We start from the raw sequence: 144,179 nt of genomic DNA, 5'->3' as shown, positions 1-144,179 counted from the left end.
ACCCAGTCCCGTTCCTCTATCACCCCCTGTGCTCTCTGACCTATATTAACACGCACACAGTCCCGTTCCTCTATCACCCCCTGTGCTCTCTGACCTATATTAACACACACCCAGTCCCGTTCCTCTATCACCCCCTGTGCTCACTGACCTATATTAACACACACCCAGTCCCATTCCTCTATCACCGCCTGTGCTCACTGACCTATATTAACACACACCCAGTCCCGTTCCTCTATCACCCCCTGTGCTCTCTGACCTATATTAACACGCACACAGTCCCGTTCCTCTATCACCCCCTGTGCTCTCTGACCTATATTAACACACACCCAGTCCCGTTCCTCTATCACCCCCTGTGCTCACTGACCTATATTAACACACACCCAGTCCCGTTCCTCTATCACCCCCTGTGCTCACTGACCTATATTAACACACACCCAGTCCCGTTCCTCTATCACCGCCTGTGCTCACTGACCTATATTAACACACACCCAGTCCCATTCCTCTATCACCCCCCTGTGCTCTCTGACCTATATTAACACACACCCAGTCCCGTTCCTCTATCACCCCCCTGTGCTCTCTGACCTATATTAACACACACCCAGTCCCGTTCCTCTATCACCCCGCTGTGCTCACTGACCTATATTAACACACACCCAGTCGCGTTCCTCTATCACCCCCTGTGCTCACTGACCTATATTAACACACACCCAGTCCCGTTCCTCTATCACCCACTGTGCTCTCTGACCTATATTAACACACACCCAGTCCCGTTCCTCTATCACCCCCTGTACTCACTGACCTACATTAACACACACCCAGTCCCGTTCCTCTATCACCGCCTGTGCTCACTGACCTATATTAACACACACCCAGTCCCGTTCCTCTATCACCCCCTGTGCTCACTGACCTATATTAACACACACCCAGTCCCGTTCCTCTATCACCCCCTGTGCTCACTGACCTATATTAACACACACCCAGTCCCGTTCCTCTATCACCGCCTGTGCTCACTGACCTATATTAACACACACCCAGTCCCATTCCTCTATCACCCCCCTGTGCTCTCTGACCTATATTAACACACACCCAGTCCCGTTCCTCTATCACCCCCCTGTGCTCTCTGACCTATATTAACACACACCCAGTCCCGTTCCTCTATCACCCCGCTGTGCTCACTGACCTATATTAACACACACCCAGTCCCGTTCCTCTATCACCCCCTGTGCTCACTGACCTATATTAACACACACCCAGTCCCGTTCCTCTATCACCCCGCTGTGCTCACTGACCTATATTAACACACACCCAGTCCCGTTCCTCTATCACCCCCTGTACTCACTGACCTACATTAACACACACCCAGTCCCGTTCCTCTATCACCGCCTGTGCTCTCTGACCTATATTAACACACACCCAGTCCCGTTCCTCTATCACCCCCTGTGCTCACTGACCTACATTAACACACACCCAGTCCCGTTCCTTGTTCACCCCCTGTGCTCACTGACCTATATTAACACACACCCAGTCCCGTTCCTCTGTCACCCCCTGTGCTCACTGACCTATATTAACACACACCCAGTCCCGTTCCTCTATCACCCCCTGTGCTCACTGACCTATATTAACACACACCCAGTCCCGTTCCTCTATCACCCTCTGTGCTCACTGACCTATATTAACACACACACAGTCCCGTTCCTCTATCACCGCCTGTGCTCACTGACCTATATTAACACACACCCAGTCCCGTTCCTCTATCACCCCCTGTGCTCACTGACCTATATTAACACACACACAGTCCCGTTCCTCTATCACCGCCTGTGCTCACTGACTTATATTAACACACACCCAGTCCCGTTCCTCTATCACCCCCTGTGCTCACTGACCTATATTAACACACACAGTCCCGTTCCTCTATCACCCACTGTGCTCTCTGACCTATATTAACACGCACACAGTCCCGTTCCTCTATCACCGCCTGTGCTCACTGACCTATATTAACACACACCCAGTCCCGTTCCTCTATCACCCCCTGTGCTCACTGACCTATATTAACACACACAGTCCCGTTCCTCTATCACCCACTGTGCTCTCTGACCTATATTAACACGCACACAGTCCTGTTCCTCTATCACCGCCTGTGCTCACTGACCTATATTAACACACACCCAGTCCCGTTCCTCTATCACCCCCTGTGCTCTCTGACCTATATTAACACACACCCAGTCCCGTTCCTCTATCACCCCCTGTGCTCACTGACCTACATTAACACACACCCAGTCCCGTTCCTTGTTCACCCCCTGTGCTCTCTGACCTATATTAACACACACCCAGTCCCGTTCCTCTATCACCGCCTGTGCTCTCTGACCTATATTAACACACACCCAGTCCCGTTCCTCTATCACCCCCTGTGCTCTCTGACCTATATTAACACACACACAGTCCCGTTCCTCTATCACCGCCTGTGCTCACTGACCTATATTAACACACACCCAGTCCCATTCCTCTATCACCGCCTGTGCTCACTGACCTATATAAACACACACCCAGTCCCGTTCGTCTATCACCCCCTGTGCTCTCAGACCTATATTAACACACACCCAGTCCCGTTCCTCTATCACCGCCTGTGCTCACTGATCTATATTAACACACACCCAGTCCCATTCCTCTATCACCGCCTGTGCTCACTGACCTATATAAACACACACCCAGTCCCGTTCCTCTATCACCCCCTGTACTCACTGACCTATATTAACACACACCCAGTCCCGTTCCTCTATCACCCACTGTGCTCACTGACCTATATTAACACACACCCAGTCCTGTTCCTCTATGTGAGCGTGTGTATGTGTGTCTATGGGTGAGTGTGAGTGTGAGAGTATGTGTGTAATGGGTGTATCTGTCTCTATGTGAGTGTGTGTATGTGTGTCTATGGGTGAGTGTGAGTGTGAGTGTATGTGTGTAATGAGTGTATCTGTCTCTATGTGAGTGTGTGTATGTGTGTCTATGGGTGAGTGTGAGTGTGAGAGTATGTGTGTAATGGGTGTATCTGTCTCTCTGTGAGTGTGTGTATGTGTGTCTATGGGTGAGTGTGAGTGTGAGTGTATGTGTGTAATGATTGTATCTGTCTCTATGTGAGTGTGTGTATGTGTGTCTCTGGGTGAGTGTGAGTGTGAGTGTATGTGTGTAATGAGTGTATCTGTCTCTATGTGAGTGTGTGTATGTGTGTCTATGGGTGAGTGTGAGTGTGAGTGTATGTGTGTAATGAGTGTATCTGTCTCTCTGTGAGTGTGTGTATGTGTGTCTATGGGTGATTGTGAGTGTGAGTGTATGTGTGTAATGAGTGTATCTGTCTCTCTGTGAGTGTGTGTATGTGTGTCTATGGGTGATTGTGAGTGTGAGTGTATGTGTGTAATGAGTGTATCTGTCTCTCTGTGAGTGTGTGTATGTGTGTCTATGGGTGATTGTGAGTGTGAGTGTATGTGTGTAATGAGTGTATCTGTCTCTATGTGAGTGTGTGTATGTGTGTCTATGGGTGATTGTGAGTGTGAGTGTATGTGTGTAATGAGTGTATCTGTCTCGATGTGAGTGTGAGTGTATGTGTGTAATGAGTGTATCTGTCTCTATGTGAGTGTGTGTATGTGTGTCTATGGGTGAGTGTGAGTGTGAGTGTATGTGTGTAATGAGTGTATCTGTCTCGATGTGAGTGTGAGTGTATGTGTGTAATGAGTGTATCTGTCTCGATGTGAGTGTGAGTGTGTGTGTGTAATGAGTGTATCTGTCTCTATGTGAGTGTGTGTCTGTGTGTCTATGGGTGAGTGTGAGTGTGAGTGTATGTGTGTAATGAGTGTATCTGTCTCTCTGTGAGTGTGTGTATGTGTGTCTATGGGTGATTGTGAGTGTGAGTGTATATGTGTAATGAGTATATCTGTCTCTCTGTGAGTGTGTGTATGTGTGTCTATGGGTGATTGTGAGTGTGAGTGTATATGTGTACTGATTGTATCTGTCTCTATGTGAGTGTGTGTATGTGTGTCCCTGGGTGAGTGTGAGTGTATGTGTGTAATGAATGTATCTGTCTCTATGTGAGTGTGTGTATGTATGTTTCTGGGTGAGTGTGAGTGTGAGTGTATGTGTGTAATGAGTGTATCTGTCTCTATGTGAGTGTGTGTATGTGTGTCCCTGGGTGAGTGTGAGTGTATGTGTGTAATGATTGTATCTGTCTCTATGTGAGTGTGTGTATGTATGTTTCTGGGTGAGTGTGAGTGTGAGTGTGAGTGTATGTGTGTAATGAGTGTATCTGTCTCTATGTGAGTGTGTGTATGTGTGTCCCTGGGTGAGTGTGAGTGTATGTGTGTAATGATTGTATCTGTCTCTATGTGAGTGTGTGTATGTATGTTTCTGGGTGAGTGTGAGTGTGAGTGTGAGTGTATGTGTGTAATGAGTGTATCTGTCTCTATGTGAGTGTGTGTATGTGTGTCTCTGGGTGAGTGTGAGTGTGAGTGTATGTGTGTAATGATTGTATCTGTCTCTATGTGAGTGTGTGTATGTGTGTCCCTGGGTGAGTGTGAGTGTGAGTGTATGTGTGTAATGAATGTATCTGTCTCTATGTGAGTGTGTGTATGTATGTTTCTGGGTGAGTGTGAGTGTGAGTGTATGTGTGTAATGAAAATATCTGTCTCTATGTGAGTGTGTGTGTGTGTGTGTCTATGGGTGAGTGTGAGTGTGAGTGTATGTGTGTAATGAATGTATCTGTCTCTATGTGAGTGTGTGTATGTATGTTTCTGGGTGAGTGTGAGTGTGAGTGTATGTGTGTAATGAATGTATCTGTCTCTATGTGAGTGTGTGTATGTATGTTTCTGGGTGAGTGTGAGTGTGAGTGTATGTGTGTAATGAAAATATCTGTCTCTATGTGAGTGTGTGTGTGTGTGTGTCTATGGGTGAGTGTGAGTGTGAGTGTATATGTGTAATGAGTATATCTGTCTCTCTGTGAGTGTGTGTATGTGTGTCTATGGGTGAGTGTGAGTGTGAGTGTATGTGTGTAATGAATGTATCTGTCTCTATGTGAGTGTGTGTATGTATGTTTCTGGGTGAGTGTGAGTGTGAGTGTATGTGTGTAATGAGTGTATCTGTCTCTATGTGAGTGTGTGTACGTGTGTCTATGGGTGAGTGTGAGTGTGAGTGTATGTGTGTAATGAGTGTATCTGTCTCTCTGTGAGTGTGTGTCTGTGTGTCTATGGGTGAGTGTGAGTGTGAGTGTATGTGTGTAATGAGTGTATCTGTCTCTCTGTGAGTGTGTGTATGTGTGTATGGGTGAGTGTGAGTGTGAGTGTATGTCTGTAATGAGTGTATCTGTCTCTCTGTGAGTGTGTGTCTGTGTGTCTATGGGTGAGTGTGAGTGTGAGTGTATGTGTGTAATGAGTGTATCTGTCTCTCTGTGAGTGTGTGTATGTGTGTATGGGTGAGTGTGAGTGTATGTCTGTAATGAGTGTATCTGTCTCTATGTGAGTGTGTGTATGTATGTTTCTGGGTGAGTGTGAGTGTGAGTGTATGTGTGTAATGAGTGTATCTGTCTCTATGTGAGTGTGTGTATGTGTGTCTATGGGTGAGTGTGAGTGTGAGTGTATGTCTGTAATGAGTGTATCTGTCTCTATGTGAGTGTGTGTATGTATGTTTCTGGGTGAGTGTGAGTGTGAGTGTATGTGTGTAATGAGTGTATCTGTCTCTATGTGAGTGTGTGTATGTATGTTTCTGGGTGAGTGTGAGTGTGAGTGTATGTGTGTAATGAGTGTATCTGTCTCTATGTGAGTGTGTGTATGTGTGTCTATGGGTGAGTGTGAGTGTGAGTGTATGTGTGTAATGAGTGTATCTGTCTCTATGTGAGTGTGTGTATGTGTGTAATGAGTGTATCTGTCTCTATGTGAGTGTGTGTCTGTGTGTCTATGGGTGAGTGTGAGTGTGAGTGTATGTGTGTAATGAGTGTATCTGTCTCTCTGTGAGTGTGTGTCTGTGTGTCTATGGGTGAGTGTGAGTGTGAGTGTATGTCTGTAATGAGTGTATCTGTCTCTATGTGAGTGTGTGTATGTATGTTTCTGGGTGAGTGTGAGTGTGAGTGTATGTGTGTATTGAGTGTATCTGTCTCTATGTGAGTGTGTGTATGTATGTTTCTGGGTGAGTGTGAGTGTGAGTGTATGTGTGTAATGAGTGTATCTGTCTCTATGTGAGTGTGTGTATGTGTGTCTATGGGTGAGTGTGAGTGTGAGTGTATGTGTGTAATGAGTGTATCTGTCTCTATGTGAGTGTGTGTATGTGTGTCTATGGGTGAGTGTGAGTGTGAGTGTATGTGTGTAATGAGTGTATCTGTCTCTATGTGAGTGTGTGTATGTGTGTCTATGGGTGATTGTGAGTGTGAGTGTATGTGTGTAATGAGTGTATCTGTCTCTCTGTGAGTGTGTGTATGTGTGTCTATGGGTGATTGTGAGTGTGAGTGTATGTGTGTAATGAGTGTATCTGTCTCTATGTGAGTGTGTGTCTGTGTGTCTATGGGTGAGTGTGAATGTGAGTGTATGTGTGTAATGAGTGTATCTGTCTCTATGTGAGTGTGTGTATGTGTGTCTATGGGTGAGTGTGAGTGTGAGTGTATGTGTGTAATGAGTGTATCTGTCTCTATGTGAGTGTGTGTATGTGTGTCCCTGGGTGAGTGTGAGTGTATGTGTGTAATGATTGTATCTGTCTCTATGTGAGTGTGTGTATGTATGTTTCTGGGTGAGTGTGAGTGTGAGTGTGAGTGTATGTGTGTAATGAGTGTATCTGTCTCTATGTGAGTGTGTGTATGTGTGTCCCTGGGTGAGTGTGAGTGTATGTGTGTAATGAATGTATCTGTCTCTATGTGAGTGTGTGTATGTATGTTTCTGGGTGAGTGTGAGTGTGAGTGTATGTGTGTAATGAAAATATCTGTCTCTATATGTCTCGGTGACTGTAGCGTTGATAGCAACGGAGGTGCGTGAACGGGCTTACAGCTGAGAAGTCAATTTCAGCGAAAGTTTAAAAGTGAATTCCCTTTTGTTTTCGGAGGACCAGGGGACTGCTGGGTAAGGAAAAGGGTATATATTTGTGTGGTGGCTGTACCCGAGACACTACACGTGTAGTGTCTCCCACCCACCCTCCTCCTCTAACCAAAAAAAAGGACTCTGGTGTGTTGATAAGGTAAGCTTTTTATTTAGGAAGTTCTGTCCGTTGGATTGCTAACCTAACAAGTTTTGACTTTTTGTTTTTTTGGTTTTTCAGTAGATTTGTTGGGAATTTGGAATAGTGGGAATGGAGGTAAAGGCAGTTGTATGTTCCTCCTGCAGAATGTGGGAGGTAGGAGTCGCCAAGAGTGTCCCCGCTGACTGCATCTGTGGGAAGTGCACCCAACTCCAGCTCCTCGAGAACCGCGTTAGGGAACTGGAGCTGGAGCTGGATGAACTTCGGATCATTCGGGAGGCGGAGGAGGTTATTGAGAGGAGTTATGGGGAGGTAGTCACACCTCAGGTAAAAGAAGTAGGTAGATGGGTTACCGTCAGGGGAAGGAGAGGGAACCAGCAGGCAGTGCAGGGATCCCCTGTGGCCGTTTCCCTCAACAACAGGTATACCGTTTTGGATACTGTTGCGGGGGACGACTTACCAGGGGTAAGCAATGGGGTACAGATATCTGGCACAGAGTCTGTCCCTGTTGCTCAGAAGGGAAGGGGGAAGAGGAGCAGAATATTAGTCATTGGGGACTCCATAGTTAGGGGAACAGATAGGAGGTTCTGTGGGAACGAGAGAGACTCACGGTTGGTGTGTTGCCTCCCAGGTGCCAGGGTTCGTGATGTCTCGGATCGTGTTTTTGGGATCCTTAATGGGGAGGGGGAGCAGCCCCAAGTCGTGGTCCACATAGGCACCAACGACATAGGTAGGAAGAGAGATGGGGATTTAAGACAGAAATTTAGGGAGCTAGGGTGGAAGCTTAGAGCAAGAACAAACAGAATTGTTATCTCTGGGTTGTTGCCCGTGCCACGTGATAGCGAAGCGAGGAATAGGGAGAGAGAGGAGTTGAACACGTGGCTGCAGGGATGGTGCAGGAGGGAGGGATTTGGTTTCCTGGATAATTGGGGCTCTTTCTGGGGTAGGTGGGACCTCTACAAACAGGATGGTCTTCACCTGAACCAGAGGGGTACCAATATCCTGGGGGGGAGGTTTGCTAGTGCTCTTCGGGGGGGTTTAAACTAATTCAGCAGGGGAATGGGAACCCAAATTGTAGTGCCAGTGTACAGGATGTTGAGAGTAGTGAGGTCAGGGATATGGTTACAAGGAAGCAAGAGGGCACTGGCAAGCAAGAACCTGGTTTAAAGTGTGTCTATTTCAACGCCAGGAGCATCCGGAATAAGGTGGGTGAGCTTGCAGCATGGGTTGGTACCTGGGATCTCGATGTAGTGGCCATTTCGGAGACATGGGTAGAGCAGGGGCAGGAATGGATGTTGCAGATTCCGGGATTTAGATGTTTCAGTAAGAACAGAGAAGATGGTAAAAGAGGGGGGGGTGTGGCATTGTTAATCAAGGAGAGTATTACAGCGACAGAAAGGACGTTTGAGGACTCGTCTACTGAGGTAGTATGGGCTGAGGTTAGAAACAGGAGAGGTGAGGTTACCCTGTTGGGAGTCTTTTATAGACCTCCGAATAGTTCCAGAGATGTAGAGGAAAGGATAGCGAAGATGATTCTTGACAGGGGTGAGAGTAACAGGGTAGTTGTTATGGGGGACTTTAACTTTCCAAATATCGACTGGAAATACTATAGTTCGAGTACTTTAGATGGGTCAGTTTTTGTCCAGTGTGTGCAGGAGGGTTTTCTGACACAGTATGTAGACAGGCCAACCAGGGGCGATGCCACATTGGATTTGGTACTGGGAAATGAACCCGGCCAGGTGTTAGATTTAGATGTAGGTGAGCACTTTGGTGATAGTGATCACAATTCGGTTAGGTTTACCTTAGCGATGGGCAGGGACAGGTATATACCGCAGGGCAAGAATTATAACTGGGGGAAAGGAAATTATGATGCGATTAGGCAAGATTTAGGATGCGTAGGATGGGGAAGGAAACTGCAGGGGATGGGCACAATCGAAATGTGGAGCTTATTCAAGGAGCAGCTACTGCGTGTCCTTGATAAGTATGTACCTGTGAGGCAGGGAGGAAGTTGTCGTGCGAGGGAGCCGTGGTTTACTAAAGAAGTTGAAGCACTTGTCAAGAGGAAGAAGAAGGCTTATGTTAGGATGAGACGTGAAGGCTCAGTTAGGGCGCTTGAGAGCTACAAGCTAGCCAGGAAGGATCTAAAGGGAGAGCTAAGAAGAGCAAGGAGAGGACACGGGAAGTCATTGGTGGATCGGATCAGGGAAAACCCTAAGGCTTTCTATAGGTATATCAGGAATAAAAGAATGACTAGAGTTAGATTAGGGCCAATCAAGGATAGTAGTGGGAAGTTGTGTGTGGAATCAGAGGAGATAGGGGAAGTGTTAAATGAATATTTTGCGTCAGTATTTACAGTAGAGAAAGAAAATGTTGTTGAGAATACTGAGATTCAGGCTACAAGGCTAGATGGGATTGAGGTTCACAAGGAGGAGGTGTTAGCAATTTTGGAAAGTGTGAAAATAGATAAGTCCCCTGGGCCAGATGGGATTTATCCTAGGATTCTCTGGGAAGCTAGGGAGGAGATTGCAGAGCCTTTGTCCTTGATCTTTATGTCGTCATTGTCGACAGGAATAGTGCCGGAAGACTGGAGGATTGCAAATGTTGTCCCCTTGTTCAAGAAGGGGAGTAGAGACAGCCCTGGTAATTATAGACCTGTGAGCCTCACTTCGGTTGTGGGTAAAATGTTGGAAAAGGTTATAAGAGACAGGATTTATAATCATCTTGAAAAGAATAAGTACATTAGAGATAGTCAGCACGGTTTTGTGACGGGTAGGTCGTGCCTCACAAACCTTATTGAGTTTTTCGAGAAGGTGACCAAACAGGTGGATGAGGGTAAAGCAGTGGATGTGGTGTATATGGATTTCAGTAAGGCGTTTGATAAGGTTCCCCACGGTAGACTATTGCAGAAAATACGGAAGTATGGGGTTGAAGGTGATTTAGAGCTTTGGATCAGAAATTGGCTAGCTGAAAGAAGACAGAGGGTGGTGGTTGATGGCAAATGTTCATCCTGGAGTTTAGTTACTAGTGGTGTACCGCAAGGATCTGTTTTGGGGCCATTGCTGTTTGTCATTTTTATAAATGACCTGGAAGAGTGTGTAGAAGGGTGGGTTAGTAAATTTGCAGATGACACTAAGGTCGGTGGAGTTGTGGATAGTGCCGAAGGATGTTGTAGGGTACAGAGAGACATAGATAGGCTGCAGAGCTGGGCTGAGAGATGGCAAATGGAGTTTAATGCGGAAAAGTGTGAGGTGATTCACTTTGGAAGGAGTAACAGGAATGCAGAGTACTGGGCTAATGGGAAGATTCTTGTTAGTGTAGATGAGCAGAGAGATCTTGGTGTCCAGGTGCATAAATCCCTGAAGGTTGCTAACCAGGTTAATAGGGCTGTCAAGAAGGCATATGGTGTGTTAGCTTTTATTAGTAGGGGGGTCGAGTTTCGGAGCCACGAGGTCATGCTGCAGCTGTACAAGACTCTGGTGAGACCGCACCTGGAGTATTGCGTGCAGTTCTGGTCACCGCATTATAGGAAGGATGTGGAAGCTATGGAAAGGGTGCAGAGGAGATTTACTAGGATGTTGCCTGGTATGGAGGGAAGGTCTTACGAGGAAAGGCTGAGGGACTTGAGGTTGTTTTCGTTGGAGAGAAGGAGGAGGAGAGGTGACTTAATGGAGACATATAAGATAATCAGAGGGTTAGATAGGGTGGATAGTGAGCGTCTTTTTCCTCGGATGGTGATGGCAAACACGAGGGGACATAGCTTCAAGTTGAGGGGTGATAGATATAGGACAGATGTCAGAGGTAGTTTCTTTACTCAGAGAGTAATAAGGACGTGGAATGCCCTGCCTGCAGCAGTAGTAGATTCGCCAACATTAAGGGCATTTAAGTGGACATTGGATAGACACATGGATGAAAATGGAATAGTGTAGGTCAGATGGTTTCACAGCTCGGCGCAACATCGAGGGCCGAAGGGCCTGTACTGCGCTGTAATATTCTTTCTTTCTTATGTGAGTGTGTGTGTGTGTGTCTATGGGTGAGTGTGAGTGTGAGTGTATGTGTGTAATGAATGTATCTGTCTCTATGTGAGTGTGTGTATGGGTGAGTGTGAGTGTGAGTGTGAGTGTATGTGTGTAATGAGTGTATCTGTCTCTATGTGAGTGTGTGTATGTATGTTTCTGGGTGAGTGTGAGTGTGAGTGTATGTGTGTAATGAGTGTATCTGTCTCTATGTGAGTGTGTGTATGTGTATCTATGGGTGAGTGTATGTGTGTAATGAGTGTATCTGTCTCTCTGTGAGTGTGTGTATGTGTGTCTATGGGTGATTGTGAGTGTGAGTGTATGTGTGTAATGAGTGTATCTGTCTCTATGTGAGTGTGTGTATGTGTGTCCCTGGGTGAGTGTGAGTGTATGTGTGTAATGATTGTATCTGTCTCTATGTGAGTGTGTGTATGTATGTTTCTGGGTGAGTGTGAGTGTGAGTGTGAGTGTATGTGTGTAATGAGTGTATCTGTCTCTATGTGAGTGTGTGTATGTGTGTCTATGGGTGAGTGTGAGTGTGAGTGTATGTGTGTAATGAGTGTATCTGTCTCTATGTGAGTGTGTGTATGTGTGTCTATGGGTGAGTGTGAGTGTGAGTGTATGTGTGTAATGAGTGTATCTGTCTCTATGTGAGTGTGTGTATGTGTGTCTATGGGTGAGTGTGAGTGTGAGTGTATGTGTGTAATGAGTGTATCTGTCTCTATGTGAGTGTGTGTATGTGTGTCTATGGGTGAGTGTATGTGTGTAATGAGTGTATCTGTCTCTCTGTGAGTGTGTGTATGTGTGTCTATGGGTGAGTGTGAGTGTGAGTGTATGTGTGTAATGAGTGTATCTGTCTCTATGTGAGTGTGTGTATGTGTGTCTATGGGTGATTGTAAGTGTGAGTGTATGTGTGTAATGAGTGTATCTGTCTCTATGTGAGTGTGTGTATGTGTGTCTATGGGTGAGTGTGAGTGTGAGTGTATGTGTGTAATGAGTGTATCTGTCTCTATGTGAGTGTGTGTATGTGTGTCTATGGGTGAGTGTGAGTGTGAGTGTATGTGTGTAATGAGTGTATCTGTCTCTATGTGAGTGTGTGTCTGTGTGTCTATGGGTGAGTGTGAGTGTGAGTGTATGTGTGTAATGAGTGTAATGAGTGTATCTGTCTCTATGTGAGTGTGTGTCTGTGTGTCTATGGGTGAGTGTGAGTGTGAGTGTATGTGTGTAATGAGTGTATCTGTCTCTATGTGAGTGTGTGTATGTGTGTCTATGGGTGAGTGTGAGTGTGAGTGTATGTGTGTAATGAGTGTATCTGTCTCTATGTGAGTGTGTGTATGTGTGTCTATGGGTGAGTGTGAGTGTGAGTGTATGTGTGTAATGAGTGTATCTGTCTCTATGTGAGTGTGTGTATGTGTGTCTATGGGTGAGTGTGAGTGTGAGTGTATGTGTGTAATGAGTGTATCTGTCTCTATGTGAGTGTGTGTATGTGTGTCTATGGGTGAGTGTGAGTGTGAGTGTATGTGTGTAATGAGTGTATCTGTCTCTATGTGAGTGTGTGTATGTGTGTCTATGGGTGAGTGTGAGTGTGAGTGTATGTGTGTAATGAGTGTATCTGTCTCTATGTGAGTGTGTGTATGTGTGTCTATGGGTGAGTGTGAGTGTGAGTGTATGTGTGTAATGAGTGTATCTGTCTCTATGTGAGTGTGTGTATGTATGTTTCTGGGTGAGTGTGAGTGTGAGTGTATGTGTGTAATGAGTGTATCTGTCTCTATGTGAGTGTGTGTATGTGTGTCTATGGGTGAGTGTGAGTGTGAGTGTATGTGTGTAATGAGTGTATCTGTCTCTATGTGAGTGTGTGTCTGTGTGTCTATGGGTGAGTGTGAGTGTGAGTGTATGTGTGTAATGAGTGTATCTGTCTCTATGTGAGTGTGTGTATGTGTGTCCCTGGGTGAGTGTGAGTGTGAGTGTATGTCTGTAATGATTGTATCTGTCTCTATGTGAGTGTGTGTACGTGTGTCTATGGGTGAGTGTGAGTGTGAGTGTATGTGTGTAATGAGTGTATCTGTCTCTATGTGAGTGTGTGTATGTGTGTCTATGGGTGAGTGTGAGTGTGAGTGTATGTGTGTAATGAGTGTATCTGTCTCTATGTGAGTGTGTGTATGTGTGTCTACGGGTGAGTGTGAGTGTGAGTGTATGTGTGTAATGAATGTATCTGTCTCTATGTGAGTGTGTGTATGTGTGTATGGGTGAGTGTGAGTGTGAGTGTGAGTGTATGTGTGTAATGAGTGTATCTGCCTCTATGTGAGTGTGTGTCTGTGTGTCTATGGGTGAGTGTGAGTGTGAGTGTATGTGTGTAATGAGTGTATCTGTCTCTATGTGAGTGTGTGTATGTGTGTCTATGGGTGAGTGTGAGTGTGAGTGTATGTGTGTAATGAGTGTATCTGTCTCTATGTGAGTGTGTGTATGTGTGTATGGGTGAGTGTGAGTGTGAGTGTATGTGTGTAATGAGTGTATCTGTCTCTATGTGAGTGTGTGTATGTGTGTCCATGGGTGAGTGTGAGTGTGAGTGTATGTGTGTAATGAATGTATCTGTCTCTATGTGAGTGTGTGTATGGGTGAGTGTGAGTGTGAGTGTATGTGTGTAATGAGTGTATCTGTCTCCATGTGAGTGTGTGTCTGTGTGTCTATGGGTGAGTGTGAGTGTGAGTGTATGTGTGTAATGAGTGTATCTGTCTCTATGTGAGTGTGTGTATGTGTGTCTATGGGTGAGTGTGAGTGTATGTGTGTAATGAGTGTATCTGTCTCTCTGTGAGTGTGTGTATGTGTGTCTATGGGTGATTGTGAGTGTGAGTGTATGTGTGTAATGAATGTATCTGTCTCTATGTGAGTGTGTGTATGGGTGAGTGTGAGTGTGAGTGTATGTGTGTAATGAGTGTATCTGTCTCTATGTGAGTGTGTGTCTGTGTGTCTATGGGTGAGTGTGAGTGTGAGTGTATGTGTGTAATGAGTGTATCTGTCTCTATGTGAGTGTGTGTATGTGTGTCTATGGGTGAGTGTGAGTGTATGTGTGTAATGAGTGTATCTGTCTCTCTGTGAGTGTGTGTATCTGTGTCCCTGGGTGAGTGTGAGTGTGAGTGTATGTGTGTAATGAGTGTATCTGTCTCTATGTGAGTGTGTGTCTGTGTGTCTATGGGTGAGTGTGAGTGTGAGTGTATGTGTGTAATGAGTGTATCTGTCTCGATGTGAGTGTGTGTATGTGTGTCCCTGGGTGAGTGTGAGTGTATGTGTGTAATGAGTGTATCTGTCTCTATGTGAGTGTGTGTCTGTGTGTCTATGGGTGAGTGTGAGTGTGAGTGTATGTGTGTAATGATTGTATCTGTCTCTATGTGAGTGTGTGTATGTGTGTCTATGGGTGAGTGTGAGTGTGAGTGTCTGTGTGCAATGAATGTATCTGTCTCTATGTGAGTGTGTGTATGTGTGTCTATGGGTGAGTGTGAGTGTGAGTGTATGTGTGTAATGAGTGTATCTGTCTCTATGTGAGTGTGTGTATGTGTGTCTATGGGTGAGTGTATGTGTGTAATGAGTGTATCTGTCTCTCTGTGAGTGTGTGTATGTGTGTCTATGGGTGAGTGTGAGTGTGAGTGTATGTGTGTAATGAGTGTATCTGTCTCTATGTGAGTGTGTGTATGTGTGTCTATGGGTGATTGTGAGTGTGAGTGTATGTGTGTAATGAGTGTATCTGTCTCTATGTGAGTGTGTGTATGTGTGTCTATGGGTGAGTGTGAGTGTGAGTGTATGTGTGTAATGAGTGTATCTGTCTCTATGTGAGTGTGTGTATGTGTGTCTATGGGTGAGTGTGAGTGTGAGTGTATGTGTGTAATGAGTGTATCTGTCTCTATGTGAGTGTGTGTCTGTGTGTCTATGGGTGAGTGTGAGTGTGAGTGTATGTGTGTAATGAGTGTATCTGTCTCTATGTGAGTGTGTGTCTGTGTGTCTATGGGTGAGTGTGAGTGTGAGTGTATGTGTGTAATGAGTGTATCTGTCTCTATGTGAGTGTGTGTATGTGTGTCTATGGGTGAGTGTGAGTGTGAGTGTATGTGTGTAATGAGTGTATCTGTCTCTATGTGAGTGTGTGTATGTGTGTCTATGGGTGAGTGTGAGTGTGAGTGTATGTGTGTAATGAGTGTATCTGTCTCTATGTGAGTGTGTGTATGTGTGTCTATGGGTGAGTGTGAGTGTGAGTGTATGTGTGTAATGAGTGTATCTGTCTCTATGTGAGTGTGTGTATGTGTGTCTATGGGTGAGTGTGAGTGTGAGTGTATGTGTGTAATGAGTGTATCTGTCTCTATGTGAGTGTGTGTATGTGTGTCTATGGGTGAGTGTGAGTGTGAGTGTATGTGTGTAATGAGTGTATCTGTCTCTATGTGAGTGTGTGTATGTGTGTCTATGGGTGAGTGTGAGTGTGAGTGTATGTGTGTAATGAGTGTATCTGTCTCTATGTGAGTGTGTGTATGTATGTTTCTGGGTGAGTGTGAGTGTGAGTGTATGTGTGTAATGAGTGTATCTGTCTCTATGTGAGTGTGTGTATGTGTGTCTATGGGTGAGTGTGAGTGTGAGTGTATGTGTGTAATGAGTGTATCTGTCTCTATGTGAGTGTGTGTATGTGTGTCTATGGGTGAGTGTGAGTGTGAGTGTATGTGTGTAATGAGTGTATCTGTCTCTATGTGAGTGTGTGTATGTGTGTCCCTGGGTGAGTGTGAGTGTGAGTGTATGTCTGTAATGATTGTATCTGTCTCTATGTGAGTGTGTGTACGTGTGTCTATGGGTGAGTGTGAGTGTGAGTGTATGTGTGTAATGAGTGTATCTGTCTCTATGTGAGTGTGTGTATGTGTGTCTATGGGTGAGTGTGAGTGTGAGTGTATGTGTGTAATGAGTGTATCTGTCTCTATGTGAGTGTGTGTATGTGTGTCTACGGGTGAGTGTGAGTGTGAGTGTATGTGTGTAATGAATGTATCTGTCTCTATGTGAGTGTGTGTATGGGTGAGTGTGAGTGTGAGTGTGAGTGTATGTGTGTAATGAGTGTATCTGCCTCTATGTGAGTGTGTGTCTGTGTGTCTATGGGTGAGTGTGAGTGTGAGTGTATGTGTGTAATGAGTGTATCTGTCTCTATGTGAGTGTGTGTATGTGTGTCTATGGGTGAGTGTGAGTGTGAGTGTATGTGTGTAATGAGTGTATCTGTCTCTATGTGAGTGTGTGTATGTGTGTATGGGTGAGTGTGAGTGTGAGTGTATGTGTGTAATGAGTGTATCTGTCTCTATGTGAGTGTGTGTATGTGTGTCTATGGGTGAGTGTGAGTGTGAGTGTATGTGTGTAATGAATGTATCTGTCTCTATGTGAGTGTGTGTATGGGTGAGTGTGAGTGTGAGTGTATGTGTGTAATGAGTGTATCTGTCTCTATGTGAGTGTGTGTCTGTGTGTCTATGGGTGAGTGTGAGTGTGAGTGTATGTGTGTAATGAGTGTATCTGTCTCTATGTGAGTGTGTGTATGTGTGTCTATGGGTGAGTGTGAGTGTATGTGTGTAATGAGTGTATCTGTCTCTCTGTGAGTGTGTGTATGTGTGTCTATGGGTGATTGTGAGTGTGAGTGTATGTGTGTAATGAATGTATCTGTCTCTATGTGAGTGTGTGTATGGGTGAGTGTGAGTGTGAGTGTATGTGTGTAATGAGTGTATCTGTCTCTATGTGAGTGTGTGTCTGTGTGTCTATGGGTGAGTGTGAGTGTGAGTGTATGTGTGTAATGAGTGTATCTGTCTCTATGTGAGTGTGTGTATGTGTGTCTATGGGTGAGTGTGAGTGTATGTGTGTAATGAGTGTATCTGTCTCTCTGTGAGTGTGTGTATCTGTGTCCCTGGGTGAGTGTGAGTGTGAGTGTATGTGTGTAATGAGTGTATCTGTCTCTATGTGAGTGTGTGTCTGTGTGTCTATGGGTGAGTGTGAGTGTGAGTGTATGTGTGTAATGAGTGTATCTGTCTCTATGTGAGTGTGTGTATGTGTGTCCCTGGGTGAGTGTGAGTGTATGTGTGTAATGAGTGTATCTGTCTCTATGTGAGTGTGTGTCTGTGTGTCTATGGGTGAGTGTGAGTGTGAGTGTATGTGTGTAATGATTGTATCTGTCTCTATGTGAGTGTGTGTATGTGTGTCTATGGGTGAGTGTGAGTGTGAGTGTCTGTGTGCAATGAATGTATCTGTCTCTATGTGAGTGTGTGTATGTGTGTCTATGGGTGAGTGTGAGTGTGAGTGTATGTGTGTAATGAGTGTATCTGTCTCTATGTGAGTGTGTGTATGTGTGTCTATGGGTGAGTGTGAGTGTGAGTGTATGTGTGTAATGAGTGTATCTGTCTCTATGTGAGTGTGTGTCTGTGTGTCTATGGGTGAGTGTGAGTGTGAGTGTATGTGTGTAATGAGTGTATCTGTCTCTATGTGAGTGTGTGTATGTGTGTCTATGGGTGAGTGTGAGTGTTAGTGTATGTGTGTAATGAATGTATCTGTCTCTATGTGAGTGTGTGTATGTGTGTCTATGGGTGAGTGTGAGTGTTGGTGTATGTGTGTAATGAGTGTATTTGTCTCTATGTGAGTGTGTGTATGTGTGTCTATGGGTGAGTGTGAGTGTGAGTGTATGTGTGTAATGAGTGTATCTGTCTCTATGTGAGTGTGTGTATGTATGTTTCTGGGTGAGTGTGAGTGTGAGTGTATGTGTGTAATGAGTGTATCTGTCTCTATGTGAGTGTGTGTATGTGTGTCTATGGGTGAGTGTGAGTGTGAGTGTATGTGTGTAATGAATGTATCTGTCTCTATGTGAGTGTGTGTATGTATGTTTCTGGGTGAGTGTGAGTGTGAGTGTGAGTGTATGTGTGTAATGAGTGTATCTGTCTCTATGTGAGTGTGTGTATGTGTGTCTATGGGTGAGTGTGAGTGTGAGTGTATGTGTGTAATGAATGTATCTGTCTCTATGTGAGTGTGTGTATGTATGTTTCTGGGTGAGTGTGAATGTGAGTGTATGTTTGTCATGAGTGTATCTGTCTCTATGTGAGTGTGTGTCTGTGTGTCTCTGGGTGAGTGTGAGTGTGAGTGGGTAAATAAGATTCAATGCGTCACTCAAACATTGATGTAGGACGAATGGGTTTCAATTCATGAGGCACTGACACCAGTACTGGGGAAAGTGGGATCTCTGCTATTGGGACCGTCTTCACCTGAACCGTGCTGGAACCAATGTTCTGGCGGGTCGTATAACTGGGGCGTTAGAGGGGACTTTAAACTAAATAGTGGGGGCAAGGGATCAAGTAAGGGAAAGTATGATAGATTAGAGAGAGAGAGGGGGGAAGGCAAGAGAGCAAGGCAGCAATAAGGGAATTGATAATCTGAGTGTAGCAGGAAGGGAAGATTGGAGGGAAACAAAACTAGTATCAGGAAGTAGAAAAGTAGTTAGTGAAAATAGAAGACAGATGAAGCGAAGGCAAACATCAAATAGGATCAGAATGCGGAATAATGTTAAAAAGGCCAAGTTAAGGGCACCCTATCTGAGTGCACACAGCATTTGCAAAGAGGCAGATGATTTGAAGGCACATCTCGAGGTAAATGGTTGTGATTTAATTGTCATTAAGGAGACATGGTTACAGATTGACCAAGACTGGGAACTGAATATTCAAGGATATTTGTCATTTAGGAAGGATAGGCAGAGGGGAAAAGGAGGTGGGGTGGCGCTGTAAATAAGGTACAAAATCAGTGCATTAGTGGGGGAGAATCCTAGATCAAAGGATCAAGATGAGAATCAATTTGGGTGGAGCTAAGAAACAGAAAGAGGCAGCAAACATTGGTGGGATTTGTTTACAGGCCACCAACAGTAGTGATAATGTTGGATACAGTATAAATCAGGAAATTAGAGGTGCATGTAACATAAGTAATAGAGTAATAATGGCTGACTTCAACTTACATATAGACTGGGTAAATCTAATCAGTATTAATGCTGTGGAGGATGAATTCCTGGAGTGTATATGAGATGGGTTTCTGAAGCAGCATGTTGAAGAACCAACTAGGGATTGGACTGTTTTAGATTTAGTATTATGTAATGAGAAAGAACTAATTAATAGCCTTGCTGTAAAGGAGCCTTTGGGAAATAGTGACCATAATATGATGGAATTTTACATTAAGTTTGAAACTTGCATTTTAAATCGAAACAAAGGATACTATGAGGGGCAAGTTAGCTATGGTGGATTTTTTTTATTCATTCATGGTATGTGGGCGTCGCTGGCTAGGCCAGCATTTGTTGCCCATCCCTAACTGCCCTTGAGAAGGTGGTGGTGAGCTGCCTTCTTGAACCGCTGCAGTCCATGTGGGGTAGGGACACCCACAGTGCTGTTAGAAAGGGAGTTCCAGAATTATGACCCAGCAACAATGAAGGAACAGCGATATAGTTCCAAGTCAGGATGGTGTGTGGCTTGCAGGGGAACTTGCAGGTGGTGGTCTTCCCAACCATTTGCTGCCCTTGCTCTTCTAGTTGGTAGAGGTGAGTTTGGAAGGTGCTGTCTAAGGAGCCTTGGTGATTGCTGCAGTGCATCTTGTAGATGGTACACACTGCTGCCACTGTGCGTCGGTGGTGAAGGGAGTGAATATTTGTGGATGGGGTGTCGATCAAGCGTGCTGCTTTGTCCTGGATGGTGTCAAACTTCTTGAGTGTTGTTGGAACTGCACCCATCCAGGCAAGTGGAGAGTATTCCATCACACTCCTGACATGTGTCTTGTAGATGGTGGACAGGCTTTAGGGAGTCAGGAGGTGAGTTACTCGCCTCAGGATTCCTCACCTCTGATCTGCTCTTGTAGCCACGGTATTTATATGGCTACTCCAGTTCAGTTTCTGGTCAATGGTAGCCCCTAAGATGTTGATAGTGAGGGATTCAGCGATGGTAATGCCATTGAACATCAAGGATCAAGGGGAGATGGTTAGATTCTCTCTTGTTGGAGATGGTCATTGCCTGGCACTTGTGTGGTGTGAATGTTACTTGCCACTTATCAGCCCAAGCCTGGATATTGTCCAGGTCTTGCTGCATTTCTACACGAACTGCTTCAGTATCTGAGGAGTCACGAATGGTGCTGAACATTGTGCAATCATCAGCGAACATCCCCACTTCTGACCTGATGATTGATGGAAGGTCATTGACGAAGCAGCTGAAGATGGTTGGGCCTAGGACACTACCCTGAGGAACTCCTGCAGTGATGTCCTGGAGCTCAGATGATTGACCTCCAACAATCACAGCCATCTTCCTTTGTGCTCGGTATGACTCCAGCCAGTGGAGGGATTTCCCCCTGATTCTCATTGACTTCAGTTTTGCTAGGGCTCCTTGACACCATATTCGGTCAAATGCTGCCTTGATGTCAAGGGAAGTCACTCTCACCTCACCTCTTGAGTTCAGCTCTTTTGTCCATGTTTGAACCAAAGCTGTAATGAGGTCAGGAGCTGAGTGGCCCTGGTGGAACCCAAACTGAGTGTCACTGAGCAGGTTATTGCTAAGCAAGTGCTGCTTGATGGCACTGTTGATGACACCTTCCATCACTTTACTGATGACTGAGAGTAGGCTGATGGGGCGGTAATTGGTTGGTTTGGATTTGTCCTGCTTTTTGTGTACAGGACATACCTGGGCAATTTTCCACATTGCAGGGTAGATGCCAGTGTTGTAGCTGTACTGGAACAGCTTGGTTAGGGGCGCGGCAAGTTCTGGAGCACAGGTCTTCAGTACTATTGCCGGAATATTGTCAGGGACCATAGCTTTTGTAGTATCCAGTGCCTTCAGTCGTTTCTTGATATCATGTGGAGTGAATCGAATTGGCTGAAGACTGGCATCTGTGATGCTGGGGACTTCAGGAGGAGGCCGAGATGGATCAACAACTCGGCACTTCTGGCTGAAGATTGTTGCAAATGCTTCAGCCTTATCTTTTGCACTGATGTGCTGGGCTCCCCCATCATTGAGCATGGGGATATTTGTGGAGCCACCTCCTCCAGTTAGTTATTTAATTGTCCACCACCATTCACTGCTGGATGTGACAGGACTGCAGAGCTTAGATCTGATCCGTTGGTTATGGGATCACTTAGCTCTGTCTATCGCATGCTGCTTACTCATTTTGAGGTATGACTGGTGCTGCTCCTGGCATGCCCTCCTGCACTCTTCATGGAACCAGGGTTGGTCTCCTGGCTTGATGGTAATGGTAGAGTGGGGGATATGCCGGGCCATGAGGTTACAGATTGTGGTCGAGTACAATTCTGCTGCTGCTGATGGCCCTCAGCGCCTCATGGATGCCCAGTTTTGCATTGCTAGATCTGTTTGAAATCTATCCCGTTTAGCACGGTGATAGTGCCACACAACACGATGGAGGGTATCCTCAATGTGAAGCCGGGACTTTGTCTCCACAAGGACTGTGCGGTGATAACTCCTACCAATACAGTCATGGACAGATGCATCTGCGGCAGGCAGATTGGTGAGGACGAGGTCAAGTATATTTTTCCCTCTTGTTGGTTCCCTCACCACCTGCCGCAAACCCAGTCTAGCAGATATGTCCTTTAGGACTCGGCCAGCTCAGTCAGTAGTGGCGCTACCGAGCCACTCTTGGTGATGGGCATTGAAGTCCCCCACCCAGAGTATGTTTTGCGCCCTTGCCACCCTCAGTGCTTCCTCCAAATGGTGTTCATAGAAGATTCATCAGCTGAGGGGGAGGGGCTGGTCAGTGGTAATCAGCATGAGGTTTTCCTTGCTCATGTCTGACCTGATGCCATGAGACTTCATGTGGTCCGGAGTCGATATTGAGAACTCCCAACGCAACTCCCTCCCAACTGTATACCACTGTGCCGCCACCTCTGGTGGGTCTATCCTGCCGGTGGGACAGGACATACCTGGGGATGGTGATGGCAGTGTCTGGGACATTGTCTGTAAGGTATGATTCTGTGAGTATGACTATGTCAGGCTGTTGTTTGACTAGTCTGTGGGACAGCTCTCCCAACTTTGACACAAGCCCCCAGATGTTAGTAAGGAGGACTTTGCAGGGTCGACAGGGCTGGGTTTGCCGTTGTCGTTTCTGGTGCCTAGGTCGATGCCGGGTGGTCCATCCGGTTTGGGAAAATACATTAAAGATTTGACAGTAGGCGGGCAGTGGCTAGTATTTAACGATATGTTACATAGTCTATAACAAATAAACATTCCTCTGAGATACAAAAGCTCAAGAGGAAAGATGAATCAACTGTGGCCAACAAAAGAGTTAAAGATTGCATTACATCAAAGGAACTGGTTTATTAAGTTGCTGGAAAAAGTGGTAAGCTCAAGGATTGGGAGTCATTTAGAAATCAGCAAAAGATGACCAAGAAACTGGTAAAGAAGGTGAAAAGAGATTATGAATACAAGCTAGTCAGAAACATAAAGGCGGACTGTAAAAGCTTCTTTAGATGTGTGAAATGGAAAAGATTAATAAGGACGAATGTAGGTCCATTACAGGCAGAGACAGGAGAGTTTATAATGAAGTAAAGGGAAATGGCAGAAAAACTAAACAATTACTTTGTGTCTGTCTTCACGGAGGAAAATACAGAAAATCTCCCAGGAATACTCGGAAACCAAGAGACTTGTGAAAATGAGGAACTGAAAGAAATTAGTATTAATAAAGAGGTAGTACTGGAAAAATTAACTGGATTGAAGTTTGATAAATCCCCTGGACCAGATGAGCTACATCCCAGAGTGTTGAAGGAGGTGGCTGTAGAGATAGTGGATGCATTGGTGGTTGTCTTTCAAAATTCTATAGATTCTGGAAAGATTCCTGGAAAGTAGCAAATGTAACCCCAGTATTTAAGAAAGGAGGGAGAGAGAAAAAGGAGAACTACAGACCTGTCATAGAAAAGTGGCAAATGGAATTCAATCCAGATAAGTGTGAGGTAATGCATTTGCGGAGGGCAAATAAAGCGAGGGAATACACAATAAATGGGAGGATAGTGAGAGGGGTAGAAGAAAGTGACAGACCTTGGAGTGTATGTCCACAGGTCCCTGACGGTGGCAGGACAGATAGATAGAGTGAAGAAGAAGGCATATGGAATGCTTTCCTTTATTGGCCGAGGTATAGAATTCAAAAGCAGGGATGTAATGCTGGAACTGTATAAAACGCTGGTTAGGCCACAGTTGGAGTATTGTGTACAGTTCTGGTCACATTACAGAAAGGACATAATTGCTCTGGAGAGAGTATAGAGGAGATTTACAAGAATGTTGCCAGGGTTTGAAAGTTGCAGCTATGAGGAAAGACTGGATCGGCTCGGGTTGTTTTCCTTAGAACAGAGGTGGCTAAGGGGTGACTTAATAGAGGTGCACAAAATTATGAGGGGCCTAGATAGACAGGAAGGACCTGTTTCCCCTAGCGGAAAGGTCAATTACCAGGGGGCACAGACTTAAGGTGATTGGTAGAAGGATTAGAGGGTACATGAGGAAAAGCTTTTTCACCCAGAGTGTGGTGGGTGTCTGGAATTCACTGCCCTGATCAGTGGTGGAGGCAGAAACTGTCAATTCATTTAAAAGGTACCTGGACATGCACCTGAAGTGCTTTAACCAGCAAGGCTATGGACCAGGTGCTGGAAGGTGGGATTAGATTGGGCGGCTAGTTTTTTTCAGCCAACACAGATACGATGGGCTGAATGGCCTCCTTCTGTGCCATAACTTTTCTATGGTTCTATGGCGTTAGGCTAACTGAAGCATTTGCTCAAGCCATGTGCTTCAATCTGCCTGTGATAAAGTATTGAATGTCTGACTGCTTTTTGACATGAGACTCCAGCTGATGTGTCTTAAAAAAGATTTAAACTACACTTCAGATGTTTGCAGCCTCATCAACCTGAAGTAGCTTTACTGTGAGATTCTGTTCCTGAGAGTGAGGAATTCTGTGATAGTATTTAAATAAAGAGTTTACTAGCCTATTCCCAAGATTTGCTTTAATGCCAAGGGAGTTCAAATAAGGATTACAGGTGAAACAAATCCTATCTGACAGTCTCCCCTAATTTCCCTTTTCGTTGCCGGTTGATCCCTCTGCCCTTTTCTAAACTTGGGTGTAACATTTACAATCCTCCAGTGTTCTGGCACACCCACAATCCAAGGAAGATTGTAGCCAGAGTCTCTGCAATGTCAACCCTTCCCTCCCTCAATAATCTAGGATGCATCTCATCTGGAACTACATTGAGCGCTGCCAACCTCTCAAGTATCTTTTTCTTATCTATTTTTATCCTATCCAATATTGTCACGGTCTCTTCCTCTACTGCTACATTGGTAGTATCCTCTTCTTTAGTGAAGATGGATGGAGAGCACTCATTTGGTATCTCAACCTCCATAAGAAGATCTTCTCTTAACACTAACCTATACTCAGGCTCTCTGACATGGGGTATCACTGATGGGGCACTTGTCCCTGTTACTTATTTAATTTAGAGATACAGCACTGAAACAGGCCCTTCGGCCCACCGAGTCTGTGCCGACCATCAACCACCCATTTATACTAAACCTACACTAATCCCATATTCCTACCAAACATCCCCACCTTCTCCCTCTACCTGGACCCCTCCCCCTGGCCTCTTACCCGCTCTTGATCTCTTCATTGAAAACTGTCGGCGAGACATTGGTCGTCTCAATTTCTCTGCCCCCCTCACTCACTCTAACCTGTCCCCCTCTGAACTTGAGGCACTCCGTTCTCTCAGGTCTAACCCCGACATGGTCATCAAACCTGCAGACAAGGGTGGTGCTGTTGTTGTATGGCGTACCGACCTCTACCTTGCAGAAGCTCAACGCCAACTCACGGACACTTCTTCCTACCTCCCTCTGGACCATGACCCCACCACCGAACATCAAGCCACCGTCCAAAGGACTGTCACTGACCTCACCTCCTCTGGAGATCTTCCCTCTGCAGCTTCCAACCTCATAGTCCCACAACCCCGGACAGCCCGCTTCTACCTCCTTCCCAAAATCCACAAACGGGGCTGTCCCGGCAGACCCATTGTGTCAGCCTGCTCCTGCCCCACTGAACTTATTCCTTCCTATCTAGACTCTATCTTTTCTCCGCTGGTCCAGTCTCTTCCCACCTACATCCGTGACTCTTCTGACGCCCCATGTCATTTTGACAATTTCCAGTTTCCTGGTCCCAACCGCCTCCTCTTCACTATGGACGTCCAATCGCTCTACACCTCCATCCCCCACCAGGATGGTTTGAGGGCTCTCCGCTTCTTCCTGGAACAGAGGCCCAACCAGTCCCCATCCACCACCACCCTCCTCCGCCTGGCTGAACTTGTTCTCACATTGAACAACTTCTCCTTCAACTCCATGCACTTCCTTCAAGTAAAAGGTGTCGCTATGGGTACCCGCATGGGTCCTAGTTATGCCTGTCTTTTTGTGGGATATGTCGAGCATTCTTTGTTCCAGTCCTACTCAGACCCCCTCCCCCAACTCTTTTTCCGGTACATTTTTTTTTTTTTCTTTTTTTTTAGAGATACAGCACTGAAACAGGCCCTTCGGCCCACCGAGTCTGTGCCGACCATCAACCACCCATTTATACTAATCCTACACTAATCCCATATTCCTACCAAACATCCCCACCTGTCCCTATATTTCCCGACCACCTACCTATACTAGGGGCAATTTATAATGGCCAATTAACCTATCAACCTGCAAGTCTTTGGCATGTGGGAGGAAACCGGAGCACCCGGAGGAAACCCATGCAGACACAGGGAGAACTTGCAAACTCCACACAGGCAGCACCCAGAATTGAACCCGGGTCCCTGAAGCTGTGAGGCTGCGGTGCTAACCACTGCGCCACTGTGCCGCCCCACATTGATGACTGTATCGGTGCCGTTTCCTGCTCCCGCCCCGAACTGGAAAACTTTATCAACTTTGCTTCCAATTTCCACCCTTCTCTCACCTTTACATGGTCCATCTCTGACACTTCCCTTCCCTTCCTCGACTTCTCTGTCTCTATCTCTGGGGATAGGTTGTCTACTAATATCCATTATAAGCCCACCGACTCCCACAGCTACCTCGACTACACTTCTTCACACCCTACCTCCTGTAAGGACTCCATTCCATTCTCCCAGTTTCTCCGTCTCCGACGCATCTGCTCTGATGATGCTACCTTCCATGACGGTGCTTCTGATATGACCTCCTTTTTCCTCAACCGAGGATTTCCCCCCACTGTGGTTGACAGGGCCCTCAACCGTGTCTGGCCCATTTCCCGCACCTCTACCCTCACCCCTTCCCCTCCCTCCCAGAACCGTGACAGAGATCCCCTTGTCCTCACTTTCCACCCCACCAGCCTCCATATCCAAAGGATCATCCTCTGCCATTTCCGCCACCTCCAGCGTGATGCCACCACCAAACGCATCTTCCCCTCCCTTTGCCTGTCAGCATTCCGAAGGGATCGTTCCCTCCGCGGCACCCTGGTCCACTCCTCCATTATCCCCACCACCTCGTCCCCGTCCCAGGGCACCTTCCCCTGCAATCGCAGGAGGTGTAATACCTGCCCATTTACCTCCTCTCTCCTCACTATCCCAGGCCCCAAACACTCCTTTCAGGTGAAGCAGCAATTTACTTGTACTTCTTTCAATGTAGTATACTGTATTCGCTGCTCACAGTGTGGTCTCCTCTACATTGGGGAGACCAAGCGCAGACTGGGTGACCGCTTTGCGGAACATCTCCACTCAGTCCGCAAGCAGGACCCTGAGCTTCCGGTTGCTTGCCATTTCAACACTCCCCCCTGCTCTCATCTCTGTCCTGGGATTGCTGCAGTGTTCCAGTGAACATCAACGCAAGCTCGAGGAACAGCATCTCATCTACCGATTAGGCACACTACAGCCTGCCGGACTGAACATTGAGTTCAACAATTTCAGAGCATGACAGCCCCCCATTTTACTTTCATTTTTAGTTATTTTTTCTTCCTTTTTTTAACATTCTTTTTTACATTTTTTACAATTTTTTTTTGTATTTATTTCATTTCATCTTTGTTTGTTTAGTTTGCTTACCCACTGTTTTTTTTCAGGTTTGCACTTGCTGCTGTTCAATATTCCGTGTATTTACACCTAATCTGTACTAATGCTTTGTCTTTCAACACACCATTAACATATTGTTTGCCTTTGCTCCGTGACCTTTTGGTCAGCTATGTGGCCTGGTCCAATCTAGACATCCTTTGTTATCTCTTGCCCCACCCCCACCTCACTTGCTTATAACCTTTGACATTTCTAATATTTGTCAATTCCGATGAAGGGTCACTGACCCGAAACGTTAACTCTGCTTCTCTTTCCTCAGATGCTGCCAGACCTGCTGAGTGATTCCAGCATTTCTTGTTTTTATCCCACCTTCCCTCAATTCCCCGACCACCTACCTATACTAGGGGCAATTTACATTGGCCAATTTACCTATCAACCTGCAAGTCTTTGGCTGTGGGAGGAAACTGGAGCACCCGGCGAAAACCCACGCAGACACAGGGAGAACTTGCAAACTCTGCACAGGCAGTACCCAGAATCGAACCCGGGTCGCTGGAGCTGTGAGGCTGCGGTGCGAGCCACTGCGCCACTGTGCTGCCCACGTTATACGGAAAGGGGGCGCCGTTCCCTATTACACCGATAGAGGGCGCAGTTCCCCATTGTACTGACGGGGGGGGGGGCCTGTTCCCTATTACACCGAGAGGGGCCGCAGTTCCCCATTGTACTGACAGGGGGGCGCCATTCTCTATTATACCAACAGGGGGCCCCTTTCCCCATTGTACTGAACGGGGCACCGCTCCTCATTGCACCGACAGGAGGCGACATTCCCCGTTACACTGACAGGGGCCTATTTCCCCCTCAGGCTGAAAGTGGGCACAGTTCCCCATTATACTGCCAGGGGGCATTGTTCCTAATTATACTGACAAAGGGCGTCGTTCCCTATTCTACCAACAGGGGGCGCCTTTCCCGTTCCCTATTGTACTGACAGGGGGCGCTGTTCCCCTTTAGAGTGACAAGAGGTGCTATTCCCCGTTATACTGACAGATGGCGCCATTCCCTGTTGTTCTGATAGGGGACGCTGTTCCCCGTTACACCGATAGGGGGCGCTGTTCCCTATTGTACTGACAGGGGGCGTTGTTCCCTTGTTAGACTGATAGGGGCGCTGTTCCCTATTGTACTGACAGGGGGCGTTGTTCCCTTGTTAGACTGACAGGGGGGCGCTGTCCCCTATTCTACTGACAGGGGCGTTGTTCCCTTGTTAGACTGACAGGGGGCGCTGTTACCTATTCTACTGACAGGGGGCGCCGTTCCCTTGTTAGACTGACAGGGGGCGCCGTTCCCTTGTTAGACTGACAGGGGGCGCTGTTCCCTATTACACCGATAGGGGGCGCCGTTCCCTATTGTACTGACAGGGGGCGCTGTTCCCTTGTTAGACTGACAGGGGGCGCTGTTCCCTATTCTACTGACAGGGGGCGCTGTTCCCTTGTTAGACTGACAGGGGGCGCTGTTACCTATTCTACTGACAGGGGGCGCCGTTCCCTTGTTAGACTGACAGGGGGCGCCGTTCCCTTGTTAGACTGACAGGGGGCGCTGTTCCCTATTACACCGATAGGGGGCGCCGTTCCCTATTGTACTGACAGGGGGCGCTGTTCCCTTGTTAGACTGACAGGGGGCGCTGTTCCCTATTCTACTGACAGGGGGCGCTGTTCCCTTGTTAGACTGACAGGGGGCGCTGTCCCCTATTCTACTGACAGGGGGTGCCGTTCCCTTGTTAGACTGACAGGGGGCGCCGTTCCCTTGTTAGACTGACAGGGGGCGCTGTTCCCTATTACACCGATAGGGGGCGCCGTTCCCTATTGTACTGACAGGGGGGCACCGTTCCCTTGTTAGACTGACAGGGGGCGCTGTTCCCCATTGTACTGACAGGGGGCGTTGTTCCCTTGTTAGACTGACAGGGGGCGCCGTTCCCTTGTTAGACTGACAGGGGGCGCTGTTCCCTATTACACCGATAGGGGGCGTTGTTCCCTTGTTAGACTGACAGGGGGCGCTGTTCCCTTGTTAGACTGACAGGGGGCGCTGTTCCCTATTCTACTGACAGGGGGCGCCGTTCCCTTGTTCGACTGACAGGGGGCGCCGTTCCCTTGTTAGACTGACAGGGGGCGCTGTTCCCTATTCTACTGACAGGGGGCGCCGTTCCCTTGTTCGACTGACAGGGGGCGCCGTTCCCTTGTTAGACTGACAGGGGGCGCTGTTCCCTATTCTACTGACAGGGGGCGCCGTTCCCTTGTTAGACTGACAGGGGGCGCTGTTCCCTATTACACCGATAGGGGGCGCCGTTCCCTATTGTACTGACAGGGGGGCACCGTTCCCTTGTTAGACTGACAGGGGGCGCTGTTCCCCATTCTACTGACAGGGGGCGCTGTTCCCTTGTTAGACTGACAGGGGGCGCTGTTACCTATTCTACTGACAGGGGGCGCCGTTCCCTTGTTAGACTGACAGGGGGCGCCGTTCCCTTGTTAGACTGACAGGGGGCGCTGTTCCCTATTACACCGATAGGGGGCGCCGTTCCCTATTGTACTGACAGGGGGCGCTGTTCCCTTGTTAGACTGACAGGGGGCGCTGTTCCCTATTCTACTGACAGGGGGCGCTGTTCCCTTGTTAGACTGACAGGGGGCGCTGTTCCCTATTCTACTGACAGGGGGCGCCGTTCCCTTGTTAGACTGACAGGGGGCGCTGTTCCCTATTCTACTGACAGGGGGCGCTGTTCCCTTGTTAGACTGACAGGGGGCGCTGTTCCCTATTGTACTGATAGGGGGCGCTGTTCCCTATTACACCGATAGGGGGCGCTGTTCCCTATTACACCGATAGGGGGCGCTGTTCCCTATTACACCGATAGGGGGCGCTGTTCCCTATTACACCGATAGGGGGCGCTGTTCCCTATTGTACTGACAGGGGGCGCTGTTCCCTATTACACCGATAGGGGGCGCTGTTCCCTATTACACCGATAGGGGGCGCTGTTCCCTATTGTACTGACAGGGGGCGCTGTTCCCTATTACACCGATAGGGGGCGTTGTTCCCTATTACACCGATAGGGGGCGTTGTTCCCTATTACACCGATAGGGGGCGTTGTTCCCTATTACACCGATAGGGGGCGTTGTTCCCTATTACACCGATAGGGGGCGTTGTTCCCTATTACACCGATAGGGGCGCTGTTCCCTATTACACCGATAGGGGGCGCTGTTCCCTATTGTACTGACAGGGGGCGCTGTTCCCTATTACACCGATAGGGGGCGCTGTTCCCTATTACACCGATAGGGGCGCTGTTCCCTATTGTACTGACAGGGGGCGCTGTTCCCTATTACACCGATAGGGGGCGCTGTTCCCTATTGTACTGTCAGGGGGCGCTGTTCCCTATTACACCGATAGGGGGCGCTGTTCCCTATTACACCGATAGGGGGGGCTGTTCCCTATTACACCGATAGGGGGCGCTGTTCCCTATTACACCGATAGGGGGCGCTGTTCCCTATTACACCGATAGGGGGCGCTGTTCCCTATTACACCGATAGGGGGGGCTGTTCCCTATTACACCGATAGGGGGCGCTGTTCCCTATTACACCGATAGGGGGCGCTGTTCCCTATTACACCGATAGGGGGCGCTGTTCCCTATTGTACTGACAGGGGGCGCTGTTCCCTATTACACCGATAGGGGGCGCTGTTCCCTATTACACCGATAGCGGGCGCTGTTCCCTATTACACCGACAGGGGGCGCTGTTCCCTATTACACCGATAGGGGCGCTGTTCCCTATTGTACTGACAGGGGGCGCTGTTCCCTATTACACCGACAGGGGGCGCTGTTCCCTATTACACCGATAGGGGCGCTGTTCCCTATTGTACTGACAGGGGGCGCTGTTCCCTATTACACCGATAGGGGGCGCGGTTCCCTATTACACCGATAGGGGGCGCTGTTCCCTATTACACCGATAGGGGGCGCTGTTCCCTATTACACCGATAGCGGGCGCTGTTCCCTATTACACCGACAGGGGGCGCTGTTCCCTATTACACCGATAGGGGCGCTGTTCCCTATTGTACTGACAGGGGGCGCTGTTCCCTATTACACCGATAGGGGGCGCTGTTCCCTATTACACCGATAGGGGCGCTGTTCCCTATTACACCGATAGGGGGCGCTGTTCCCTATTACACCGATAGGGGGCGCTGTTCCCTATTACACCGACAGGGGGCGCTGTTCCCTATTACACCGATAGGGGCGCTGTTCCCTATTGTACTGACAGGGGGCGCTGTTCCCTATTACACCGACAGGGGGCGCTGTTCCCTATTACACCGATAGGGGCGCTGTTCCCTATTGTACTGACAGGGGGCGCTGTTCCCTATTACACCGATAGGGGGCGCTGTTCCCTATTACACCGATAGGGGGCGCTGTTCCCTATTACACCGATAGGGGGCGCTGTTCCCTATTACACCGATAGCGGGCGCTGTTCCCTATTACACCGACAGGGGGCGCTGTTCCCTATTACACCGATAGGGGCGCTGTTCCCTATTACACCGATAGGGGGCGCTGTTCCCTATTACACCGATAGGGGGCGCTGTTCCCTATTACACCGATAGGGACGCTGTTCCCTATTACACCGATAGGGGGCGCTGTTCCCTATTACACCGATAGGGGGCGCTGTTCCCTATTACACCGACAGGGGGCGCTGTTCCCTATTACACCGATAGGGGCGCTGTTCCCTATTGTACTGACAGGGGGCGCTGTTCCCTATTACACCGACAGGGGGCGCTGTTCCCTATTACACCGATAGGGGCGCTGTTCCCTATTGTACTGACAGGGGGCGCTGTTCCCTATTACACCGATAGGGGGCGCTGTTCCCTATTACACCGATAGGGGGCGCTGTTCCCTATTACACCGATAGGGGGCGCTGTTCCCTATTACACCGATAGCGGGCGCTGTTCCCTATTACACCGACAGGGGGCGCTGTTCCCTATTACACCGATAGGGGGCGCTGTTCCCTATTGTACTGACAGGGGGCGCTGTTCCCTATTACACCGATAGGGGGCGCTGTTCCCTATTGTACTGATAGGGGGCGCTGTTCCCTATTACACCGATAGGGGGCGCTGTTCCCTATTGTCGGGACAAGAGGTGCTATACCCCGTTACACCGGCAGGGGGCTCCGTTCCGTCTTCATTGGCACCAATCACGTGCGTCGTTTCTTCAGCGTTGTCATGGTGATCTCTGCCATCAGCACTCAAGGGCCCCACCCTGCTGACTGCCCATCTTGGTGAAGAACTGCTGAAGGACGGGGAGGCGGTCAGTGCTGCCGCGAAGATTTTGAAGAACTCTTCAACAGAGACCCTGTCTTTGACTTGAATGTCCTCAACTCCATCCCTCAACACCCCGCCCTGCTCAGTCTCCATCCCTCAGCACCCCGCCCTGCTCAGTCTCCATCCCTCAGCACCCCGCCCTGCTCAGTCTCCATCCCTCAGCACCCCGCCCTGCTCAGTCTCCATCCCTCAACACCCCGCCCTGCTCAGTCTCCATCCCTCAGCACCCCGCCCTGCTCAGTCTCCATCCCTCAGCACCCCGCCCTGCTCAGTCTCCATCCCTCAACACCCCGTCCGGCTCAGTCTCCATCCCTCAACACCCCGTCCTGCTCAGTCTCCATCCCTCAGCACCCCGTCCTGCTCAGTCTCCATCCCTCAACACCCCGCCCTGCTCAGTCTCCATCCCTCAGCACCCCGCCCTGCTCAGTCTCCATCCCTTAGCACCCCGCCCTGCTCAGTCTCCATCCCTCAACACCCCGCCCTGCTCAGTCTCCATCCCTCAACACCCCGCCCTGCTCAGTCTCCATCCCTCAGCACCCCGCCCTGCTCAGTCTCCATCCCTCAACACCCCGCCCTGCTCAGTCTCCATCCCTCAACACCCCGCCCTGCTCAGTCTCCATCCCTCAACACCCCGTCCGGCTCAGTCTCCATCCCTCAACACCCCGTCCGGCTCAGTCTCCATCCCTCAACACCCCGTCCGGCTCAGTCTCCATCCCTCAGCACCCCGCCCTGCTCAGTCTCCATCCCTCAACACCCCGTCCGGCTCAGTCTCCATCCCTCAACACCCCGTCCGGCTCAGTCTCCATCCCTCAGCACCCCGTCCGGCTCAGTCTCCATCCCTCAGCACCCCGCCCTGCTCAGTCTCCATCCCTCAGCACCCCGTCCTGCTCAGTCTCCATCCCTCAACACCCCGCCCTGCTCAGTCTCCATCCCTCAGCACCCCGTCCTGCTCAGTCTCCATCCCTCAACACCCCGCCCTGCTCAGTCTCCATCCCTCAACACCCCGCCCTGCTCAGTCTCCATCCCTCAACACCCCGCCCTGCTCAGTCTCCATCCCTCAACACCCCGCCCTGCTCAGTCTCCATCCCTCAACACCCCGCCCTGCTCAGTCTCCATCCCTCAACACCCCGCCCTGCTCAGTCTCCATCCCTCAACACCCCGCCCTGCTCAGTCTCCATCCCTCAGCACCCCGCCCTGCTCAGTCTCCATCCCTCAACACCCCGCCCTGCTCAGTCTCCATCCCTCAACACCCCGCCCTGCTCAGTCTCCATCCCTCAACACCCCGTCCGGCTCAGTCTCCATCCCTCAACACCCCGTCCGGCTCAGTCTCCATCCCTCAACACCCCGTCCGGCTCAGTCTCCATCCCTCAGCACCCCGCCCTGCTCAGTCTCCATCCCTCAACACCCCGTCCGGCTCAGTCTCCATCCCTCAACACCCCGTCCGGCTCAGTCTCCATCCCTTGGCACCCCGCCCTGCTCAGTCTCCATCCCTCAGCACCCCGTCCTGCTCAGTCTCCATCCCTCAACACCCCGCCCTGCTCAGTCTCCATCCCTCAGCACCCCGTCCTGCTCAGTCTCCATCCCTCAGCACCCCGTCCTGCTCAGTCTCCATCCCTCAACACCCCGCCCTGCTCAGTCTCCATCCCTCAACACCCCGCCCTGCTCAGTCTCCATCCCTCAGCACCCCGTCCTGCTCAGTCTCCATCCCTCAACACCCCGCCCTGCTCAGTCTCCATCCCTCAACACCCCGCCCTGCTCAGTCTCCATCCCTCAACACCCCGTCCGGCTCAGTCTCCATCCCTCAGCACCCCGTCCGGCTCAGTCTCCATCCCTCAACACCCCGTCCTGCTCAGTCTCCATCCCTCAGCACCCCGTCCGACTCAGTCTCCACCCCTCAGCACCCCGCCCTGCTCAGTCTCCATCCCTCAGCACCCCGCCCTGCTCAGTCTCCATCCCTCAGCACCCCGCCCTGCTCAGTCTCCATCCCTCAACACCCCGCCCTACTCAGTCTCCATCCCTCAACACCCCGTCCGGCTCAGTCTCCATCCCTCAGCACCCCGTCTGGCTCAGTCTCCATCCCTCAGCACCCCGTCTGGCACAGTCTCCATCCCTCAGCACCCCGTCCGGCTCAGTCTCCATCCCTCAACACCCCGTCCTGCTCAGTCTCCATCCCTCAGCACCCCGTCCGACTCAGTCTCCGCCCCTCAGCACCCCGCCCTGCTCAGTCTCCATCCCTCAACACCCCGCCCTGCTCAGTCTCCATCCCTCAGCACCCCGCCCTGCTCAGTCTCCATCCCTCAGCACCCCGCCCTGCTCAGTCTCCATCCCTCAACACCCCGCCCTGCTCAGTCTCCATCCCTCAGCACCCCGCCCTGCTCAGTCTCCATCCCTCAACACCCCGTCCGGCTCAGTCTCCATCCCTCAACACCCCGTCCGGCTCAGTCTCCATCCCTCAACACCCCGCCCTGCTCAGTCTCCATCCCTCAACACCCCGCCCTGCTCAGTCTCCATCCCTCAACACCCCGCCCTGCTCAGTCTCCATCCCTCAGCACCCCGCCCTGCTCAGTCTCCATCCCTCAACACCCCGCCCTGCTCAGTCTCCATCCCTCAGCACCCCGCCCTGCTCAGTCTCCATCCCTCAGCACCCCGCCCTGCTCAGTCTCCATCCCTCAGCACCCCGCCCTGCTCAGTCTCCATCCCTCAACACCCCGCCCTGCTCAGTCTCCATCCCTCAGCACCCCGCCCTGCTCAGTCTCCATCCCTCAACACCCCGTCTGGCTCAGTCTCCATCCCTCAGCACCCCGTCCGGCTCAGTCTCCATCCCTCAACACCCCGCCCTGCTCAGTCTCCATCCCTCAACACCCCGTCTGGCTCAGTCTCCATCCCTCAGCACCCCGCCCTGCTCAGTCTCCATCCCTCAGCACCCCGTCCGGCTCAGTCTCCATCCCTCAACACCCCGCCCTGCTCAGTCTCCATCCCTCAACACCCCGTCCTGCTCAGTCTCCATCCCTCAACACCCCGTCCTGCTCAGTCTCCATCCCTCAACACCCCGCCCTGCTCAGTCTCCATCCCTCAACACCCCGTCCTGCTCAGTCTCCATCCCTCAACACCCCGTCCGGCTCAGTCTCCATCCCTCAGCACCCCGCCCTGCTCAGTCTCCATCCCTCAACACCCCGTCCTGCTCAGTCTCCATCCCTCAACACCCCGTCCTGCTCAGTCTCCATCCCTCAACACCCCGTCCTGCTCAGTCTCCATCCCTCAACACCCCGCCCTGCTCAGTCTCCATCCCTCAACACCCCGTCCTGCTCAGTCTCCATCCCTCAACACCCCGTCCGGCTCAGTCTCCATCCCTCAGCACCCCGTCCTGCTCAGTCTCCATCCCTCAGCACCCCGTCCGGCTCAGTCTCCATCCCTCAACACCCCGTCCGGCTCAGTCTCCATCCCTCAGCACCCCGCCCTGCTCAGTCTCCATCCCTCAGCACCCCGTCCGATTCAGTCTCCATCCCTCAACACCCCGTCTGGCTCAGTCTCCATCCCTCAACACCCCGTCTGGCTCAGTCTCCATCCCTCAGCACCCCGCCCTGCTCAGTCTCCATCCCTCAACACCCCGTCCAGCTCAGTCTCCATCCCTCAACACCCCGTCCGGCTCAGTCTCCATCCCTCAACACCCCGTCCGGCTCAGTCTCCATCCCTCAGCACCCCGCCCTGCTCAGTCTCCATCCCTCAACACCCCGTCCGGCTCAGTCTCCATCCCTCAACACCCCGTCCGGCTCAGTCTCCATCCCTCAACACCCCGTCCTGCTCAGTCTCCATCCCTCAGCACCCCGCCCTGCTCAGTCTCCATCCCTCAACACCCCGTCCTGCTCAGTCTCCATCCCTCAACACCCCGTCCTGCTCAGTCTCCATCCCTCAACACCCCGCCCTGCTCAGTCTCCATCCCTCAGCACCCCGCCCTGCTCAGTCTCCATCCCTCAACACCCCGTCCTGCTCAGTCTCCATCCCTCAACACCCCGCCCTGCTCAGTCTCCATCCCTCAACACCCCGTCTGGCTCAGTCTCCATCCCTCAACACCCCGTCTGGCTCAGTCTCCATCCCTCAACACCCCGTCTGGGTCAGTCTCCATCCCTCAGCACCCCGCCCTGCTCAGTCTCCATCCCTCAACACCCCGCCCTGCTCAGTCTCCATCCCTCAACACCCCGCCCTGCTCAGTCTCCATCCCTCAGCACCCCGTCCGGCTCAGTCTCCATCCCTCAGCACCCCGCCCTGCTCAGACTCCATCCCTCAACACCCCGTCCGGCTCAGTCTCCATCCCTCAGCACCCCGCCCTGCTCAGTCTCCATCCCTCAACACCCCGCCCTGCTCAGTCTCCATCCCTCAACACCCTGTCCGGCTCAGTCTCCATCCCTCAACACCCCGTCCGGCTCAGTCTCCATCCCTCAGCACCCCGCCCTGCTCAGTCTCCATCCCTCAGCACCCCGCCCTGCTCAGTCTCCATCCCTCAACACCCCGCCCTGCTCAGTCTCCATCCCTCAGCACCCCGCCCTGCTCAGTCTCCATCCCTCAACACCCCGTCTGGCTCAGTCTCCATCCCTCAGCACCCCGCCCTGCTCAGTCTCCATCCCTCAGCACCCCGTCCGGCTCAGTCTCCATCCCTCAACACCCCGTCCTGCTCAGTCTCCATCCCTCAACACCCCGTCCGGCTCAGTCTCCATCCCTCAACACCCCGTCCTGCTCAGTCTCCATCCCTCAACACCCCGTCTGGCTCAGTCTCCATCCCTCAGCACCCCGCCCTGCTCAGTCTCCATCCCTCAGCACCCCGTCCGGCTCAGTCTCCATCCCTCAACACCTCGCCCTGCTCAGTCTCCATCCCTCAGCACCCCGTCCGGCTCAGTCTCCATCCCTCAACACCCCGCCCTGCTCAGTCTCCATCCCTCAGCACCCCGTCCGGCTCAGTCTCCATCCCTCAACACCCCGTCCTGCTCAGTCTCCATCCCTCAACACCCCGTCCTGCTCAGTCTCCATCCCTCAACACCCCGTCCTGCTCAGTCTCCATCCCTCAGCACCCCGTCCGGCTCAGTCTCCATCCCTCAGCACCCCGTCCTGCTCAGTCTCCATCCCTCAACACCCCGTCCGGCTCAGTCTCCATCCCTCAGCACCCCGTCCGGCTCAGTCTCCATCCCTCAACACCCCGCCCTGCTCAGTCTCCATCCCTCAACACCCCGTCCGGCTCAATCTCCATCCCTCAACACCCCGTCCTGCTCAATCTCCATCCCTCAACACCCCGTCCTGCTCAGTCTCCATCCCTCAACACCCCGTCCGGCTCAGTCTCCATCCCTTTGCACCCCGTCCGGCTCAGTCTCCATCCCTCAGCACCCCATCCAGCTCAGTCTCCATCCTCAAAAAAGACATTCAACAGTTGAAAATCGACAAGGCCTCTGGAGCAGACAGAATTCCTGCTACAATCCTGAAGCATGGCAGAGATACACTCATGGCACGACTGCACAATCTCATATCCCTCATCTGGGAAGAGGAGTGTTTCCCAGGGAACTTAGGGACACTGTGATCCTAACTGTGACCACGCTCTGGAAGTGGTTCAAGAGTTCACCTACCCAGGCTCAACTATCACCAGTAACCTGTCTCTCGATTATGAAATCAACAAGCGTGTGGGAAAGGCGTCCGCTGCTATGTCCAGACTGGCCAAGAGAGTGTGGGAAAATGGCACAATGACACGGAACACAAAAGTCCGAGTGTATCAAGCCTGTGTCTTCAGTACCTTGCTCTATGGCAGCGAGGCCTGGACAACGTATGTTAGCCAGGAGCGACGTCTCAATTCATTCCATCTTTGCTGCCTCCGGAGAATCCTTGGCATCAGGTGGCAGGACCATAATCCCCCAATGCAGAAGTCCTTGAGGCGGCCAACATCCCCAGCATATACACCCTACTGAGCCAGCGGCACTTGAGATGGCTTGGCCATGTGAGCCGCATGGAAGATGGCAGGATCCCCAAAGACACATTGTACAGCGAGCTCGCCACTGGTATCAGACCCACCGGCTGTCCATGTCTCCGCTTTAAAGACGACTGCAAACGCGACATGACGTCCTGTGACATTGACCACAAGTCGTGGGAGTCAGTTGCCAGCATTCGCCAGAGCTGACAGGCAGCCATAAAGGCGAGGCTAAAGTGTGGCGAGTCGAAGAAACTTAACAGTTGGCAGGAAAAAAGACAGAAGCGCAAGGGGAGAGCCAACTGTGTAACATCCCCGACAACCAATTTTATCTGCAGCACCTGTGGAAGAGTCTGTCACTCTAGAATTGGCCTTTATAGCCACTCCAGGCACTGCTTCACAAACCACTGACCACCTCCAGGCGTTTATCCATTGTCTCTCGAGACAAGGAGGCCAAAGAAGAAGATCCTGACAGCATCCAAGAAGGGAGACAAGGACGATTGCAGCAACTACAGTGCAATCTCCCTGCTGTCTGCCACAGGGAGGATCATTGCAAGGATCGTCCTCCCACTGGCTGAACAGCTGCTTCCGGAGTCGCCGAGCGGCTTTTGCCCATCGAAAGGCACCACAAACATGATCTTCTCTGTGCAGCAAATCCAAGAAAAGTGTCGGGAACAACGACAACCGCTGTACATGGCCTTTTCCAACCTCACAAAAGCCTCTGACTCTGTCAATCACAAAGCTTTACGGAGCATCTGCTCAAATTTGGCTGCCCTCAGAAGTCTGTCACCATCCTCTGTCTACTCCACGATGACATGCACACCGTGATCCTCACCAATGGAACCACCACAGACCTGATCTCAGTCAAGACTGGGGTCAAGCAAGGTTGTGACATTGCAGCAACCCTCTTCTCCATTTTCCTCACTGCAATGCCACACCTCACCTCCAGCAAATTACCTGATGATGCTTGTGTGTGAATTCAGTCTGAAACTGAGCTCCAGGTCATTGTCAACTCCTTCTCCAGAGCATATGTGAAAATGGCTCTTTCACTAAACATTGAGAAAATGAAGGCCTTCTTTCAACCCACTCCCACAGCACAACACCTCCCCCGTCAATCAGATCAATGGCGAGATCCTGGAAATTGTGGACTATTTTCCATATCTTGGGATCCTCCTATCAGCAAAGGCAGACATAGACGACGAGGTTCATCAGAGCCTCCAATGTGCCAGTTCAGCCTTCAGGCGAGAGTATTTGAGGATCAGGATCTCAAACCTGAGACTAAGATCATGGTTTACTGGGCAGCAGTGATCTCTGTGATCCAATATGCTTTGGAGACTTGGTCAACCTGCATCAGCACCTCAAAGCTCTGGAGAAATACCACCAGAGATGTCTCTGCATCATCCACCAAATCCAGTAGCAAGAAAGGTGGTCAACAGCAGCGTCCTCTGCGAAGTCAACCTGCCAGGCATTGGGGAGCTAATCACCCAAAAGCAGCTCCGCTGGATGGGACATGTTGTTCGCGTGCTTGACATCAGACTCCCGAAGGAGTTGTTCTACTCTGGGCAAGAAAGCAGTCCGGCACACATTGTAAAAACCCCAATCCCTTTCACCTTTTCCTACCTCTTGCCAGCTTATTTGGGAGTTAATTAAAATCTCATGATTATTCTATGTTCTTTACTCATTTCATCTATTTCCTGAGATATTTCTTCCTCCACCTCCTTTCCACTATTAGGTGATCTGTTATTTACCTCTATTAGTGTGATTGATCTGATACTGGGTAAGAAGGAAACCCTGTACACACTATAAACCCTCCATTTCCTTTCAATCATTGTCTTTTAATCATTTGCCTGGATATTTCTCTTTTCACTTTCCTTCCACTATTAGGTGGTTTGTGGAATTCCATTCGGTCATCGTGTCTGTGCTGTCTCTTTGAAAGATCTATCCAATCAGTCCCACTCCCCCCTGCTCTTTCCCCACAGCCCTGCAAATTTCCCCTTCAAGTATTTATCCAGTTCCCTTTTGAAAGTTACTATTAAATCTGCTTCCATCACCCGTTCAGGCAGCGTGTTCCAGATCACAACAAATCGCTGTGTAAAATAGTTTTTCCTCATGTTGCCTCTGGTTCTTTTGCCAATTACCTTTGACCTGTCTACTTATATTATCATTTTCTAAGTGCCCTGCTACCACTTCTTTAATAATGGATTCCTGCATTTTCCCAATGACTGAAATCAGACGAACTGGCCTGTCGTTCCCTGTTTTCTCTCTCCCTCCTTTCTTGAACAGTGATGTTACATTTGCTAACTTCCAATCTGCTGGGACTGTTCTAGATATTCGAGAGGCACTGACTCTTAGAAATAAAAACACAAAGTGCTGCAAATACTCAGCAGGTCTGGCAGCATCTGTGGAGAGAGAAGCAGAGTTAATGTTTCATATCAGTGACCCTCAGCCTGTGTTTAGAAACAGATTGGAGATCTCCCTCACCTTATTGTAGGTGAGTTGCTTGATAAATTACTTGTCCAAATCTCCCCAATGGTAAGGTAATGGTTAATTGGACTATCCTGAAGTTTTCTAATGTTAGCCTGATGGAGGGTCACTGATCTGAAACATTAACTCTGTTTCTCTCCACAGATGCTGCCAGACCTGCTGAGTATTTCCAGCACTTCCTGTTTTTGTTTCAGATTTCCAGTATCTGTGGTATTTTGCTCTTGCATTAATGTAATTCTTCTATTGTTTTCTCTTCATAAATTAGTAATATTAACCATTCGCCTTTACCTGTGATAGGGGACAAGGATCTCTTTAAATGTAGGTGTATTTTCACTTTGATACAATTATGTAATCCAGAAACATGTGGATTGTCACATAGAGAACCACAGAACCATAGAAAAATTACAGCACAGAAAGAGGCCATTCAGCCCATCGTGTCTGCGCCGGCTGAGAAAACTAGCCGCTCAATCTAATCCCACCTTCCAGTAACTAGTCCGTAGCCTTGCAATTTACAGCACTTCAGGTACACGTCTAAGTACCTTTTAAATGAGTGAGTGTTTCTGCCTCCACCACTGATCCGGGCAGTGAATTCCAGACACCCACCACACTCTGGGTGAAAAGGCTTTTCCTCATGTACCCTCTAATCCTTCTACCAATCACTTTAAATCTGTGCCCCCTGGTAATTGACCTCTCCATTGGGGAAACAGGTCCTTCCTGTCTACTCTAGGCCCCGCATAATTTTGTACACCTCTATTAAGTCACCCCTTAGCCACCTCTGTTCTAAGGAAAACAACCCTAGCCGATCCAGTCTTTCCTCATAGCTGCAACTTTCAAGCCCTGGCAACATTCTTGTAAATCTCCTCTATACTCTCTCCAGAGCAATTATGTCCTTTCAATGATGTAATGTGGTGACCAGAACTGTACACAATACTCCGACTGTGGCCTAACTAGCGTTTTATACAGTTCCAGCATTACATCCCTGCTTTTGTATTCTATACCTCGGCCAATAAAGGAAAGCATTCCATATGCCTTCTTCACTGTATCTATCTGTCCTGCCACCTTCAGGGACCTGTGGACATACACTCCAAGGTCTCCCACTTTCTTCTACCCCTCTCAATATCCTCCCATTTATTGTGTATTCCCTTGCTTTATTTGCCCTCCCCAAATACATGACCTCACACTTTTCTGGATTGAATTCCATTTGCCACTTTTCCGCCCACTCAACCAAACCATTGATATCATTCTGGAGTCTACAGCTATCCTCTTCACTATCAACTACAATTTTCTCAATCATGCCTCCCACATGTAAGTCCAAATTATTAATATATACCACAAACAGCAAGGGACCCAACACCGAGCCCTGTGGAACACCACTGGAAACAGTTTTCCATTCACAAAAACATCCGTCGACTACTAGCCTTTGTTTCCTGGCCCTGAGCCAATTCTGGATCCAACCTGCCACATTCCATGGGCATTCATTTTACTGACTAGTCTGTCATGTGAGACCTTGTCAAATGCCTTACTAAAGTCCATGTAGACCACATCCACTGCATTACCTTCATTAATCCTTCTTGTTACTTCCTCAAAAAACTCAAGCAAGTTAGTAAGATATGGCTTTCGCTTAACAAATTGATGCTGACTATACGTGATTAATCCGGGCCTTTCTAAGTGGCAGTTTATTCTGTCCCTCAGAATAGAAATAATTTACCCACCACTGAGGTCAGACTGACTGACCTATAATTATTTGGCCTATCCCTCACGCCCTTTTTGAACAATCGTACAACGTTTGCAGACCTCCAATCGTCTGACCCCTCTCCTGTATCTAGTGAGGATTTGAAGATGATCCTCAGCACATCTGCTATTTCCTCCCTGGCTTCCTTTAACTGCCTGGAATGCAATCCATCCGGCCCTGGTGATTTATCCACTTTCAAGGATGTCAGCCCCTCTAGTACTTCCTTTCTCATTATGCTTTTCATATCAAATATTTCACACTCCTCTTTAACTACAATGTCTACATCAACCCTCTCCTTTGTGAAGACAGAGACAAAAACTCTTTAAGAACCCTGCATCCATGCATAAGTTCCCTTGTACATCTCTGATAGGCCCTACCCTTTCCTTAGTTATCCTCTTGCTCTTAATGTACTGATAAAACATATTTGGGCTTTCCTTGATTTTACCTGCCAATAATTTTTCAAGGTGAAAGAAATATATGAAAGTGGTAGCTTGCAATGTTTGGATTTGTAAAGGTTCAGATACGAAGGTCAGAATCCGTAGCCAAATCATCAGGTGTTCAATGGAAAGTACCCTTTCATGCTTAATAAATTTAATACCCGATTTCAATGTTAACAAAACCTTGAACCATTGACACAACTCCCACTTTCAGAATTTGTTAAGACTTGTTTGCTCTTTGCATTTTAAATTTTCTATTCAGGTTTCCCAAATATGGTTTGATTTTATCCCCAAGGCTCTCAGCTGCCCTTCACACCTACCCCCGCCCCTTTGTAGTCACAGTGAAGGACAGCAGGAATTTCTCACAGTGCTTTCTGCAGCTTCCGATCAGCATGTCGGTAACCTACACAGTAAAGCTCAGCACCGGAGAATTCCTCAAAGCCGGGACGGTTGATAAAATTTATGTGTCCTTGGTGGGGTCGCTGGACAGATCCGAAAAGGTTCGGGTTTGGAGCCTCACTCATTTACTGCAGGGCAGCGTAAGTATTTCCTAAAGCAAAGCAATGAATTTCTGGGTCCATTTCTTGATTTTGTTTACCTTCTGCATTTAAAAGATTTAGGTAAGGAGTTTCCTGTTTATATTGTATTTAATAGTTATAATAATCGACTTACAGCTGCCTCACAATGCTGGAAATTCTGAACGCTTCTACTGTTGTTTGCACTTGAGCAAGATGTACTGAAATAGGGAAAGTCAGTGTTTATTGAAATGTCTTAGTCCAGGGAGTCTGGAGCTGCTGAGCTGGGAACAGATCAATGGAAACAGCTGGAGAGGGTTAGGGAGAAGGATTGGAATCGCGGAGGCTGCAGAGACTGTTCAACATCACTGGGCAGTGCCTTCGAATTAGTGTGAAATCCATTGGAAAGAAACACTGGATTATCCCCATCCCGATAACATGCTCAAAGAGAGCAGAACATACTCTGACACTGAGGGAGAGGAGACTGAGGGCTCCCCTCGTAGTGAGGGAGAGGAGACTGAGGGCTCCCCGTGTAGTGAGGGAGAGGAGACTGAGGGCTCCCCTCGTAGCGAGGGAGAGGAGACTGAGGGCTCCCCTCGTAGCGAGGGAGAGGAGACTGAGGGCTCCCCTCGTAGCGAGGGAGAGGAGACTGAGGGCTCCCCGTGTAGCGAGGGAGAGGAGACTGAGGGCTCCCCGTGTAGCGAGGGAGAGGAGACTGAGGGCTCCCCGTGTAGCGAGGGAGAGGAGACTGAGGGCTCCCCGTGTAGCGAGGGAGAGGAGACTGAGGGCTCCCCGTGTAGCGAGGGAGAGGAGACTGAGGGCTCCCCGTGTAGCGAGGGAGAGGAGACTGAGGGCTCCCCTCGTAGCGAGGGAGAGGAGACTGAGGGCTCCCCTCGTAGCGAGGGAGAGGAGACTGAGGGCTCCCCTCGTAGCGAGGGAGAGGAGACTGAGGGCTCCCCTCGTAGCGAGGGAGAGGAGACTGAGGGCTCCCCTCGTAGCGAGGGAGAGGAGACTGAGGGCTCCCCTCGTAGCGAGGGAGAGGAGACTGAGGGCTCCCCTCGTAGCGAGGGAGAGGAGACTGAGGGCTTCCCTTGTGAGGGAGAGGAGACTGAGGGCTCCCCTCGTACTGAGGGAGAGGAATCTGAGGGCTTCCCTTGTAGTGAGGGACAGCAGATTGAGGGCTCCCCTCGTAGCGAGGGAGAGGCGACTGAGGGCTCCCCTCGTAGCGAGGGAGAGGCGACTGAGGGCTCCCCTCGTAGCGAGGGAGAGGCGACTGAGGGCTCCCCTCGTAGCGAGGGAGAGGCGACTGAGGGCTCCCCTCGTAGCGAGGGAGAGGCGACTGAGGGCTCCCCTCGTAGCGAGGGAGAGGCGACTGAGGGCTCCCCTCGTAGCGAGGGAGAGGCGACTGAGGGCTCCCCTCGTAGCGAGGGAGAGGCGACTGAGGGCTCCCCTCGTAGCGAGGGAGAGGCGACTGAGGGCTCCCCTCGTAGCGAGGGAGAGGAGACTGAGGGCTCCCCTCGTAGCGAGGGAGAGGAGACTGAGGGCTCCCCTCGTAGCGAGGGAGAGGAGACTGAGGGCTCCCCTCGTACTGAGGGAGAGGAATCTGAGGGCTTCCCTTGTAGTGAGGGACAGCAGATTGAGGGCTCCCCTCGTAGCGAGGGAGAGGCGACTGAGGGCTCCCCTCGTAGCGAGGGAGAGGCGACTGAGGGCTCCCCTCGTAGCGAGGGTGACTGAGGGCTCCCCTGCGGTGAGTTATGGGGTCTGTGGGCTCCCCTGCGGTGAGGGACGGGGTCTGAGGGCTCCCCTGCGATGAGGGAATGTGGTCTGTGGGCTCCCCTGCGGTGAGGGACGGGGTCTGAGGGCTCCCCTGCGATGAGGGAATGTGGTCTGTGGGCTCCCCTGTGGTGAGGGACGGGGTCTGAGGGCTCCCCTGCGATGAGGGAATGTGGTCTGTGGGCTCCCCTGCGGTGAGGGGAGGGGGTCTGAGGGCTCCCCTGTGGTGAGGGACGGTTTCTGAGGGCTCCCCTGCGGTGAGGGGAGGGGGACTGAGGGCTCCTCTGCAGTGAGGGGAGGGACACCCAGGGCTCCCCTGTGGTGAGGGTAAAAGTTTGGGACCCTCCTCCCAATCCTGTGTATCTGAGAGGTAATACAAATGCAATTCAAAATCAGTAACTGCTTGTCATTTGTTTTCTACGCAGACCAAAACCATGAAGATTGAAAATAAAAATGATCTTGGGGAGATCCTGCTGGTGAAGTTGTACAAAGATAAACACTTCCTGTTGCCTGAAGACAGCTGGTATTGTCAACATGTCACTGTGGAAGCACCCAATAACCAAGTCTACAATTTCCCGTGCTATTCTTGGCTGACTGATGAAAACACTTTGGACATCATTGAAGGAACAGGTACATTAAGGGTTCAGGTTTATATACAGACATATTTTGGGAAGATGCTACAATTTTAGGTTTTCCATCACCAGTTTCACAGCGGTTTCTATAAACTAATCTTCACTCTTACTAACTGGAAGCTGTACCTTAATAACTTTTACATTTGCAGAGTTCTGTCACGCAGATTTACCCAAGATACTAGTTGCAGTAATATCAGTAGTGCATTAAATGTAGTCTCGTACGACTCTGCACTCTGTTTAAGCAAGTGGATATTTCATGTGGGCCATGCAACTCTAATGCAACAAACTATTTATTTACAATGAAATTACAATGTGAAACAAAACCCAATAGCTTTCAGTCCAATCTCCCAGGATTATTAGGACACAGAATTTCTCACCAGAAATAGCAGAGGGATGAAAACTTAACAACTTTAAAAGGGCACTGGGTAATATTAGAAAAGAAATTCAAGATAAGGTGAAAGAGTAGGGAATGGAAGTCAGTAAATTGTTCTTCAGAGAACTAGTACAGCCTTGATGGGCGGAATGGCTTCATTTTTGCTGTAAAATTGTATGATTTTATGATCAAATGGGAACATATTTAAATTAAATTCCAACAAAGTCAACAATCAATGTGTTGCCCTTCTTAATGACTTTTACTGAAGAAATTAAATTGCTTTTTTGTTTTCAAAAATAAGTTCCTCATTACTGAGCAAGTGAATTCAGTAAAGTCCTGTCTCTACATAATATCAGTGTTGGTAGGTAAAGTAGACATGAAATATGATGTGCATTTTAATAAGCCTCATGCAATTGAATCCTTTGAACTAATCCCAGAACGAAGAATGAACTGAAGAACATGTTTCTGTTTTTCTCCACTTAATTTGATTTCCAGTCAAATTTAACAATATAGGAATAGGGGGAGGCCATTCAGCCCATCGAGCATGTTCTGCCATTCAATAGATCTTAACTTCCTTTACCTGCCTTTGTTCCATATTTGTTAATATCATTGCCTAACAAAAATCTACCAATCTCAGTTTTCAGTTGACCCCCAGCCTCAACAGCTTTTTGGGGGGAGAGAGTTCCAGATTTCCACTCCCCTTTGTGTGAAGAAGTGTTTCCTGACATCACCCCTGAACGGCCTGGCTCGATTTTGAAGGTTCTGCCCCCTTGTTCTGGACTCCCCCCACCAGAGGAAATAGTTTCTCTCTATCGACCCTATTGTTGGATCCCATCAGTTACAAAGAGAGACAGAGTCCGACCATAACTTTTAGAAACTTTATTACAGTATATGGTTGTTACATTGCAAGGATACAAAAGAACAAAAAGCAAAATAAAAGAACATGTGCTCACTACAGCAAGCCTTTCTTATAGTTATTCAAACAAAACTAGTAACGCCCCCCCCCCCCCTTGTTTCTGAGTGGTTTGCAGACTTCTGTTATCAGTGCATGATTGGTTCATTTGTCCCAATATTTAATTTTTGCATTTTATTTCAGTAGTTTCACACCCCCCTCCTTGAACTGTTAGGCTGATTATTAAACAATAGGCTACTATTAAACTATCTGCAGCTGTCCTGTTAGCTTCTGCTTGTTGTTTTTTATAAATTGGCTCCACGTCTCCACAGTTAGTTTGTTAGTTGATTAGCTTACTTTTGATCTGTCCCCACACTATCAACTCCTTTAATCATCTTAAACCCCTCGATTAGATCACCCTTTAATCTTCTATACTCAAGGGAATACAAGCCTAATGTACAGTCTGTCCTCATAATTCTGGTGATCTACCCTGCACCACCTCCAAATCCAATAATACATCCTTCTCGAGGTGCAGTGTCCAGAAATGAATCCAGGAGTCCAGCTGTGGTCTAACCAGAGCTCTGGATAGCTGGAGCACAATTTCCACCCCTTTGTATTTCGGCCCCCTTGAGAGAAAGGCCAATATTTCATTAGCAGTAAACCTGTCCGCTAGCTTTTCGTGATTTCTGTACTTGGACCCCAAAATCCCTCTATTTTGTCACAATTCCTAGCTTCTCACCATTTAAAAAATCTCTGATCTATATTCTTTAGGTCCAAAGTGGACTGAATTCCATTTGCATAGTTTTGCCACTCACTTAATCTATCGATGTTCCTTTTCAGCTTTCTGCCCCCATCTACACTACTTACTGAGCCACCTGACTTGATGCCATCAGTAAACTTGGCTATACGATCCTCTATTCCTTCATCTAAGTCAATTCTAAACAGTGAAAAGCTGAGGCCTCAGTAAAGATCCCTGGGGGACCCATGAGTTACATCCTGCCAAATTCAGTACATACCCATTATCCCGACTTTCTGTCCTCACCTCCATTTTTTATTTGTTTACGGAAATCGCTGGCTAGACCAGCATTTGTTGCCTATCTCTAATTGCCCTTGAGAAGGTGGTGGTGAGCTGCTTTCTTGAACTGCTGCAGTCCATGTGGTGTAGGTATAGTTACAAGTCAGGATGGTGTGTAGCTTGGAGGGGAAACCTAACCAATTCCCTAACCATATTTAACAACATTCACATTTCTAAGTAGGAACAGGAGGAGGCCATTCAGCCCCTCAAGCCTATTCCACACCGCCATTCAATGAGATCATGCCAGATCTGTGATCTAACTCTTTATACCCACCTTTGCCCCAAATCCCTTCAAACCTTTAGTTAAAAATCTATCAATCTCAGATTTAAAATGAATAATTAATCCAGTATTAACTGCTGTTTACAGGATAGAGTTATAAACTTTTCCCGCCCTTTGTGTGTAGGACTGTTTCCTAACTTGACTACTGAAAGATCTAACTAATTTTTAGGCTGACTCCTAGCTCTGGATTCCTAACCAGCAGGAATCATTTCTCTCTATCTGCCCTATCAACTCCCCTTAATATCTTGAAAACTTTAATCAAATCACCCCTTAAACTTCTAAATTCCAGGAAATACAACTCCTTATAATTTAACCCTTACAGACTAGGTGTCAGTCCAGTAAACCTGCACTGTACTCCCTCCAAGACCAATATATCCTTCCTAAAGTGTGGTACCTGGAACTGCTCACAGTGCTCCAGGTGTGCTCTAACTAGGGCTTTGTATAGTTGCAGTATGACTTCTACCCTCTTGTTTTCTAGTCCTCTCGATATAAAGGTCAGCATTCCATTCGCCTTTTTGATTACTTTTGTACCTGTTCATGACATTTTAATGTTCTATATATGGACCCTTAAATTTGTTTGGACATCCATTTCTGCAGCTTTCCATCATTTAGAAAGCACTCTGATGAAATCTTTTTATGCCCAAAAGGGATGACCTCACATTGCCCATTTTGAAATCCATTTGCTACAGTTTTCCCCATTCACCTAATCTACCAATATCTCTGTAATTTTATGCTTCCATCTGCACTGCTTACAATGCTGCCTATCTTTGTGTCATCAATATTAGTTTCTTTTGGGATGTCTATATGTTACCTCTTCCTCTATGAAACTTGAGGTAAAGTAATTACTTAACATAACTGCCGTTTCCTTCTTATCATTTATAACATCACCATTATCAGTTTTTAAACAGTTTGCATGGCTCTTAACATCCTCTTTTTTCAAATGTAATTGTGTAAGTTTTTTTGTTTTGATGTTGATTTTGATATCCCTTGCAAGTTTCTTTATATTCTCGTTTTTTGTAGCTATTACCATCTGTTTTGACACCCTTTGTATCTCTCCCATTCACCAAGATCTGTGCTATTTTTTTGAATTCTTGTATGCATTTTTCTTTTAGTTTTAGGTTATCACTGACCTCTTTAGTTGTCCATGACATTTCTTTTTGGCAAATAGAGTTCTTTCCTCTTAGGGATAAATATGAAGAACCAATAAATAAATACACTCATGAAATTCAAACAAACGTGCAAAACTACAGCAGGAAGTGTACCATTTTGCTGCCAAATTATCAGGCAAACAAGTTTATTATTAATAACGAAAGTTTCATATAATTTTTCAGCATACAAAAACTTCTGCTTCCTGCAACACTGCACAAGTGTTATCAAATTAAACAAGTATCCCACCCAATATAGAATGAAAGTCCCTTTTTGTTCATTAGGAATAAACCAGCTGGTAAGTTAAATAAATACTCCCAGTTCTTTCAATGAGTTATCTACACTTCCTTCTAGAAGCCTGAAAATGTTTTGATTACACAATGCTTGTGGAAGTGTACAGTGGTGCCTTGAATATGTTGCATGGCGTTAAGATCACCAGTTTATCGAGCAGCACCTCTTTTCTGCTTCAGAACAGAGGCTAGTTCAGGAATGTTCTGTAACACTAGGCTAGCATGAACTTCACACAACAAAACATCTTAAACATCCCAAACAGGTCGGTTTGATATTTGTCCTTTGGCCTCATTTCAGCTCTTGGTGGGGGTAGGAGAATGGTGGGGGTGGGGTGTGTGGCAGATGGGGTGGTAGTTCCTTGGTCACCAGCAGCCCTCAAGCATGCTGTGGAGCTGGAAGGAACAGTCCTCATGCCTCCACATGAAGGTCTGTTTAAAAAAGGAACAACTTGCCTTACTTGTTGCAGCTGCTTGTTCGGCTGCATCTACTCCTTGTAAAGCTGCTCTGCTCAGGGCAGCTCCATTTCAGGAAAGGGTCCTTAAAAAGGTGTTAGGCCCTTATTAGAATATGCAAGGGCTCTAAAGCCTGGTTTAGGCTGGCCCCAGGAAGGCCTCTAAATTGTCCACAACAAAATTGCATCGTATGTGCTTCTGGTGCTGCTCGGTCCCTAGATTGGGCGCCTGTTGTCCTGTTCTTGACATGCGGGCCTCACGTGTAACAAGGTACTAGGCTGGCACCGAGTGCTCAAGATTTTCTAACTGATGCTTGTGGTGGACCCAAAGAGACAGAAATCCCATCTTTCCTTGATTTACAATTGAAAAGAAAGTTACTTTTATTACAATTGTTTCCTGGTAATTTTTTTATTGTCCTTATCCAGCGCGGAAAAAGCATGAATATAAATCAACCATCCTTGAACAACACTGGCTTAATGAAATAAGAAGCAGGCAAGAAGCCTATCAGTGAGTATTGCAGTGTTAGAATGAGGCAAGTGAGTAAGAATCACTGCATTTTTCTGCTGATGTATCTTTGAAACAGATCCACTATCTCAATATAGAGCAGGGAACAAACCTGGGATCTTCTTACAGTTGATGGCAAAGAGCCACATTGGGTGGTGTGTGTCTCTCGGGTGTCTGGACATCACAGTGTGCTCGAACATTGTCCTCTCACTTCTGGAACCATGGGTTCAAACTTTTCCAAACAGGATAAAGATTTCCTGAAACTGATGGTTACAAAAGTTTTGGTGTTTGAAGCAGTTGATAGCCTGGCTACTGCAATAAGTTTATTGTCGTCTCATTAACCCCTGCGCCTTGAGTTCAAACTAAGGTCAGTCCGAGGGGATCCTATGGAGTGGGTGGATAAATCAGCAGCTTATTTGTAGCCAGCTGGCCTGAACCGATAAATGACATCATGAATCTATAAGAGGCAGAAACTGATGGCACGAAGGCCAAAAGTCAAATGAATGACTTTCGGTCTGGGGTAATGCCCTGGGGACACGGGTTCAAATCCCACCACAGCAGCTGGTGGAATTTAAATTCAATTAATTAATAAAAGTTTGGTGCTATGAAACGATCATCAATTGTTGGAAAAACCAATCTGGTTAACTAATGTCCTTTAGGGAAGGAAATCTGCTGTCCTTACCTGGTCTGGCCTACATGTGACTCCAGACCCACAGCAATGTGTTGACTCTTAACTGCCCTCTGAAATGGTCTCGCAAGACATTCAGGTGTCCAGGGAAATTAAGGATGGGTAACAATTGCTGGCTTTGCCAGTGATACCCACATTCCATGAAAGAATAATAAAAAAGAAACTTTGATTGTCCATCCCCTGAACTGAGTGAACCAGATGGGTATTTACAACAACCCAGTAGTTTCATTATTTTTTAGATTTAGATTTGATTTAGAGATACAGCACTGAAACGGGCCTTTCGGCCCACCGAGTCTGTGCCGACCATTAACCACCCATTTATACTAATCCTACACTAATCCCATATTCCTACCACATCCTCACCTGTCCCTATATTCCCCTACCACCTACCTATACTAGGGGCAATTTATAATGGCCAATTTACCTATCAACCTGCAAGTCCTTTGGCTGTGGGAGGAAACCGGAGCACCCGGAGAAAACCCACGCAGACCTTGCAAACTCCACACAGGCTTTACCCAGAATTGAACCCGGGTCGCTGGAGCTGTGAGGCTGCGGTGCTAACCACTGCGCCACTGCGCCGCCCATTATTATTACGAATGGGCCAACCTTTTTAAATTCCAGATTTATTAATTAATTGAACTTAAATTCTCCCAGCTGCTGTGGTGGGATTTGAACTAACGTCTCCAAAGCATTAGTCCAGGCCTCTGGATTACTAGTCCAGTAACATTACCACGATGCTACTATCCGCTCTGTGTATGGGTGAGATCTCAAGTAATAAAAATATCTCAAAGACAACAACTTCCATCTCCACCTATTGTTGTTAGACAGTTAACAGGGCCTGGAAAGCCCCTCTCTGAACTGGTTATAAGAGCCGTATGTTTTTTTCATTCGTTTATGGGATGTGGGCGTCGCTGGCTAGGTCAGCATTTATTGCTCATCCCTAATTGCCCTTGAGAAGGTGGTGGTGAGCTGCCACCTGGAACTGCTGCAGTCCGTGTGGTGTAGGTACACCCACAATGCTGCTAGGAAGGGAGTTCCAGGATTTTGACCCAGTGACAGTGAAGGAACGGCGATATAGTTCCAAGTCAGGATGGTGTGTGGCTTGGAGGGGAACTTGCAGGTTGTGATGTTCCCATGTGTCTGCAGCCCTTGTCCTTCTAGGTGGAGGTTATGGATTTGGAAGTTGCTATCGAAGGAACCTTGGTGCATTGCTGCAGTGCATCTTGTAGATGGTACACACTGCTGCCACTGTGCATCGGTGGTGCAGGGAGTGGATGTTTAAGGTGCTGGATAGGAAGCCAATCAAGTGGGCTGCTTTGTCCTGGATGGTGTCGAGCTTCCCGAGTGTTGGAGCTGCACCCATCCAGGCAAGTGGAGAGTATTCCATCACACTCCTGACTTGTGCCTTGGAGATGGTGGACAGGCTTTGGGGAGTCAGGAGGTCAGTTACACACTGCAGAATTCCCAGCCTCTAACCTGCTCTTGTAGCCACAGTATTTGAGTGGCTGCTCCAGTTGAGTTTCTGTGAAATTACTTTGGGAAGTTTCAACCCAATTCCCTATTGGTACAAAGGGATAACGTGCCTCAGAGAGGTTAGTAGGTCTTTTGGTGGGGAAAATGAAGAAACCTACCCTGTTGTATCTCATTTTTAGAGTAGAGGGAGCTTTACACTGTACTTAACACATCCTGTACCTGGGAGTGTTTGATGGGGACAGTGTAGAGGGAGCTTTACTCTGTATCTAACCCCGTGCTGTATCTGTCCTGGGAGTGTTTGATGGGGACAGTGTAGAGGGAGCTTTACTCTGTATCTAACCCCGTTTTTTTTTTATGTCGAGGGGGCCTTTATTCCTCAGGCCCCCTTTATATACACACTTATATTTTTAAAATAACTTTATTAAAGCCAGATAAATAAACAAAAAAACTCAAATTAAAATGCCATTCTCGGCGTCGACGATGCACTCCAGTCCCTGCGGTGCCCACCGGTCGCGGAAGGCCTCAAGCGTACCGGCGGACACCGCATGCTCCTTTTCCAGGGACACCCGGGCGCGAACGTAACCGCGGAAGAGGGGCAGGCAATCGGGGAGGACGGACCCCCCGACGGCCCGCAACCTGGACCTGTGAATTGCCACCTTGGCCAGGCCCAGGAGCAGACCGACGAGGAGATCCTCCTCCCGGCCCAAGCCCCTCCGCACCGGGTGCCCAAAGATCAGGAGCGTGGGACTGAAGTGCAGCCAGAATTTGAGGAGCAGCCCCTTCAAATACTCAAATAGGGGCTGCAACCTCGCACACTCCATATAAATGTGGAACACGGACTCGTCCAGGCCGCAGAAAGTACAGCTGGCCTGGGAGTCCGTGAACCTACTTAAAAGCCTATTGCACGGGACTGCTCTGTGCAGCACCCTCCACCCCAGGTCCCCGATGTAAAGGGGGAAGACTCCCGCGTAGAGAGACCTCCATCGGGGTTTCCCCTCGCCGCCAGATGGCAACGCGGACCGCCAGGGCGTGTCCGGCCGACTGACGAGGGCGAGGAAGTGGAGAGTGTGCAGGAGCAGCCCGTACAGGAAACCCCTCCGCGCCGATTGGAATGGCACGGAGGGCATTTCCGAGAGGCGGCTCGGGTTGTGCGGGACCGGCTCCCGAGGAGGGTTTCGGGGCCTGGGTCCGATGAGCAGTTCCGGCCGAGCGGGGGTCAGCTCGGCCGGGATCGCTCCGCACTCCCGAGCCCCCTCGCCACCCGCAGTGAGGGGCGTCCCGGGGGTTTCGGCTACTCCTCCGCCCGCCGGTCCGTCCCCGGAGTCGGCCGCCCGGACAGCCGAGGCGCTCTACTCCGCCGGCGGGGGAGCGCCCTGACTGGAGGCGACCATGTTCCAGACTCGGAAAAGATCCCGGTAAAAGACAGGCAACTCCCTCAGAGAGGCGCGGCTAACGGACTCCACCGGGAGCTGCGTGTCGTCTTGAAGGCAGTGACACTGGCGGAAAAAATACGTCGCCAGCGCACACCATCTGGGAGGACGCTCGACGTACAGGTATCTCTGCAGGGTCCGAAGGCGGAGAGTCGCAGCCTGGGTGCGGACGCACACCAGCGACTGACCGCCCTCCTCGATCGGGAGACTCAGGACCGCGGCAGAGACCCAGTGTTTCCTCTTGCCCCAGAAGAAATCGACGAGTTTCTTCTGGATCTTGGTGGCAAATACAGGGGGCGGGGCCAAAGTGACCAACCGGTACCACAGCATGGAGGCCACCAGTTGGTTTATGACCAACGCTCGGCCCCTGTAGGAAAGCACTCGGAGCAGTCCTGTCCAGCGCCCCAGCCGAGCGGTGACTTTCGCCTCCAACTCCTGCCAGTTTGCCGGCCAGGCTTCCTCAGCGGGGCTAAGGTGGACTCCCAGATAGAGGAGGTGTGTGGTGCTCCACGCAAAAGGTGTCATCTCCTCCGGCAGGGAGTCCACCCGCCACTGACCAACCAGGAGTCCGGAACATTTCTCCCAATTGATCCTCGCAGAGGACGCGGCAGAAAAGGTCTGCTGGCAGTCGCGCATCCTCCGCAAGTCAACGGGATCTGTGATTGCGAGGAGCACGTCGTCGGCGTAAGCCGAGAGGACGACCCGCATGGCCGGCTCTCGCAGAGCCAATCCCGTCAACCTCCTGCGAAGCAGGCACAGGAAGGGCTCCACGCAGATGGTATACAATTGGCCGGACATGGGGCACCCCTGACGCACTCCTCTCCCAAATCGAAGGGGCGCCGTCAAGGACCCGTTAACTTTGACTAGACACTCTGCGGCGGCGTATAAAAGTCGCACCCGGGCCACAAAATGCGGCCAGAGTCCGAAAGCGCGCAGAGTCCCGAAAAGGTAATCGTGATCCACCCTGTCGAACGCCTTCTCCTGATCGAGGGAGAGAAAGGCGACCGACTGACCAGTCCTCTGGGAAAGATGGATCAGGTCCCGGACCAGGTGGATGTTGTCCTGGATGGACCGGCCCGGGACCGTGTAGGACTGGTCGGGGTGGATCATGTGGGCCAGCACGGAGCCCAGGCGGGTAGACATAGCCCGGGCAAAGATCTTATAATCCGTGCTGAGGAGGGAGACTGGACGCCAGTTTTTAAGCAGGCGGAGATCGCCCCTCTTCGGCAGCAGGACGATGACCGCCCTGCGCCACGAGAGGGGCATCTCCCCGGTCGCCAGGCTTTCCCCCAGGACCCGCGCGTAATCGTCCCCCAGGACGTCCCAGAACGCCCTGAGGAACTCCACGGTCAACCCATCCAGCCCTGGGGATTTGCCCCTCGAGAGCTGGTGGAGGGCGCCAGTCAGCTCCGCCAACGTGAACGGAGCCTCCAATCCTTCGGCGCCCTCCGGGCTGACCTGCGGCAGGTCCTCTCACAAAACTCTGCGCGCATCATCGCTGGACGGATCCGGAGAGAACAACGCACTGTAATACGTCCGGACCAGGAGGCCCATTCCCTCCGGATCCGTGATGGAGGATCCGTCGTCGGCCAGCAGCTCGACGAGCTGCTTACGGACCCCCCGCCATTTTTCCAGCGAGTAGAAGAAGGGTGATGCGCGGTCCAAATCTTCCAGGATCTGGATCCGCGACCTCACGTACGCGCCTCGGGACCCTATGAGCTGCAGGTTCCTCAGCGCGCCCTTCTTCTCTTTGTACGCCTGCCACAGGGCCGGGTCCGCGACGGCATGACCGAGGCGGGATTCCAAGTCGAGCACCTCCCTCTCAAGGCGCCCGATCTCGGCTTCCCGCCTCTTGGTCGACCCCTTCGCGTACTCCTGACAGAAGACGCGGATGTGAGTCTTGCCCACATCCCACCATAGCCTCAAGGAGGGGAAGCCCCCCTGCTTCCTTCTCCAGTCGGCCCAGAATCGACAGAACGAGTCCCGAAATCGCACGTCCTCCAGCAGCCGGTTGTTAAAGTGCCAGTACGCGGACCCCGCCCGCGTGCGGAGCGGAGTGAACTCCGCCCACACCAGGCGGTGGTCCGAGCACGGCACCAGCCGCATGGAGGCCGCCGAAACGCGGGAGACGTACGCCTGCGAAATGTCGAGGCGGTCGATTCGCGACCCCCCTCCTCCAGACCTCCACGTGAAGGCGCTGGAGTCGGGATGGAGATTCCGCCAGACGTCCACCAAGTTAAGGGAGCTGATCAGTCCCCTCAACTTCTCCACCGACGCTTGGCCGCGCTGGGGACCGGAGCGATCCCCCACCTCGAGGGTGCAGTTAAAATCCCCCCCGAGGATGATGCACTCGCCGCTATCGATGGTGCTCAAGAGAGCGGACACTTCTTCAAAGAAGCGCGCTTGCAACGCGCCGGGCCTGGGCGCGTACACGTTCACAAAGTGGAGCGGCACGCTACCCAGGCGAACGGCGAGGTGGAGCAAGCGGCCCGGCTCTAGCTCCTTGACCCCCAAGATCTCCGGCTGAAAAGTCCGGGCTAACAAGATAGCCACCCCACTAGAAATAGGGGTGAGGTGACTCATGTAGACCCCACCCTGCCACTCCAGGAGCCAGGTGGCTTTGTCTCCCGGAACGGTGTGGGTTTCCTGCAGAAAGCTCACCACGTATCTCCCTTCCCTGAGGACTGAGAGATTGTGAAATCTGCGGTGAGCCCCTCTGCTGCCGTTGATGTTGAGGCTGGCTATGGTTATCTTCATGTCAAAGGTACTTAAAACCCGTCACCAACAGCTCACTGTGAGGAGGGAGTGGAAGTGCACCTGGCCCTCCACTCCCCCAGCAACCCATTGAGGAACACATTAAAACGGCGCCTCTCAACCAGTTTCACGTCCGCGCGCTTGCCCGCTATCTTAAGGGCGGCACGGACGGACTGTATGATCAGCGCCAGATTCGACCAACGGTCGAGGGCCAGCTGAACTTTATTGCGGCAACCCCTGCAAGCCGCGAGGAAATCCCGGAGTTCCGCCGTGGGGATGAGAGGAGATTCGGTGGGAGGCACGAGGGACTCCACCACCTCACTGGCGATGGAATCAAGATCATCCTCCGTGCCCCGCACCGAATCCCCATCCTCCTCCGGGTCGTCACCGCCAGCGGCCGACACATCCACCACACACTGTGGGGCGGACGTCCCGGCCGCGCCAGCTGGTCCCGCCTCCGTCACGATCCCACCCCCAGGATCGATGGCGGAGGAGTCCTCTCTGGGTTCTATTGTGAAACTGGAGCCTGTAGGCACCAGCGGCCCAGGACCCCCCTCCACCTCCGTCCCCAGGGCAATGAGTGGTCCAGGGGAGACAGAAGTTCCCGACTCCGGGAAACCAGCCGGAGCCGAGACTGGAGGCGGAGGGAGGAGGCTATCTCCTGCTCCGCCAGCACCCACAGGCCCAGCAGATGGGGCAGCATTCTCAGTTATAATTGGGTCGGGTGTCTCCTGGTTGGTGGTGGACTCCGGCTGGGAGGCCCGACCCTCTGGGGCCTCGCCCTGCCCTTCATTCAGGACACCCGACCCAGTAGCAGTGGCAGAATGGGCGGCTTCCCCAGGCTCCCCCACCACAAGCAGGGCCCCACTTACTCCTTCAGGAGGGGCCTCACGTACCGGGGCCATCCCCTCCCCTCCATCCTGAGGAATAGAGTGCTCCTGCCCGGACTTTGCAGCCTTGGTGGTGGCGGTAGGGGGAACCTGAGGACCAGAAACAGGAGGCAGCTCCCCTCCAACAGATGGGCCCTGCACCTCAGGGCCCTGTGTTATTTCTGTGGAGGGGTGCCTTCTCGTCTTTTTCGCACTTGGGCGCGGAGACTCAGAGACCTCCATGTCATCAGAGGCCTCCGCCTCCGCACCCTTTTTTCCTTTTTTAGTCACCCTGGGCCTGAGCCCAGCCCTGGGACAGGTGGATTCCATGGGAATGGGATTTGGGCTGAGCTCAGGCTCGGGTTGAGTCAAAGTGTCCAGGGGACGCGCCTCACGATGTTTCTTTTTTCCCCGCGTCTTCCTTCCGCTCGGACGGATGCTCCCCTCCCCGCCGGAGGCTGTGAAAACCACAGCCTCCGGAACCGACTGAGCGGTGTCTGTTGGATCTGCGGGGGGAGTGGGAGGAGGTGCTGTGGAACCACTCTGGGCCGCCGAGGTGGAGCTGGCGGCCGGGAGGTTGGGGCAGTTCTTACGAACATGCCCCACCCCCTTGCAGACGTGGCACCGCGCTCCATCCGAGGTCCAGAAGACGCGGTAGGCCGTCCCCTGAAACTCTATACTGAAGTGGCCCTCCAAGAGCTCCTCCCGCGCCAGCTGCATGAATAGCTGGCGGCGGAAGGAGTAGACATGTCGGAGGCTGTGCTCCCGAAGACCGAGCGGGACTGGGGTGATCCCTGACCTCACCTCCCCCAGATGGTGTAGGTGGGGGAGGAGGAGCTCATCAGGAATGAAGGGTGGGACGTTCGACAAGGTTACCCGATGTGCAGTGGCCCCCAGAGGGTCCACTGGCAGGAAAATCCCACCCACTGTGAGCCCCGTACTTAGGGCGAGGGACACAGCCCGCTCGGTCTTCAGGAAGAACACAGCCTTCCCATACATCTTTGAGGCTGCAACAATGGCCGAGGGGCCGACAACCACGGCCATTGCCTTAACACAAGCCTCAATAATCATATTAGGATGGGTGTAACTCTTCACCCCATGCTTTGATGTTAAGATTTTAAATGGTGACGGGGCCACAGGAGCAGCTGTCGCAGCTGCTGCAGCATAGGAGGGCCCCGCCACCGGAGAGGACTGAGAAGTCATGGGGTAGAAGAGTTACAAGCACTTTGTTGAGAGCGAAAAAAAAAAGAAAAGAGCAAATACAATACATCAAAAATGTAACACTTAAAGGATGTAGCACAGGGGAAGAGGCTGAGGGAGAGGAAGGCCAAGAGGAATCAGTCTTTGTTAGTATTGCACATGTCTTGTAGCTGGTCTTCCAGTTGGGAGGGTGGGGTGGGGTGATGTCTTCACCTGGGTCAGCTGTAAGCTGCCCAGGCACACGCCTCCTTTGATGTTCAGATAATAAGTCTCTTCACCTGGGCAGCTCCAGCTGTCCCAGGCTTAGTAGTTGGGGTGGGGAGGGAGCTCCCTATCCAAAGATGTTAAACACAGGAGCTCCCTATTGAACAATACAGCCCCACCCAAGGTCTTCAGGTCTCTTCTTTCCCCACCCCCAACAATCAATGAAAAAGACTTTCAGTACAAAACAAACTCACAAAAGAGCTTCCAGTTCTTCCAGTTCTCTGCCTTCCTTCCTTTGTTGAAAATGTGGAAAAACCCTTCTTTCAGTCTCAGTCTCTCCCTCTTGCAGCAGTCACACAGCCTGCAGCCTCCAACCTGTGCACACAGCAACAGTCAGCTGCACCTCGTTGATGCACTCAGGCTCCCAAATCAGAGAGCAGCCAATCCCAGTGCTGTACCTGTCCTGGGAGTGTTTGATAGGGGACAGTGCAGAGGGAGCTTTACTCTGTATCTAACCCCGTGCTGTACCTGTCCTGGGAGTGTTTGATGGGGACAGTGCAGAGGGAGCTTTACTCTGTATCTGACCCCCGTGCTGTACCTGTCCTGGGGAGTGTTTGATGGGGACAGTGTAGAGGGAGCTTTACTCTGTTTCTAACCCCGTACTGTACCTGTCCTGGGAGTGTTTGATGGGGACAGTGTTGAGGGAGCTTTACTCTGTATCTAACCCCGTGCTGTACCTGTCCTGGGAGTGTTTGATGGGGACAGTGTAGAGGGAGCTTTACTCTGTATCTGTACCTCATTTGTGAGTGCTTTGATTGGTGATGACACTGGATGCAAACACTAAAAGGAATCTCATTATCCATCTCTCAACTTAATAAGCAATGATGTTGTGCCAAAAATATTGAATGCTTATTTGAATATTTCTATTGCATACTTAAAGAAACACTTGTATTTCAGGTGGAGCATTTATGCGCCCGGCATTCCCAAAACTATTAAGGCAGAAAGTAGCAATGACTTACCTAAAGATGCACAGTTTACACTTGACAGAAAATTTGGCTTACTCTTCAATGTTGATTCTGCGTAAGTATTATTTAAAGTCAGAAATACACTAGTGCTCAGGTGGATCAACTGATCAACGCATAATGCAAGTGATGTTGAGCCATAAGCACCATGACTGTCCAAACCCACTGTAACCTCCTTAGTCATAGTCAGTGCAATGGCTTGTCTTCCAGTTCCCGTTGCTGTTACCTCTGGTGTCCCTCACAGTTCTGTCCTAGTCCAGCTCCTATTTCTCATCTACATGCCGCCCCTCAGCAATATTATGCAAAAACACAATGTCACGTTCTACATGTGTGTTGACACTACCTCACCACCACCTCATTTGACCTCTCCACTGCCTCTGGTTGGACAAACCACTTGACGAACATCCAGTACTGAATGATCAGTAACCTCCTCCAACTAAATATTGTGAAGACTGAAGCCATTGGGCTGGATTTTAAGTACCCAATGCACAGAGAGCAGAGTGGGGATTACGGGAGGAATCTGGGAATCCCAGAAGTAAGTGCAGCATGTCTGTCAGTGTCCTTTTAACCCAGCTACTGCATTATAATATTTAGTAATAGGTTTCCTGACCAATTCTGCTGAGTAGGTGTGATGATGACCTGCATGAACCGATATCAACTCCAGTATTTAAAAGGACACTGTAAACATGCAACTTGATGAATTGGGAATAGAGCACAATTAACTGACAGAATGCAATGAACGCATATCAAAGGCCATGCCATGTTTTAGTGATGCCTCCTGGATGTGATGCTGGGGGTTGTAAGGACCTGCAGAGAGATACTGTTCCTGACAGATGGAGGTAATATCTTGTCACTGTTTCTCGAACTCGCTGTAGGCCTTGATTCAAGATATGGTCTTGCGCTTCGTTGGGGCCCAGTATTCGTCTTAAACCTTGTTCACATAGGAGTCTGTTCTATCTTTGAGATTACGCGTCTTCACAAGATTTAGTTCTGTGGGAAAGAGAAGAAGGCATGCAGACAGGCGAGGAGGTGTTCTCAGTCCGTGAGACACGGCGTTCTCAATTCAAATCCTTTGTTGAAAGTTCAAATTCAAAAACTCCAGCCAGCTAGTCATGTGACTAAAACTGTTTTGACCACTTCTGTGTATTGGGGAAGCAACTACTGGGTCCCCATTGTTTCAACATTGTCTGGTACTATGCAAATGTCCTTCCAGTCAGGACTTGCAATTGTAGTTTTTGTTCATGTGGCGAAATAATGTGTGCCTCAGTCTTGGCAGGTGGGGGTTTGCCTGACACAGTAAAATGTGGAATCAGTGGGTTGGAAGTCGTTTCCTGATTTGATGATAATTTCTGCACTTTAAACCGCCAGCTGCTGCCAAACCCATGCATTCCTGCAAGGGAAAATTCAGCCCATTGTCTTCCGTCCCTGCCATAAACTCTGTTCCCTAGACACCGAATCCATTACTCTGCTTTGCGACTTTCTGATGCTAAAACAGTTCGCAGGCTTGGCGGACATTTGACCATGAGATGAGCTTCCAATCCCTCAATCCTCACCCTCAAGAAAACTGCCTACTTCCGTAATATCACCCATCTCCATCCCCACCTCAAATCATCTACTGCTGAAACCCTCATCGGTTACGTTACCATGAGCTTTAACTATTCGAACATTCTTCATGCGGACCACCTATGTTGCACTCTCTGTGAACTTGAGCTCATCTAAGAATCTGCTGCCCATATTCTAATTTACATCAAGTCCTGTTCACTCATTACCCCTCTGCTCGCTGACCCACATTGGTTCCCAGTCCAGCAACGCCTCAATTTAAAAATTCTTTTCCTTGTTTTCAAGTTCTTCCATGCCTCGCCCCTCCCTATCTCTGTAACCTCCTCCAGCCCCGTCAACCCTCCCTATCTCTGGAACATCCTCCAGCCCCGACAACCCTCCCTATCTCTGTAACCTCCTCCAGCCCCGACAACCCTCCCTATCTCTCTAACCTCTTCCAGCCCCGACAACCCTCCCTATCTCTGTAACTTCCTCCAGCCCCAACAACCCTCCCTATCTCTGTAACCTCTTCCAGCCCCGACAACCCTCCCTATCTCTGTAACCTCCTCCAGCCCCGACAACCCTCCCTATCTCTGGAACATCCTCCAGCCCCGACAACCCTCCCTATCTCTGTAACCTCCTCCAGCCCCGACAACCCTCCCTATCTCTGTAACCTCTTCCAGCCCCGACAACCCTCCCTATCTCTGTAACCTCCTCCAGCCCCGACAACCCTCCCTATCTCTGTAACCTCCTCCAGCCCCGACAACCCTCCCTATCTCTGTAACCTCCTCCAGCCCACAACACTCTCTCTCTCTCTAACTTCCTCCAGCCCCTACAACCCTCTGAGATCTCTGCATTCTTCCAGTTCTAGCCTCTTAAGCATCCCTGATTTTAATCCCTCCACCATTGGTGCAGCTTCCTGGGACCTAAGCTCTGGAATTCTCTCCTTAAACCTCTCTGCCTCTCTATTTCTCTCTCCTCCTTTAAGATGCGCTTTAAAACCTATTTCTGACTACATTTTTGTCATCCGTTCCAATATCTCTGTTTGTGGCTCAGTATCAAATTTTGTTTGATAATGCTCCTGTGATGCTCTTTGGGATGTTGTACTGTATTAAATGCAAATTGTTGTTGTAACACACTCAGCTCTGCTCAGGATACCTGGCCTCTAAACAAGCTGCAGCGCTCAGTCACTAGGGCTCCTGGAGTAATCTGTACTTGCAGCAGTAAAAGTTTCAGTGTTTATTGCATTTAATTATGATGTTTTTGTTAACTCAGCATTTTTGAACTTGGTCTGAACTCACTGAAAATGTCTCAGAAGGTGTGGAATAAGATCAGCGAGATACGTAAACAGATTGACCTCAGCAGAGCTCCAGTTGCAGGTACTTGCTAACGACATCCAGGGTTTCACTGGCATTTTTAGATAAACAGCGGTGTTTCTGAATGGTTCAGTGGGTAAAAACCCTGCCCACTGTGATACTAAGCTACACAGACCAGAAAGGTGTCACATTCCATTCCCGTGCGGTGCTGATTTATCTGTTCACAGTTTGTTGCTGCTGTTGTCGCTGTGTCAAAGATTGTAGGAGCTAATGCCAGCTACAGATTTGGGGAGATGGTGGTGTAGTGATAATATCACTGGACCAGTCATGCCCTGGGGATATGGGTTCAAATCCCACCACAGCAGCTGGGAATTTAAGGGCAATTAATTAATTAATAAAAAAGGGCCAAAAGGTTTCAGGAGAGAATTCCAGATCTGGAATTTAAAGCTAGTCTTAGTAATGGTGCCATGAAACTATCATTGATTGTTGTAAAAACCCATCTGGTTCACTAATGCTCTTTAGGAAAGCAAATCTGCTGTCCTTACCTGGTCTGGCCTACGTGTGACTCCAGACCCACAACAATGTGGTTGACTCTTAACTGGCCTAGCAAGCCACTCACTTGTTCAAGGGCAATTAGGGTTGGGCAACAAATGCTGGCATTGCCAGTGATGCCCACATCCCATGAAAAAATAAATTCAAAAAACTCCAGTGGAGTCCTGAAGGTGTCTTTTGGAAATGATGTTAAACAGAGACCCTGTCTCTCCTCGCAGTTGGATTAAAGATCCAATGGCACTATTTTGAAGAAGAGCAGAGGAGTATTCCGGCCAATATTTATCCCTGAACTAACAGCACTAAAATAAATGATATGATCAGTTATGTCATTGCTGTCTGTGGAACCTGGCTGTGTGCAAACTGCCTGCTGTTTTAGACTTCAATGCAAAATTGACTGTGCGTGTGTGCCTGCGTGCTTGTGTGCATGTGCCTGGTTGCGTAGAATCATGCAACGATGCAGCACAGCTGAGGTCATTCGTTCCATCGTGCTTGTGCTTGCTTTTTGAAAGAGTTATCCAACAAGTTCCACTCCCCTGCTCTTTCCCCATAGCCCTGAATATCTTTTTTCATTCAGGTATTTATCCAATTCCCTTTTGAAAGTTACTATTGAATCTGCTTCCACTGCCCTTTCAGGCAGCGCGTTCCAGATCACAACAAGTCGCTGCGTTTAAAAAAAAGTTTTCTCTGGTTCTTTTGCCTTAAATCATCTTAAATCTGTGTCCTTTGGTTACTGACCCTCCTGCCACTGGAAACAGTTTCTCCTTATTTACTTTAACAAAGCCATCTATACTTTTGAACACCTCTATCAAATCTTCTGTTAACTTTCTCGGCTCTAAGGAGAACAATCCCAGTTTCTACATTATCTGAAGTCACTCATCCCTGGGACCATTGCAGTAAATCTCCTCCGCACCCTCTCCAAGGCCCTGACATCCTTCCTAAAGTGTGGTGCCCAGAATTGTACACAATATTCCCTGTGGGGCCTAACCAGTGTTTTATTAAGGTTTAGCATAACCACCTTGCTTTTGTACTCTATACCTCTATTGTTAGAGCCAAGGATTCCATGTGTTTTTTCAACAGCCTTCTGAACTTGTCCTGTCACCTTCAAATATTTCTGTACGTATACCTGGGGTCTCTGTTCCTGCACCCCCTTTAAAATTCATTTATATTCATAGAATTATCATAGAATCATAAACATTTATGGCATAGAAGCAGGCCATTCGGCCCATTGTGTCTGTTCCAGCCGTGAAAGAGCTATCCAGCCTAATCCCACTTTCCAGCTCTTGCTCCATAGCCTTCTTTGTTACAGTTCTTCAACTACATCTCCAAGTACTTTTTAAATGTGATGACGTATTGCTTCTCCTCATTCTTCCTGCCAAAATTAAACACTTGATACTCCTCTGCATTAAGTTTCATCTGGCACGTATCTGCCCATTTCCCCGCTCTGTTATGCCCCCTCCCCCCGAGGTCTGTTTGCATCTTCCTCATCGTTTGCTACATTTCCAAGTTTCATGCCGTCTGCAAATATTGAAATATGCAATTCTGTATATCCAAGTCATGGTCATTACTATATATCAGAAAGAGTAGCAGTACTAAAACCAACCCCTGGAAGGCAACATTATATACCAAAGAACATAAGAGCATAAGAAATGGGAGCAGGAGTAGGCCATTCAGCCCTTCGAGCCCGTTCCACCATTCAATGAGATCATGGCTGATCTTCTACTTCAACACCATTTCCCTGCACTAACCCTTGATGTTTTTAATATGTAGAAATCTATCGATCTCTATCTTGAACATACTCAATGACTGAGTCTCCACAGCCCTCTGGGGCAGAGAATTCCAAAGATTCACCACCCTCTGAGTGAAGAAATTCCTTCTCATCTGATTCCTAAATGGCCTCGCCCTTAATCTGAGACTGTGTCCCATGGTTCTGGACTCACCAGCCAGGGGAAACATCCTTCCTCCATCTACCCTAATGAACTCTAAGAATTTTATATGTTTGAATGAGATCATCTCTCATTCTTCTAAACTCCAGTGAATAAAGGCCCAGTCTATTTAATCTCTTCTCATTGGACAATCCCTCCATCCCAGGAATTAGTTTGGTGAACCTTCGTTGCACTCCCTCTATGGCAAGTATATCTTTCTGTAGATAAGGAGACCAAAACTGCACACAGTACTCCAGGTGCAGTCTCACCAAGGCTCTATACAATTGCAGTAAGACATCTTTCAAATCCTCTTGTAATGAAGGCTAACATACCATTTGTCTTCTTAATTGCTTGCTGTACCTGCATGTTAGCTTTCAGTGACTCATGAACAAGGACACCCAAGTCCCTTTGAAATTCAACACTTCTCAGCATTTAAGAAATGCGCTGTATTTCTGTTTTTCCTTCCCAAGTGGATTACCTCACATTTCCCCACATTGTATTCCATCTGCCAAATTTTTGCCCACTCACTTAGTCTCTCCAAATATCCTTGAAGCGTCTTTGCATCCTCCTCACAACTCACACTTCCACCTGGTTTTGTGTCATCTGCAAACTTGGAAATATTAAATTTAATCCCGACATCCAAATCATTGATATAGATTGTGAATTGCTGGGGCCCAAACACTGATCCTTGTTGTACCCAAACAGTCACAGCCTGCCAATCCAAAAGTGGCCCATTTATTCCTATTCTCTGTTTTCTGTCCATTAACCAGTTCTCAATCCATGCCAGTATATTTCCGCCAATCCCATGTGCTCTAATTTTGCTTTCTAACCTATTATGTGGGACCTTATCAAAAACTTTCTGAAAATTTAAATATACCATATCCACTGGTTCCTCTTTATCTATTCTGCTAGTTACTTCATTCCCAGTCTTGAAAACAACCATTCACAATTACTCTCTGCTTTCTGTCCCTTAGCCAATTTCATAATAAAAATGTTGCTTCAATTTTAATAACAAATCTATTGTGTGATACTTTTTCAAACACCTTTTGAAAGTCCATTTACGCAACATCAACCACACTATCCTCATCAACCCTCTTTGTTACTTCGTCCAAGAACTCAGTTAGTCAAACATGATTTGCCCTTAGCAAATCCATGCTGGCTTTCATTTCTTAACCCCATATGTTTCTAAATACCGACTGGACTGTAGTTGCAAGGTTTATCCCTTGCCCCGGTTTAAACAGGGCTATCACATTTTCAAATCCTCCAGTCCTCCGGCACCACTCCACATTGACGGAAAAATGTGACCAGAACCTTCCCCATTTTCCACCCTTACATCCCTCAGTAACCCACAAGTATCCCATTTGGACCAGATAACTTCTCTACTTTCAAGACTGCCAGTTGTTTAAGTGCCTCCTCTTTATTCATTTTTATCCTATTTAATATCACTGCTGTCTTCTCTTTTACAGCGATATATAAGATATGTATACATAAGTTAAAACATATCAGATCCTGAGGGGTCTTGACAGGGTGGATGTGGAAAGGATGTTTCCCCTTGTGGGAAAATCTAGAACTAGGGGTCACTATTTAAAAATAAGGCATTGCCCATTTAAGACAGAAATGAGGAGAAATCTTTTCTCTGAGGGTGGTGAGTCTTCGGAGTTCTCTTCCTCAAAAGCAGTGGAAGCAGAGTCTTTGAATATTTTTAAGGCAGAGGTAGATTCTTGATAAGCAATGGGGTGAAAGGTTATCGGGGGTAGGTGGGAAGGTGGAGTTGAAGTTACAATCAGATCAGCCATGATCTGACTGAATGGCGGAGCAGGTTCGAGGGGCCGAGTGGCCTACTCCTGCTCCTAATTCGTATGTATATATGTTCGTATGTACATGAGCAGCATCCTCTTCTCTAGTGAAAATGATGCAAAGTACACATTCAGTACCTCAGCCATGCCCTCTGCTGCCACAAGAATATCACCTTTATGGCCCCTAATTGGCGCCTCCTTCCTTTGATTCCCCTTTTATTATTTGTTTATAAAAGACTTTTTGGTACAGTTTTATATTAGCTAATGCTCTCAAACTCTCCTTTTGTCCCTCTTCTTCCCCTTTTCGAACTCCTCTGTATTTCTATATTCAGCTTGGCTTGCTGCTGTATTATGGACCTTATCAAAAGTGTCCCTTTTCTGTTTCATTTCAATCTCTCTATTCTACCTTTGTATGCTCTTGCTTTTCCCCCTGTAGTCTAAGGTTGCCAAGGACAGTTGTAGTACCTCAATTGATATCCTGGCAGAGATCAGTTAACTCAACACAGAAAAGGGATAAAATGTGCAGAATTATTGTAACTCAGGTTTCTGAGATACTGTATAACGGATGGGGCTCCTTCTTCCAGAGGAGCAGATTGCATTCTGAGATACTGTATAACGGATGGGGCTCCTTCTTCCAGAGGAGCAGATTGCATTCTGAGATACTGTATAACGGATGGGGCTCCTTCTTTCAGAGGAGCAGATTGTATTCTGAGATACTGTATAACGGATGGGGCTCCTTCTTCCAGAGGAGCAGATTGCATTCTGTGATAGTGTATAACGGATGAGGCTTCTTCTTCCAGAGGAGCAAACTGCATTTCATGTGAAAGTGCCTTAGAAAATGGGATGTGCATTTGGTAATTTTTTTTTTGTAATGTTGCGATGCAAACGATCTCTGCAAATAGGTTTGTCTTCAACAAGTGTGAAACCAACTGGTGAATTTGTGTGTCAGCATGTCAAACCCAGATCTCGGCAAGGCAGCAGTCATATTTGCTGTCATTTCAAAGGAAAATACTGTTTTGTGATCCTGTTTTTTGTTTGATTTGTCAATCACAGAAATTGCAGTAATTGCAAGTGTCTTCTGTTGTTAGCTGGAGGCAAGAGTTCATGAGATGTGGGCGTCGCTGACAAGGCCAGTATTTACTGCCTGTCCTTAATTGCCCTTGGGAAGTTGGTAGTGAGCCACCTTCTTGAACTATTGTAGTCTGTGTGGTGTTGGCACCTTTTCTCAATATCATAAATCACAGCTTAATATAATCTAAACACTTTTTCGTTTATTGCATCTTTATGTTTTTCAACCCTGTTTTCTCTGGCCTCACCCTTCACATAAGCTTCTTGGAATGTAGGAAACCTTTCAATGTTTACACACTTGAGTGCAAACTGCTGTCAGTTATCATGTTGTGTAGGCTGAATCTTTTCCAAGTGAGAGTCCAACACATGCTCCAAATGCACTAGCAGTTTTGGCTATGGGTCAGAAGGACATGGGTTTGAGCTCTACACTTCTATTCCCCAGAAGAAAGTGGCCTTGTTCTCACTGGTGGTAAATAGAATAACAGAATGATATAGAATGGTACAGCACAGCGGGAGGCCATTCGGCCCATCGAGTCTGTGCTGGCTCTTTTGAAGATATTGGTGCATTGGTTTTCATCTTCCAGAACTGCCCAGACTCTAGAATGGTCCCAATGTCTATTGGAAGGTAGCAGGAGGGAGAGAGAAGGAAAACAGTGAACTATAGGCCAGTTAGGGAAGAATCTATTATTGAGGTGCTAACAGGGACTTGGTAAATTGAAGTATGATTAAACAGAGTCAACATGGTTTTATGAAAGGGAAATAGAGTTTGACAAATCTGTTTGAGTTTTTTTAAAGGTGTAACTAGATAAAGGGGAACCAGTGGATGTAGATTAGGGCTCATAGGATTGGGGTAATATATTAGCATGGATTGAAGATTGGTTCATGGACAGAAAGCAGAGAGCAGGAATGAACAGGTCATTTTCGGGATGACAGGCTGTAACTAGTGGAGTACCGCAAGAATCAGTACTTGGGCCTCAGCTATTTACAATCTGTATCAATGACTTAGATGAGGGGAGCGAGTGTAATATATCCAAGTTTGCTTATGATCCAAAGCTAGGTGGCTCCATTTGGCACAGGGCTTCGTGCAGAGCTTGGAACGTATTCTTTCCAGTGTGAGCGTGGTGTGACCAACTTCATGACAGCACTTGCAGACCCAGCTGCGATGCTGTCTCTGGTGGCCGATGTCTGAGCTTCCATGGCAGCACAGGCAGAAACTGCCGAACCTCTCAGTGTTGAAGTGGAAGCTCAAACGCAGGTCATGAGATCCATGTTTGTTGCCATGGAAGCCCAGCTTGGTGCCGAGCAAGCTCAGACTGCTGCCATCATGGCTCTGGATACCAGTGCTCAAAGTGGTTTGCAGGCTCTCACAGCAGTCCAGCAATCTGCCCTCCAACAGTTTACGAGGATTGCTGAGGCACTGGTCCGGGGGGTCCTTGGAGCATAAACCTAGTGTCCTTTCTCTGGTTGACAGCATTTGTGCTCCCACCACTGCCAGTCCACCATTCCCCTTGCTGTCGCCTGCCAACCAGCCAGCCCAGACTGCTGCTGCCCATGGCAAGGTGGTACAATCCAAAGCCAGGCCCAAAAGGCTCATAATTGTCAAGGGCATCCTGCAAGGCCATTTGCAGTCGCCCCCAGTGAAAGTCAGCAGCCTTCCACCAGCCATGCTGCAGCCACTTGGGTAGCACTGTGTAGGAACAAAGGACATGCAAAGGCACCCGCAAGACGGGCGCAAAGGGAATGCAGAAGGGTGAATAGCTCATTTCTGTTTGTATAATCGGATGCTTTGTTGGATAAAGATATTGATGAGAAGGTTTTTGTGGGTGGCCTTTATTGTTGGATGGTGGGCAAGAGGACATTGTGATGGGGCGTCTGAAATGGATGTGATGTTCAGGAATGCTGGGTCCATGGTGGTCAGGGGAAGTAGCTTCATTGAAAAGGCACTCTCTGATAACCCGTCTGGAGCGAAGGGGTCAGGTAGCATCCTCTCTGCCTTCGTCTTCCTCCTGTTGCTGCTGCATTGTGTACTGTAGGCAGCATTTGAGCAGGTCTGCTCCATGATGTTTCTTGTGACTCTGACTCTCATTATACGTCACTATCCTGGCAAGGTCGGGTGACAGAGAGGGGTCATCAACCACATGTACAGGGGTAGCCTTTGTCCCCGAACAGCCAGCCTCTGGCTCTGTGTGGCGGCCCAAAGACGGTAGGTGTAACTGACTGGCGCAGGATGAATGCTTTGTGGCTGATGCCAGGATAGTGGGCATTCACCAACATCATGATGTTGGCATGGCTGTACACCATCTGCAGTTCCTGTACCTCTCCCCGTTGTCAGTGATGCCTTGCACTATTGGGATTACGCCATCTTGGCGAAGCCACGTGTCCTTTCATCCTGCTTGTCCCTGCTGAAAGAGAAGAGAATTACTCTCCTTTTCTGGAGTAGATCTTCTCTGTGACGGCGTACTATGATATGTTTGAGATATCTCCCACTCTCCACCCTGGAAGGACCTAACTCTATAAAAGTTCAAAGCCATTGTGATCATCACAGCGACTGGCAGCACTCTCCTCACCCTGGTTTAAAGCTGCAGGTCCGGTTGTAGGAGGCGACACAGTTCAGTTACCACCTCCTTGTTGAACCTGAGTCAGCTCAGGCACCGCTCCTGGGTGAGGTGAAGGTAGAAGTGTTCCCGAAACACTCTTGGTGAGTAGGGCCTGCTGTGGAGAGCCCTCCTCCTCCTCCCCCCTTTTCACAGAGCTTCCTCTCTGCAGTATCTGCTCCACTGATAGTCATGTTGCCCACCAAGAGGCACTGCAACCACAGTCCCATATCTCAGGCACCAAATCCAGCTTACCAAATGATCTTCAAAAGTACAGCAGAGTACTTCCACCATCTCAGTCTAAGCAGAAATAAGCACCTCAGCTGTAAGTCAGTGCCTGGCCCTTTAAATAGTACTGTCCAGCAGGGTGGGTGTCCTCATTCTGCTGAATGCCTGATCAGCTGCAGCAATCAGCACAGATTCTGTTTGAACCTGCACAGACAAAATTCCCGAAAGTAAAGTCCGATCAGCCAGAACAGCTGTTTGATGTCACGATAGCACCAGTCCTGTCTCTCCTGGGCTTGTGCCTTTCCCATGAGGTGAGGCATAGGCCATGCCAGAAGTGGCTGGAAACATGGCTAGTAGCATTTCTTGCTTTCGGGCTTCTTCAGTACGGGAACCAGCTGTACAATGGAGCCTAATTTCACACCCAGTATTTTTGCTTTGAAAGCACTATTGCCAGTTTGGGGATTTATGTTTGAACCTGTTAGGACTGATCTTTGACTCTCGCTTGTAATGAGTGGAAAGTCTGTGGAGCAGCTGTATCAAGTGCCTAGTACCAACGTCAGGAGGTCTGAACCAATTTTGTCCTGGGCAATGATTTAAACGCTGCTGGCCAGTGGGGGACACCAGCTGGAGCTCACCAATCAGGGAGGGCGAGATATTGGCAGGCTCACGCTGAACCAGCTGGCATTTTGGATTGGTGGGGCAAGGCAGGTGATCCTGAGGTGGAGGTAGGCACAAAGCAGCTGACAGGTTGGTGCGGGTGGGGTGGGCAGTGGAGGTCTGAATGGGACAGCAATGGCCCAGTGCTATATTGTGGGTCCAGGAGCCACAGTCCTGAGCTCCTGCCCAGAAACAAATTGCCTCCACTGAGTAGCTGCTTGTCTGAGGACTTGTCCAATGTGATAAATGGTATTAATAGGAGAATCTACTGTGGTACAAACAGTTTGGTAACTAAAGGATTGTACCATCATGGATCCCCACTACTACCGAATGTAGTTGTCCTGAGATGAACAATGTGTCTGCTTTGTCCCATACAGCGTATGTTTTAAAACACTGGAAAGAAGACACATTCTTTGGTTACCAATACTTGAATGGATCCAATCCTGTACTAATCAAACAATGCAGAGACATCCCATCAAAATTCCCTGTTACAGAGGAAATGGTCTCCCCCTTTCTTGGGCCAAACACCACACTCCAGAACGCACTCCAGGTAAGTATGGTGTAACCGCACTGTCACATGGCGCCTCATCTTTGCGAATAAACTTAAGAGGACTTGGACTGCAAAGGACAGTCAGTAATGGCGAATGTGTCACTGATGCACTGATCATGTCAGAGAGGACAATATGTTCAAAAGCAAAGTTTCACCTGGTTTTCAGTTATTTCAAAACTCAGATGAATTTTAAGGAATGTTTTAATGGAGAAGGGAGCTGAAGAGGTGGAGAATTTTAGGGAGGGAATTTTAGAGCTTAAGGTCCAGACACGGCTGCTGTGCAGCGATGAAAATCAGGGATGGGCAGGAGGGGAGAATTGGAAGAGCTGAAATATCTTGTGTGGGGTGGGGGGTGTTGTAGCAGCTGGAGGCGGTTAGTGAGATAGGGAGGGCTGTAGCTGCTGGAGGAGGTTACTGAGATAGGGAGGGCTGTAGCAGCTGGAGGCAGTTAGTGAGATAGGGAGGGCTGTAGCAGCTGGAGGTGGTTTCTGAGATAGGGAGGGCAGCATGCAGCTGGAGGCGGTTACTGAGATAGGGAGGGCTGTAGCAGCTGGAGGCAGTTACTGAGATAGGGAGGGCTGTAGCAGCTGGAGGCGGTTAGTGAGATAGGGAGGGCTGTAGCAGCTGGAGGCGGTTTCTGAGATAGGGAGGGCTGTAGCAGCTGGAGGCGGTTACTGAGATAGGGAGGGTTGTAGCAGCTGGAGGTGGTTACTGAGATAGGGAGGGCTGTAGTAGCTGGAGGCGGTTACTGAGATAGGGAGGGCTGTAGCAGCTGGAGGCAGTTACTGAGATAGGGAGGGCTGTAGCAGCTGGAGGCGGTTACTGAGATAGGGAGGGCTGTAGCAGCTGGAGGCAGTTAGTGAGATAGGGAGGGCTGTAGCAGCTGGAGGCGGTTACTGAGATAGGGAGGGCTGTCGCAGCTGGAGGCGGTTAGTGAGATAGGGAGGGCTGTAGCAGCTGGAGGCGGTTAGTGAGATAGGGAGGGCTGTAGCAGCTGGAGGCGGTTAGTGAGATAGGGAGGGCTGTAGCAGCTGGAGGCGGTTAGTGAGATAGGGAGGGCTGTAGAAGCTGGAGGCGGTTAGTGAGATAGGGAGGGCTGTAGCAGCTGGAGGCGGTTACTGAGATAGGGAGGGCTGTAGCAGCTGGAGGCGGTTAGTGAGATAGGGAGGGCAGCATGCAGCTGGAGGCGGTTAGTGAGATAGGGAGGGCTGCAGCAGCTGGAGGCGGTTAGTGAGATAGGGAGGGCTGTAGCAGCTGGAGGCGGTTAGTGAGATAGGGAGGGCTGTAGTAGCTGGAGGCGGTTACTGAGATAGGGAGGGCTGTAGCAGCTGGAGGCGGTTACTGAGATAGGGAGGGCTGTAGCAGCTGGAGGCGGTTACTGAGATAGGGAGGGCTGTAGCAGCTGGAGGCAGTTAGTGAGATAGGGAGGGCTGTAGCAGCTGGAGGCGGTTACTGAGATAGGGAGGGCTGTCGCAGCTGGAGGCGGTTAGTGAGATAGGGAGGGCTGTAGCAGCTGGAGGCGGTTAGTGAGATAGGGAGGGCTGTAGCAGCTGGAGGCGGTTAGTGAGATAGGAAGGGCTGTAGCAGCTGGAGGCGGTTAGTGAGATAGGAAGGGCTGTAGCAGCTGGAGGCGGTTAGTGAGATAGGGAGGGCTGTAGAAGCTGGAGGCGGTTAGTGAGATAGGGAGGGCTGTAGCAGCTGGAGGCGGTTACTGAGATAGGGAGGGCTGTAGCAGCTGGAGGCGGTTAGTGAGATAGGGAGGGCAGCATGCAGCTGGAGGCGGTTAGTGAGATAGGGAGGGCTGCAGCAGCTGGAGGCAGTTAGTGAGATAGGGAGGGCTGTAGCAGCTGGAGGCGGTTAGTGAGATAGGGAGGGCTGTAGCAGCTGGAGGCGGTTAGTGAGATAGGGAGGGCTGTAGCAGCTGGAGGCGGTTACTGAGATGGGGAGGGCTGTAGCAGCTGGAGGCGGTTAGTGAGATAAGGAGGGCTGTAGCAGCTGGAGGCGGTTACTGAGATAGGGAGGGCTGCAGCAGCTGGAGGCGGTTACTGAGATAGGGAATGCTGTAGCAGCTGGAGGCGGTTACTGAGATAGGGAGGGCTGTAGCAGCTGGAGGCGGTGACTGAGATAGGGAGGGCTGTAGCAGCTGGAGGCAGTTAGTGAGATAGGGAGGGCAGCATGCAGCTGGAGGCGGTTACTGAGATAGGGAGGGCAGCATGCAGCTGGAGGCGGTTAGTGAGATAGGGAGGGCTGCAGCAGCTGGAGGCAGTTAGTGAGATAGGGAGGGCTGTAGCAGCTGGAGGCGGTTACTGAGATAGGGAGGTCAGCATGCAGCTGGAGGCGGTTACTGAGATAGGGAGGGCTGCAGCAGCTGGAGGCAGTTAGTGAGATAGGGAGGGCTGTAGCAGCTGGAGGCGGTTACTGAGATAGGGAGGGCTGTAGCAGCTGGAGGCAGTTAGTGAGATAGGGAGGGCTGTAGCAGCTGGAGGAGGTTAGTGGGATAGGGAGGGCTGTAGCAGCTGGAGGCAGTTAGTGAGATAGGGAGGGCTGTAGCTGCTGGAGACGGTTACTGAGATAGGGAGGGCTGTAGCAGCTGGAGGCGGTTAGTGAGATAGGGAGGGCTGTAGCAGCTGGAGGCGGTTAGTGAGATAGGGAGGGCTGTAGCAGCTGGAGGTGGTTAGTGAGATAGGGAGGGCTGTAGCAGCTGGAGGCGGTTACTGAGATAGGGAGGGCTGTAGCAGCTGGAGGCAGTTACTGAGATCGGGAGGGCTGTTGCAACTGGAGGAGGTTACTGAGATAGGGAGGGGTGTAGCAGCTGGAGGAGGTTACTGAGATAGGGAGGGGCGTAGCAGCTGGAGGAGGTTACTGAGATAGGGAGGGAACCAGGTCAAAGAGGAATTTTAAAATTGAGGTATTCTGAAGGTGGCCTCAGACAGTGGCCGGGGAGAGGGATGGAGTTGGTAGCTAGGAAACAGTGTTTGCGATGGGGACTGAAGACAATGACTTCAGTCTTCCTAATATTTAATTGGAGGAAATTTTTGCTCGTCCAATATGGACAAACAGCATGACAGACCAGAGTCAATGGAAGGAACAAGAGTGGTGATGGTGAGGCAGAATGTACATGTGGAACCTACCATTGTGATTTTGGATGTTGTTGCCGAGTGGCAGCCTGTAGATGGGAAATAGGAAAAGCCAAGGATAGATCCTTGGGACATTCCAGAGATAACTATGCAGAGATACAAAGAGAACCCATTGCTGATGATTCTCTGGCTGTGACTGGGTAGACAGGAATGGATTAAAAACAAGAAATGCTGGAAATACTCAGCAGGTCTGGCGGCATCTGTGGAGAGAGAAGCAGAGTTAACGTTTCAGGTCAGTGACCCTTCTTCAGAACTGGCGAATATTAGAAATGTGATAGGTTATAAACAAGTAAAGTGGGGGTGGGGCAACAGATAATAAAGGAGAAGGTGTAGATAGGACCAGAAGGTCGTGGAGCAAAGGCAACCAATATGCTAATAGTGGGTTGAAAGACGAAGCATTTGTACAGATAGGGTGTTAATGGACTGAAAATTGAACAGCCGCAAGTACAAATATGAAAAAAGTGGGTAAGCAAACTGAACAAACTAAGATGAAATAAAATAAACACACAAAAAAAAGAAAAAAGATAAAAGAAAAAATAACTAAAAATAAAAGTAAAATGGGGGGCCTGTCATGTTCTGAAATGATTGAACTCAATGTTCAGTCCGGCAGGCTGTAGTGTGCCCAATCGGTAAATGAGATGCTGTTCCTCGAGCTTGCGTTGATGTTCACTGGAATGGAATAGACAGGAATGGAACCAGGCGAGGGCAGTCCCACCCAACTGGACGAAGGAGGCATCGGAGGAGAATGGTGTGGTCAACAGTGTCAATGGCCATAAACAGGTCAAAATGGATGAGGAGGGATATTTTACCACGGTCAAAACCACATAGATTCCCCCATCATCCTTGAGTCGTCTGAACCTCTCTTTAACTATTCCTCTGCCTTTGCTATCTCTAGTTATATTATCTGTTTGTCATTTGTCACATTCCCTTTTAGCCCCTTCCAATCTCCCTTTTCATCTCTTCACAATTCTTTTGCTATATTCCTCATGATTTCCTTTAGTATTAATGAGCCTAGTTTTATCATATATCTCTTTAATGGTTTTTACTATTATCTCTATCACTGCCTTTTTGCCACTCTATTCATCTCATTTCAAAGATAGAAACTCCAATCTCTCATCATTTGCTAATGTTTGTACCATTTCATTTGGGCCATATCTGTGTCTTTCGAACTAAAACTTATGGTTTACCAGTTCAGCTTCTTTATCTTTGAACTGAATAGTTAATTTGCTGGCCATCAGTTGTTCTCAAATTCTCACATCTATTATTGGTCCCACTTTATTTCATCATGCAAAATCAATCACTACTCCATTCCTTGTTGGATAAAAAACAAGGCAGAAATCCTAGATGCATTCCAGAAACCTTATAGCTGGACGATCTTACGGTGTTTGGCAGGGAAGTAACAGAATTCTAAGATATTTTATTGGATGATGCTCTGATTGTGCTATTGGGAAGTATAGTATCATATAGGATAATGCACAGAATGTATTAATGTCATAGAATCATAAAGCACAGAAGGAGGAGGTCATTCGGCCAACGTGCCTGTGCAGCTTTTTGAACGAGCTATCCAATTAGTCCCACTACCTCACTCCCCCCTGCTCTTTCCCCACAGCCCTGCAAATTTTTCCCCTTCCAGTATTTATCTAATTCCCTTCTGAAAGTTATTATTGAATCTGCTTCCACTGCCCTTTCAGGCAGCGCGTTCCAGATCACAACAAGTCGCTGTGTAAAAACATTCTCCTCATCTCCCCCTCTGGTTCTTTTGCTAATTACCTTAAATCCGAGTCTTCTGGTTACCAACCCTCCTGCTAGTGTAATAGTTTCTCCTTATTCGCTGTATCAAAACCCTTCATAATTTTGAACATCTCTGTTAAATCATCCCTTAACCTTCTCCACTGTAAGGAGAACAATCCCAGCTTCTCCAGTCTGTCCACAGAACTGAACTCCCTCATCCCTGGTTCCATTCTAGTAAATCTCTTCGACACTCTCTCTAAGAACTTGGCATTCTTTCTGAATTGGATACAAGACTCCAGCTGAGGCCTAAGCAGGGCTTTAGAAAGCTTTTGTGTAAGCTCCTTGCTTTTGTACTGTATTATTAAAGACTATTGTTAAGAGGTGATTCACTTTGGAAGGAGTAACAGGAATGCAGAGTACTGGGCTAATGGGAAGATTCTTGGTAGTGTAGATGAACAGAGAGATCTTGGTGTCCAGGTGCATAAATCCCTGAAGGTTGCTACCCAGGTTAATAGGGCTGTTAAGAAGGCATATGGTGTGTTAGCTTTTATTAGTCGGGGGATCGAGTTTCGGAGCCACGAGGTCATGCTGCAGTTGTACAAAACTCTGGTGAGACCGCACCTGGAGTATTGCGTGCAGTTCTGGTCACCGCATTATAGGAAGGATGTGGAAGCTTTGGAAAGGGTGCAGAGGAGATTTACTAGGATGTTGCCTGGTATGGAGGGAAGGTCTTACGAGGAAAGGCTGAGGGACTTGAGGTTGTTTCTGTTGGAGAGAAGGAGGAGGAGAGGTGACTTAATAGAGACATATAAGATAATCAGAGGGTTAGATAGGGTGGATAGTGAGAGTCTTTTTCTTCGGATGGTGATGGCAAACATGAGGGGACATAGCTTTAAGTTGAGGGGTGATAGATCTAGGACAGATGTCAGAGGTAGTTTCTTTACTCAGAGTAGTAGGGGCGTGGAACGCCCTGCCTGCAACAGTAGTAGACTCGCCAACTTTAAGGGCATTTAAGTGGTCATTGGATAGACATATGGATGAAAATGGAATAGTGTAGGTCAGATGGTTTCACAGGTCGGCGCAACATCGAGGGCCGAAGGGCCTGTACTGCGCTGTAATGTTCTAATTCTAAAAAATTCTAAAGCCATTTGCTTTTTTAACAGCTGCCACTGCCCCTTTAATCCCAGGGGAGTCAATTTTGTTAACAAGTCTGCTATCTGATGCTTTCTGAACGTCTGTACACACATCATCAACTGCACAACCTTCATCAACCCTCTCCTTTATTTCATTGAAGAAATCAATAAAGTTTGTCAGACTTGATTTGCCTCCAACAAATCATTGTTCCGAAGAAGGGTCACTGACCCGAAACGTTAACTCTGCTTCTCTTTCCACAGATGCTGCCAGACCTGCTGAGTGATTCCAGCATTTCTTGTTTTTGTTGTTGATTGTCATTTATTAGCCCATGTTCTTCAAGTGAGAAATTTTGACCTGGATTATGGACTCTGAAATTTTCCCACCACCAATGTTAGGCTGACTGGTCCATAATTATCAGGTTTAACTCTTTTCCCTTTTATGAACAGGAATGTAACAATTGGAACCCTCCAATCCTCCAGCACCACTCCCAAACCTAAGGAGGATTTAACAATTATGGTCAAAGCCTCTGCTATTTCCACCCTAATTTCCTTCAGCAAGCTAGCCAGTCTAGACCCAGTGACCTATCTTTATCTATTTTTGTTCTCTTCAATATCTATAATCCTCCTCCTTTTCTGCAACACGAACAGCCGCCTCTTCTAAATGAGGATAGATGCAAAGTACTCACTTCGTAACACACCCATGCCCTCTGCCCCCAGAAGCTTCCCTTTTCAGGCCCTGATTGGCCCCAACCTTTCTTTGGCTATGCTTTGACTCTTCATATGTTTATAAAGACTTTTGGATTCCCTGCTATGTCACTCATTCATCTTTTCCCATACATTCTGCTTGCATCTCTTATTTCCTTTATCAGTTTGCCTCAGCACTTTTTGCCTGATTCTCTACTATCTCATGATGCTGACATTTATCATAAGCCTCCTTTTTCTGTTTTTTAAAAATTTTATTCCCAATTTCTTTAGTCATCTAGTGAGCATTAACTCTGGATGCCCTTTTTTCCCTCCCCATAGGAAGGTGTCTTTTTTGTGCCCACATTACTGCAGCTTCTTTATTAAAAATGACTGGTTCTATTCTCATTTCAGAAAGGAAATATTTTCATTGTTGACTATGAGATTCTGAACGGGATTCCAGCTCATTCAATCAGTGGAGATCAGCAATATCTGGAAGCACCAATGTGTCTTTTGTATTCGACTCCAGAGAATCAATTAATTCCCATTGCAATCCAGGTATAGTTCCCTCTCCCTTCTATCTGTGCCTCTTTTGCTGCATTTTGGCCCTGTTACTCTCCATCTATCTCCTGAGGGTTTTCTCGGTTTGCTGCTAATCATTACAAATGCCTTGATGAACTTGTTACACATAACAGGGATTCTTACCCTCTGGGTGACATTGTTCTTTGGCATTTATCTTTTTCTTTGTGTATCTGTTTCTCTTTCTTTTCTACCAGATCTTTCTCTCTCTCTCTCTCTCTCTCTCTCTCTCTCTCTCTCTCTCACTCCTTCACTCGCTTTGACTCTCCCTGTTAATAAATCTATTTTCTTTCTGTCTGTTTCTATTTCTCCACTCTGTTCTCTTCATATCTCTCTCCTCTCTATCGCTTCTGTCCGCAATTTCCCTCCTCTCTGTTAGCTCACTTCTCTGTTTCTGCCTATTTCTCTTTCTTTTTGCTTCTGTGTGTGTCGATTTCTTTGTCCATCTTTTTTTCTGTTGGTATCTTTTTCTTTTCCTTATGCTATCTTTATCTATCTCCTGTATTTGTTTCTGTCCCTCTCTGTCCTTTTCTGTTTCTAACTCTCTTTTTAATGTCCCTGTCTCACACTCTGTCCTCCCACCTTGCTGCTGATCACTCTCTCTGTTTCTCACTCTCTGTCTCCTCTCTGCTGCCCTGTCTTTTCAGTTTCTCTTTGTTTTTCTCTTTCTGCCCCTCTGCTGTTCTTTCCAAGTCATCCCTCTCCCCCTCTTTCTCTCACTATCATCCCCTCTCTGTTGCGCACTCTAACACTAATGCAAAGTGGTATGAGGTTTTCCATCCATAGTTGTTCTCTTCTTCACCCCTTTTTAAACACCTGTATTGCCTCATAAACCATATCATTTCAATTGCTTTTTGATAATTGGCTGTTAACTCAGGCAGCACTTTGAGTGTTAAGTCCTTATTATTAGATTTACTCCCACTTTCGGGAGAAGCATTTTCACATTATCTGTTGACCTCCACTTTTTATCCAGTTATGTTGTTGCCTGAAGCTAACCGCAAAAGTCACTTGTAATAATACAATTTGTGTGATTGACAGATCAAACAGGAACCAGGACCACAAAACCCTATTTTCCTTCCAAATGACAGCAAATACGACTGGCGCCTTGCCAAGATCTGGGTTCGACACGCTGACACACAAATTCACCAGTTGGTTTCACACTTGTTGAAGACACACCTATTTGCAGAGATCTTTTGCATCGCAACCTTACGAAAGCTTCCAAATGCGCATCCCATTTTTAAGGTACGTTCACATGAAATGCAGTCTGCTCCACTGCAAGAGGGAGCCTTATCCTTGATACTGGAGTTTAGAAACCCGAGTTAGAATAATTCTCACTGCCATTCTGCATGTTTAATTCCTGTTCTCTATTGAGTTCACTGATCTCTGCCAGGGTATCAGTCGAGGTGCTACAACTATCCTTGGCAACTTTAGTCAAGGGGGAAGAAAAATCAGCTGCTGCCTCTGGTCACCCCCGTGAATTCTGTTGGAAAGTGCAGGTGTGAGGGTAGGATTGGTTCAACAAACGGTCAACTCTCACTGTCAAGATTCATATGGGAAGAATGGAAGAACCAGAGATCAGCAGTGGAACTACACTCCAGCAAATGTCCATGTCTCTGGGGGAGGGGGGGAATTCCATAGAATTCACTGCACAGAAACAGGCCATTCGGCCCAACTTGTCTGCGTTGCTCCCATTGCCTCCTCCCACCCTAATTCATCTAAGCCTATCAACATACCCTATTTTTGGACAAATGTGGATTAGTTAAGGAAAGTCAGCACGGATTTGTTAAGGGCAATAAAAACAAGAAATGCTGGAAATACTCATCAGGTCTGGCAGCATCTGTGGAGAGAGAAGCAGAGTTAACGTTTCAGGTCAGTGACCCTTCATCAAAACAGTTCTGTCACATAACAGGCTTGTCAGCAAAGCTAGACCCCATGGAATAAGAGGGACAGGAGCAGCATGGATATGAAGTTGGCTGAGTGAAAGGAAACAGAGTAGTGGTGAATGGTTGATTTTTGGACTGGAGGAAGCTATCTAGTGAGGTTCCCGAGGGATCCGTATTATGACCACTGCTTTCTTTGATCTATATTAATGACTTAGACTTGGGTGTGCAGAGCACAATTCCAACATTTGTGGATGACACAAAACTTCAAAGTATTGTGAACAGTGAGGAGGATAGTGATAGACTTCAAGAAGACATAGATAGATGGAATGGGTGGACATTTGGCCGAGAAAATTTAATGCACAGAAGTATGAAATGATACCTTTTGGGAGAAAGAATGAGGAGAGGCAATATAAAATAAAGAATACAATTCTAAAGGGGGTGCAGGAGCAGAGGGGCCCGGGGGTATTTGTGCACCAATTTTTGAAGATGGCAAGGCAGGTTGAGAAAGTGGTTAATAAGACATATGGGACTCTGGGCTTTATAAATAGAGGCACAGGGTACAAAAGCAAGGAGGTTATGATGAACCTTTATAAAATGCTGGACTCAACTGGAGTACTGTGTCCAATTCTGGGCACCATACTTTAGGAAAGATGTGAAGGCATTGGAGAGGGTGCAGAAAAGATTTACAAGAATGGTTCCAGGGATGGGAGACTTCAGTTACGAGGATAGATTGGGGAAGCTGGGAGTGTGCTCCTTAGAGAAGAGAAGGTTGAAAGGAGATTTGATAGAGGTGTTCAAAATCATGAGGGGCCTGGGCAGACTAGATAGGGAGAAACTGTTCCCATTGGTGGAAGGATCGCAGACCTGAGGACACCAATTTAAGGTGATTGACAAAAGAATCAAAGGCAACATGAGGAAAAGCTTTTTCACGCAGTGAGTGGTTAGGATCTGGAATGCACTGTCTGAGTGTGTGGTGGAGGCAGATTGAATCAGGACATTCTAAAGGGTATCGGATAAATAACTGAAGAGGAAAAATATCTGCGGGGCTTCGGGGAAAGGCAGGGGAGTGGGACTAGCTGAGTTGCTGTTGCAGAGGGCCGACATGGACACAGTGGGCCAAATGGCCTCCTTCTGTGCTGTAACCATTCTATAATTCTATTCCTTTCTCCTGCATGTAATTATCTAACTTCCTCATAAAGGCATCTAAGATATTCGCCTCGACCACTTCTTCTGATAGCAAATTCCACTCTCTGGGTCAAGAAGCTTCTCCCAAATTCTTTTTTGATTAGTACTATCTTATATTTTGCTGCCTGGTTAAACATTCCCCCACATGTGGAAACATTTTCCCAAAATTAGGCAATCAAAATTCTTTCTTTGTTGTTGGGAGCAATCCTACAATGTCGCTGTCCAAGATCATAACGCTCTTGCCAATTACAGTATAAAGAATTCAACACAGATACATTGCCTTTTCATGATGTGTGGTTATCCAGAATAGAGCTCAACACTAAACCTCTTTAATCTTTCAGCTTCTGATGCCTCATCTGAAATTTACTTTACACATTAACACTGCAGCAAGAGAACTCCTGATATCAGAGGGTGGAGTTTTTGATAAGGTGAGTGAGATATTTTGCTTTTTTAATGAAAATAATTATGATATGATACTAATGTGGCAGACTCAAGAACACAGCACACTATTACAAGGGAATCTCTTTTGATGATTTTTTTGTTTATAACAGATCTAAACTCAAGAAACTAGCAGGTGCACACTGGGGAACAGGGAAATATATAGAGCACACACTGGGGCAGAATGGCATATGTAGGGAGGATACACACTGGGGAACAGTGGATATATAGAGAGGATACACACTGGGGAACAGTGGGATATAGAGTGTACACACTGGGGAACAGTGGATATATAGAGAGGATACACACTGGGGAACAGTGGGATATAGAGTGTACACACTGGGGAACAGTGGATATATAGAGAGGATACACACTGGGGAACAGTGGGATATAGAGTGTACACACTGGGGAACAGTGGATATATAGAGAGGATACACACTGGGGAACAGTGGGATATGGAGTGTACACACTGGGGAACAGTGGGATATGGAGTGTACACACTGGGGAACAGTGGGATCTGGAGTGTGCACACTGGGGAACAGTGGGATATAGAGTGTACACACTGGGGAACAGTGGGATATAGAGTGTACACACTGGGGAACAGTGGGATATAGAGTGTACACACTGGGGAACAGTGGGATATAGAGTGTACACACTGGGGAACAGTGGATATATAGAGAGGATACACACTGGGGAACAGTGGGATATAGAGTGTACACACTGGGGAACAGTGGGATATAGAGTGTACACACTGGGGAACAGTGGGATATAGAGTGTACACACTGGGGAACAGTGGGATATGGAGTGTACACACTGGGGAACAGTGGGATATGGAGTGTGCACACTGGGGAACAGTGGGATATGGAGTGTACACACTGGGGAACAGTGGGATATGGAGTGTGCACACTGGGGAACAGTGGGATATGGAGTGTGCACACTGGGGAACAGTGGGATATGGAGTGTGCACACTGGGGAACAGTGGGATATGGAGTGTGCACACTGGGGAACAGTGGGATATGGAGTGTGCACACTGGGGAACAGTGGGATATGGAGTGTGCACACTGGGGAACAGTGGGATATGGAGTGTGCACACTGGGGAACAGTGGGATATGGAGTGTGCACACTGGGGAACAGTGGGATATGGAGTGTGCACACTGGGGAACAGTGGGATATGGAGTGTGCACACTGGGGAACAGTGGGATATGGAGTGTGCACACTGGGGAACAGTGGGATATGGAGTGTGCACACTGGGGAACAGTGGGATATGGAGTGTGCACACTGGGGAACAGTGGGATATGGAGTGTGCACACTGGGGAACAGTGGGATATGGAGTGTGCACACTGGGGAACAGTGGGATATGGAGTGTGCACACTGGGGAACAGTGGGATATGGAGTGTGCACACTGGGGAACAGTGGGATATGGAGTGTGCACACTGGGGAACAGTGGGATATGGAGTGTGCACACTGGGGAACAGTGGGATATGGAGTGTGCACACTGGGGAACAGTGGGATATGGAGTGTGCACACTGGGGAACAGTGGGATATGGAGTGTGCACACTGGGGAACAGTGGGATATGGAGTGTGCACACTGGGGAGCAGTGGGATATGGAGTGTGCACACTGGGGAGCAGTGGGATATGGAGTGTGCACACTGGGGAGCAGTGGGATATGGAGTGTGCACACTGGGGAGCAGTGGGATATGGAGTGTGCACACTGGGGAACAGTGGGATATGGAGTGTGCACACTGGGGAACAGTGGGATATGGAGTGTGCACACTGGGGAACAGTGGGATATGGAGTGTGCACACTGGGGAACAGTGGGATATGGAGTGTGCACACTGGGGAACAGTGGGATATGGAGTGTGCACACTGGGGAACAGTGGGATATGGAGTGTGCACACTGGGGAACAGTGGGATATGGAGTGTGCACACTGGGGAACAGTGGGATATGGAGTGTGCACACTGGGGAACAGTGGGATATGGAGTGTGCACACTGGGGAACAGTGGGATATGGAGTGTGCACACTGGGGAACAGTGGGATATGGAGTGTGCACACTGGGGAACAGTGGGATATGGAGTGTGCACACTGGGGAACAGTGGGATATGGAGTGTGCACACTGGGGAACAGTGGGATATGGAGTGTGCACACTGGGGAACAGTGGGATATGGAGTGTGCACACTGGGGAACAGTGGGATATGGAGTGTGCACACTGGGGAACAGTGGGATATGGAGTGTGCACACTGGGGAACAGTGGGATATGGAGTGTGCACACTGGGGAACAGTGGGATATGGAGTGTGCACACTGGGGAACAGTGGGATATGGAGTGTGCACACTGGGGAACAGTGGGATATGGAGTGTGCACACTGGGGAACAGTGGGATATGGAGTGTGCACACTGGGGAACAGTGGGATATGGAGTGTGCACACTGGGGAACAGTGGGATATGGAGTGTGCACACTGGGGAACAGTGGGATATGGAGTGTGCACACTGGGGAACAGTGGGATATGGAGTGTGCACACTGGGGAACAGTGGGATATGGAGTGTGCACACTGGGGAACAGTGGGATATGGAGTGTGCACACTGGGGAACAGTGGGATATGGAGTGTGCACACTGGGGAACAGTGGGATATGGAGTGTGCACACTGGGGAACAGTGGGATATGGAGTGTGCACACTGGGGAACAGTGGGATATGGAGTGTGCACACTGGGGAACAGTGGGATATGGAGTGTGCACACTGGGGAACAGTGGGATATGGAGTGTGCACACTGGGGAACAGTGGGATATGGAGTGTGCACACTGGGGAACAGTGGGATATGGAGTGTGCACACTGGGGAACAGTGGGATATGGAGTGTGCACACTGGGGAACAGTGGGATATGGAGTGTGCACACTGGGGAACAGTGGGATATGGAGTGTGCACACTGGGGAACAGTGGGATATGGAGTGTGCACACTGGGGAACAGTGGGATATGGAGTGTGCACACTGGGGAACAGTGGGATATGGAGTGTGCACACTGGGGAACAGTGGGATATGGAGTGTGCACACTGGGGAACAGTGGGATATGGAGTGTGCACACTGGGGAACAGTGGGATATGGAGTGTGCACACTGGGGAACAGTGGGATATGGAGTGTGCACACTGGGGAACAGTGGGATATGGAGTGTGCACACTGGGGAACAGTGGGATATGGAGTGTGCACACTGGGGAACAGTGGGATATGGAGTGTGCACACTGGGGAACAGTGGGATATGGAGTGTGCACACTGGGGAACAGTGGGATATGGAGTGTGCACACTGGGGAGCAGTGGGATATGGAGTGTGCACACTGGGGAGCAGTGGGATATGGAGTGTGCACACTGGGGAACAGTGGGATATGGAGTGTGCACACTGGGGAGCAGTGGGATATGGAGTGTGCACACTGGGGAGCAGTGGGATATGGAGTGTGCACACTGGGGAGCAGTGGGATATGGAGTGTGCACACTGGGGAGCAGTGGGATATGGAGTGTGCACACTGGGGAGCAGTGGGATATGGAGTGTGCACACTGGGGAGCAGTGGGATATGGAGGGTGCACACTGGGGAGCAGTGGGATATGGAGTGTGCACACTGGGGAGCAGTGGGATATGGAGGGTGCACACTGGGGAGCAGTGGGATATGGAGGGTGCACACTGGGGAGCAGTGGGATATGGAGGGTGCACACTGGGGAGCAGTGGGATATGGAGGGTGCACACTGGGGAGCAGTGGGATATGGAGTGTGCACACTGGGGAGCAGTGGGATATGGAGGGTGCACACTGGGGAACAGTGGGATATGGAGGGTGCACACTGGGGAACAGTGGGATATGGAGGGTGCACACTGGGGAGCAGTGGGATATGGAGTGTGCACACTGGGGAGCAGTGGGATATGGAGGGTGCACACTGGGGAGCAGTGGGATATGGAGTGTGCACACTGGGGAACAGTGGGATATGGAGTGTGCACACTGGGGAACAGTGGGATATGGAGTGTGCACACTGGGGAACAGTGGGATATGGAGTGTGCACACTGGGGAACAGTGGGATATGGAGTGTGCACACTGGGGAACAGTGGGATATGGAGGGTGCACACTGGGGAACAGTGGGATATGGAGTGTGCACACTGGGGAACAGTGGGATATGGAGGGTGCACACTGGGGAACAGTGGGATATATAGAGAGAATATAAACTGGGGAAACAATGGGATACAGAGAATTTACGCACTGGGGAACACTGGATATATAGAGAGTTTACGCAATGTGTTTAAAAACCACATCCTGTTACAGTAAGACCAGGTGAAGGCTGAAAGAGACCCCTGGACACCTTCCTCATCTGGTCGTAACAATGTTTATATTATGTCACTCCAGGCTTTTTCTACGGGAGGGATTGCTAAATTACAAATCTTGCAACGTGCTTTGGAGCAGACTACATACACATCTCTATGTCTACCAGAAGACCTGGCCTTTCGAGGTGTGGAAAAGCTGCCTAACTATTACTACAGGGATGATGCACTGAAAATCTGGTTAGCAATCAACAGGTGAGATAACAACAACTGCATCGCCTTCTGAGACAACTGCAGGCACTAACGTAATATTCATTCTTGTAGGTTCGATCAACTGAAGACAACCCTAACAAGGAAAAATGGCTTATGAATTTGACCCAGGTGGATTTTGGGAAAACAAAATGAAAATACTGCAAATGCTGGAAATCTGAAATGAAAACAGAAAATGCTGGAAATACTCAGCAGGTCTGGCAGCATCTGTGGCAGAGAAAGAGTTAATGCGCTGAATTTTACAGCCCCCCTGACGTCAGGGTTTGTGGCCGGGAGTGGGGAGGGGTGCACCTGAAAATCCATCCGGCAGAGGCCTGCCACGGGCCTCGACGCCGGGAAAGCCTGGCTCGATATTGCTGGCAGCGGTGAGGCCTTGTGGTGGCTCCACCACCATCCACAGCCGCCTGGCAACAGGAGCAAAATTTAAACATGGAAATTTATTTCAATAAATGAATGAATTGCTTACCAGCTGCCCGCTGTCCGTTCCAGAGTGATATTGCTGCCAGTGGACAACACACCCATACCTTCGGAACCCCATGTGGGGATCCAAGGTGGAACACTGGTGGGGAGGGGCTCCAGGTAAGTGTTTCAGTGTGGGGAGGGGGGGGTGGAGCGTGGTCAAACACATCTGATTGGTGTCGGGGATGGTGGGAAGGTGTAAAGTTTAGAGTTTATGAACTGTGTGTGGGGGTGGGGGTAGGTCCGGTACACAAGGTAAGTATTTTATGGGGGGGGTGGGGAAGAGGGCAAGGAATGAATTGTATGGTTATTGGGGGTGGAATAGGGGCTAGAATTAATTAATTAATTTCTCTGAATAAATTTTAAATCACTATCTCTTTAAATATTTAAACTAAATGGAAGGGCTCAAAGCCCTTTAAAAATGGCTTCAGTGCCTGTGCAATGGCGCCGAACGTCATTGCTGGGACGGACCGCCCACCCCCTTCACATCATCAGGGTGGGCGGTCCGCCCTGGCCATTTAAATGAGCCACCGTGTTTAATATCGCAGCGGCTCCACGACATGCGGTATGACAGACAGACCGCCATAGACTCGGCAGCAAACATGGAAAATGCAGCCCAGTGTTTCAGACCTTTTATCAGTGTATGTTGACCCTGTTGGCAATCTGTGTGTGTGTGTGTGTGTCTCGCTCTCTCTCTGTCTTCTTCTCTGTGTGTCTCCATCTCCGTCTCACCTCTTGCCTCCAACATTTTTCTTTATTAACAAGGTTGTTAATGCTCTTTGCTCCTCTGGAATTGTTCTTCCTAAGATCTAGTTATCCTATCTTACACACTCCCCACATCCTCACTATGTTAAAATCAAGACTCAAGACACCAACTCCTACTCCGAATGGCCTCCTTCTGTGCTCTAAATGACTCTGACTCCTGCTGCACAGAAACTCAAAGCTGTGGAACTCATCTTCTCTCAGCCTTCTCTTCCAGCTACATGTTTGACATCACTTGATCAATGCATCCTGATTTATCTCTTCTGTTGGAAGCACTTTGCTTTTCTTTAACCAAGCTCATCTTATACATGAAATCCACCTCCTGCCATTCTGATCCACTCCCCACCTGACTTTTCATTCATTCATTCAAAGGATGGAGGCTTCGATGGCAAGGTTAGAATTTATTGCCCATTCTTAATTGTCTTAGAGAAGAGTCATCATCTGGAATGTAACTGAGTGTATTGCTCGGCTATTTCAGAGGACCATTGCTGTGGGTCTGGAGTCACATCTAGGTCAGACTGGGTAAGGATGGCAGATTTCTTTCTATCAGTTCTCAGGATGTGGGTGGCACTGGCAATGCTGGCATTTATTTTCCTTGAGAAGGTAGTTGTGAGCAGTCTTTGTGAACCGCTGCAGTCCACGTCGTGGGGGTATACCCACAGTGCTGTTGGGGAGGGAGTTCCAGGATTTTGACTCAGTGACAGTGAAGGACCAGCGATATAATTCCAAGTCAGGATGGTGTGTGACTTGGATGGGAACTTGCAGGTGGTGGTGTTCCCATGCATCTGCTGCCCTTGTCCTTCTAGTTGGTAGAAGCCACGGGTTTTGAAGGTGCTGACTAAGGAGCCTTGATACATTGCTGCAGTGCATCTTGTAGATGGTACACACTGCTGTCACTGTGCGTCGGTGGTGGAGGGAGTGAATGTTGAAGGTGGTGGATGGGTGCTGATCAAGTGGACTGCTTTGACCTGAATAGTGTTGTTGGAGCTGTACCCATCCAATCAAGTGGAGAGTATTCCAAAACACACCTGACTTGTGCCTTGTAGATGGTGGACAGGCTTTGGGGAGTCAGGAGGTGAGTTACTTGCAGCAGAATTCCCAGCCTCTGACTTGCTCTTGTAGCCACAGATGTTACGAGTGATTCCATTTTCTTGTTAAATTATGAGGATTTGTGTTTCAAAACTGAGAAAGGATTCCATGGGTGCTGGAACATTGTTTTTTTTTTTTAAAAAGAGGTCATCAGAAGGTCTTTTGGACTGAGCTTGTAAACAACAGTTGCTGAAGGCACCTGTTTTCAGATAAATACCCAGCAGGGGTTATTTTGACTTGGGGAAAGATGTTTACAAAGAAGTGACAGGTCAAAATTTATAGGGGTCAGGAGGCTTGACTCCTGAAATGTTTTTGGTTTCATTTTGGAGTGAGTTGGGATATGGACAGTGTTAAAAAGACAGTTGGAGAAAATATGCCAAAGGAGCAAACCCCACCTCAGCCTGTTCCAGCTCTTTGAAAAGCCTGTCAGTTTTCCATCTCTTTAAGAAGCGCTGAGAAGCAAGTTTAAGAAACTGCCTGAAACCCCTGTTGCTGAATTATTGATCTTTAAACTGACAAGAACCGTTCCAGGAAGATCCCAGTGACAGCCGTCTACATGTATTTGTGATGCCGAACCAAAACAAAGGACATCTGATATCTTTCCATATCTTCTCTTTTTTCCCTCAGGAATAAGCAAGTATCTGGCCAAAGTATTCTTTTTGTCTGTTTTTTTTTTGTAATTGAGCTCCAAAGAGTAAATCTCTTTTATGTTTTCAGTTAACCTGTGTGTGCGCGTGCGCGCGTGAGAGAGAGAGAGAGAGGGGCCTAAGGTAAAAAGGGAACTTTTATATTTCAAACTGTGTTTATGCTTTGCTTTGTTACTAGTTAAGACTTGTTTTATAATAAACTGATAATTTTGTGGCTTATTAAAGAAACCTGGTTGGTGTGTTTTATTCTGTGATAAAAAATAAAGTCTATGATTGACCGCATTGGTAAATGGAAAAAAATTGAAATCTATGTTGTGACCTGTGGAGAAGTGGAACTAGAAAAACAGTGCACTGCTCCCAGCTCGACCATAACATAGTATTTATAAGGCTGGTCCAGTTAGTTCTGGTCAATGGTGACCCCCACCCCCGAGGATGTTGATGATGGTATTCAGCGATGGTAATGCGGTTGAATGTCAAGGGGAGATGGTTAGATTTTCTCTTGTTGGAGAATGTCATTGCCTGGCACTTGTGAGGTGTGAATGTTATTTGCCATGCATTAGCCCAATCCTGAATGTTGTCCAGGTCTTGCGGCTTGTGGGCATGGATCTCTTCAGTGTCTCAGGAGTTGCGAATGGAACTGAACACTGTACAATCATAAGTGAACATCTCCACAGGCCCATCTATCTAATCCTGGACAGCTGTTTTTTGGCCATCCATTAAGACATGGTTTAATATATCACCTACAAATCCATGCATGTCTTCACTCCACCTTAACTCTGTAACCTTTTCCAGCTTCATGCCCTGACTTGAGCCCTTCCTTTCTCTAACTCTGGCTAAAGTACTATTTCTTATTCTATGGCAGACCTTTCCTCCCTCCCTAAACCCTGCCTCCTCACTTCATCTTCTGAATCAAGCATTTAGTCAGCTCTCCTAAACACCCCACACATGCTCAGTCTTCATCTTTCCTCCTCTTTGGAGTTCCCTTTCCCACGTTAACGATGTTGTTGTATTGTTTCATTGTGGAGCTTCATGGTCTCACAGGTGATATTCCATAATGTTGCAATGCCTTTATTGTACAGTATCAGATTTGGTGGTGTTGCCCAACAATAGGCCTTAGCCTCGAAAATAGACTTTTCAATGAATATTCCTCCTTCTTTCAAAGGTTTGTAGAAAGCATCGTTGATGTCTACTACAAGAATGATGCCTCCATTCAAGAGGATTCTGAAATTCATGAGTGGGCAACTGAAATCTTTACTGAAGGATTATTGGCAAGACAATCATCAGGTGTGATTTGTAAAATGCCTATTGTCCAAAATGATTATGGTTTAGTGGTAATTGGTCACTTACATCAGCGAAAATCACTCCTGATGTACCATCTTTGGGGTAACATAATTAAACTATGTTTGTGTACTGTATGAACCAGTAGCTTTTAGCTTAATCAAAGTTGGCTAGATGTGACTTAAAGGACCCTGGCAGCAGCCATTTTGTGCAGACGTTTCCATCCAGTGATATCAAAGCACCACACTCAAATTGGTGATGTTATTCAAGAGATGATGTGACACAAGGTGACTCCTCCAAGTATAACATGAGCATATTCTCACTGAAGAAGATCATAAGATCAAAAGAAATAGGAGCAGGAGTAGGCCATTTGGCCCTTTGAGCCTGCTCCGCCATTCAGTAAGATCATGGCCGATCTGATTGTGGCCTTAACTCCACTTTCCTGCGGCCTCCCATTAGCCTTAACTCCCTTGGAGATCAAAAATCTGTCTAACTCAGCCTTGAATATATTCAATGACCCAGCTTCCACTGTTCCCTGGGGATGGTTATGAGATGAGATGATATAATTGCTGTTTTTAGGATTGTAAAGGGACTCCATAGAATTTTTTAAAAAAACTTTCATGGGATGTGGGTTTCACTGGCAAGGCCTGCATTTGTTGCCCATCCCTAATTGTCCTTGAACTGAGTGATTTGCTCAGCCATTTCAGAGGGCAGTTCAGAGTCAACCACATTGCTGTGGGTCTGGAGTCACATGTAGGCCAGACCAGGTAAGGACGGCAGATTTCCTCCCCTAAAGGACATTGTGAACCAGATGGGTTTTTACCACAATCGATGATAGTTTCATGGCACCATTACTGAGACTAGCTTTCAATTGAATTTAAATTCTACTAGCTGCCATGGTGGGATGTAATGTCGACCATGACCAACAATTTCACCTTGTCCAGAACTGTCGAACTAGAGGACATGGCCCATGTAGTGGGGGGGAGGGGGAGGAGTGGGCAGTAAATTCAAAAATAATCTTAAATTATTTCCATAAACGAATGATTAATCTAGGGAACAGGCTCCCTAGGGAAAAGGTGGAAGGAGTTAGTATTGATTCATTCAAATGCAAATTAAATTGATTTATTTCAGAAATAATATTTTGAGATGCAGTATATGAGTAATTTGATGCATGATATGTGGTAAGTGGAGCACGCTTGGGAGGAACAGGTGACTTTGGAGCCATGGTTCCCGAAGCTCTCCACCACTGGGGTTTTCCTCATGTCATGGCTGTGCCTGTTGTGGATTAATTAATAGAGGTTGGTTGTTGGGGTTAGTCAACAGCACCATTATTGTTGTATCAAATGAACTAAATGGACCTTTTAGTGAGCTAGCAAGTTCTGTGTTCTTATTCAACACACAAACAAGGAAATATCAGTAAGAGCAGCCACTCTCTCTACCATCTGGGATTACACGACAATTGAAAGAAATTATCTTTAGTCTGACAGTGCCACCCTAAGGCAGTGAGCTGTTGGCATCCATTTTGACTTTGACAAGGTCCCGCATGGCAGACTGGTACAAAAGGTGAAGTCACACGGGATCAGAGGTGAGCTGGCAAGATGGATACAGAACTGGCTCGGTCATAGAAGACAGAGGGTATCAGTGGATGGGTGTTTTTCTGAATGGAGGGATGTGACTAGTGGTGTTCCGCAGGGATCAGTGCTGGGACCTTTGCTGTTTGTAGTATATATAAATGATTTGGAGGAAAATGTAGCTGGTCTGATTAGTAAGTTTGCGGACGACACAAAGGTTGGTGGAGTTGCGGATAATGATGAGGATTGTCAGAGGATACAGCAGGATATAGATCGGTTGGAGACTAGGGCGGAGAAATGGAAGATGGAGCTTAATCCGGACAAATGTGAGGTAATGCATTTTGGAAGGTCTAATGCAGGTGGGAGGTATACAGTAAATGGCAGAACCCTTAGGAGTATTGACAGGCAGAGAGATCTGGGCGTACAGCACAGGTCACTGAAAGTGGCAACGCAGGTGGATAAGGTAGTCAAGAAGGCATACGGCATGCTTGCCTTCATCGGTGGGGGCATAGAGTATAAAAATTGGCAAGTCATGTTGCAGCTGTACAGAACCTTAGTTAGGCCACACTTAGAATATTGCGTGCAATTCTGGTCGCCACACAACCAGAAGGACGTGGAGGCTTTGGAGAGGGTACAGAGGAGGTTTACCAGGATGTTGCCTGGTCTGGAGGGCACTAGCTTTGAGGAGAGGTTGGGAAAATTTGGATTGTTTTCACTGGAACGACGGAGCTGGAGGGGTGGCATGACAGAGGTTTACAAAGTTATGAGCAGCATGGACAGAGTGGATAGTCAGAAGCTTTTTCCCAGGATGGAAGAGTCAGTTACTAGGGGGCATAGGTTTAAGGTGCGAGGGGCAAAGTTTAGAGGGGATGTGCGAGGCAAGTTTTTTACACAGAGGGTGGTGAGTGCCTGGAACTTGCTGCCGGGGGAGGTGGTGGAAGTAGGTACGATAGCGACATTTAAGAGGCATCTTGACAAATACATGAATAGGATGGGAATAGAGGGATACGGTCCCCGGAAGTGCAGAAGGTTTTAGTTTAGGCAGGCATCAAGATCGGCGCAGGCTTGGAGGGCCGAATGGCCTGTTCCTGTGCTGTACTGCTCTTTGTTCTTTGACAATGTGTGACCTTCATGGTGAATGATATATTCATGTGCAGTTGTTATATATTCTCTCTTCAGGTTTTCCAACATCATTCTGCACTAAAGCAGATCTTACCAAGTATCTGACCATGGTCATATTCACCTGCTCTGGCAGGCACGGTGCAGTAAATACCGGACAGGTAACCTTATCATTAACAGAAATAAGTCTACATACTCAACAGAAAGAATTCAACTGTGTGCACTAAATTGACACTGCACAAACAACAACTTCCTGAGATAAATTACAAGAAAATATAATCTATAACTTACAGGCTTGCAAAACCCAAGTTTGATGTCACTTGACCACTATTTCTCAATTGATCGCTTCTGTTCTGCTTTTTGTTGATGAATGTCTGGGATTCAACCCTTCATCTGAGTTTTTCCATAATAAAAATGAGAGAAGGTTAGTCTCAAAGCTAGATTCATTTGACCTCTTTCCTCCAATCACTGGGGGTCATCATAAAATCATAGAATGATACAATGCAGAAGGAGGGCATTCGGCCCATCCTGTCTGTGCTGGCTCTTTGAAAGAGCTATCCAATTAGTCCCATTTCTCCTGCTCTTTCCACAGAGCCGCTTCAAGTATTTGCCGTTTTACAAGTTATTATTAAATCTGCTTTCACCACTCTTTCAGGCAGCACATTCCAGATCTCAACAACTCATTGCACTATAACTTCTTTTTGTCATGCTGCCTCTGGTTCTTTAGCCAATTATCTTCAATCTGTGTCCCTCTGGTTATCGACCCTCCTGCCACTGGAAACACTTTCTCCTTATTTACTCTGTCAAAAGCCTTTGTGATTTTGAACACCTCTGTTAAATCTCCCCTTAACCGTCTCTGCTCTGAGGAAAATCACCCCAACTTCTCCCATCTCTCCAGATAACCAAAGTCCCTCATCCCTGGTACCGTTCTATTAAATCTCCTCTGTACCCTGATAATACTCCAGCTGGGGCTTAACCAGTGTTTTATAACCTCCTTGCTTTTGTATTCTATGCCTCTATTTATAAAGCCAAAGATCATGTATGCCTTTTTTTTTAAAGCTGTCTTCTTAACTCGTCCTGCCTCTTTCAAAGACTTGTATACATTGAGTCCCAGATCTCTCTGTTCCTGCACCTCTTTAAAATTATAACATTTAGTTTATGTTGCATCTCCTTATTCTTCTTACCAAAATGAATGACATCACACTTCTCTGTGTTAAATGTCATCCGCCATGTGTCTGCCCATTACACCAGTCTGCCTAGGTCCTCCTGAAGTCTGTTACGATGCTCATTGTTTATCACAGAATTGTTACAGTGCAGAAGGAGGCCATTCGGCCTATCATGTCTGCACTGTCTCTCCAAATGAGCAATGCCCTGCCTTCTCCCTGTAACCCTGCACATCCTTCCTTTTCAGATAACAGTCTAATTCCCTTTTGAATGCCTCGATTGAACCTGTCTCCACCACGTTCTCAGGCAGTGTATTCCAGACCATAACCACTCGCTGCGTGAAAAAGTTTTTCCTCTGTCACTTTTGTTTCTTTTACCAATCACTTTAAATCTGTGCCCTCTCGTTCTCGATCCTTTCATGAGTGGGAACAGTTTCTCTCTATCTACTCTGTCCAGACCACTCATGATTTTGAATATCTTTATCAAATCACCTCTCAGCCTTTTCTTCTCCAAGGAAAACAGTCCTAACTTCTCCAATCTATCTTCAGAACTGAAATTCCTCATCCCTGGAACCATTCCCATGAATCTTTTCTGTACTCTCTCCAATGCCCTCACATCTTTCCTGAAGAGTTGTGCCCAGAATTGGATGCAATACTCCACCTGAGGCCAAACCAGTGTCCTATACAAGTTTAACATGACCTCCTTGTTCTTGTACTCTATGCCCCTATTAGTAAAGCCCAGGATACTGTATGCTTTATTAACCATTCTCTCAACCTGTCCTGCCACCTTCAATGACTTATGCACATATACACCTAGGTCCCTCTGCTCCTGCAGCCACTTTAGAACTGTACCCTTTACTTTATATTGTCTCTCCATGTTCTTCCTACCAAAATGAATGACTTTACATTTCTCTGCATTGAACGTCATCTGTCACTTGTCTGCCCATTCCACCAACTTGTCTATGTCCTCCTCACAGTTCACAATTGTTCCAAGTTTTGTATCATCTGCAAATTTTGAAATTGTGCCCTGTACACCAAAGTCTAGGTCATTAGCATATCAGGAAAAGCAAGGGACCCAACACTGATCCCTGGGAAACTCCACTACAAACCTTCCTCCAGCCCGAAAAACATCCATTAACCACTACTCTTTGTTTCCTGTCACTCAGCCAATTTCATATCCATATTGCTACTGTCCCTTTTATTCCATGAGCTATAATTTTGCTCACAAGTCTGTTGTGTGGCACTTTATCAAATGCCTTTTGGAAGTCCATGTACACCACATCAACAGCATTGCCCTCATCAACCCTCTCTGTTACCTCTTCAAAAAACTCCAGCAAGTTAGTTAAACATGATTTTCCCTTAATTAATCTGTGCTGGCTTTGCTTAATTAACCCACATTTGTCCATGTGACTAATAATTCGGTCCCGAATGATTGTTTCTAGAAGTTTCTCCACCACCGAAGTTAAACTGACTGGCCTGTAGTTGCTGGGCTTATATTTACATCCTTTTTTGAACAAGGGTATAACATTTGCAATTCTCCAGTCCTCTGGCACCACTCCTGCATCTAAGGAAGACTGGAAAATTATGGCCAATACCTCTGCAATTTCCATTCTCACTTCCCTCAGTATCTTTGGATGCGTCTCATCCGGCCGTAGTGCTTTATCAACTTTAAGTATAGACAGTCTATCTAATATCTCCTCCTTATCAATTTTAAAACCTTCTAGTGTATTAATTACCTCCTCTTTCACTGTGGCCTGGGTAGAACCTTCTTCTTTAGTAAAGACAAATGCAAAACATTTTCTCTTTGCCTCTATGCATAAATCCGCCTTCTGGTCCCTAATTGGCACTCCTCCACCTTTTACCACCTTTTTACTATTTATATGCCTGCAGAAGACTTTGGTATTCTCTTTTATGTTAGCTTCCAGTCTCTTTTCATACTCTCTTTGCTTCTCTTAATTGCCTTTTCACTTCCCCTCTGAACCTTCTATATTCAGCCTGGTTCTCCAGTCTATTATCTACCTGACATCAGTCATAAGCACACTTTTTCTTCTTCATCTTCATTCCTATCTCTCTTGACATCCAGGGAGCTCTGGATTTATTTGCCCTACCTTTCTCCTTTGAGGGAACATACCCTGACTGTGCCCAAACTATCTCTTCTTTCAAGGTAGTCCAATGTTCGGCTACTGTTTTTCCTTCCAATCTTTGATTCCAATTAACATGGCCAAGCTCCATTCTCACCCCATTGAAGTTGGTTTTCCCCCAGTTAATTATTCTTACTTTGGATTGTTCTTTGTCCTTTTCCATAACCAACCTAAACCTTATGATACAATGATCACTGCCCCCTAAATGTTCTGCTACAGATATTTGATCCATTTGGCCCACCTCATTCCCAAGAACCAGGTCTAGCAGTGCCTCCTTTCTCATTGGACTCGAAACATACTGCTGTAGAAAGTTTTCCGGAACACACTCTTGGAACTCTTGCCGCTCACTGCCCTTTACACTACGACTATCCCAGTCTATATTTGTATAATTAAAATCCCCTAATATAACAACTCTATAATTCTTGCATCTGTAATGTCCTTGCAAATTTGTTCCTCTTCATCTTTCCCACTAGTTGCTGGCCTATAGACTACACTGAACAATGTAATTGCACCATTTTTGTTCCTTAGTTCTAGCCAAATAGATTCCGTCCTTGACCCCTCAGGGATGTCCTCTCTCTCCAGCACTGCAATGCCTTTTATTCCTTTTTTTATCTTTCTACCATATTTTTGAATTTTGTGCTATCTGCAAACTTTGAAATTATGGCTTGTATACCCAAGTTTAGTTCATTAATTTGTATCAAAAAGAGGAATAGTCCTAATATCGACACACCTGGGGAACACCACCGTATATCTCCCTCCAATCTGTAAAACAACCATTCACCACTACTCTCTGCTTTTTGTCCCTTTGCCAATTTTGTATTAAAACAGCTACTGCAGAGTTCAGTTTTGCTAACAAGTCTATTATGTGGATACTTTATCCAACACCTTATGAAAGTCCATATACACAACATCAACTGCACTATCCTCAACAACCCTCTCCATTACTTCATCAAAGAACTCAATCAAGTTAATCAAACATGATTTACCTTCTACAAACCTGTGCTGGTTTTCATTTATTAACCCTAAGAATTAACCCTGAGGTTGACTGCGAATTATTGAGCATTCCCAGTCAGGAGCATTACTCATGGATAGTTCTGGTCAGGAAATTGCTGGACCAAAGCCCCTGATAATCCATTGTGGAAATGACAAACCTTGGAATCAACACTGCATTAATGGGAGGAAGCACCTTTGTTCTAATCATCTGCTTGCTGAATTTCCCCGACACCTCCAAAATCTCTCTTCTTAACTGAGAAAGTCAAAGAAAGGACTAAATCCCATAGTGCAGAACAGCACTAAGGTTCAAAAGCAGAGGACAGAACATAACATTGTTATGACTGGAGCTTTTCTGTATATTTTTTCTTGTAGCCAACAAAGAAGCCAGCTCCCATAGGCAACCTTGACTCCCACTGAGGGAGTTCTACCGGGCCCCCCTGCTTCAGACTATACCATGACAACCTGGACTCCCACTGAGGGAGTTCTGCCGGGCCCCCCTGCTTCAGTCTATACCACGACAACCTGGACTCCCACTGAGGGAGTTCTGCCGGGCCCCCCTGCTTCAGTCTATACCACGACATCTTTATCCAGTCTCATGCCCTCTTGCTCCCATTCATCAGTCCAGAGAGATCCACTAGGGGGAAATAGAGGACAGTGCATGGGGTAAAACATGGAACAAGAATGAGCCAGGGAAATGAAAAATGGAGAAGGCTGATGTTACTGGGTTTTTTAATTCTAAAATTTGATTTAATTCAATGAATTCAACTTTACAAACTGCCATGGTGGAATTTGAACTCATATCCCCAGATTAGTTAGTCCAGGGCTCTGGATTGCTAGTCCAGTAACGTAATCACTTTGTTATTGTAGCCACGCTCGGCAGGCTGGGTAGGGATCTGACAGGATGGGTGAGGGATTGGCAGGATCTTTCCAAAAGAGACTCGTTGTCTCACCCTGGAGCACAGCTGGGAGATTTCCTCATGACAAACTCAAAATTGGCATAAATAACAGCTCAGCTTTGGGATGTTTCTGGCACTCTCAGTGGTGTTTACTGTAAGAGACCAACGATTCAGTCAGAAACCTCATTATTAATGGATATACAGGAACCTACCTGTTGCTTCCCTACATGCTTGCTGCATGGACTCAAAGTCAATTTTTCACCTCCAGAGGGAAAGTTCTGTAAAATATGATTTAGAAAAAGACAGTTGCTTCAAAAATACTGTGGTTGATATATTGTTAACTTTTGCGAACTCCCTGAGTGTGGAGGATGCATAGATAGAGACATTTCTGGCATTTAAGCAAACAGCTAGCAGACATGTTGGATCTGTTAGGCCACTTAATGTTGCCATGGTGAAGATTTAAATGATCGTAAACAGTGTTTCTAATGCTTGGTTTCTTTGTCAGTTTGATTGGGGCTCCTGGATGCCAAACAACCCATCAACCATGCAGAAACCACCACCCAGTGAAAAAGGCAAGGTTGGAAAAACAGATATCATGTGCACATTACCAGGAAAAGGTGCAACAGCCTTAGTGACTGCAACCATATACCTGCTCAGTAAAACATCACCCTCTTCAGTAAGTATGAACAATAACCCTTCCCCATACAAAAAAATAAGTTCTGATTAGACCTCCCCCTTAAAACGATAAGAATTATATTTATAATCTATTTCCCCTGCCTCTGGCATAGTTCTTATTGAAACTTGCAAAATTCTTACAGGGTGTGACAGGGTGGTTGTGAATAGGATGTTTCCCCTGGCTGGTGAGTCTAGAACCAGGGGACACAGTCTCAGAATAAGGGACAAGCCATTTAAGACTGAGATCAGGGGGAATTTCTTCACTCAGAGGGTGGTGAATCTTTGGAATTCTCTGCCCCAGAGGGCTGTGGAAGATCAATCATTAAACATGTTCAAGATAGAAATCGATAGATATCTGGATACTAATGACATCAAGGGATATGGGGATAGTGTGGGAAAGTGGCATTGAGGTAGATGATCAGCCATGATCTAACTGAATGGTGGAGCAGGCTCTATGGGCTGAATGGCCTACTCCTCTTATGTTCCTATGTTCTGTTAGAAATAATCTGAATGATTAATGAAGTGCGTGTAAACAGCAGGAAGTAACATAGGAAGATAGGAACAGGAGTAGGCCATTCAGCCCCTCGAGCCTGTCCCGCCATTCAATGAGATCATGGCTGATCCACGGCCTAACTCCATATACCTGCCTTTGGCCCATATCCCTTATTATCTTTGCTTAACAAAAATCTATCTATCTCAGATTTAAAATTAACAACTGTTCTAGCTTCAACTGCTGTTTGTGGGAGTGAGTTCCAAACCTCTACCACCCTTTGTGTGAAGAAGTGCTTCCTAACATCTCTCCTGAATGGTCTGGTCCTAATTTTTAGACTATGTCCCCTAGTTTTAGAATCTCCAACCAGTGGAAATAGTTTATCTTTATCTAGCCTGTCTTTTCCTGTTAATATCTTGAAGACTTTGATCTGATCACCCCTTAACCTTCTAAATTCTAGCGAAAACAGACCTAATTTGTGTAATCTCTCCTCGTAACTTAACCCCTGTAGTCCAGGTATCATTCTTGGAAACCTACATTGCACTCCCTCCAAGGCCAATATATCCTTCCTAAGGTGTGGTGCCCAGAACTGCTCACAGTACTCCAAGTGGGGTCTAACCAGGGTTTTGTACAGCTGCAGCATAACCTCTGTGTCTTTATACTCCAATCCTCTAGATATAAAGGCTAGCATTCCATTAGCCTTTTTGATTATTTTCTGCACTTGCTCGTGGCATTTTAAAGATCCATGCACCTGAACCCCCAAGTCTCTTTGGACATCCACTGTACTTAACCTCTTCCCATTTAGGAAGTACCCTGCTCTATCCATTTTTGGTCCAACATGGATAATCTCACACTTGCCCGCATTGAAATCCATCTGCCACAGTTTTGCCAATTCACCTAGTCTGTCAATATCTCTTTGCAATTTTATGCGATCATCTAGACTGTCTACAATGTCGCCTAACTTTGTATCATCAGCAAATTTGGATATATGACTTACTGTGCCATCATCCGAGTCGTTAATGAATAATGTGAATAATTGAGGCCCCAACACAGATCCCTGTGGGACACCAATAGTCACATCCTGCCAATCGGAGTACTTACCCATTATCCCCACTCTCTGTCGCCTACCACTCAACCAACTTCCTAACCATGTCAATAATTTGCCCTCAACTCCATGGGCTTCTACCTTAGTTAACAGTATCTTATGTGGGACTTTATCAAATGCCTTCTGGAAGTCCATATAAATAACATCTATAGACATTCCCCAGTCCACTACATTAGTCACCTCTTCAAAACATTCAATGAGATTTGTCAGGCATGACCTTCCCGTCATGAATCCATGCTGGCTGTCCCTGATTAACTGACATTTTTCTAGTACGGTGATAAATCCTAGATCTGGTGCTTTGGGAGCAGAGTAAAGGTGAAAACTGTTGCAGCTCATGTCCTGGCACTAACATCAGGAGCACACTTAGAAATGACATCATACTCTACTGGGTAGCACGCTAAAGTGCCAACACATGGCACTAGGTGAAGGAAGGTACAACTTTCATTTTCCCATTCAGCTGAGTTCAGTCAACCAGCAAAAATGTGTTCTTCAATAACTAGTTCCCATCAAAGCCAACTTCCTAGACTGTTCAGAGCCATCTGGGCTAACACAAGCTACCAGACATCTCTCCATTCTCTCTGACTGACAGAATCAGTGTTATTAGTGAAGGAAAGAAAGACTTACATTTCTATAGTGCCTTTCACAACCTCAGGCCACCCCCAAAATGTTTTACAACCAATGAAGCACTTTTGAAGTGTAGTCAATGTTGTAATGGACATGCCGTCCATATTTTCTCAGGTATTAGTAGGCAGGATTCCCCAAATTACTTTTGCCAATGTAGAAAAATGCATAATCAGGTTTTTTTAGGGAAGACATGAAAGCTAGAATTGGTTTTTAAATGGTGCAGCAATCCCAGAATGCCCTTCCTAGCTACCATTATTCCCAGTATGTTTTACAAATTTGGACAAGAGTATCATGGAGCAGCGCCCCCAGTGAAGGAGCAACTTCAAGAGAAAGGTAATTGACTTTCCTGACCCGTGTGATGTGAAATATTCGAAAGAGTAGAGGAATGAAAGATTTCATATCAGTCTTGTGTGGAATGCAGAACAGTGTATAACATATTGCAGTCAGGATAGATTAGAGCTAGGTGATCTTACCTGTAGTCGTATAGGAATAAATTTCTTTATTCTCCAGGCAAAACTTGGCATTTATGTTGAAGAGCGTTTCACTGAGGAGGCACCCAAGGTATGCATAGAAAAGTTCCAGAGAGATGTCCTGCAAGTCAAGAGTGAGATTGAGAAGAGGAATGAGGGCCTTGAGCTGAAGTATGAGTATTTGCATCCTGACTTCATCGAAAACAGCGTGGCAATATGAAATGCAAAAAGAATCACTGATCACAATTACAATGAGCTCTTCATGCTTTGAGATAGAATAGAATTATGCTTCAAAAATATTCCAAAATGCTCGCTGGCAAATCAACTTGCTGTTGTTTACTTCTTTTTATTAATCAAAACAAGATAACGTTTCCAAAAATCCTTTCCATAATGAACTGTCTGTATTTTAGATTTCTATTGCTGTTTAGCTATTGGGGGAGGGACGGGATGATGTCGTTAGTAAGTAATCTGTTCTTTCATTTCTTGGAGCACAGTTGCATGTCAGATTTAGATGAAAATCCTCTTGAAGGTCTGTTAGTGAAATGTACTTTAACAGATTCAACCCAGCTCCAGACAGTATGGGCCCAAAGCATAAACTAACAAATCAAGGAGGCTGTAAGAATGGCTGGTGTGGAAAGAGACACCGCCCTGCATGATGCTGCCAGTGGCTGCAAACAATAAGAGAGCATTCAATACTGCATACAATACTGCAACTCTGTCCTAACCAATGTCTTGTACAAATAAAACATCACATCCTTGCTTTTAAATTCATCATCATTTTCAAAACCCTTCAGTCCATTTATTTATTGGTAATCTTTTCCGCTCACATTCCTACCTTTATGTATCTGCACATTTAGGGGATGTTACCTATATGGATTTTAAGAAAGTGTTTGCCAAATTACCACATTAAGGCCGGTGAACAAAATTGAGGCTCATGGAATAGGAAGGTCAGTGTCAGCTTGGATAAAAAATTGGCTTCAGGACGACTGGTTGTGGTAAATGGTTGTTTTTCAGAGTGGAGGATGGTAGACAGTGGTGTTCTACAAGGTTCAGAGCTAGGACCACTGCTTTTTTGCTTTATATAAATGGCTTGGACATTGGAATACAGTGTAAAATTTCAAAATTTGCCAATACCACCAAACTTGGAGGTGTGGCAAACAGTGAGGATGATACCAATCGACTGTAACAGGACATAGATAGGCTAGTAGAATGGGAAGACAAGTGGCAGATGGAATTTATTAGAGAGAAGTGTGAGGTGATGCATTTTGGCAGAAGGGATAGGGAGAGGCAAAATAGGTGGTAATGACCAGAAACTCACTGTCCACAAGGGTGTAAGCGGAGACGATGAATTATTGCAAAAGGAAATTGTATCAGCACTTAAGGAAAATAAACTTGCAGGGCTATGGGCCACAGGGGAGAGTAGGACTGATTAGAAAGCTCTCCAGAGAGCCAGCATGGACTCAATGGGCTGAATGGCCTCCTTCCATGCCATAATGCTCTATTTTATTCACTGCCTTATTTTACATTTATTTGCATTGAACTGCAACTCCCACCTATCTGCCCACTTTACGAAAATACTTATGTCTTCTTGCAATCTCTTGTATTCTTCAATTTGCTGTGCTGTCTGTTCCTGATTAAGGGACTTTCTCAAGGACAATTAGTGCTGGGCAATAAATGCTGACCTTGCCAGCAACTCTCACATCGCAGGAATGAAAAATAAATTTACACTGTGCTTCACTTACCAGGAACACACATTGGGAATTAATTTTTCTCATCATTCATAAATTCCTGCTATGTGCTCCTGACTGATGAAGCTCCATGCCAGGGGTATGAATTTGCAAAGTTTACCTTTAGAAGTTCACTCACAGCTGAAGTAAGACCAACAGATCTATAATTTCCTTGTTTACTCATTTTCCCAGAGGCACACAGTGTAAAACTCCTCACTCACATTGCAATAGAATTCATCCCATTCAGTAGTAAACCTCTGAAAGGAATTTCTAATATATCGTTATCAAAACTGCTTGACATGATTTATTTTTCTGTGATCTTGAAAGGAAAAGCTGATATACTCTGAGGCACTTGAGATCTTCAGCAGTGGCACAGTGGTTAGCACCGCAACCTCACAGCTCCAGCGACCCGGGTTCAATTCTGGGTACTGCCTGTGTGGAGTTTGCAAGTTCTCCCTGTGTCTGCGTGGGTTTCCTCCGGGTGCTCCGGTTTCCTCCCACAGCCAAAAGACTTGCAGGTTGATAGGTAAATTGGCCATTATAAATTGCCCCTAGTATAGGTAGGTGGTAGGAGAATATAGGGACAGGTGAGTATGTGGTAGGAATATGGGATTAGTGTAGGATTAGTATAAATGGGTGGTTAATGGTCGGCACAGACTCGGTGGGCCGAAGGGCCTGTTTCAGTGCTGTATCTCTAAATCTAAATCTAAAATCTAAATCAACTTCTTCCCCGCACTGTGGCCTCTACAGCAGATCAGCTCCATATGATAATATTTGGAAGAATTCCTTGTTAGCTCTGTGTGTAAATGTGTCCTGAGATAAGGTACAACATCCCATCTTCCATCCCTGGTCTGTGCTCAGATGCCTGGACTCAACTGGGCTCTGAAATTGGTTTCAGTGCCTCTGTGGTAGGGATCACAAATGAAAAGTAGGTCAGTCCCGTGTTCTCTGCAGGATATTTGTGGGGGGCGGGCAAAGAGGATAAGGGCGGTCTCTTACACCTGTGATTGGATCGGCTGCCAATATTCACCATAGTGGCACACCTATTCTTGGCCAGAATGGAGATAATTGGGTACTTGCCCTGTCAATCACTGAACTGGGATTGATTTTGCGTGTGTGATTTGTTTGTAACTATTCTTCACTTGCTGCACCTTACTGAATAAATAACTGCTTTTATCTGAAGATGTTGCTGTAGTTTCAGTCACTCATTCTGTTTGTTTGTAGAGACTCTGTTCAATTCGACACTGCAGACTATTTGCTGTTTACGTGCAATTCTGGTCGCCACACTACCAGAAGGACGTGGAGGCTTTGGAGAGGGTACAGAGGAGGTTTACCAGGATGTTGCCTGGTCTGGAGGGCATTAGCTATGAGGAAAGGTTGGAAAAACTCGGATTGTTTTCACTGGAACGACGGAGGTGGAGGGGCGACATGATAGAGGTTTACAAAGTTACGAGCGGCATGGACAGAGTGGATAGTCAGAAGCTTTTTCCCAGTGTGGAAGAGTCAGTTACTATGGGACATAGGTTTAAGGTGAGAGGGGCAAAGTTTAGAGGCGATGTGCGACACAAGTATTTTAGACAGAGGGTGGTGAGTGCCTGGAACTTGCTGCCAGGGGAGGTGGTGGAAGCAGATACGATAGCGACGTTTAAGAGACATATTGAGAAATATATGAAGAGGAAGGGAATAGAGGGATATAGGCCCCGGAAGTGCAGAAGGTGTTAGTTTAGGCAGGCATCAAGATCGGCATCGGCGCAGGCTTGGAGGGCCGAATGGCCTGTTCCTGTGCTGTACTGTTCTTTGTTTGTTTTTTTATGTCCTGTTCAATTAGACAATGCAGACTGTTTGCTGTCATGTCCTGTTCAATTAGACACTGCAGACTGTTTGCTGTCATGTCCTGTTCAATTAGACACTGCAGACTGTTTGCTGTCATGTCCTGTTCAATTAGACACTGCAGACTGTTTGCTGTCATGTCCTGTTCAATTAGACACTGCAGACTGTTTGCTGTCATGTCCTGTTCAATTAGACACTGCAGACTGTTTGCTGTCATGTCCTGTTCAATTAGACACTGCAGACTGTTTGCTGTCATGTCCTGTTCAATTAGACACTGCAGACTGTTTGCTGTCATGTCCTGTTCAATTAGACACTGCAGACTGTTTGCTGTCATGTCCTGTTCAATTAGACACTGCAGACTGTTTGCTGTCATGTCCTGTTCAATTAGACACTGCAGACTGTTTGCTGTCATGTCCTGTTCAATTAGACACTGCAGACTGTTTGCTGTCATGTCCTGTTCAATTAGACACTGCAGGCTGTTTGCTGTCATGTCCTGTTCAATTAGACACTGCAGACTGTTTGCTGTCATGTCCTGTTCAATTAGACACTGCAGACTGTTTGCTGTCATGTCCTGTTCAATTAGACACTGCAGACTGTTTGCTGTCATGTCCTGTTCAATTAGACACTGCAGACTGTTTGCTGTCATGTCCTGTTCAATTAGACACTGCAGACTGTTTGCTGTCATGTCCTGTTCAATTAGACACTGCAGACTGTTTGCTGTCATGTCCTGTTCAATTAGACACTGCAGACTGTTTGCTGTCATGTCCTGTTCAATTAGACACTGCAGACTGTTTGCTGTCATGTCCTGTTCAATTAGACACTGCAGACTGTTTGCTGTCATGTCCTGTTCAATTAGACACTGCAGACTGTTTGCTGTCATGTCCTGTTCAATTAGACACTGCAGACTGTTTGCTGTCATGTCCTGTTCAATTAGACACTGCAGACTGTTTGCTGTCATGTCCTGTTCAATTAGACACTGCAGACTGTTTGCTGTCATGTCCTGTTCAATTAGACTGTGCAGGCTGTTTGCTGTCATGTCCTGTTCAATTAGACACTGCAGGCTGTTTGCTGTCATGTCCTGTTCAATTAGACACTGCAGACTGTTTGCTGTCATGTCCTGTTCAATTAGACTGTGCAGACTGTTTGCTGTCATGTCCTGTTCAATTAGACACTGCAGGCTGTTTGCTGTCATGTCCTGTTCAATTAGACACTGCAGGCTGTTTGCTGTCATGTCCTGTTCAATTAGACACTGCAGACTGTTTGCTGTCATGTCCTGTTCAATTAGACACTGCAGACTGTTTGCTGTCATGTCCTGTTCAATTAGACACTGCAGACTGTTTGCTGTCATGTCCTGTTCAATTAGACACTGCAGACTGTTTGCTGTCATGTCCTGTTCAATTAGACACTGCAGACTGTTTGCTGTCATGTCCTGTTCAATTAGACACTGCAGGCTGTTTGCTGTCATGTCCTGTTCAATTAGACACTGCAGACTGTTTGCTGTCATGTCCTGTTCAATTAGATATTGCAGACTGCTGTAATGTACTGTTTAAATCGACTCTGCTGAGTAAATTAACCTTTTTGTGCTGTTGATTGGGTTTATGCGTGAATCCTGCCATAGGTCCTGCCCCATTGAGTGACACAGCAGACACTGATTGAATTGCTCCCTGGAGCTCAGTGCTGCATGGCTACAATTAACACCCTGATGTGGGAGAGAAAACTGATTGGAAAATGGAGTTGCGAGAAAGGGGTTGGACTTGCTCTTTCAGAGAGCTGGCACAGACGTGGTGGGCTGAATGCTTCCTGTGCTGTGCCGTAACCAATAAAGAACAAAGAACAAAGATAATTACAGCACAGGAACAGGCCCTTCGGCCCTCCAAGCCTGCGCCGATCCAGATCCTCTCTCTAAACATGTCGCCTATTTTCTAAGGTTCTGTATCTCTTTTCTTCCTGCCCATTCATGTATCTGTCTAGATACATCTTAAAAGACTCCATCGTGCCCGCATCTACCACCTCCGCTGGCAATGCGTTCCAGGTGCCCACCACCCTCTGCGTAAAGAACTTTCCACGCATATCCCCCCTAAACTTTTCCCCTTTCACTTTGAACTCGTGTCCTCTAGTAATTGAAACCCCCACTCTGGGAAAAAGCCTCTTGCTATCCACCCTGTCTATACCTCTCATGATTTTGTACACCTCAATCAGGTCCCCCCTCAACCTCCGTCTTTCTAATGAAAATAATCCTAATCTACTCAACCTCTCTTCATAGCTAGCGCCCTCCATACCAGGTAACATCCTGGTGAACCTCCTCTGCACCCTCTCCAAAGCATCCACATCCTTTTGATAATGTGGCGACCAGAACTGTACGCAGTATTCCAAATGTGGCCGAACCAAAGTCCTATACAACTGTAACATGACCTGCCAACTCTTGTACTCAATGCCCCGTCCAATGAAGGAAAGCATGCCGTATGCCTTCTTGACCACTCTATTTACCTGCGTTGCCACCTTCAGGGAACAGTGGACCTGAACACCCAAATCTCTCTGGACATCAATTTTCCCCAGGACTTTTCCATTTACTGTATAGTTCACTCTTGAATTGGATCTTCCAAAATGCATCACCTCGCATTTGCCCTGATTGAACTCCATCTGCCATTTCTCTGCCCAACTCTCCAATCTATCTATATTCTGCTGTATTCTCTGACAGTCCCCTTCACTATCTGCTACTCCACCAATCTTAGTGTCGTCTGCAAACTTGCTAATCAGTCCACCTATACTTTCCTCCAAATCATTAATGTATATCACAAACAACAGTGGTCCCAGCACGGATCCCTGTGGAACACCACTGGTCACACGTCTCCATTTTGAGAAACTCCCTTCTACTGCTACTCTCTGTCTCCTGTTGCCCAGCCAGTTCTTTATCCATCTCGCTAGTACACCTTGGACCCCAAGCGCCTTCACTTTCTCCATCAGCCTGCCATGGGGAACCTTATCAAACGCCTTACTGAAGTCCATGTATATGACATCGACAGCCCTTCCCTCATCAATCAACTTTGTCACTTCCTCAAAGAATTCTATTAAGTTGGTAAGACATGACCTTCCCTGCACAAAACCATGTTGCCTATCACTGATGAGCCCATTTTCTTCCAAATGGGAATAGATCCTATCCCTCAGTATCTTCTCCAGCAGCTTCCCTACCACTGACGTCAGGCTCACTGGTCTATAATTACCTGGATTATCCCTGCTACCCTTCTTAAACAAGGGGACAACATTAGCAATTCTCCAGTCCTCCGGGACCTCACCCGTGTTTAAGGATGCTGCAAAGATATCTGTTAAGGCCCCAGCTATTTCCTCTCTTGCTTCCCTCAGTAACCTGGGATAGATCCCATCCGGACCTGGGGACTTGTCCACCTTAATGCCCTTTAGAATACCCAACACTTCCTCCCTCCTTATGCTGACTTGACCTAGAGTAATCAAACATCTGTTCCTAACCTCAACATCCGTCATGTCCCTCTCCTCGGTGAATACCGATGCAAAGTACTCATTTAGAATCTCACCCATTTTCTCTGAGTCCAAGCATAACATTCCTCCTTTGTCCTTCAGTGGGCCAATCCTTTCTCTAGTTACCCTCTTTCTCCTTATATATGAATAAAAGGCTTTGGGATTTTCCTTAACCCTGTTTGCTAAAGATATTTCATGACCCCTTTTAGCCCTCTTAATTCCTCGTTTCAGATTGGTCCTACATTCCCGATATTCTTTCAAAGCTTCGTCTTTCATCAGCCGCCTAGACCTTATGTATGCTTCCTTTTTCCTCTTAGCTAGTCTCACAATTTCACCTGTCATCCATGGTTCCCTAATCTTGCCATTTCTATCCCTCATTTTCACAGGAACATGTCTCTCCTGCACGCTAATCAACCTCTCTTTAAAAGCCTCCCACATATCACATGTGGATTTACCTTCAAACAGCTGCTCCCAATCTACATTTCCCAGCTCCTGCCGAATTTTGGTATAGTTGGCCTTCCCCCAATTTAGCACTCTTCCTTTAGGACCACTCTCGTCTTTGTCCATGAGTATTTTAAAGCTTACGGAATTGTGATCACTATTCCCAAAGTAGTCCCCTACTGAAACTTCAACAACCTGGCCGGGCTCATTCCCCAACACCAGGTCCAGTATGGCCCCTTCCCGAGTTGGACTATTTACATACTGCTCCAGAAAACCCTCCTGGATGCTCCTTACAAATTCTGCTCCATCTGGACCTTAATCTCTGATTCTACTTACTTGTTCAATCTTTCCTGATAGTTGTAACCTCTCATTTCGGGTATCGAGGCGCCCTCCAGTGTTAGGTACCAACTGGGAATCCAGAATCTGTACCGTGAACTCATTGACCTTGCGTTGCCTAACGGAGTGTGGGATGAGATCCGCACACTGACACAGCCGCAGGAAGTGAGATTTGAGGGACTCTCATCAGCTCATTCCTGCAGTCATGCGATACTGCAAGGGAGGTACTCAGAATTGGTGCCCTAAAAATGATTCCAATTTCAGACAAACTTCGGGAATGGCAATATTGAGCTGTAATTCTGAAACACATAGTGTTGGAGCAGCACCATCATGGACTGCATGAGTTTAAAAAGTAGATTAACTGATTTTCTACAGGGTGATGGGAATTTAGAAATAAATTATGTGAATGTTACCTGCACTCAGCTAAATAGGCAATACTGTCCACTGGCTCAGTCTCTAACACCACCACCCAGTGTGGGACTGAGCCCCACAGAACAGAAGAGTACTGCCCACTCACTCAGTTACATAAACATATATCCATTTCTCCCTGAAAGTGTACAGGGAATAAATTTATGGGAATACAATAACTGTAGTAACCTCTCAAATCCATAATTTCTCCTCAGCCAGTGGGGTAGATGAATCAGTGAAAGGTGAGGTTTTTCCCTGGGCTCCAGACCGAGATGCAAGTGGGCTGGAGAGGAGCTGACACTGAGATGGACACACGGGCTGTACAGTACCAGGCGGGGTTGAATCGTTTCCATTTACCCTCTATGTACTGCACATGTATAGGAGCTGACACAGACACACACATGGGCTGTACAGTACCAGACAGGATTGAATCATTTCCATTTACTCTCTATGTACTGCACATGTACAGGAGCTGACACTGAGATGGACACACGGGCTGTACAGTACCAGGCGGGAATGAATCATTTCCATTTACCCTCTGTGTACTGCACATGTACAGGAGCTGACACTGAGACACACACATGGGCTGTACAGTACCAGGCGGGATTGAATCATTTCCGTATATACCCTCTATGTACTGCACATGTATAGGAGCTGACACTGAGACACACACATGGGCTGTACAGTACCAGACAGGAATGAATCATTTCCATTTACCCTCTACGTACTGCACATGTATAGGAGCTGACACTGAGATGGACACACGGGCTGTACAGTACCAGACAGGAATGAATCATTTCCATTTACCCTCTATGTACTGCACATATATAGGAGCTGACACTGAGACACACACATGGGCTGTACAGTACCAGACAGGAATGAATCATTTCCATTTACCCTCTACGTACTGCACATGTACAGGAGCTGACACTGAGACACACACATGGGCTGTACAGTACCAGACGGGAATGAATCATTTCCATTTACCCTCTGTGTACTGCACATGTACAGGAGCTGACACTGAGACACACACATGGGCTGTACAGTACCAGACAGGAATGAATCATTTCCATTTACCCTCTATGTACTGCACATATATCGGAGCTGACACTGAGATGGACACATGGGCTGTAGAGTACCAGGCGGGATTGAATCATTTCCATTTACTCTCTATGTACTGCACATGTACAGGAGCTGACACTGAGACACACACATGGGCTGTACAGTACCAGGTGGGATTGAATCATTTCCGTATATACCCTCTATGTACTGCACATGTATAGGAGCTGACACTGAGACACACACATGGGCTGTACAGTACCAGACAGGAATGAATCATTTCCATTTACCCTCTACGTACTGCACATGTATAGGAGCTGACACTGAGATGGACACACGGGCTGTACAGTACCAGACAGGAATGAATCATTTCCATTTACCCTCTATGTACTGCACATATATAGGAGCTGACACTGAGACACACACATGGGCTGTACAGTACCAGACAGGAATGAATCATTTCCATTTACCCTCTACGTACTGCACATGTACAGGAGCTGACACTGAGACACACACATGGGCTGTACAGTACCAGACGGGAATGAATCATTTCCATTTACCCTCTGTGTACTGCACATGTACAGGAGCTGACACTGAGACACACACATGGGCTGTACAGTACCAGACAGGAATGAATCATTTCCATTTACCCTCTATGTACTGCACATATATCGGAGCTGACACTGAGATGGACACATGGGCTGTAGAGTACCAGGCGGGATTGAATCATTTCCATTTACTCTCTATGTACTGCACATGTACAGGAGCTGACACTGAGACACACACATGGGCTGTACAGTACCAGACGGGAATGAATCATTTCCATTTACCCTCTATGTACTGCACATGTACAGGAGCTGACACTGAGACACACACATGGGCTGTACAGTACCAGACAGGATTGAACCATTTCCATTTACTCTCTATGTACTGCACATGTATAGGAGCTCACACAGACACACACATGGGCTGTACAGTACCAGACAGGATTGAATCATTTCCATTTACCCTCTATGTACTGCACATGTATAGGAGCTGAGACAGACACACACATGGGCTGTACAGTACCAGGCGGGGTTGAATCATTTCCATTTACCCTCTGTGTACTGCATATGTACAGGAGCTGACACTGAGATGGACACACGGGCAGTACAGTACCAGGCGGGATTGAATCATTTCCATTTACCCTCTGTGTACTGCACATGTATAGGAGCTGACACTGAGATGGACACACGGGCAGTACAGTACCTGGCGGGGTTGAATCATTTCCATTTACCCTCTGTGTACTGCCCATGTATAGGAGCTGACACTGAGATGGACACACGGGCAGTACAGTACCTGGCGGGGTTGAATCATTTCCATTTACCCTCTGTGTACTGCCCATGTATAGGAGCTGACACTGAGATGGACACATGGGCTGTACAGTACCAGGCGGGATTGAATCATTTCCGTATATACCCTCTATGTACTGCACATGTATAGGAGCTGACACTGAGACACACACATGGGCTGTGCAGTACCAGGCGGGGTTGAATCATTTCCATTTACCCTCTGTGTACTGCACATGTATAGGAGCTGACACTGAGATGGACACATGGGCTGTACAGTACCAGGCGGGATTGAATCATTTCCATTTACTCTCTATGTACTGCACATGTATAGGAGCTGACACTGAGATGGACACATGGGCTGTACAGTACCAGACGGGAATGAATCATTTCCATTTACCCTCTATGTACTGCACATGTACAGGAGCTGACACTGAGACACACACATAGGCTGTACAGTACCAGACAGGATTGAATCATTTCCATTTACCCTCTGTGTACTGCACATGTACAGGAGCTGACACTGAGATGGACACACGGGCTGTACAGTACCAGACGGGAATGAATCATTTCCATTTACCCTCTATGTACTGCACATGTACAGGAGCTGACACTGAGACACACACATGGGCTGTACAGTACCAGACAGGATTGAATCATTTCCATTTACCCTCTATGTACTGCACATGTATAGGAGCTGACACAGACACACACATGGGCTGTACAGTACCAGGCGGGGTTGAATCATTTCCATTTACCCTCTGTGTACTGCATATGTACAGGAGCTGACACTGAGATGGACATACGGGCAGTACAGTACCAGGCGGGAATGAATCATTTCCATTTACCCTCTGTGTACTGCACATGTATAGGAGCTGACACTGAGATGGACACACGGGCTGTACAGTACCAGGCGGGAATGAATCATTTCCATTTACCCTCTGTGTACTGCACATGTATAGGAGCTGACACTGAGATGGACACACGGGCTGTACAGTACCAGGCGGGAATGAATCATTTCCATTTACCCTCTGTGTACTGCACATGTACAGGAGCTGACACAGACACACACATGGGCTGTACAGTACCAGGCGGGAATGAATCATTTCCATTTACCTTCTGTGTACTGCACATGTATAGGAACTGACACAGACACACACATGGGCTGTACAGTACCAGGCGGGGTTGAATCATTTCCATTTACCCTCTGTGTACTGCACATGTACAGGAGCTGACACAGACACACACATGGGCTGTACAGTACCAGGCGGGAATGAATCATTTCCATTTACCCTCTGTGTACTGCACATGTATAGGAGCTGACACAGACACAGACATGGGCTGTACAGTACCAGGCAGGGTTGAATCATTTCCGTATATACCCTCTATGTACTGCACATGTATAGGAGCTGACACTGAGACACACACATGGGTTGTACAGTACCAGGCGGGATTTAATCATTTCCATTTACTCTCTATGTACTGCACATGTATAGGAGCTGACACTGAGACACACACATGGGTTGTACAGTACCAGGCGGGATTGAATCATTTCCGTATATACCCTCTATGTACTGAACATGTATAGGAGCTGACACTGAGACACACACATGGGCTGTACAGTACCAGGCGAGATTGAATCATTTCCGTATATACCCTCTATGTACTGCACATGTATAGGAGCTGACACTGAGACACACACATGGGCTGTACAGTACCAGGCGGGATTGAATCATTTCCATTTACCCTCTATGTACTGCACATGTATAGGAGCTGACACTGAGACACACACATGGGCTGTACAGTACCAGACAGGAATGAATCATTTCCGTATATACCCTCTATGTACTGCACATGTATAGGAGCTGACACTGAGATGGACACATGGGCTGTACAGTACCAGGCGGGATTGAATCATTTCCATTTACTCTCTATGTACTGCACATGTATAGGAGCTGACACTGAGACATACACATGGGCTGTACAGTACCAGGCGGGATTGAATCATTTCCATTTACTCTCTATGTACTGCACATGTATAGGAGCTGACACTGAGATGGACACATGGGCTGTACAGTACCAGGCGGGATTGAATCATTTCCATTTACCCTCTGTGTACTGCACATGTACAGGAGCTGACACTGAGATGGACACACGGGCTGTACAGTACCAGGTGGGATTGAATCATTTCCATTTACCCTCTATGTACTGCACATGTATAGGAGCTGACACTGAGATGGACACATGGGCTGTACAGTACCAGACGGGAATGAATCATTTCCATTTACCCTCTATGTACTGCACATGTACAGGAGCTGACACTGAGACACACACATGGGCTGTACAGTACCAGACAGGATTGAATCATTTCCATTTACCCTCTGTGTACTGCACATGTACAGGAGCTGACACTGAGATGGACACACGGGCTGTACAGTACCAGACGGGAATGAATCATTTCCATTTACCCTCTATGTACTGCACATGTACAGGAGCTGACACTGAGACACACACATGGGCTGTACAGTACCAGACAGGATTGAATCATTTCCATTTACCCTCTATGTACTGCACATGTATAGGAGCTGACACAGACACACACATGGGCTGTACAGTACCAGACAGGATTGAATCATTTCCATTTACCCTCTATGTACTGCACATGTATAGGAGCTGACACAGACACACACATGGGCTGTACAGTACCAGGCGGGGTTGAATCATTTCCATTTACCCTCTGTGTACTGCATATGTACAGGAGCTGACCCTGAGATGGACATACGGGCTGTACAGTACCAGGCGGGAATGAATCATTTCCATTTACCCTCTGTGTACTGCACATGTATAGGAACTGACACAGACACATACATGGGCTGTACAGTACCAGGCGGGGTTGAATCATTTCCATTTACCCTCTGTGTACTGCACATGTACAGGAGCTGACACAGACACACACATGGGCTGTACAGTACCAGGCGGGAATGAATCATTTCCATTTACCCTCTGTGTACTGCACATGTATAGGAGCTGACACAGACACAGACATGGGCTGTACAGTACCAGGCAGGGTTGAATCATTTCCGTATATACCCTCTATGTACTGCACATGTATAGGAGCTGACACTGAGACACACACATGGGTTGTACAGTACCAGGCGGGATTTAATCATTTCCATTTACTCTCTATGTACTGCACATGTATAGGAGCTGACACTGAGACACACACATGGGTTGTACAGTACCAGGCGGGATTGAATCATTTCCGTATATACCCTCTATGTACTGAACATGTATAGGAGCTGACACTGAGACACACACATGGGCTGTACAGTACCAGGCGAGATTGAATCATTTCCGTATATACCCTCTATGTACTGCACATGTATAGGAGCTGACACTGAGACACACACATGGGCTGTACAGTACCAGGCGGGATTGAATCATTTCCATTTACCCTCTATGTACTGCACATGTATAGGAGCTGACACTGAGACACACACATGGGCTGTACAGTACCAGACGGGAATGAATCATTTCCATTTACTCTCTGTGTACTGCACATGTATAGGAGCTGACACTGAGACACACACATGGGCTGTACAGTACCAGACAGGAATGAATCATTTCCGTATATACCCTCTATGTACTGCACATGTATAGGAGCTGACACTGAGATGGACACATGGGCTGTACAGTACCAGGCGGGATTGAATCATTTCCATTTACTCTCTATGTACTGCACATGTATAGGAGCTGACACTGAGACATACACATGGGCTGTACAGTACCAGGCGGGATTGAATCATTTCCATTTACTCTCTATGTACTGCACATGTATAGGAGCTGACACTGAGATGGACACATGGGCTGTACAGTACCAGGCGGGATTGAATCATTTCCATTTACCCTCTGTGTACTGCACATGTACAGGAGCTGACACTGAGATGGACACACGGGCTGTACAGTACCAGGTGGGATTGAATCATTTCCATTTACCCTCTATGTACTGCACATGTATAGGAGCTGACACTGAGATGGACACATGGGCTGTACAGTACCAGACGGGAATGAATCATTTCCATTTACCCTCTATGTACTGCACATGTACAGGAGCTGACACTGAGACACACACATGGGCTGTACAGTACCAGACAGGATTGAATCATTTCCATTTACCCTCTGTGTACTGCACATGTACAGGAGCTGACACTGAGATGGACACACGGGCTGTACAGTACCAGACGGGAATGAATCATTTCCATTTACCCTCTATGTACTGCACATGTACAGGAGCTGACACTGAGACACACACATGGGCTGTACAGTACCAGACAGGATTGAATCATTTCCATTTACCCTCTATGTACTGCACATGTATAGGAGCTGACACAGACACACACATGGGCTGTACAGTACCAGACAGGATTGAATCATTTCCATTTACCCTCTATGTACTGCACATGTATAGGAGCTGACACAGACACACACATGGGCTGTACAGTACCAGGCGGGGTTGAATCATTTCCATTTACCCTCTGTGTACTGCATATGTACAGGAGCTGACCCTGAGATGGACATACGGGCAGTACAGTACCAGGCGGGAATGAATCATTTCCATTTACCCTCTGTGTACTGCACATGTATAGGAGCTGACACTGAGATGGACACATGGGCTGTACAGTACCAGGCGGGAATGAATCATTTCCATTTACCCTCTGTGTACTGCACATGTACAGGAGCTGACACAGACACACACATGGGCTGTACAGTACCAGGCGGGAATGAATCATTTCCATTTACCCTCTGTGTACTGCACATGTATAGGAACTGACACAGACACACACATGGGCTGTACAGTACCAGGCGGGGTTGAATCATTTCCATTTACCCTCTGTGTACTGCACATGTACAGGAGCTGACACAGACACACACATGGGCTGTACAGTACCAGGCGGGAATGAATCATTTCCATTTACCCTCTGTGTACTGCACATGTATAGGAGCTGACACAGACACACACATAGGCTGTACAGTACCAGGTGGGATTGAATCATTTCCGTATATACCCTCTATGTACTGCACATGTATAGGAGCTGACACTGAGACACACACATGGGCTGTACAGTACCAGGCGGGATTGAATCATTTCCATTTACTCTCTATGTACTGCACATGTATAGGAGCTGACACTGAGACACACACATAGGCTGTACAGTACCAGGCGGGATTGAATCATTTCCGTATATACCCTCTATGTACTGAACATGTATAGGAGCTGACACTGAGACACACACATGGGCTGTACAGTACCAGGCGGGATTGAATCATTTCCATTTACCCTCTATGTACTGCACATGTATAGGAGCTGACACTGAGACACACACATGGGCTGTACAGTACCAGACGGGAATGAATCATTTCCATTTACTCTCTGTGTACTGCACATGTATAGGAGCTGACACTGAGACACACACATGGGCTGTACAGTACCAGACAGGAATGAATCATTTCCGTATATACCCTCTATGTACTGCACATGTATAGGAGCTGACACTGAGATGGACACATGGGCTGTACAGTACCAGGCGGGATTGAATCATTTCCATTTACTCTCTATGTACTGCACATGTATAGGAGCTGACACTGAGATGGACACATGGGCTGTACAGTACCAGGCGGGATTGAATCATTTCCATTTACTCTCTATGTACTGCACATGTATAGGAGCTGACACTGAGACATACACATGGGCTGTACAGTACCAGGTGGGATTGAATCATTTCCATTTACCCTCTATGTACTGCACATGTATAGGAGCTGACACTGAGATGGACACACGGGCTGTACAGTACCAGGTGGGATTGAATCATTTCCATTTACCCTCTATGTACTGCACATGTATAGGAGCTGACACAGACACACACATGGGCTGTACAGTACCAGGCGGGAATGAATCATTTCCATTTACCCTCTGTGTACTGCACATGTACAGGAGCTGACACTGAGATGGACACACGGGCTGTACAGTACCAGACGGGAATGAATCATTTCCATTTACCCTCTATGTACTGCACATGTACAGGAGCTGACACTGAGACACACACATGGGCTGTACAGTACCAGACAGGATTGAATCATTTCCATTTACCCTCTATGTACTGCACATGTATAGGAGCTGACACAGACACACACATGAGCTGTACAGTACCAGGCGGGGTTGAATCATTTCCATTTACCCTCTGTGTACTGCACATGTATAGGAGCTGACACTGAGATGGACACACGGGCTGTACAGTACCAGGCGGGAATGAATCATTTCCATTTACCCTCTGTGTACTGCACATGTATAGGAGCTGACACTGAGATGGACACACGGGCTGTACAGTACCAGGCGGGAATGAATCATTTCCATTTACCCTCTGTGTACTGCACATGTACAGGAGCTGACACAGACACACACATGGGCTGTACAGTACCAGGCGGGAATGAATCATTTCCATTTACCCTCTGTGTACTGCACATGTATAGGAACTGACACAGACACATACATGGGCTGTACAGTACCAGGCGGGGTTGAATCATTTCCATTTACCCTCTGTGTACTGCACATGTACAGGAGCTGACACAGACACACACATGGGCTGTACAGTACCAGGCGGGAATGAATCATTTCCATTTACCCTCTGTGTACTGCACATGTATAGGAGCTGACACAGACACAGACATGGGCTGTACAGTACCAGGCAGGGTTGAATCATTTCCGTATATACCCTCTATGTACTGCACATGTATAGGAGCTGACACTGAGACACACACATGGGCTGTACAGTACCAGGCGGGATTTAATCATTTCCATTTACTCTCTATGTACTGCACATGTATAGGAGCTGACACTGAGACACACACATGGGTTGTACAGTACCAGGCGGGATTGAATCATTTCCGTATATACCCTCTATGTACTGCACATGTATAGGAGCTGACACTGAGACACACACATAGGCTGTACAGTACCAGGCGGGATTGAATCATTTCCGTATATACCCTCTATGTACTGCACATGTATAGGAGCTGACACTGAGACACACACATAGGCTGTACAGTACCAGACAGGATTGAATCATTTCCATTTACCCTCTGTGTACTGCACATGTACAGGAGCTGACACTGAGATGGACACACGGGCTGTACAGTACCAGACGGGAATGAATCATTTCCATTTACCCTCTATGTACTGCACATGTACAGGAGCTGACACTGAGACACACACATGGGCTGTACAGTACCAGACAGGATTGAATCATTTCCATTTACCCTCTATGTACTGCACATGTATAGGAGCTGACACAGACACACACATGAGCTGTACAGTACCAGGCGGGGTTGAATCATTTCCATTTACCCTCTGTGTACTGCACATGTATAGGAGCTGACACTGAGATGGACACACGGGCTGTACAGTACCAGGCGGGAATGAATCATTTCCATTTACCCTCTGTGTACTGCACATGTATAGGAGCTGACACTGAGATGGACACACGGGCTGTACAGTACCAGGCGGGAATGAATCATTTCCATTTACCCTCTGTGTACTGCACATGTACAGGAGCTGACACAGACACACACATGGGCTGTACAGTACCAGGCGGGAATGAATCATTTCCATTTACCCTCTGTGTACTGCACATGTATAGGAACTGACACAGACACACACATGGGCTGTACAGTACCAGGCGGGGTTGAATCATTTCCATTTACCCTCTGTGTACTGCACATGTACAGGAGCTGACACAGACACACACATGGGCTGTACAGTACCAGGCGGGAATGAATCATTTCCATTTACCCTCTGTGTACTGCACATGTATAGGAGCTGACACAGACACACACATGGGCTGTACAGTACCAGGCAGGGTTGAATCATTTCCGTATATACCCTCTATGTACTGCACATGTATAGGAGCTGACACTGAGACACACACATGGGCTGTACAGTACCAGGCGGGATTTAATCATTTCCATTTACTCTCTATGTACTGCACATGTATAGGAGCTGACACTGAGACACACACATGGGTTGTACAGTACCAGGCGGGATTGAATCATTTCCGTATATACCCTCTATGTACTGCACATGTATAGGAGCTGACACTGAGACACACACATAGGCTGTACAGTACCAGGCGGGATTGAATCATTTCCGTATATACCCTCTATGTACTGAACATGTATAGGAGCTGACACTGAGACACACACATGGGCTGTACAGTACCAGGCGAGATTGAATCATTTCCGTATATACCCTCTATGTACTGCACATGTATAGGAGCTGACACTGAGACACACACATGGGCTGTACAGTACCAGACGGGAATGAATCATTTCCGTATATACCCTCTATGTACTGCACATGTATAGGAGCTGACACTGAGACACACACATGGGCTGTACAGTACCAGGCGGGATTGAATCATTTCCATTTACCCTCTATGTACTGCACATGTATAGGAGCTGACACTGAGACACACACATGGGCTGTACAGTACCAGACAGGAATGAATCATTTCCGTCTATACCCTCTATGTACTGCACATGTATAGGAGCTGACACTGAGATGGACACATGGGCTGTACAGTACCAGGCGGGATTGAATCATTTCCATTTACTCTCTATGTACTGCACATGTATAGGAGCTGACACTGAGATGGACACATGGGCTGTACAGTACCAGGCGGGATTGAATCATTTCCATTTACTCTCTATGTACTGCACATGTATAGGAGCTGACACTGAGACATACACATGGGCTGTACAGTACCAGGTGGGATTGAATCACTCCCTTTAACTCATTGTATACTGTGTATGAATAGGTGCTCTTCTGGTCCCACAGTTCTCCGAGATATTGCAATACCTCTGATTCTGATTCTCTCATTCATGTCTTCATTACCTCTAGACTTGACTATTCCAACGCACTCCTGGCTGCTCTCCCACATTCTACTCTATAAATTTGAGGCCATCCAAAACTCTGCAGCCTGTGTCTTAACTCACACCTAGTCCTGTTCCCCTATCACTCCCTGTGCTCACTGACCTACACTGGGTCCCGGTCAAGCAACATCTTGATTTTAAAATTCTCATCCTTGTTTTCAAATCCCTCCATAGCCTCACCTCTCCCTATCTCTGTAACTTCCTCAAGGCCCAGAACCCTTTGAGATCTCTGTGCTCCTCCAATTCTGGCCTCTTGAGCATCCCCTGATTTTAATCGCTCCAGGCCGTGCCTTCAGCTGCCTGGGCCCTAAGCTCTGGAATTCCCTCCCTCAATCTCTCTGCCTCTCTCTCCTCCTTTAAGATGCTCCTTAAAACTGACCTCTGTGACCAAGCTTTTGGTCACCTGGCCTAATATCTCTTTTTGTGGATCGGTGTGACACTTTGATAATCGCTCCTGTGAAGCACGTTGAAGTGTTTGATTACATTAAAGGCACTATGTAAATAAAAGTTGTTGCTTTACAAAGGATTACATAGGATATATGGCACAGAAACAGGCTATGCAGCCCGATAACTCGATGTTGCTGTTTATAAGAACATAAGAATAGGAGCAGGAGTAGGCAATTCAACCCCTCGAGCCTGCTCCGCCACTTAATACGATCATGGCTGATCTCATCTCAGCCTCAACTCCACTTTCCTGCCTGTTCTCCATAACCCTTCAACCCATTACTAATTAAAAATCTGTCTATCTCCTCCTTAAATTTACTCAATGTCCCGGCATCCACCGCACTCTGGGGTAGTGAATTCCACAGACTCACGACCCTTTGAGAGAAGTAATTTCTCCTCATCTCTGTTTTAAATCTGCTACCCCTTATCCTAAAACTATGAACTCTCGTTCTAGATTGCCCCACAAGAGGAAACATCCTCTCTATGTCTACTTTGTCAATCCCCTTAATCATCTTATATACTTCAATCAGATCTCCTCTCATTCTTCTAAACTCTAGAGAGTAAAGGCCTAAACTGCTCAATCTTTCTTCATAAGACAAACCCCTCATCTCTGGAATCAATCTAGTGAACCTTCTCTGAACTGCCTCCAATGCAACTACATCCTTTCTCAAGTAAGGGGACCAAAACTGTACGCAATACTCCAGGTACGGTCTCACTAATGCCTTGTACAGTTGCAGCAACACTTCCCTACTTTTATATTCTATTCCTTTAGCAATAAATGCCAAAATTCCATTTGCCTTCCTTATTACCTGCTGCACCTGCATACTAGTTTTCTGCAATTCATGCACCAGGACACCCAGATCCCTCTGCACCGAAGCACTCTGACGTTTCTCTCCATTTAGATAATAATTTGCCTTTCTATTCTTCCAACCAAAATGGATAACCTCACACTTATCCACATTAAACTCCATCTGCCAAATTTTGGCCCATTCACCTAATCTATCCATATCCATTTGTAATTTTTTTATTTCTTTATTGCAACTTACTATCCCACCTATTTTAGTGTCATCTGCAAATTTGGCTACAGTACCTTTTATCCCTGCATCCAACTCATTGATATAGATTGTAAATAGTTGGGGCCTGAGGACCGAACCCTGTGGCACCCCACTAGTTACAGCTTGCCAACGAGAAAAAGACCCATTTATCCCGACTCTCTGTTTTCTGTTGGTTAGCCAATCCTCTATCCAAGCTAATAAATTGCCCCTAACCCCATGTGATCTTACCTTGTGTATTAACCTTTTGTGCCTTCTGGAAGTCCAGATATACTACATCTACAGGATCCCCATTATCTGCTTTACTTGTTACATCTTTGAATAACTCTAGCAAATTAGTCAAACACGATTTACCCTTCATAAAGCCATGCTGACTCTGATGGATTGCGTTTTGACTTTCTAAATGTCCTGTTATTACTTCCTTAATAATGGATTCTAACAATTTCCCAATGACAGATGTTAAACTAACTGGTCTATAGTTTCCTACTTTCTTCCTCCCTCCCTTTTTGAAAAATAATATTAGCATTTTTCCAATCCAGTGGAACCTTTCCTGCATCCAGGGAATTTTGGAATATTATAACCAATGGATCCACTATCTCCGCTGCCACTTCCTTTAAGACCCTTGGATGTAGGCCATCAGGCCCTGGGGACTTGTCTGCCTTCAACCCCAATAGTTTGCTCAGTACTTTTTCTCTAGTGATGATGATTGTTCTCAGTTCCTCCCTTGCTATAACCTCTGCATTACCTGTTACTATTGGGAAGGTACTAGTGTCCTCCACCGTGAAAACTGAGGCAAAATACTGATTTAGTGTCTCTGCCATTTCTGTGTTCCCTTCTATTAACTCCCCAGTCTCATCCTCCAAGGGACCAACATTCACTTTAGCTACTCTCTTACCTTTTATATACCTATAGAAGCTTTTGCTATTCATTTTTATATTTTGCGCTAGTTTTTTTTCATAATTTACCTTTACTCTTTTTATTACGTTTTTAGTAACCCTTTGTTGATCTTTAAACGTTTCCCAATCTTCCAACCTGCCACTGGCCTTTGCAACATGGTATGCCTTAGTTTTTGTCTTTATGTTAATCCTTAACATTCTTGCTTAGCCATGGATGTTTTCCCCCCTCTTACAATCTTTCTTCCTCTCTGGAATATATTTTAGTTGGGAGGAATTGAATATCTCCTTAAACATCCACCACTGCTCATCAACTGTCCTACCTTGTAGTCTTCCTGCCCAGTCCACTAGGGCCAAATCTGTCCTCATGCCTATGTAATTTCCTTTGTTTAACTCCAGAACGCTAGTGGGACTCCAGTTTTTTTTTTACCTCAAACTGAATTTGAAATTCTAGCATGCTATGATCACTCTTCCCTCGAGGATCCTTAACTATGAGATCATTAATTAATACCACCTCATTACACAATACCAAATCTAGAATAGATTTTTATGCTCCACCCGAGCCTCCTCCAATCTTTTCTCATCTAAAACTATCATTGTAACCCTCGATTCCCTTCTTCCTTATGTGTTTATCCAGCTTCCCCTTAAATGTATCTACACTATTCACTTCAACCACTCCCTGTGGCAGGGAGTTCCACATTCTCACCACTCTCAGGAAAGAAGTTTCTCCTGAATTCCCCATTGGATTTCTTGATGACTGTCTTATATCAATGGCCTCTAGTTTTGCTCTTGTCCACAAGTGGAAACAATCTCTCTGTATCCACTCTATCAAAACATTTCATAATTTTAAAGATCTCTATTAGGTCACCCCTTTGCCTTCTTTTTTCAAGAGAAAAGAGACCCAAGCCTGTCAATGCTTTCCAGATATGTAGACCCAGGCATTTCTGGTATCATCCTTGTAAATCTTCTCTGCACCCTCTCCAGTGAATCTCTATACTTTCTATAATATGGTGATATACGTTGCTGTTTTTATGGTCTCTTGAACATCCTGATTTCCATCATCCCTCAATTGGCGGCCGTGCCTTCAGCTGCCTGGGCCCTAAGCTCTGAAATTCCCTCCCTAAACCTCTCCCCCTCTCTATCTCACATTCCTTCTTTTAGACACTTTTGAAAACCGACCACTTTCACCAAGAGTTTGTTCATCTAGCCTAATTTCACCATATCTGGCTCAGTGGTGAATTTTGCTTTACAACGTAGAGAGAAGGGAGCGATATAAATACAGATTGTTTCTGTCTACTACACAGGTTATGTGAGAGACATAGGAGTTCTAACCCTTAGTTGATCTGCAGAACCAACGGTCACTGGTAGGTGGCAGACGCTGCCAATGTTTGCTCTGTTGTGCAGCGGCACTGATCGACAAGGACAGCCTGTCCTCTGCACAAGCAAAAAGACTGACTCTCACTGGGATACAGTTCCACACACACTGACTCTCGCTGGGGTACAGTTCCACACACACTGACTCTCACTGGGGTACAGTTCCACACACACTGACTCTCACTGGGGTACAGTTCCACACAAACTGACTCTCACTGGGGTACAGTTCCACACACACTGACTCTCACTGGGCTACAGTTCAACACACACTGACTCTCACTGGGGTACAGTTCCACAGGCACTGACTCTCAATGGGGTACAGTTCCACACGCACTGACTCTCAATGGGGTACAGTTCCACACACACTGACTCTCACTGGGGTACAGTTCCAAACACACTGACTCTCAATGGGGTACAGTTCCAAACACACTGACTCTCACTGGGGTACAGTTCCACACACACTGACTCTCGCTGGGGTACAGTTCCACACACACTGACTCTCGCTGGGGTACAGTTCCACACACACTGACTCTCGCTGGGGTACAGTTCCACACACACTGACTCTCACTGGGGTACAGTTCCACACACACTGAGACTCACTGGGGTACAGTTCCAAACACACTGACTCTCACTGGGGTACAGTTCCACACACACTGATTCTCACTGGGATACAGTTCCACACACACTGGGGTATAGTTCCACGCACACTGGCTCTCACTGGGGTACAGTTCCACACACACTGACTCTCACTGGGGTACAGTCCACACACACTGACTCTCACTGGGGTACAGTTCCACACACACTGACTCTCACTGGGGTACAGTCCACACACACTGACTCTCACTGGGATACAGTTCCACACACACTGGGGTATAGTTCCACGCACACTGGCTCTCACTGGGGTACGGTTCCACATGCACTGACTCTCACTGGGGTACAGTCCACACACACTGACTCTCACTGGGGTACAGTCCACACACACTGACTCTCACTGGGATACAGTTCCACACACACTGGGGTATAGTTCCACGCACACTGGCTCTCACTGGGGTACGGTTCCACATGCACTGACTCTCACGGGGGTACAGTTCCACATGCACTGACTCTCACTGGGGTACAGTTCCACACATACTGCCTCTGACTGGGGTACAGTTCCACATACACTGACTGCCTTCCTGACAGCACTGTGGGTGTACCCACATCCAAGGCATGCAACAGTTACCACAAACTGCTCAAGGACAATCAGGGATCTGCAAGAAATGTTGGCTTTGCCAGCAATGCCCACATCCCATGATTGAATTTTTTAAAAAACCTCCTGTCACACACCCTCTTCTCCTCCAACTCTGCCGAGCTCGTTGTCTCTTACCTTTTCTCTATCATCAATGTCCAATCCTATAATCAACATGTCCCTGCAACAGGGCCCCTCTCCCTCACCTGCCTTCACCTTCACTTCTGCACGCTGTCAGTATAGCTCCCAGGGGGATCCCATTCTGCCCCGCTGAAAACCTGGATTTAATTACTCTCCCTGCTCTCCCATCCTCACTGAGAGCTCGGAACCATTATAGGAGGCACTTTTCCGAAGCAATCTTTGACGCCTGGTTATCCCTGTGCTTAGAGGCTGCGGATTTAGAATTCTAGCAATCATTCCAAATGTGTGTCTCCTTTGCCATCCTCAATTCCTGCCCCACCCCTGTCAGTATAACTCCCAAGGGGGGGTGGTTCCCATTCTGCCCCGCTGTCAGTATAACTCCCGGGGGGTCCCATTCTGCCCCACTTTCAGTATAACTCCCAAGGGGGGGGTCCCATTCTGCCCCGCTGTCAGTATAACTCCCAAGGGGGGGGGGTCCCATTCTGCCCCGCTGTCAGTATAACTCCCAAGGGGGGGTTCCATTCTGCCCCGCTGTCAGTATAACTCCTGTGGGGGGGGTCCCATTCTGCCCCACTGTCAGTATAACTCCCGTGGGGGGTCCCATTCAGCCCCACTGTCAGTATAACTCCTGTGGGGAGGGTCCCATTCTGCCCCACTGTCAGTATAACTCCCGTGGGGGAGTCCCATTCTGCCCCGCTGTCAGTATAACTCCCGGGGGGGAGGGTCCCATTCTGCCCCGCTGTCAGTATAACTCCTGGGGGAGTTCCCATTCTGCCCCACTGTCAGTATAGCTTCCAGGGGGGTCCCATTCTGCCCCGCTGTCAGTATAACTCCCGGGGGGGGGGGGGTCCCAATCTGCCCCGCTGTCAGTATAACTCCTGGGGGAGTTCCCATTCTGCCCCGCTGTCAGTATAACTCCCAGGGGAGTGCCATACTACCCCATTGTCAGTATAACTTGCAGGGGGGATCCCATTCTGCCCCGCTGTCAGTATAACTCCCGGGGGGTTGGGGGGGGGTCCCATTCTGCCCCGCTGTCAGTATAACTTCCAAGGTGGGGATCCCATTCTGCCCCGCTGTCAATATAACTTCCAAGGGGGGTGTCCCATTCTGCCCCGCTGTCAGTATAACTCCCAAGGAGGGGGTTCCATTCTGCCCCGCTGTCAGTATAACTCCCGGGGTGGGGTCCCGTTCTGCCCCGCTGTCAGTATAACTCCCGTGGGGGGTCCCATTCTGCCCCGCAGTCATTATAACTCCCAAGGGGGGGGGTCCCATTCTGCCCCGCTGTCAGTATAACTCCTGGGGGAGTTCCCATTCTGCCCCGCAGTCATTATAACTCCCAAGGGGGGGGGGGTCCCATTCTGCCCCGCTGTCAGTATAACTCCTGGGGGAGTTCCCATTCTGCCCCGCAGTCATTATAACTCCCAAGGGGGGGGGGTTCCATTCTGCCCCACCCCTGTCAGTATAACTCCCGGGGGGTGGGAGGGGTCCCATTCTGCCCCGTTGTCAGTATAACTCCCGGGGTGGGGTCCCGTTCTGCTCCGCTGTCAGTATAACTCCCCTGGGGGGTCCCATTCTGCCCCGCAGTCATTATAACTCCCGTGGGGGGGTGGGTTCCAGTCTGCCCCGTTGTCAGTATAACTCCCGGGGTGGGGTCCCGTTCTGCTCCGCTGTCAGTATAACTCCAAAGGGGGGGTTCCATTCAGCCCCGTTGTCAGTATAACTCCCGTGGGGGGGGGGGGGTCCCATTCTGCCCCGTTGTCAGTATAACTCCCGTGGGGGGTCCCATTCTGCCCCGTTGTCAGTATAACTCCCAAGGGGGGGGTCCCATTCTGCCCCACTGTCAGTATAACTCCTGGGGGAGTTCCCATTCTGCCCCGCTGTCATTATAACTTCCAAGGGGGGGGGTCCCATTCTGCCCCGCTGTCATTATAACTCCCAAGGGGGGGTCCCATTCTGCCCCGCTGTCAGTATAACTCCCAAGGGGGGGGGGTCCCATTCTGCCCCGCTGTCAGTATAACTCCCAAGGGGGGGTTCCATTCTGCCCCGCTGTCAGTATAACTCCCGTGGGGGGTCCCATTCAGCCCCACTGTCAGTATAACTCCTGTGGGGAGGGTCCCATTCTGCCCCACTGTCAGTATAACTCCCGTGGGGGAGTCCCATTCTGCCCCACTGTCAGTATAACTCCCGCGGGGTGGGGGGGTCCCATTCTGCCCCGCTGTCAGTATAACTCCCGGGGGGGAGGGTCCCATTCTGCCCCGCTGTCAGTATAACTCCTGGAGGAGTTCCCATTCTGCCCCACTGTCAGTATAGCTTCCAGGGGGGTCCCATTCTGCCCCACTGTCAGTATAGCTCCCAGGGGGGTCCCATTCTGCCCCACTGTCAGTATAACTCCCAAGGGAGGGTCCCATTCTACCCCACTTTCAGTCCAACTTCCAAGGGGGGGTTCCATTCTGCCCCGCTGTCAGTATAACTCCCAAGGGGGGGGTCCCATTCTGCCCCACTGTCAGTATAACTCCCGGGGGGGTCCCATTCTGCCCCGCTGTCAGTATAACTCCCGGGGGGGGGGGGTCCCAATCTGCCCCGCTGTCAGTATAACTCCTGGGGGAGTTCCCATTCTGCCCCGCTGTCAGTATAACTCCCAGGGGAGTGCCATACTACCCCATTGTCAGTATAACTTGCAGGGGGGATCCCATTCTGCCCCGCTGTCAGTATAATTCCCGGGGGGTTGGGGGGGGGGTCCCATTCTGCCCCGCTGTCAGTATAACTTCCAAGGTGGGGGTCCCATTCTGCCCCGCTGTCAATATAACTTCCAAGGGGGGTGTCCCATTCTGCCCCGCTTGTCAGTATAACTCCCAAGGAGGGGGTTCCATTCTGCCCCGCTGTCAGTATAACTCCCGGGGTGGGGTCCCGTTCTGCCCCGCTGTCAGTATAACTCCCGTGGGGGGTCCCATTCTGCCCCGCAGTCATTATAACTCCCAAGGGGGGGGGGTCCCATTCTGCCCCGCTGTCAGTATAACTCCTGGGGGAGTTCCCATTCTGCCCCGCAGTCATTATAACTCCCAAGGGGGGGGGGGTTCCATTCTGCCCCACCCCTGTCAGTATAACTCCCGGGGGGTGGGAGGGGTCCCATTCTGCCCCGTTGTCAGTATAACTCCCGGGGTGGGGTCCCGTTCTGCTCCGCTGTCAGTATAACTCCCCTGGGGGGTCCCATTCTGCCCCGCAGTCATTATAACTCCCGTGGGGGGATCCCATTCTGCCCCGCTGTCAGTATAACTCCCGGGGTGGGGTCCCGTTCTGCTCCGCTGTCAGTATAACTCCCCTGGGGGGTCCCATTCTGCCCCGCAGTCATTATAACTCCCGTGGGGGGGTGGGTTCCATTCTGCCCCGTTGTCAGTATAACTCCCGGGGTGGGGTCCCGTTCTGCTCCGCTGTCAGTATAACTCCCAAGGGGGGGTTCCATTCAGCCCCGTTGTCAGTATAACTCCCGTGGGGGGGGGGTCCCATTCTGCCCCGTTGTCAGTATAACTCCCGTGGGGGGTCCCATTCTGCCCCGTTGTCAGTATAACTCCCAAGGGGGGGGTCCCATTCTGCCCCACTGTCAGTATAACTCCTGGGGGAGTTCCCATTCTGCCCCGCTGTCATTATAACTTCCAAGGGGGGGGGTCCCATTCTGCCCCGCTGTCATTATAACTCCCAAGGGGGGGGTCCCATTCTGCCCCACTGTCAGTATAACTCCTGGGGGAGTTCCCATTCTGCCCCGCTGTCATTATAACTTCCAAGGGGGGGGTCCCATTCTGCCCCGCTGTCAGTATAACTCCCAGGGGAGTGCCATACTACCCCATTGTATAACTCCCGGGGGTCCCATTCTGCACCCTGTCAGTATAGCTCCCAGGGGGGTCCCATTCTACCCCGTTATCAGTATAACACCCGGGGGGGAGGGTTCCATTCTGCCCCACCCCTGTCAGTATAACTCCCGGGGGTCCCATTCTGCCCCGTTGTCATTATAACTTCGATGGGGGGGTCCCATTCTGCCCCGCTGTCAGTATAACTCCCGTGGTGGGTCCCATTCTGCCCCGCTGTCATTATAACTCCCAAGGGGGGGGTCCCATTCTGCCCCGCTGTCAGGATAACTCTGGGGGGGGGGTCCCATTCTGCCCCGCTGTCAGGATAATTCCCAGGGGGGGGGTGGGGGTCCCATTCAGCCCCGCTGACAGTATAACTCCCAAGGGGGGGTTCCATTCTGCCCCGCTGACAGTATAACTCCTGGGGGGAGGTCTCATTCTGCCCCGCTGACAGTATAACACCTGAGGGCGGGGTGGGATCCCATTCTGCCCCGCTGTCAGTATAATTCCCAAGGGGGGGTTCCATTCTGCCCCGCTGACAGTATAACTCCTGGGGGGAGGTCTCATTCTGCCCCGCTGACAGTATAACTCCCAAAAGGGGGGTTCCATTCTGCCCCACCCCTGTCAGTATAACTCCCGGGGGGGTCCCATTCTGCCCGGCTGTCAGTATAACTCCCAAGGGGGGGGTTCCATTCTGCCGCGCTGTCAGAATAACTCCTGGGGTGGGGTCCCGTTCTGCCCCGCTGTCAGTATAACTCCCGTGGGGGGGGTCTCATTCTGCCCCGCTGACAGTATAACTCCCAAAAGGGGGGCTCCATTCTGCCCCACCCCTGTCAGTATAACTCCCGGGGGGGTGGGGGGGGGGTCCCATTCTGCCCCGCTGTCAGTATAACTCCTGGGGGAGTTCCCATTCTGCCCCGCAGTCATTATAACTCCCAAGGGGGGGGGGGTTCCATTCTGCCCCACCCCTGTCAGTATAACTCCCGGGGGGTGGGAGGGGTCCCATTCTGCCCCGTTGTCAGTATAACTCCCGGGGTGGGGTCCCGTTCTGCTCCGCTGTCAGTATAACTCCCCTGGGGGGTCCCATTCTGCCCCGCAGTCATTATAACTCCCGTGGGGGGATCCCATTCTGCCCCGCTGTCAGTATAACTCCCGGGGTGGGGTCCCGTTCTGCTCCGCTGTCAGTATAACTCCCCTGGGGGGTCCCATTCTGCCCCGCAGTCATTATAACTCCCGTGGGGGGGTGGGTTCCATTCTGCCCCGTTGTCAGTATAACTCCCGGGGTGGGGTCCCGTTCTGCTCCGCTGTCAGTATAACTCCCAAGGGGGGGTTCCATTCAGCCCCGTTGTCAGTATAACTCCCGTGGGGGGGGGGTCCCATTCTGCCCCGTTGTCAGTATAACTCCCGTGGGGGGTCCCATTCTGCCCCGTTGTCAGTATAACTCCCAAGGGGGGGGTCCCATTCTGCCCCACTGTCAGTATAACTCCTGGGGGAGTTCCCATTCTGCCCCGCTGTCATTATAACTTCCAAGGGGGGGGGTCCCATTCTGCCCCGCTGTCATTATAACTCCCAAGGGGGGGGTCCCATTCTGCCCCACTGTCAGTATAACTCCTGGGGGAGTTCCCATTCTGCCCCGCTGTCATTATAACTTCCAAGGGGGGGGTCCCATTCTGCCCCGCTGTCAGTATAACTCCCAGGGGAGTGCCATACTACCCCATTGTATAACTCCCGGGGGTCCCATTCTGCACCCTGTCAGTATAGCTCCCAGGGGGGTCCCATTCTACCCCGTTATCAGTATAACACCCGGGGGGGAGGGTTCCATTCTGCCCCACCCCTGTCAGTATAACTCCCGGGGGTCCCATTCTGCCCCGTTGTCATTATAACTTCGATGGGGGGGTCCCATTCTGCCCCGCTGTCAGTATAACTCCCGTGGTGGGTCCCATTCTGCCCCGCTGTCATTATAACTCCCAAGGGGGGGGTCCCATTCTGCCCCGCTGTCAGGATAACTCTGGGGGGGGGGTCCCATTCTGCCCCGCTGTCAGGATAATTCCCAGGGGGGGGGTGGGGGTCCCATTCAGCCCCGCTGACAGTATAACTCCCAAGGGGGGGTTCCATTCTGCCCCGCTGACAGTATAACTCCTGGGGGGAGGTCTCATTCTGCCCCGCTGACAGTATAACACCTGAGGGCGGGGTGGGATCCCATTCTGCCCCGCTGTCAGTATAATTCCCAAGGGGGGGTTCCATTCTGCCCCGCTGACAGTATAACTCCTGGGGGGAGGTCTCATTCTGCCCCGCTGACAGTATAACTCCCAAAAGGGGGGTTCCATTCTGCCCCACCCCTGTCAGTATAACTCCCGGGGGGGTCCCATTCTGCCCGGCTGTCAGTATAACTCCCAAGGGGGGGGTTCCATTCTGCCGCGCTGTCAGAATAACTCCTGGGGTGGGGTCCCGTTCTGCCCCGCTGTCAGTATAACTCCCGTGGGGGGGGTCTCATTCTGCCCCGCTGACAGTATAACTCCCAAAAGGGGGGCTCCATTCTGCCCCACCCCTGTCAGTATAACTCCCGGGGGGGTGGGGGGGGGTCCCATTCTGCCCGGCTGTCAGTATAACTCCCGTGGGGGAGTTCCCATTCTGCCCCGCTGTCAGTATAACTCCCAAGGGGGGGGGGGTCCATTCTGCCCCACTGTCAAGATAACTCCGGGGGGGGGGTCCCATTCTGCCTCGCTGTCAGGATAAATCCCGGGTGGGGGGGGACCCATTCTGCCCCGCTGTCAGTATAACTCCCAGGGTGGGGTCCCATTCAGCCCCACTGACAGTATCATTCCCAAGGGGGGGGGTTCCATTCTGTCCCGCTGACAGTATAACTCCTGGGGGGAGGTCTCATTCTGCCCCGCTGTCAGTATAACTCCCAGGGGAGTCCCATACTACCCCACTGTATAACTCCCGGGGGTCCCATTCTGCACCCTGTCAGTATAGCTCCCAGGGGGGCCCCATACTACCCCATTGTCAGTATAACTCCCAGGCTGATCCCATTCTGCCCCGCTGTCAGTATAACTCCCAGGGGGGTCCCATTCGGCCCCGCTGTCAGTATAACTCCCGGGGGGGGGTCCCATTCTGCCCTGCTGTCAGTATAACTCCCGGGCGGGGGTCCCATTCTGCCCCACTGTCAGTATAACTCCCGTGGTGGGGGGGGAGGGACCCATTCTGCCCCGCTGTCAGTATAATTCCCAGCGGGATCCCATTCTGCCCCACTTTCAGTATAACACCCGGGGAGTCCCATTCTGCCTCAAAGAACAAAGAACAGTACAGCACAGGAACAGGCCATTCGGCCCTCCAAGCCTGCGCCGATCTTGATGCCTGCCTAAACTAAAACCTTCTGCACTTCCAGGGACCGTATCCCTCTATTCCCATCCTATTCATGTATTTGTCAAGATGCCTCTTAAATGTCGCTATCGTACCTGCTTCCACCATCTCCCCCGGCAGCAAGTTCCAGGCACTCACCACACTTTGTGCAAAGAACTTGCCTCGCACATCCCCTCTAAACTTTGCCCCTCTCACCTTAAACCTATGTCCCCTAGTAACTGACTCTTCCACCCTGGGAAAAAGCTTCTGACTATCCACTCTGTCCATGCCGCTCGTAACTTTGTAAACCTCTATCATGTCACCCCTCCACCTCTGTCGTTCCAGTGAAAACAATCTGAGTTTATCCAACCTCTCCTCATAGCTAATGCCCTCCAGACCAGGCAACATCCTGGTAAACCTCTTCTGTACCCTCTCCAAAGCCTCCACGTCCTTCTGGTAGTGTGGCGACCAGAATTGCACACAATATTCTAAGTGTGGCCTAACTAAAGTTCTGTACAGCTGCAACATGACTTGCCAATTTTTATACTCTATGACCCCACTGATGAAGGCAAGCATGCCGTATGCTTTCTTGACTACCTTATCCACCTGCGTTGCCACTTTCAGTGACCTGTGGACCTGTACGCCCAGATCTCTCTGCCTGTCAATACTCCTAAGGGTTCTGCCATTTACTGTATACTTCCCACCTGCATTAGACCTTCCAAAATGCATTACCTCACATTTGTCCGGATTAAACTCCATCTGCCATTTCTCCGCCCAAGTCTCCAACCGATCTATATCCTGCTGTATCCTCTGGCAATCCTCATCATTATCCGCAACTCCACCAACCTTTGTGTCGTCTGCAAACTTACTAATCAGACCAGCTACATTTTCCTCCAAATCATTTATATATACTACAAACAGCAAAGGTCCCAGCACTGATCCCTGTGGAACACCACTCGTCACATCCCTCCATTCAGAAAAACATCCATCCACTGATACCCTTTGTCTTCGATGACCGAGCCAGTTCTGTATCCATCTTGCCAGCTCACCTCTGATCCCGTGTGACTTCACCTTTTGTACCAGTCTGCCATGAGGGACCTTGTCAAAGGCTTTACTGAAGTCCATATAGATAACATCCATTGCCCTTCCTTCATCAATCATCTTTGTCACTTCCTCAAAAAACTCAATCAAGTTAGTGAGACACGACCTCCCTTTCACAAAACCATGCTGCCTCTCGCAAATAAGTTCATTTGTTTCCAAATGGGAGTAAATCCTGTCCCGAAGAATCTTCTCTGATAGTTTCCCTACCACTGACGTAAGGCTCACCGGCCTATAATTTCCTGGATTTTCCTTGCCACCCTTCTTAAACAAAGGAACAACATTGGCTATTCTCCAGTCCTCTGGGACCTCACCTGTAGCCAATGAGGATGCAAAGATTTCTGTCAAGGCCCCAGCAATTTCTTCCCTTGCCTCCCTCAGTATTCTGGGGTAGATCCCATCAGGCCCTGGGGACTTATCTACCTTAATGCTTTGCAAGACACCCAACACCTCCTCCTTTTTGATAATGAGATGACTGAGACTATCTACACTCCCTTCCCTAGGCTCATCATCCACTAAGTCCTTCTCTTTGGTAAATACTGATGCAAAGTACTCATTTAGTACCTCGCCCATTTCATCTGGCTCTACACATAGATTCCCTTCTCTGTCCTTGAGTGGGCCAACCCTTTCCCTGGTTACCCTCTTGCTCTTTATAGATGCATAAAAAGCCTTGGGATTTTCCTTAATCCTATTTTCCAATGACTTTTCATGACCCCTTTTAGCCCTCCTAACTCCTTGCTTAAGTTCCTTTCTACTGTCTTTATATTCCTCAAGGGATTCGTCTGTTCCTGGCCTACCAGCCCTTACGAATGCTTCCTTTTTCTTTTTGACTAGGCTCACAATATCCTGCATTATCCAAGGTTCCCGAAACTTGCCAAACTTATCCTTCTTCCTCACAGGAACATGCTGGTCCTGGATTCTAATCAACTGACATTTGAAAGACTCCCACATGTCAGATGTTGATTTACCCTCAAACAGCTGCCCCCAATCTAAATTCTTCAGTACCTGCCTAATATTGTTATAATTAGCCTTCCACCAATTTAGCACCTTCACCCGAGGACTACTCTTATCCTTATCCACAAGTACCTTAAAACTTATGGAATTATGGTCACTGTTCCCAAAATGCTCCCCTACTGAAACTTCGACCACCTGGCCGGGCTCATTCCCCAATACCAGGTCCAGTACGGCCACATCCCTAGTTGGACTATCTTCATATTGTTTCAAGAAGCCCTCCTGGATGCTCCTTACAAATTCTGCCCCATCTAAGCCACTAGCACTAATTGAGTCCCAGTCAATATAGGGGAAGTTAAAATCACCCACCACTACAACCCTGTTACCTTTACATCTTTCCAAAATTAGATTAGATTAGAGATACAGCACTGAAACAGGCCCTTCGGCCCACCGAGTCTGTGCCGAACATCAACCACCCATTTATACTAATCCTACACTAATCCCATATTCCTACCAAACATCCCCACCTGTCCCTATATTTCCCTACCACCTACCTATACTAGTGACAATTCATAATGGCCAATTTACCTATCAACCTGCAAGTCTTTTGGCTTGTGGGAGGAAACCGGAGCACCCGGAGAAAACCCACGCAGACACAGGGAGAACTTGCAAACTCCACACAGGCAGTACCTGGAATTGAACCCGGGTCCCTGGAGCTGTGAGGCTGCGGTGCTAACCACTGCGCCACTGTGCCGCCCACTGCGCCACTGTGCCGCCCACATATCTGCTCCTCTACCTCCTGCTGGCTGTTGGGAGGCCTGTAGAAAACCCCCAACATCGTGACTGCACCCTTCCTATTCCTGAGCTCCGCACATTTTGCCTCGCTGCACGACCCCTCCGAGGTGTCCTCCCGCAGTACAGCTGTGATATTCTCCTTAACAAGTAATGCAACTCCCCCACCCCTTTTACATCCCCACCTCTTTTACATCCCCCTCAATCCCGCCTGAAGCTTCTAAAGCCTGGAACATTTAGCTGCCAATCCTGTCCTTCCCTCAACCAAGTATCTGTAATAGCAACAACATCATAGTTTCCAAGTACTAATCCAAGCTCTAAGTTCATCTGCCTTACCTGTTATATTTCTCGCATTGAAACAAATGCACTTCAGACCACCAGTCCCGCTGTGCTCCGCAACATCTCCCTGCCTGCTCTTTCTCTTAGTCTTTCTGGCCTTATTTCCCAGTTCCCCCTCATTTATTTCACTTGCTGTCCGACTGCTCTGGTTCCCACCCCCCTGCCACACTAGTTTAAACCCTCCCAAGTGACGCTAGCAAACCTTGCAGCCAGGATATTAGTGCCCCTCCAGTTTAGATGCAACCCGTCCTTCTTGTACAGGTCCCATCTGTCCCTGAAGTGAGCCCAATGGTCCAGATATCTGAAACCCTCCCTTCTACACCAGCTGTTCAGCCACGTTTTTAGCTGCACTATCTTCCTATTTCTAGCCTCACTGGCACATGGCACAGGGAGTAATCCCGAGATTACAACCCTAGAGGTCCTGTCTTTTAACTTTCTACCTAACTCCCTGAACTCCCCCTGCAGGACCTCGTCACTCTTCCTGCCTATGTCATTGGTACCAATGTGTACCACAATCTCTGGCTGTTCACCCTCCCCCTTCAGAATGTCCCCTGTCTGTTCAGAGACATCCTTGACCCTGGCACCAGGGAGGCAACATACCATCCTGGGGTCTCTTTCACGTCTACAGAAGCGCCTATCTGTGCCCCTGACTATCGAGTCCCCGATAACTATTGCTCTTCTGCTCTGGCTGCTGCTGTTTTCCCCTGATAGGCCATCCCCCCCAACAGTATCCAAAACGGTATACTTGTTAGAGAGGGAGACAGCCACAGGGGATTCCTGCACTGACTGCCTGCTCCTTCTAGCGGTCATCCATCTATCTGCCTGCACCTTGGGTGTAACCACTTCTCTAAAACTTCTGTCTGTGACGCTCTCTGCCACCTGCATGCTCCTAAGTGCATCCAGTTGCCGCTCCAACTGGTCCATGAGGTCTGTGAGGAGCTGCAACTGGGTACACTTCCTGCAGATTTAGTCCCCCGGAAGGCTGGAAGCATCACGGATCTCCCACATCTCACAAGTGAAGCACTTCACCCCTCTAACTGACATTTCTAGCATTAATTAATAAATTAATTTAAAATAAATAAATACTTATTAAATCCTCCCTGTCAGTATAACTCCCTGGGGGGGGGTCCCATTCTACCCGATTGTATAACTCCTGGGGGTCCCATTCTGCCCCCTGTCAGTATAACGACCAGGGGGATCCCATTCTGTCCCGCTGTCAGTATAACTCCCAGGGGGGTCCCATTCTACCCCATTGTCAGTATAACTCCCAGGGCGATCCCATTCTGTCCCGCTGTCAGTATAATTACCAGGGGGATCCCATTCTACCCCATTGTCAGTATAACTCCCAGGGGGGTCCCATTCTGTCCCCCTGTCAGGATAACACCCAGGGGATCCCATTCTACCCCATTGTCAGTATAACTCCCAGGGGGTCCCATTCTGTCCCGCTGTCAGTATAATTACCAGGGGGGTCCCATTCTACCCCATTGTCAGTATAACTCCCAGGGGGGTCCCATTCTGTCCCCCTGTCAGGATAACACCCAGGGGGATCCCATTCTACCCCATTGTCAGTATAACTCCCAGGAGGATCCCATTCTTTCCCGCTGTCAGTATAACTCCCAGGGGGGTCCCATTCTACCCCACTGTCAGTATAACTCCCCGGCAGATCCCATTCATCCCCCTGTGTAAAAGGCGTCATGAAAAGTCATTGGCAAACAGGATTAAGGAAAATCCCAAGGCTTTTTATACATATATAAAGAGCAAGAGGGTAACCAGGGAAAGGGTTGGCCCACTCAAGGACAGAGATGGGAACCTACGCGTGGAGCCAGAGGAAATGGGCGAGGTGCTAAATGAGTACTTTGCATCAGTATTCACCAAGGAGAAGGACTTGGTGGATGATGAGCCGAGGGAAGGGAGTGCAGATAGTCTCAGTCATCTCATAATCAAAAAGGAGGAGGTGTTGGGTGTCTTGCAAAGCATTAAGGTAGATAAGTCCCCAGGGCCTGATGGGATCTACCCTAGAATACTGAGGGAGGCAAGGGAAGAAATTGCTGGGGCCTTGACAGAAATCTTTGCATCCTCATTGGCTACGGGTGAGGTCCCAGAGGACTGGAGAATAGCCAATGTTGTTCCTTTGTTTAAGAAGGGTGGCAAGGATAATCCAGGAAATGATAGGCTGGTGAGCCTTACGTCAGTGGTAGGGAAACTATTAGAAGGATTCTTCGGGACAGAATTTACTCCCATTTGGAAACAAGCAAACTTATTAGCGAGAGACAGCATGGTTTTGTGAAGGGGAGGTCGTGTCTCACTAATTTGATTGAGTTTTTTGAGGAAGTGACGAAGATGATTCATGAGGGAAAGGCGGTGGATGTTGTCGATATGGACTTTAGTAAAGCCTTTGACAAGTTCCCGCAAGGCAGACTGGTGCAAAAGGTGAAGTCACACGGGATCAGAGGTGAGCTGGCAAGATGGATACAGAACTGGCTCAGTCACAGAAGACAGAGGGTAGCAGTGGATGGGTGTTTTTCTGAATGGAGGGATGTGACTAGTGGTGTTCCGCAGGGATCAGAGCTGGGACCTTTGCTGTTTGTAGTATATATAAATGATTTGGAGGAAAATGTAGCTGGTCTGATTAGTAAGTTTGCAGACGACACAAAGGTTGGTGGAGTTGCGGATAATGATGAGGATTGTCAGAGGATACAGCAGGATATAGATCGGTTGGAGACTTGGGCGGAGAAATGGCAGATGGAGTTTAATCCGGACAAATGTGAGGTTTTGCATTTTGGAAGGTCTAATCCAGGCAGGAAGTATACAGTAAATGGCAGAACCCTTAGGAGTATTGACAGGCAGAGAGATCTGGGCGTACAGGTCCACAGGTCACTGAAAGTGGCAACACAGGTGGATAAGGTAGTCAAGAAGGCATACGGCATGCTTGCCTTCATCGATCGGGGCATAGAGTATAAAAATTGGCAAGTCATGTTGCAGCTGTACAGAACCTTAGTTAGGCCACACTTAGAATATTGCGTGCAATTCTGGTCGCCACACTACCAGAAGGACGTGGAGGCTTTGGAGAGGGTACAGAGGAGGTTTACCAGGATGTTGCCTGGTCTGGAGGGCATTAGCTATGAGGAGAGGTTGGAAAAACTCAGATTGTTTTCACTGGAACGACGGAGGTGGAGTGGCGACATGATAGAGGTTTACAAAGTTACGAGCGGCATGGACAGAGTGGATAGTCAGAAGCTTTTTCCCAGGGTGGAAGAGTCAGTTACTAGGGGACATAGGTTTAAGGTGCGAGGGGCAAAGTTTAGAGGGGATGTGCGAGTCAGGTTTTTTACACAGAGGGTGGTGAGTGCCTGGAACTTGCTGCAAGGGGAGGTGGTGGAAGCATATACGATAGCGACGTTAAAGAGACATCTTGACAAATATATGAATAGGATGGGAATAGAGGGATATGGGCCCCGGAAGTGCAGAGGGTGTTAGTTTCGGCAGGCATCAAGATTGGCGCAGGCTTGCAGGGCCGAATGGCCTGTTCCTGTGCTGTACTGTTCTTTGTTCTTGTCAGTATAACTCCCAGGGGGGATCCCATTCTGTCCTGCTGTCAGTATAACTCCCAGGGGGATCCCATTCTGTCCCCGTCAGTATAACTACCAGGGGGATCCCATTCTACCCCACTGTCAGTATAACTCCCAGGGGGATCCCATTCTGTCCCCGTCAGTATAACTACCAGGGGGATCCCATTCTACCCCACTGTCAGTATAACTCCCAGGGGGGTCCCATTCTGTCCCCCTGTCAGTATAACTCCCAGGGGGATCTCATTCTGCACCGCTGCCAGTATAACTCCCAGGGGGATCCCAGTCTACCCCACTGTCAGTATAACTCCCAGGGGGATCCCATTCTGCACCGCTGTCAGTATAACTCCCAGGGGGGTCCCATGCTACCCCATTGTCAGAAGAACACCCGGGAGTCCCATTCTACCCCATTGTCAGTATAACTCCCAGGGGGATCCCATTCTACCCCACTGTCGGTATAACACCTCGGGGGTGGTTCCCCATCCTGCCGCCCTGTCGGTATAACACTCGGGGGGTGGGTCCCCAACCTCCGCCCTGTCGGTATAACACCCAGGGGGGGTCCCATCCTGCCGCCCTGTCGGTATAACACCCGGGGGGTGGGTCCCCATCCTGCCGCCCTGTCGGTGTAACACCCGGGGGGGTAGGTCCCCATCCTACCGCCCTGTCAGTGTAACACCCGGGGGGTGGGTCTCCATCCTCCGCCCTGTCGGTATAACATCCAGGGCGGGTCCCTTCCTGGCGCCCTGTCGGTGTAACACCCGGGGGGTGGGTCTCCATCCTCCGCCCTGTCGGTAAAACACCCAGGGGGGGGTCCCATCCTGCCGCTCTGTCGGTGTAACACCTGGGGAGTGGGTCCCCATCCTGCCGCTCTGTCGGTGTAACACCCGGGGGGGGTGGGTCCCCATCCTGCCGCCCTATCGGTATAACACCTGGGGGGTGGGTCCCCATCCTGCCGCCCTGTCGGTATAACACCCGGGGGAGTGGGTCCCCATCCTGCCGCCCTGTCAGTGTAACACCCGGGGGGTGGGTCCACATCCTGCCGCCCTGTCGGTATAACACCCGGGGGAGTGGGTCCCCATCCTGCCGCCCTGTCGGTGCAACACCCGGGGGGTGGGTCCCCATCCTGCCGCCCTGTCGGTGTAACACCCGGGGGGGTGGGTCCCCATCCTGCCGCCCTGTCGGTGTAACACCCGGGGGGTGGGTCCCCATCCTGCTGCTCTGTTGGTGTAACACCCGGGGGCTGGCTTACCATCCTGCCGCCCTGTCGGTATAACACCCGGGGGGTGGGTCCCCATCCTGCTGCTCTGTCGGTGTAACACCCGGGGGCTGGGTCCCCATCCTGCCGCCCTGTCGGTATAACACCCGGGGGGGGTGGGTCCCCATCCTGCCGCCCTGTCGGTGTAACACCCGGGGGGGTGGGTCCCCATCCTGCCGCCCTGTCGGTGTAACAACCGGGGGGTGGGTCCCCATCCTGCTGCTCTGTTGGTGTAACACCCGGGGGCTGGCTTACCATCCTGCCGCCCTCTCGGTATAACACCCGGGGGGTGGGTCCCCATCCTGCTGCTCTGTCGGTGTAACACCCGGGGGCTGGGTCCCCATCCTGCCGCCCTGTCTGTATAACACCCAGGGGGTGGGTCCCCATCCTGCCGCCCTGTCGGTATAATACCCGGGGGGTGGGTCCCCATCCTGCTGCTCTGTCGGTGTAACACCCGGGGGCTGGGTCCCCATCCTGCC

General features: G+C 48.4%; 1 protein-coding gene and 1 long non-coding RNA gene across 2 annotated transcripts; one reads left to right on the top strand and one right to left on the bottom strand.

Moving 5' to 3' along the window:
- The first annotated feature begins 43,517 nt into the window (after positions 1-43,517).
- Positions 43,518-106,686, top strand: LOC137357353 (polyunsaturated fatty acid lipoxygenase ALOX15B-like). The gene is made up of 14 exons (XM_068023618.1): positions 43,518-43,713; positions 45,888-46,092; positions 51,029-51,110; positions 60,683-60,805; positions 63,562-63,665; positions 72,797-72,969; positions 80,066-80,209; positions 81,269-81,472; positions 83,640-83,726; positions 88,111-88,280; positions 92,415-92,536; positions 95,281-95,381; positions 100,919-101,089; positions 103,818-106,686. Exons 1-14 carry the CDS (start codon positions 43,567-43,569, stop codon positions 103,995-103,997), a joined length of 2,013 nt encoding a protein of 670 aa, XP_067879719.1. The 5' UTR covers positions 43,518-43,566; the 3' UTR covers positions 103,998-106,686.
- Positions 95,534-103,895, bottom strand: LOC137357354 (uncharacterized). The gene is made up of 3 exons (XR_010971176.1): positions 103,781-103,895; positions 100,626-100,691; positions 95,534-95,613 (listed from the first exon to the last, which is right to left on the bottom strand). It is a non-coding gene; the product is annotated as an uncharacterized lncRNA (long non-coding RNA).
- Positions 106,687-144,179: the final 37,493 nt, after the last annotated feature.

This window comes from Heterodontus francisci, chromosome 48 (genome assembly GCF_036365525.1).
Source record: "Heterodontus francisci isolate sHetFra1 chromosome 48, sHetFra1.hap1, whole genome shotgun sequence".
NCBI classification, from domain to species: Eukaryota; Metazoa; Chordata; class Chondrichthyes; order Heterodontiformes; family Heterodontidae; genus Heterodontus; species Heterodontus francisci.
Note: the sequence above shows the minus strand (reverse complement) of the source record. Positions and strands in the feature narration are given on the sequence as shown.

Bases quoted from the DNA above. Each gene is read 5' to 3' on its own strand.
- LOC137357353 (XM_068023618.1), top strand. From the start codon at position 43,567: ATGTCGGTAACCTACACAGTAAAGCTCAGCACCGGAGAATTCCTCAAA. The intron at 60,806-63,561 runs GTAAGTATTATT...TTGTTAACTCAG, and splicing joins CTCTTCAATGTTGATTCTGC to CATTTTTGAACTTGGTCTGA. The intron at 63,666-72,796 runs GTACTTGCTAAC...TGTCCCATACAG, and splicing joins CAGCAGAGCTCCAGTTGCAG to CGTATGTTTTAAAACACTGG.